The 134,639-nt window shown below is 37.9% G+C and overlaps 5 protein-coding genes across 16 annotated transcripts; 1 reads left to right on the plus strand and 4 right to left on the minus strand.

The window, feature by feature from the left end:
* Positions 1 to 2,711: 2,711 nt before the first annotated feature.
* Positions 2,712 to 50,529, minus strand: KDM3B (lysine demethylase 3B). Of its 4 annotated transcripts, none has more exons than XM_070937126.1 (25): positions 50,310 to 50,529; positions 41,613 to 41,780; positions 40,643 to 40,756; positions 35,845 to 35,950; positions 34,372 to 34,496; positions 30,477 to 30,545; positions 28,878 to 29,450; positions 25,861 to 27,109; positions 22,891 to 23,092; positions 20,949 to 21,163; positions 19,458 to 19,610; positions 18,267 to 18,374; positions 17,791 to 17,918; positions 16,077 to 16,353; positions 13,930 to 14,186; positions 12,902 to 13,168; positions 12,027 to 12,198; positions 11,065 to 11,155; positions 10,828 to 10,958; positions 9,388 to 9,429; positions 7,695 to 7,814; positions 6,987 to 7,126; positions 6,514 to 6,690; positions 4,858 to 4,992; positions 2,712 to 3,948 (listed from the first exon to the last, which is right to left on the minus strand). In XM_070937126.1, exons 1-25 carry the CDS (start codon positions 50,478 to 50,480, stop codon positions 3,868 to 3,870), a joined length of 5,271 nt encoding a protein of 1,756 aa, XP_070793227.1. In that variant the 5' UTR covers positions 50,481 to 50,529; the 3' UTR covers positions 2,712 to 3,867. The 4 variants fall into 4 exon arrangements, with proteins under 4 accessions (XP_070793227.1, XP_070793226.1, XP_070793229.1 ...); XM_070937125.1 differs by having other exon boundaries at positions 16,077 to 16,356; XM_070937128.1 differs by lacking the exon at positions 9,388 to 9,429.
* Positions 50,530 to 52,598: 2,069 nt separating this feature from the next.
* On the minus strand, positions 52,599 to 68,084 carry LOC139312386 (C-terminal-binding protein 2). Its single transcript, XM_070937129.1, has 9 exons — positions 67,798 to 68,084; positions 64,702 to 64,856; positions 64,028 to 64,172; positions 62,363 to 62,569; positions 60,704 to 60,918; positions 58,721 to 58,851; positions 58,480 to 58,607; positions 57,004 to 57,124; positions 52,599 to 56,907 (listed from the first exon to the last, which is right to left on the minus strand). Exons 1-9 carry the CDS (start codon positions 67,844 to 67,846, stop codon positions 56,742 to 56,744), a joined length of 1,317 nt encoding a protein of 438 aa, XP_070793230.1. The 5' UTR covers positions 67,847 to 68,084; the 3' UTR covers positions 52,599 to 56,741.
* Positions 68,085 to 69,343: 1,259 nt separating this feature from the next.
* Positions 69,344 to 88,026, minus strand: FAM53C (family with sequence similarity 53 member C). Of its 9 annotated transcripts, none has more exons than XM_070933769.1 (7): positions 87,686 to 87,818; positions 85,766 to 85,915; positions 81,587 to 81,815; positions 77,339 to 77,505; positions 76,374 to 76,431; positions 72,607 to 73,334; positions 69,344 to 69,710 (listed from the first exon to the last, which is right to left on the minus strand). In XM_070933769.1, exons 4-7 carry the CDS (start codon positions 77,366 to 77,368, stop codon positions 69,438 to 69,440), a joined length of 1,089 nt encoding a protein of 362 aa, XP_070789870.1. In that variant the 5' UTR covers positions 77,369 to 77,505; positions 81,587 to 81,815; positions 85,766 to 85,915; positions 87,686 to 87,818; the 3' UTR covers positions 69,344 to 69,437. The 9 variants fall into 9 exon arrangements, with proteins under 9 accessions (XP_070789870.1, XP_070789869.1, XP_070789871.1 ...); XM_070933768.1 differs by lacking the exon at positions 87,686 to 87,818 and adding an exon at positions 87,539 to 87,679; XM_070933770.1 differs by lacking the exon at positions 87,686 to 87,818 and adding an exon at positions 87,539 to 87,679 and having other exon boundaries at positions 77,339 to 77,673.
* A 1,685-nt stretch (positions 88,027 to 89,711) lies between these two features.
* LOC139310215 (oocyte-specific histone RNA stem-loop-binding protein 2-like) lies at positions 89,712 to 97,234 on the minus strand. The gene is given in 7 exon segments (XM_070934376.1): positions 89,712 to 89,764; positions 89,767 to 89,797; positions 90,064 to 90,165; positions 91,705 to 91,840; positions 92,061 to 92,165; positions 92,248 to 92,340; positions 97,173 to 97,234. Coding segments are annotated over 7 exon segments (582 nt in total).
* Positions 97,235 to 98,922: 1,688 nt separating this feature from the next.
* CDC25C (cell division cycle 25C) lies at positions 98,923 to 114,903 on the plus strand. Its single transcript, XM_070933778.1, has 14 exons — positions 98,923 to 99,038; positions 100,252 to 100,349; positions 101,570 to 101,603; positions 102,977 to 103,010; positions 103,190 to 103,270; positions 104,532 to 104,657; positions 106,883 to 106,963; positions 107,307 to 107,462; positions 108,763 to 108,864; positions 110,896 to 110,958; positions 111,328 to 111,426; positions 111,565 to 111,698; positions 111,812 to 111,923; positions 114,388 to 114,903. Exons 1-14 carry the CDS (start codon positions 98,923 to 98,925, stop codon positions 114,526 to 114,528), a joined length of 1,377 nt encoding a protein of 458 aa, XP_070789879.1. The 3' UTR covers positions 114,529 to 114,903.
* The last annotated feature ends 19,736 nt before the right edge of the window (positions 114,904 to 134,639 follow it).

The raw sequence follows: 134,639 nt of genomic DNA on the forward strand, positions 1-134,639 counted from the left end.
ATGACCAACTGTAGTACATCTAGTTAGATTGAGAGAATCATAGGAAGAGAATAATAGGAGGGACTAGGAGTGTCAACTAATGCAACTGCAATGTGTTATATATATGTATATATTTAAAACAAGAATTTTAAAAAAGCATTTGAACAAGTATGAACAGATTTTCCTTGCAGCTATTTTAATATTTTTTTTCAGTGTTGGTTTCATGCACTTTCTGCTGTAAGTGGTAGAACCAGAACCATAATCAAACTACTTGTAGGAGAGAAGATGCCAGCAACTTTGAAAGAAACTCTTGAGATTTTGGACCCAGAACTTAATTTTAAGAATGCACGCCTTCATGGAAGAACTGTATTTAAAGGATGTTATGGAAGGGGGGCAAGTGTTATCTGACAAGATTGAGACTGATCTGAAGAGATTTCAAAATGACAGGCTACAAGAATATGGAAAATTATACTGCATTGGATCTACAAAAGGAAATGACTGATGTCTTAATTAAAAAGGAGATACAAATAACAAATCGAGTAATCTGGATAATTTTGGGGTATTTCAGATAACAAGAGAGGCTTGTTAAAGCTTTGAAATTTGTGAGTAGGAACAAAATAAAAGTAATCAAGTTATATAGGACATTATTTGAAGGGACTAAAGATTAAGGTTGTTAAAAAGAAATATAATTGGTTTATTTAAATCGTTTATCTTGTGATGAAGGGGGGATTATTTTTTTTACATTTTATTTTTTTTCTTCTGCTTTTTCTGTACTCTCTGGTTTATATTAAGTTTTATTTTTGGAAAAAGGAGATAGCCATTCTATTCTGTATTATTCAGATTACCATTTCAAAACTGTGTACAATTCTGGAAATCACAATTTAAGGAAAATTAAGACAAATTAGAATAGTTTTGTAGAAGGGAACAAGAAAAAAACAAAAATTACAAATTAAGCTGTATAGGGTGGGAGTGAAGGAATGGGTATATTTCATTTTGAGGAAGGAATATTGGAGAAGGGTAGAAACACATCTGGCTTTTCAGATCCTCTAAAGGAATTTCAGCTGAAGGTGACATTGACATCTGTTGGTCCAGAAAACCAGAGAATTTTCAAACTATAGGATCTTAGAATACATCTAATCTATATGAATAGGAAATGCTACAATGTGAACTTTCATAAACTTCACCAGATTGCATAGGGCAAACCCCTCCTAGGTGCAGAATATACATACTTTGCCTGTCCATTTTACTAAAGCAGCACTAGCCGCTATGGCAAACAGCTGCAATGTGTCATTTGGTATAAACGAGGATCTCACTTCTTTCAGGTTTCCACATTGACCTTTTGAGTTTCAGGCATAATTTCAGTTAACAATTCCTCTCCAGTAGTACATGTAGTAATATATTTTTGTCACATTAAATATTTTGAAGAACTTCTGAAGATCTCTTAATCATACCAAAGGTTTTCAGCAGTGCATGTCATTAAAGACTCAGACTGTGAAACTCTGGTAATAGTCAGTTCCATCCTGAAGACATAATTATTATTCTAACCAGGATATTTCAAAATTGGATTTGAAACAAGCTTATTCTGAGGGTAGTGATGAGTAGGGAATCCTTTCACAGAAACTGTACAATTATTTTGTCCAAATGATTTTGAGGCAGAAAATCGTGCTATTATTTGAAAAGGTAGCATTCCTTAATAAAATTTCATAACAAAGTATTCATGCCAAAGTTTACTGATGAAAATAATGCTTTACAATTAGTATAGAAATATAATGATGTATAGCAGTTTTTAATTATGGACTTGAAATAAGGTCATACATGTTTACAGCCTTTCCTCTTCCATAAGATTAGAGATCTGAAAATTATTTTTGAAGTCTTTGTACCTTTGATAGATTTAGGCTTCTGGAAAAAAATGTTTAATAAAAAAGGAAATATTTTAAGAATATTCATAAAAAGTAACTTTCTTAGTTTCTGGCAGAGGAAACTAATTTGTGATGAAATCATCCAATAAAATCAGAGGAAAAAAAGAAATTTGCCCTCGCTTTGGTGAAATGTCTTGAGAAAGCTGGAATTTGTGAGGGAAAAAAAGCATTTAAAGAAAGAAAAGCACTGAAATCTGGATATGGCTGTATCAGCCTTCAAGCCTGAGACATAGGAAGATATCATGAAAGTTACCAATTTCACAAATTTAAAGAATTCTAGCTACAATTAGATGCAGAATACTTTCGGGAAGCTTTAAACCAAATTTGCACTTCAAATAAATTATGCAAAGAAAGTACAAATATGAAACAGTGCTATAAATAGATGCAAACATGTAACTTTTTTGCGTCCTTGTTTTTTCCTGAGCTCTGTGAACAGCTTTTACCATTTATTGAGATTTTGATAGCATTTTGAGTCAAGTGTGATGTGGTACAGTGGAAGATGTCCACAGAAATACAAACAAGGCTTGAGTACCTGACTATTTCAATCAAGTTGCAGGTTTGCCTGCTCCCTAAAAAGGATTTCTGATTACGAGGGACTTGGAAGGAAAATAATGCACCAGACTTCAGAGTTGCCTTTCTCAAAAGCACGTATGTATGTAGCTCACAGGGATTGGGGATAGAAAGAGAATAGAAAAGAAAAAAATACCTGTTTAAAAGCTTGGAAGTGAGGGGAGACAGATATGCTTGCGTTTCCTACTTCTATATCTCCCCATGAACTTCCAGTATAGGTACAATATAGGTCAAAGACAAGTCTACAGTAAATGACTTTTATTTTTTAAAAAATGAAATAACCGTGAACATATTAACAGGCCTGCAGGTGGCACTACAGTACAGCTGGATAGAAGGTAGATACAGTCCCAATGAACAGTAAAACAATGGAATCCATCAGTTCAATGGTGACAATTCTGAATACAACTCTATCAAGCAGGAACATTTTACTGAAAATATTTCTGGACAAAGCTGATATTGAAAATTATTTTTGGGAAGCAGTAGTCCCAATCTAAAACTGACAACTGGTATTTACCAGTTTAGGGAGAGATGTACAACACCTCCAAAACATAAAAGTTCTTTCCCCCCCTTTATATCTTTGTATTGGAAGTAAAATTATTTTTAGCTCTCCTCAGGCCAATTGTGCTATTGGGAATTATTTCTAAGAATAATTTCTGGAAAAGTTTTATTGAAAGGAAGACTAAACACAATGTGCCTTTCCTTGTAGTCCAGGAACTGTTGTGGTATTTCAAATTCTAAAAATATCTACTTTCATGAAATACTGTTTCACTACAAACCTAGTTTTTCACTAAATACACATTTTTTTAAAAAATCCTGGAGCCCTCTGGGAAAATCAGTGGTTTCTCTCTGTGTTTCTGCATTTCTACAGTGTATAAAGAACTCTTAAAGGGAGCATGAAGAACAATTTATTTTTTTCCTTAGCTATGTCAGAGACAGGAGATCTCGTGTTCGTGTTTTTGCAGCCAGGATGCTGGCGTGTATAATCATTCAGAGCTAGCTATTTAGGTCTTCAATAAAATGTCCAACCTTGCATCATTCTTCCTAACTTACTGGAAAGACTAATTAGGTATGAAAAAAGAGTCACACATTTTTCTATTCATCATATGCAGGAATACCACCTGGTTTCCATACAATTTCAATTTGCAAAAGGCCACCAGAAAGGGACTCAGCACCCTTCATTCTTCAGGAATTCTGTATATTATTGTGACCATCTATTAGATATTCAAGACTGAGGCAGCATATAGGCAGTGGCTGGAGAGTGTAATGAATGCCATGGCATCTCTTAGTGAGAGGTTTCAGAGTCCTTCAGAGGCAGCCACGTGCATCCCCTTTCTATACTGTGAGCAAAAAAACAAAACAAAACAACTCCGGGGGAGGGAGGGGTTGGAATCATCCGTTCCTAAGATCTAGCCAGTTTGGATTCATGAGCTTTCAGTGTGCCAACAGCATCTTTGACTGCATGGTAGATAATGTTCTTCACCTGCAAAGAGAATGTAATGAATGAATGAATGTAATGAAGAATAAGACCATAAAGAAGTGTTTCCATCTGTCCCATTACTAATTATCAGAGTTCTTTATCAATTGCCTATAAAGTCTGAACATGTATAAAGAAAGAACATCCACTAAAGTGATGGAGCTATCAGTAGAAAGCTTATGAACAAATGATTAGCTGATTTCCTCATTAATATTCATACGTAATTTGTTGATAATATTCTGCATATGCTAAGATCTTTATAAAAGGCATGCTAAACAAGTAGAATTACTTTAATTTCTATATACATATACATGGAATTGTGATGTTCAACAATACAATACTAATGTAATTTTTAAAAAAGTAACTCAAAAATTCTTGTACTCATTCTTTATTAGGAAATTAAAGAACCGCAACCTAAACCTTTAACCCCTGGCACTTCTGAATAAGATTTTGCAACTCCATTCAGCTTGCAAACATCAAATCTCTAAACAGTTTCCATTGTGTCTATCTTAAGGGAACTAAGGATGGATAGGCGTTTCTTCCCTATAACTAATGTAAATAAATATAGGATATGTGAAGATCCAACAATATTGCATTTTTAAGTCTCCAATACTCTGTGCAATACTCTCAATACTACTGTCTCCAATATTCTCAATAATCTCTGTGTAGAACCTTTAATTTTTAATCAGAGAGACTATTATGAGAAGCCAACATATTGTATAAACTAGTCTGAAATAAACCTGAAACTGATATAACTATGTCTTAGAATTTCATTTAGTTAATATGGCCATAAAATACCTCCTTTTTCTATAAAAAATTTAAGTAGTACAATTTATTTTTTGTAAATGGTATTCCTCCCTTCTTACAAATATGATATTCATCAGAGGTTTTACCAGATGATTTGCAAACATTTACCTGCAGTTTATCCTCATGGTTTGTGTGAGTATTAGATAGGTGCCTGAATTCTTGAGTCAGACGGAAGCAGTGTTTCACATGTTCTGGAGATACAAAATCTTCTGCCACTTTAATGCAGCTATACAAATTATGAACCTGAATAAACAAAAACAATTAGGGTAGTGTATAACCCCATAACGCTAAGAATTCAACATATTCACCACTACATTTGGTATAAGAAATCTAAATAGATAAATTTAGCAGTTCTCATGGACAATTTATGATACTCATGAAAAAATCTATTAAAAGAACTTATTACAGTCTTAGATTTACAATCACAATTGGGACAGAATCTCAGTTGTTGAACAAAACAATTGTTAAGCAAGAAGTGTAGCCACTTTGCTCAATTACTGCAATCCTGTAACTTCTGGTTGTACTTGTTAAGCAATGTCGAGAATTGATAGTTACCTCTCCACTCTGGGGCTAAAAATCCTCCATTGCTGAAAATCCTACTTGGATTTCAGCACAGACCTTTTTCCACCAGCCCAGCTTGCAGCCTTCTGTGCTAGCTTCCACACTGACTTTCTGGGGAAGGTCAGGTTGCCAAGCACTCAGATTTCAATTACATACATGGGTGCTACAATGTCCATAACTTCAGTCACAGGTCATAAAGACCCTTTGTTCATCATCCTAACTTTGAACAGTCGCTGAATGAATAAATCAAGAACTATGTATTAATTACTGGATACAAATAGTTCTCTCTTAATACTAATTGGGATCAGAATTTCCATAATTAAGCAAAGCAATCCTTAGGCAAAACATCAAGTGACTGTGTGGATTAGTGATGGCGGTTCCAGTAGTCCTGATTGTGGATATTAGATGAGGACTATGCTGTCATTAGGTAAGCACTTCACGCTTTTCCTGCCATCCTGCTGCGTCCTCCCCAGCCAGGCCTGATATGCTCCCTTCAGCAGATGAAGTTCACTGCCCTCACTTCTGCTTCAATTTCCCCATCTGTCTCTCACCCCTATCTATTTCTGTCCTGTCGACTGCCTGTACTCTACTGCTACCACCTTCCCTGCCACCCTCTGTTGACATTCATTGTCTTCTTATTGCTGGCTTGTGATCCAGGTGCCAGACATGAGGGTGATCCCAGGACACGTATGGTGAACGTGGCAGGGTGGCGGGGATCTGTCTGCCAAACAGAGTTCCTGGGGCTAAACTGGCAGAAGAAGTAAGGGGGCAGCTCCCTAAGTGAAGGGGTGACTGTCAGACAAGGTGGCAAGGCTTTGCAAGGACTTGCACAATGTCAATAGCTGCCACCTTTGCCCAGGGAGCTGCTCACCTGCACCTCTGCCATGCCTGCTCTGCTGGCCCATCCCGCTGCCTTTTGTCGGAGTTAGCCTTACAACTCCCTTCTGCAAATGAGTTTCCACTGTGCTTGGAGTGGACTGTACCCTTGTCTCTGGTATATGGATCTCAGGCCAGCAGCAGCAGAAGACAAACCAAGGTCAGCTGGAGCCGTAGGGATGGCAGGAGAGGCACTGGAGGTGAATGCAGGGCAGTCAAAACAGTAGAGAAGGAGAGGAGATAAATGTGGATGGGTTGCCAAGTGCCAAATTTTGTTCACATGTTCATGAAGGTGCTACAGGTGTAACTTTTTAAAAAGCCACTCACCTGATGTGGAGCCCCTGCAGGAATAAATACAGCATCTCCCAGGAACTGCACGATTGCCCAACCTTGCACTCCATATTCCTCGTACAGACGCTTACGAAGGATCTGGTCCAGATACCAGCTTTGGTCATGGATTGGATCATGATCAGGAGGATTTTCTTGCCCCTGTTCTTCACCAACCTAGTGCAAATGTATTCGGATTAAATTATTCTTGATTTACTGGATAGCTGAAGGATCACTTCCTACTTGCAAATTATTTCATTACTGGAATATTGGCCTTGTTTAAACAGTTCTATGGCAATGGTGGGGGGGGGGAGGGAATCCAATTTTCACAACTAAAATTGCTGAATGTATGACCAGATGCCAATATTAGTTTTATAAAGATAAATTTAAGAATTAGGTAAATCTCAGAAGTTTAAAATAAATTATTTGGAAAAGCAAAACTTGTGGTAAATTCTCTATGTGAAATTCCTTACCTTCCGAAGAAGCTCCCTGATTTTTTCAGCATCCTTAGCAGCATAAATGTGCCACAGTGCCCCTGGCTTCTCCTTTGCTTCATGGATTCGCTGTTTTGTAACATCATCGGCATCCCCTTCATCTATGGTTTTTAACACCTCTGAAATCCAATTCAATAACATATATAGCTTTTTTACTACGATGTGCAAGCAATTTTGGTATAAATCATCATACTATAAGCGAGTGCCAGGGAATCTGTAACTGTATTTCCTTCTGATAACAGAACACCAATTACCTCATATACAATTTAGTTGTCTTAAGAGAATGTATTTTTTATAAACTCAAGAGCATGCCTGGCTATCTACCCCAGGAAAAACTCACAAAGCCATTCTTGTTCAGGCGATATATGTATGGTTAGGGCATTCTGTTCATGCGTTACCTTGCTCAGTTAGTACTGCAAAGAGACATTTTACTTTTCATAATGTTCCTCATGATGCCTGGACAGGTTATCAACGGGGGGCATTGCTTAAAGACAAGTTGATATACCTATACAAAACTAAAAATTCACTCATGACTAGATAGTTGTTTGTTTCTCCCATTGCTCCTCTTATGATTTTTGTTCACAAGTATTATAAGCAGAAAGAGCAACAAAGGAACAAACAAAAATAAAACAAACAGAATTTCAAGTTATTCCCTGAAAAAAAAAATCAGCTTGGAAGAAAGCTTACCATCATCATGGGCACCATCCCCAATAGGAATTCCAACATACACCATAACATTAACTGCATCTGATACATCTAAATGTAAATTAGTTGTACCAACTCTTCGGTCTTCTGCCGTTATTAGTCCTAAGAACAATGGAACAGACAAATAATCTTTATTCTACTGGTATTAGTATTTTTATCTGTGTATTAGCAGATAAATTCCCTATGATGGAATAAAAAGTCCTTGTTGCTTCAGAGATCATTCCCTATAGTGCTGAAGAGGCTTGTGCATCCCAAATAATGCTATGAATTAAACTTTGGGGAATCTGCACTCATGCAAGAGTCATCCAATAGCCAAGAAATGACATGAATTACAAGAAATGACATGTAGCTGCTGATGTGCCTGGAAGGGGGGGGGGAGTTTGAAGCTGAAAACATGTATATCACTGCAATGTGGAATGTCAGAGCCATGAACCCTGATGCAATGAGAGCTGAAATACCACGACAGAACACTGATATTCTGGAAATGTGCAAAATGAAATGGATCTGGAATGAATCACTTCCCATTAGAGTGCATACAATCTTCTACTGCTGACAAGAAAATCATAGAAGAAATAAAATAGCTATCATTATTAACCAAAGAATGTCACTGCTTGAATATAATCCAAAAATGGCAGAGTTCAATTAATATTAAATTAGCAAGCCAACTACACTGATCCAAATTTACACTCCAATCCTTGATGCAGAGAAAAGTGAACAATTATTTGGCCAACTTGCATTGTCTTGTCAACACCACCAAAAAAAGATCGCATGTTAATTATAGAAGTCTGGAATATTAACACTGGAAGTAAAAAAAAGCTTTTGGAATCAAGGAAAAAAATGGTCTTAGAATAAGAAATGAAGCAGGAAGGAATGCTGTCAAATCTCTCTCACTCTCTCCCAACAATCTTCCAACCACTATATATGGACATCACCAGATGGCAACACAAAAAACAAATTGATTATATACACAGCAAGCAAAGATTGATGAAAACTCTATATTTAGTCAGCAAAAACAAGATTTGCTACTGACTGCAGGGCAAATCACAGTTATTTGCAAAATTAAACTTTAAGAAAAACAAATAAAGCCATCAGATTAACAAGAACTCAGCAATTCTTCACATGATATAACAAAGGTAAAGAATACATTTAATGAATTAACTCTGGTAAACAGAGAATTCTAGACTGAAATTTGTGACATCATTAAAGATGAAGCAAACAACAATATCCCCAAAAGCAAAAGAAAGCAAACTATCTGACATGCTAAAAAAAACTGAAAAAAGGCAGAGCTCAGAAGTTAATATAGACAGAGGAAAATTGGCCATTCTAAACATTTCCAAATAACAGCTGATTGAGACAAGGAGTTGTATTTTAATAAGCAAGACAAAGAAATTGAGGTTAACAATCAAGCTGAAAGGCCCAAGGAATTAAGAAAATTAGAGAAATCAAGAGATCTTCCTGTGTAAAGATGATATAAAAATGACCAAAAAGGCAAAAAGATATTGTATAAATATACGATAGAAGCACACAAAATAGGTCTCCAAAAATGACATGTATTAATATATGACCATTGAATTAGAGTCAGATGTTCTGGGAAGTAGATGAGTCCTAGAAAATATTGCTAAAAATAAAGTTGCAGGAGTTGGTGAAATATCAGCAGAACTATTTAAAATCTTACCAGATGATTCAGTTGTAGAGGTACAGTACATATTTTGTAAGCCTGTACAGAAAACATAACAGTAGTCAAAGGACTAGAAAAGGTAGATTCAAATTCCAAATATCAAAAAGAACAATCCTAGATAATGATCAAGCTACAGAATAATTGAACATATTTCTTATCTTTGGAAGATAATGCTCAAGACTCTGCAATTTAGATTTCAACGTACTTGAAACAAGAACTACCAGATGTACAAACTTGATTCAGAAAAGCCAGGGGCATCTAAGATCATATTGCTAACATCCAATAAATAACGCAAAAGGTAAGTAAGTTCCAAAAATATATCTATTTTTGCTTTATTGATTATATGAAGGCTTTTCATTATGTAGATCTTAAATGTTTATAGACCTTAAAACATGGATGTACTGGGCCATCTCACCTGTCTAATGAAAAATTTCTATGGTGAAAAGAAGCAACAGTTGAAAAGGAAAATGAAGGAAATAAATAGTTCAAAATTGGAAAAGAATGCACCATTTTTTATACTATCACCTTATATTTAACTTGGAGAAGAAGTTGGGATTAAAATTGCTGAGAAGAAATTAGAAGTAAAATTGCTGGAAGAAACATTCATAATCTCAAGTATGTCATGGAGGAGAGGAACACATAAGAAATTTCTTACTAAAGATGAAAGAAGAAGTGCAGAAGTTAGTTGGGCTCTCATTATTAAAACAACTAAGGATATGGCAGCAACTAGTGTTAATTCAATGCAAAGAAGAGAAGAAGCCGAAGTAGTAATAGGCTTTGCTTTCCTAGGCTTAAAAGTTCCAAGAATAGCCACAAAATAAAGAGATGTTTAGGACAAAGACAGATGTAGCCAAAAATTCAATTGCAGAGACGATATACTAAGTGTACATATTGGTTTGCTTTTCCCTGTTGCAGTATATGGTTGTGAAAGGCTAAATGAAGAAAAACTGATGTCACTGAAATGTGATGTTGGAAAAAAAATTGCTGAGTATCTCAACAATTCTCAAAAAGAATGAAGAAATCGGTGTGGAACAATTGTATTATTTATACCGTATCAGTTATGCTAATTATATAAATGTATGTAAATGACATGAATAATTTAATGATGTCATTGTCAAAACACCTAAACCACAGTAAAAATTTGGCAGATGAAACAGCTCTTTGGATACTAGAAGAGATATCACAATCTAATATAGAAAATAATTGGTACACAAGGCCATCATACTTCAATTTGAAAATTATGGATTCTTAACAAATTTCTTTAACTAGTATGCATGTTTTCATTTTTGCATTAATTTTTAATCCTAAAAAATAAATTCTAAACAAATGTGTCTATCAAATTTTGTTGCTTATTTATTCATAGTCATATCTCACTCCAAATATTTTCACTTTTAGGACTATTAATAGGCATCAAAGCACAACTTTTAAATCACGCACCATATGCATTGTACATTTTGGGGCCTAGATCAGGCCGCACAAAGTAACTTGGCAACCTAGATGCCAGATTCAGTCTTCCATCTCTTTTAGTATATTCTGGAAGCGGAAGATTCTCCATTAAATCTGCAAACCTGAAATAGGCAAATATTATATTAGACACAAGCATATAAAAAAATTAACAATACAATATCCAAATAAGCAAACTTTGTCTTCAATCGTCCAACAGAAGTAATTTACCTTGTAGGCATCATATCCCTAAAATCCTCTCCTGGAGGCCAATCTTTTAACTTCAGTACCATAGGCTGCCCATCGTCTGCCCTTAGTCGTTCTGCAAAGAAGTAATTACATGCAGCTTATTCCTCACCATTTTATTAAATTATAGAATAATATGCAAGCCCCTCCCCCTCACTTTTCTTTCCCCTTCTCCTCACCATGATGTTTTCCTAGTTGCTTTTGTATTTTAGCATTTTATTACATAATTTAATAAAATGTTGAGGAATATAGCTTTTGAGTTCTGTTCTCACTTTTTTTAAATGAAGTACAAGAGTGACAACTTAGATTTGCAACTGTACAGCTGAAGTAACAAATCTGAAAAATGTTAGATTCAAAACAATTTAGCATTTATTGATTAATTTATATTGGGCAAGCCAAATCTTTTATAGTGCTCTTGGGCACTTGATAGAATATTTTGTATAATGCACAGCGTATGATGGCAGGATATATGTTCATCAAAATGCTGCCTGATGTTGATGAAAACATTGTCTGATTGTTCTGTTGAATAATCATAAATTAGTGTGATTATCTTTATGTGGGAATTGTGAGAAATATAATGCGTATAAGATTTGTTATTGGACCCAATGACAAAATACTACAAAAATTGAATACATACTTATACAAAAAATCTAATAATTACCACAAATTAAACCAACTTTTTCAACATCTAAAATGTAAAGAAGGATATTAACATAAAAGAGCAAGTAAGGTGGAAGAACGTATCTTCATAATATTATAATTAAAAATTATGTACAATTAACAAACAGTGCTTAGGAAAACTCTATTGGTACAATAATTTGTTCTGGGCAAATATACATTTTAAAAAAAGCTAAACTGAGAAAGTCAGCACATTTTTCACAACGTGTAGGAATTCACAAAAGAGAATGGAAGTCAGAACATGATCTCATCTATCAGACTTCACTTACTAGAAATGATTTCAAATCCATCCCAGAAGTCACGCACTTTAACATCTGAGATTATGGCACAATTTCTACAATTGACCAGATCTACATCCTGATCTCCAAATTCTTGGCTAAATGCATCTGGTTTCCAAAGTTCAGGCTTCAGTTTCTTATGAACACCAGAAACTAGAACAGGCTGCAGAAGGATAAATAAAATATATAAGGAATTATTCTAATATATAAGATTTCTTAAAAAGATAGCTGGAAATGAATAAATGTACATAATAGAAATAATCCAGTAAAAGTCATTGAAGCAAAGCTGGCTAAAACACACCTCACTGCAACAGAGTGAAAAAGAAAAACTATTATCATGAAGGACAGCTTTAAGTAATAATAATAAAAAAATACCCAGTTAACATAACTGCTCAGTTTATGTTTATAACTCTTTTTTGACTCAAATGAAGAGTTATGCATATTTACAAACTAAGCCAGTTAAGTTTTCTATGTTAAGAACCACTGCTGCTTAGTGTACAGTTAACAAAAGTACATATTTATCTGCATAGTTTAATTAAAAAGTAAAATTACTAACTTTACATGTTTTTCAACTATTTTGAAAACTATAGTTTGAAAAGCTATGCAGTATCTTGACTGCAAGGTATCCTGAATAGTCTAATTTCTGACAGTTTATCAGGCATTGTGCATATGGCATTTTCTAATTATGGTTTGACTCTAAGCAAAGACTTGACTTCTTAAGATATTATATTCTGTTCAGATTCAAATTTCTATGCCTTTACTGTGTATTACCTAGTTAACAGTGTTTTCACAGCAGTTAGTTTGATTTAAGAATAATATATACATTTTTATAATATAAAAGAGGATCTGGCTTTTTAAAAATCTACCTGTCCTTGTTTCCAACATTCTCTGAAGATCTTCCAGTTGTTCTTGTTGCTGGGGTCATGAAGACATAAAAGTCTTCCATCACAAAGCCAAGAATGAGAAGTATGTGGGTCCAGCACATTTAAACCCATTACCATTTCTTTTACTTCTTTAGGCGTATCAGCTACACTGCTTGCTCGCTTGGCAGCATCAGACATTTTCTTATTTTCCACTACTGATGCAATTATATGATCAAGGAAGTTTGGCAAACTGGCTTTACTCTTGGCCCCCTAGAAAACAGAATTCACATAACAACCTAAGTACTCTGCTAAATTAAGGAATATATCTTTGCTTGGATCTTTCAACCAAATAAACTCTTATAGAAAAATGAACAGCTGGCAGAAAGGAAAAACCCTAAATGCTTGGATATGTTAATTACATTCTCTAATAGTACAAATGAATATTGTACTAATAGGTTTTACTATCCTATAAGTTAAACGTATTTATCATATATGGCAGGCTTGTCAAACTGCCATGCCCACCCCGGCTCCGCAAAGGCAAAAAATATCGTGATACATCATGATCCAGCCCACGATGCAATAGAGTTTGACACCCCTGATCTATGGACTTAAAATATAATATATCCATACCGCAAGACTGCCAGTCATGAATCTCAGTGCAATGTCTTTAAAGAAATACCCAATACATTATGTTTCTGTGAGTTGACGGGGCCAAAACCTTACTGCATTCAAGCTATGCTCTTCAAATGGGCCTGCCTGGTCCAATGGGACTGCTTTGGAGGATGGACAGAGGTAAGGTGAAGGAATGGCAACCCTTCTAGCAGTCATCTATTTCAGAGAGTTCCATCCATTGTGGTCCAATGCCTATTTCAATTAATTTTATTCTCTCACATTGTTTTATTTCATGGTATTCTCACTTGCATCTACTTTTCTATTATCAAGTCTTCTAGTTCTAACACCTCATTCCTTTAAATTAGACAACCACTTTTTAATCTACCTAACTATACAGTTAAAGAAAAAGTGTTCCTTACTGTGGAAGCTCCAGAAAAAACAGGAGGGAAAGGAATCCCTGCATCATGTGAGGTCTGAGGCAGCTTTCCAGGTCCAGAGTTAAGCAAATCACGAAGACTGGAACCTTCTGTCTTGTTGCTTGAGGCAACTGGACCCAGCAAGAGACTATTAAAAAGCTTTGGAGTTAAAGGTGAGGCTTTTGTGTTGGAGTTAAAGGAATCCAAACCAAAAGGCGATGGAGATTCTTTATTGAGTACTGATCTCAAAGAACCTGCTTCTGAAAAACAATAAAGGACAGCATATAGAAGAAAGAACAATTTTAAAAACAGAAGTATTTTAATAGCAGTATAATAGAGGTTGACTACAATTACTCATTAAAATGCAAGAATAGCATTAATAACTGTATATGCGATCTAAATTGGGATGATGGCGGAGAGGGAGGAAGGAGAGGAAAATAGGTTGGGTAGGCAGCAGGTTACATGTAAGACAGACTATGCTGTATCGCTCAGCAAGGAAATCAGTTCACATCTGAAGTTTTCAGGCAATCTCAGGTCTCACCAAACATAATGCAGTTTTAACACATTACAATTGTTGATTAATAAGCCATTCTGTGTAACTGATGAAATCAGGCATATAACATAATATCAGAATTGGAAGGGACCTTGGAGGTCCTAATCCAACCCCCTGCTCAAGCAGGAAATCCTACACCATTTTAGACAAATGGTTGTCCAATCTCTTCTTAAAAACTTCCAGTGTTGGAGCATTCACAACTTCTAGAGGCAACTCATTCCAGTGTTTAATTGTTCTAACTGTCAGGAAATTTCTCCTTAGTTCTAGGTTGATTCTCTTCTTGATTAGTTTCCATCCATTGCTTCTTGTCCTGCCTTCAGGTGCTTTGGAGAATAGCTTGACTCCCTCTTCTTTGTAGCAGCCTCTGAGATAGTGGAACACTGCTATCTTGTCTCCCCTAGTCCTTCTTTTCATTAAACTAGACATACCCAGTTCCTGCAACTGTTCTTAATGTTTTAGCCTCGTGTCACCTAATCATCTTTGTTGCTCTTCTCTGCACTCTTTCTATAGTCTCAGTATCTTTTTATACTGTGGTGACCAAAACTGGATACAACATTCCAGTGTGGTCTTACCAAGGCATTATAAAGTGGTATTAACACTTCATGTGATCTTGATTCTATCCTTCTGTTAATGCAGCCATCCAAGCTTTGGTTTGTTTCAATCTAGATTTTTGAATTCAGAACAGCACTTGGTTTTTGGGTGGCCTGCACATCAGTAGAAAACTAATACCTTAATTGGATTACTGCATAATTCAATTGAATTGAATAGTCTGTATGATTACATATTTAATATTAAATATGTAAATTAATGCAGCCAAGGACTTTTTTGGCAGCTACAGCATATTGCTGGCTCATATTTAAGTGATTGTCCACTAGGATTCCAAGATCCCTCTCACAGTTACTACTGTTGAGCCAGGTACAACCTATTCTATACTTGTGCATTTGATTTTCCTTGCCTAAATGTAAAACTTTTTCTCTACATTTGATTTCACTTTGTTAGATAGGGTCCAGTGTTAAAGTCTGTCAAGATCTTTTCCATATCTTGAGCCTATCTTTTGGAGTATTGTAGCAAAGTATACTCCTGTTAGTAGCAAAATATACTCCTTTCTTCTGCAGTATATTTTGCTACTAAAGCTGAGGTGACTGATAGATCAGTAGTTAGCCTGAAGATTCCAGTTACCTTTTCCTTGAAATTAATTATTGACAAACATGTCATAGAAAAGCAACAATTTCTCATTATCTGCAAATTATACAGAATAACATGTTCAAACAGTGAACACACAGTGCCTGAATACCAAAATTATGCTAAACACACACACAATATATACGAAGAAATCCAAAGAAATTAATATAAGAGAAAAACTCTGCTTTAAACAGCAAAGTCAACACTAAGCGAACAAAAAAAGTTGCTCTTTTAGACTATGCCAATTTGATTTTTTTTAACCATTTGGTAAAAAAAATGGTAAAGAATACTTGAGACTCGAAAAACAGTTTACTTGGAAATGTCCTTGACTCTTTCTGTTTTGAGATCATTGTCCTCCTTGCCACAATAGACACTGGGCCATTAACTAAATTTTTTCAGCTAATCAACAGCTTACCTTTTGTTTCTTCTTTTGCCTTCTGAGTTGCTAAATCTGCAAGCCAATGCAATGCTGATGAAGGACTTGCTTCTGGACACAGTGATTTGTTAGGCTTCATTTCCCCACTGTTGCTGGTAGCTGCGGGCTCTGCTTTAATGGGCTCCTCTACTTTGGCTTCTACAGTTTCAGATTTTGGAGCATTTGTGTCCAATGGCTCATTCTCAGTTGTCCCTGCGGCACGGGAAAATGTGCTTTCACCTGCAGGACCTGGTACACCGGGATTCATACTGGGCAGCTGCTGACATAGGATCACACACAAAGAGTCAAAAATATCTGAACCAATTAATAAAAGCCAACACCAATACTAGTTAGAGTAAGAATAAAACTATTTCAAAACACAATAGCTGTTACCATATTGTGAAAACCATGATTACAAGTTCACTGACATCATTTGATAATTAACAATTAGATGATACTAAGTAACCAGATCTATATTTTAATACGATTAAAGAATATTCAAAGAACAGTCACTTCAAGCTAAAGCTGGTGAAAGTCTGTAGACTTTCTCATCCAAGAAGCTTCTTCAGCTCTGATAGGATAGTGGGGAATGGAAGGATTTATATTCCTTGCAGACAGCTGGTAATCTGCATCCTTTTAGAGGGTCCTTGAAGCACTTGGAGATTTATCTGTGTCCTCAGGGTCACCTGAGTAGTGATCCTCTAAAAGGATGCAGAAGCTTCTTGGATGAGAAACGAAACGTCTTCAAAAGAAAAAAACAAGAAAGTCCAGTTGCCTCCTGAAAAAAGCACCTTTGGGACTGTAACTGGTGACCGACAGAAACAAATACAGGATGGAAAGGAAGTCTTAAAAAACTACTAAGGCCCCATCCATTAAAATATCCAGTAGCCAGAACCATTTTCTTCGGAATTCAAGATTCTTTATTTGATCATTTCCCTAGCCAATATTATCCCCAATGCATTATATTCATAATTTTCCTTACTATGTTCCTATTGTCCAATAAACAGATAAAGTACTTTAATGTTTTCCAGGATGACTTGTTCTTTAATTTCTACATTTTCAAGTCATATGGTATGAGCTAAAACCTGATTACACTTTGCAATTCAGCTAAAAATGATAGCTGCAAAGAGAAACAAAAATCTGTCATCTAGTTGGGGTAGTAGAGGTTGACAGACACAATCTAAAACAGCAGAAGCATTTCTGTCACCATGACTTTGGTCTAGTCTAACTTGCCTCTCTATATCTATTAGCCGATAGATAGATAGATAGATAGATAGATAGATAGATATCATGTAATAATGGTGAAAAGAAAGTTGCTTATCATTAGGTCCGCCATATTATATACATATTTTGTTGTAGCTTTAGTGGGTTTGGTTATAAGTTTTTTAAAGAGGTAAAGATAGAAGTATTGTAACTAAACACTGGATAAGGTCACCAGAGCAGAAAATTATCATTTTAAAATTTAAAGAGTTTTGTACTTCTTTTGCCATGTCATTCAGAATAGATTAAATATGTAAAATATGAGTATCTTCCCAGCAACTACATTGTAAGAGATCTAAAAAATTACAAAAGATAATATGATCCAATTAGTATAGAGTATTTATTTACTGTATATCTTGCTATGGATATGCTAACTTTATTCCACTATGCATAATGCACATTGGGATACTTTTAAGGAAAGTCCTAATTACTGTCAAACTGAAAATTCACATACCTGTGAAATCCCATTTGTGACAGCAGGTCGCAACACAGATTTGTTCTGCCGATTAATACATGGACAGTTAGCTTTAATTCCCCATTTGCCACGTGCTGCATGAACCATGTCTCCAATATTATATAATGCTAGAAAGTTAAAACATGAAATATTATACTCTGTAAGAAAATCTGGAAGCCTTGAAAAGCAAGCATAAATATTTATGTTCAAAGTAGGGCCGAGGTAGTGAAGTTTTTTTAAAAAAACAAGAAGCCTACCTTAGATAGTTCAAAAATTAACAGATAACTCATTCTGGGGCTGAATAGTAAAGTTCTCTCTGGTGGAATAATATATTTCTTTATTGTAGTATATCTCTATAAAACTCCTTCTCTAAGCTGCTTTAGAGGTGAAATTTTTTTAAAAAACCTAGAATATATTCAGAGCAGAATAAAAGAAACAAAATAGGTATGGAAAAACATTAATGATTAAAGTTTTACCTGTGCCAGGAATGATTTGTGTTGGCATGAGATTCTCTGGTTCATGCGACTGCCCTTTTGCACACTTCAGCCATGAGAAAACCTCTTCATCACCCATCTCCTCTGTTTCTGGAATAGGGAAAAAAAACAACCCAGTTTTTCCAAATGTTATGCTCTGGTAGCTTCAAAGTACTGTATGTTAATAATTTTTCAAGAGAGCCAGCCTTTGATTTTAGTGGGCGATAGTTTCATAGTAAGAAAATTTGTACTAATCTGCATTGGTGCTAACTACACATATAGCATATATTATTTATAATGTTTAATATCCTGCTGGTCAGTACCAACATAACAGGTTTATAAGACTAAAACCTAAACAAGCTTAGAATCAACCTTCCAACCTATTTCTTCATCACAAAATAATATCAAATAAATATCTCTAAGGTAACCTACTTAATCTCAGTAATCTATATCTATATTCTAATTTTTCACTTCATGTAAACAGAAATAATATCACTTTGCATATAATATACAGATAGTCCTTGACTGTTCATTTAGTTTTCGTTCAAAGTTATAACGCATTGAAAAAAGTGACTTATGATTTTTGCAGCATGCCCGTAGTCGCATTATCAAAATTTGGACGCTTGGCAACTGGTATGCATTTATGACAGTTGCAATGTCCTGGGGTCATGTGATGATATTTGCAACCTTCTGACAAGCAAAGTCAATGGGGAAACTAGATTCACTTAATAACTGTGTTTCTAATGTAACAATTGCAGGGATTTACTTAACAACTGTTGTAAAGGAAGGTCATAAAATGGGGCAAAACTCACTAAACAACTGTCTTGTTTAGCAACAGAAATTTTAGGCTCAATTGTGGTTGTAAGTCAAGCACTACCTGTATTTTTTGAATTAAAAAATGAGTGTTCATTACTACAGCCTAAGAGATTGTTTTCCAGACTAGACTTGAAGTCATATATACTTCTAATCTGAATCTCCTTCCAAGTATCCTTCCATCTTCACAGCTTAACATCAAAATGACAAAAGAAGTCTCTTGTTCCTTCTGCTGCTAAATGGGAGTTAGAAATTCTTCATGATCTGTACAAAATACTGAAGAGATCCATCATTCCTCATATCATGAATTGATCTCCTCAAAAGACAACCTGCTATTTGTTTAGGTTTTACAATATTCCTGGACAGTTTCTAAATACTCACCACTACGTGGACGGCTTTTTCTCAGACGGTAACAGTCCAAACAAACCCCGAAGCCACATTTGCGACATACCCAGTGAATATTGAACAAGGTTGTTTCACATACATCACACATCTCTCTCACACCACGTACAGCTCTCTTCCAGGCCACTTTCTCTACAAGGAAGAAAATCAACAATTAAAGGGTGGCCGGTTATTCACAGCAGCCATTTTAAAAATGTAGAGTACTTTAGAAAATACCTTCAAAACAGTGTATTATGATTTATTTAATTCAATTTTGAGGCTGCTAAACTCCTCTGCAAGTTTGGAAATGAAAAGCAACCATATATATAGGAAAAATAGCAATTGACTAGAAAACCGCCAAATCATAGGGATTTAGGGGGCAACAAACCTATCCCAAGGCTGCATATCATTAAAGTGAGAACTATATGAATCCTTGGGGAGAATATCATTCTGGAGAGTAGGCATGGCAACAAAGAAGGCATACTTCTTAGGTCCTGCAAAGTGACACCGTTTCTCTGACAGGACCTAGGACATGCCCATTCCGCCTGACTTCATGGAACGGAAGACATAATTGGAGACAAGCAGTCACTCAACTATCCAGGCTCTATATTATGAAGGGCTTAGCACCTTGAATTACATCTGGAAGCCAACTGGTAACCAGTGCAACTCACAAAGCAGTGGGGGATGAGCTTAACATGACATCTGCTTTTGCCACTGCATTCTTGATCATCTGTAGTTTCCATATGGTCTTCAAGAACAGCTTCATATACAGCACAGGTGTCAAACTCGCAACGTCACATCGTCATGTGATGTATTGCGACTTTCCCTTCGCTAAACCGGGGGGTGGGCGTGGCCAGTGTGTGATGCATTCGGCCCATGGGCTGCAAGTTTGACACCCCTGATGTACAATGTAGCAAATTACAGTAATCCAATTTTGAGGTAACCAAGCCATGAGTGACTATCCGAAGAACCTCCCAATCCAGGAATAGGTTCCACTGATACACCAGAGGAACCTGTAAAAAGGTCCCTCTTGGCCAAAGATTTCTTCTGCTTGCATAAATATCCTTGTGCATTTCTATATACTGGATTCAGGATAACCTGTTTCATATTTTGAAGTGGATATGTCACATTTTTGAAGATTTACATTGGGAACAAACTCTTGAAGTTCAACACATCTGGAAGGCACCATGCTGAGAAAAACTGTATCAGCACAAGGCAAATAAAGGAAATTATGCCTATCTTGTTCCATAGAACCATATAATGTTAATCTAGCTTCAATAGAAAGCATATGAAAAGCAATGCATAAAATCCCGTTTTCACGCATCAAATAAAATCATTTGGGAAAAAGAGGCAGCCCCTCTTCAAACTTCATGAGGACAAAATTTGCAGAAAAAGGCAAATCATTAATAATGATTTGAATTTTTTTTCCTTTTGATTATTCCCATTTCTATACATTTCACAGACAGGTTAAAAAAGAAAAGAGGAACTTACGGTGTGGTTCTACCATCATCATTGCTTCTTTCTCAGACATTACTAGCTGACAAAACTGATCACCAACATTGGCCAGGATATATTTAGAGGTCTCCAAATCAATCCCTTCTGCAGGTGATGCTGACGGGATCCACAAGCTCATAGCATCAGAATCACTTTGCTGGGGATTTAAGAATCCTTCCACTCGCAATATCCCCTTCCTGGTAAATATCAGCCTGAAACAGAATTGCAGGTATCAGTTGCTCTTCAACAGAAAAATAAAATCCAAGCTTTCTTTATGGTATCATTCAAAATTAGCAAAATCGATAAATTATTTATAAATTCTTTTTTTTAAAGATCCTAGTTTTCAAAGGAACTTTTGGAGATGATGCAGAAGAGAAGCCTAGAAAGCTATGGAAGGAAAATAAAGAACAAATCCTAACTGAACATGGATATGAGCCTAATCTTATAAGCAAAACAGTAATATTTTCCCACTTTTGTTGCATTTTGCAAAATTACCATGCCATAGCACTGTTTAACCCCTTGGGAGGGAATCAGTCAAGATTATTTGAAGGGCTACTGTGAGGAATTGTTTAGGTATCTGTCAACCAAAATTGCTTGGATAAGCTGCACACATGTACTGCTGAGTTGACTAAGACAATGAGTTATATTGTTATCTAGGAAGAGTTTGAGCCTGCTGGTCTCCAGGAAGTGGACAGAACCCTCAGAACTAATGCAAAACTCTCTACAAGTTACAACCACGACCACAATTGAGACCAGAATTTCAGTTGCTAAGCAAGGTGGTTATAAAGTAAATCACAACAAATTTTACCACCTTTTTTTTTTTTTGCCATGATTGTTAAGTGTTATCACTGCAATTAAGTGAATCATGTGATTTTTTAAAATCAATTCTGGCTTCCTCTGGTTGACTTTGCTTGTCAAAAGCCAGTTGGGAAGGTAGCAAATGACGATTGCATGACTCAGTGGGTGCTGCGACTGTTGCAAATACATGCTAGTGGCCAAGCGCCCAAATTTTGCTCATTTAATTTTGGGGATGCTGTGATGGTCACAAGGGCATGGAAATTTGAGTGCCCTTGTAGCTTCAAACAGTCACTAAATGAACAATTGTAAATCGAGGACTACCCATATTAGATCTACATTCCTCCTGATTAGTCACAGCCTCCTGGGTGGTGAAAGTTGGATCCAGGCACTGTAAATTCATCCTCCAGTGGTTCTTAATGTGGTTCTGTCTACATTTAAGGATGCAGTGATCCATCCTCTCCCTCTAGAAGCCATCCCCAGGAATTTTTGAAAATCATCTTCCCAAAATGATAGCATGCATACTAATAGTTTACTTTGATATACTGCAGATTTGCAGTTTAAAGTACCAGCATATAGAATATATTCCAGGCTTATTATAGAATAGCCCGTGTAGCTTTTGGACTACAAAACATTTAAACAACTGAAATAAGGAAAATATTACTGTCGATTAATGCTCAAATCTGTCCCAAAGTGTCCCTGGAAATTTTGAAAATGCATTGGAAAACTGTTACACGAGTGGAACCCTGCACATGTGATACTGCCCTTCATTTTAAGAATTTTTTTTTTCTAGTTTGACTGCTTACATCCAAGAGAGTTAAGTAAGGTTTCTCGGAGTCTCGGAGTCTTCTAGCCTCCGAGTCTTTTTTTGTTGGGGGCTTTACTTGGAACCCTGACAGCTATAGTGTTAATAAACTCCAGTCAGATGTTTTCTCCGCCAGTCAGATATTTCCACACAGTTTTAATATTCATTATTATTCTGTTGCACTGGTCTGAGCCATGCATGTAGCATTTCTCTGGTACTATAGAGAACTGTGGAAGCTAAGTGAGATCAAAAGAGATCTTGCTTACTGTACTTACTTGCAGAACGATAATGCTAACAAAGAAAGGAGAGAGTAGAAATAACTCAAGAGAGCTTTATCACCTGCGGAAGTGAAAGAACCGACAGGCTACAGTAGAGTCATCCTGTTCCTGTTCCTTGAACTTTCGATAGCGTTCCAACCGGCATTCTCGGCACTTGTGCAGATGAGGAGCCACATTGATGCAGGAGCCATCCTGGAGGAAGGGCTCCCCTGATTGCTTCAGCTTCCTCACCTTACTCATGTCTTTCAGTACAGACTGACCAACTACAAAGCAAAGCATCTATTACGAGCAGGTTACAAGACAGCATTTTTGCCAATATCAAAAAGTATTTACTTAATCTGTAAAATGTATGTTTACTTACGTAGAGCTGTTACTAGATAGGAGCAGGGTTCTACTTGTTGTGAGCTGATAAGGCAATAGGCCTTATCTGATTTTTGTACAATACAATCAGTGCACAGATTTAATATTTTGGCAGAAATGGTAGTATAACCCTACTCTCCCACTGTACCAGGGGTGAAATGCTCCTGGTTTGGACCGGATCACCCAATCCGGTAGCGATGGTGGCGGGTGGTTCGGAGAACCAGTAGCAAAAATCCCTGCCCATCCCCCATGCCCAGCTGAGCAGCGCGATCATCAGAGCTTTTTTTTCCTTACTTTTAAAAGCATTTTTCCTATAACCTCTTCGGCCGAAAAAATGCTTTTAAAAGTAAAAATAAAAAAAAAGCCTCTGATGATCGCGCGGCTCAGCTGGGATTGTCAGAGGCTTTTAAAAGCATTTTTTCTACAACCTCTTTGGCCAAAGAGGTTGTAGAAAAAATGCCTTAAAAAGCCTCTGACGATCCCAGCTGAGTTGCCTGATCGTCAGAGGCTTTTAAAGGCATTTTTTTCTGCAACCTCTTAAGGTTGTAGAAAAAATGCTTTTAAAAGTTAAAAAAAAAAAAAGTTGGCCACGCCCACCCAGTCACATTACCCTCCCCATCAAGCCACACCCAAAGAACCGGTAGTAACGAATTTTACATTTCACCACTGCACTGTACTTACCCTTTGTTCGAACTAAATGATATTTAAATGATAGCTGTAATGTGAAATATATTTCACACTACAGCTATCACAGAGATTATAAGTGCTTAGATATATCAGATATGAGCCACCGTATACATAGATACATTTTTTAGCAGTCACTTCTAACTTCCTATTCAGCTTGTACCTGTATTTTTCCCAGTAATTAGATTTCTTCAATTTTTGAGGTTGGAAATGTGAATAATTTAAACGAATGTTTTCAACACCCAAATCTGATGTAAGGATCTCAGGGACATGGTATATCCCAAAGATGCTTTTTCAGGAGGAAAATGGACTTTCTGGTTTTTCTTTGAAGAGGTTCCGCTTCTCATCCAAGAAGGCTTCTTCAGCTCTGAGAAGAAGCTTCTTGGATGAGAGATGAAGAAGCTTAGTTTAGTTTAGTTTTAGTTTTATTGAATTTATATACTGCCCTACTCCCGAAGGACTCAGAGCAGTGAACAGCCATAGAATAAAACATATAGATACAAAATTTAAAATAAGATAAAACGAATTAAATAATTTGGCTGAACAAATTTAAAACCCCAATAATTTAAAACCAAATTTAAAATTTCCATTTAGAAAGGGGAAAGACTTAGGTCAGGCCAGCTTGATGAAGTAAGAAAGTCTTGAGCGCGCGACGGAAGGTACGCAGATCCGGGATCCTCCGTATCTCCGGAGGGAGCTCGTTCCAGATAGTAGGTGCCCCCACAGAGAAGGCTCTCCCCCTGGGGGGCCGCCAGTCGACATTGTTTGGCTGATGGCACCCGGAGGAGCCCCTCTCTATGGGAGCGTACTGGTCAGTGGGAGGCTATTGGTGGTAGCAGGCGGTCCCGTAAATAACCAGGTCCTAAGCCATGGAGCGCTCTAAAGGTGATAACCAAAACCTTGAAGCACACTCGGAAGACCACCGGGAGCCAGTGCAGCTCGCGCAGGAGAGGTGTTACATGGGAGCGCCATGTTGCTCCCGTCACCACCCGCGCAGCCGCACTCTGCGCCAGTTGGAGCCTCCGAGTGCTCCTCAAGGGGAGTCCCATGTAGAGAGCGTTACAATAGTCCAGATGGGAGGTGACGAGGGCATGAGTGACCGTGCGTAAGGAGTCCCGATCTAGAAAGGGACTTCTTGGATGAGTAGCAAAACGTCTTCAAAGAAAAACCAGAAAGTCCAGTTGCCTCTTGAAAAAGCACCTTTGGGACAACCATGACCTGAATGACTGAGAATCTCAATGGACATAGTATATGTTTGCTTGTTAAGTAGGCATGTTCAGTAAGGATAAATGCTATAAGGTATATTGCCTTAGTTGGAGAAATGCTGGTGTCAGCTATTCCCAAGTATAATTTGTAGACTGCTACAAAGAGCTACAGAGATTTTTGTGATTATACAAAATACCTCTCTGGTTTATTAATATTTCTTTTTATGTTAATTCTCCAACCACTTTTCTAGTACCTATGTAATGCTGCCCTCCAATTTCCCAGTATTTTGTTTTGCTATCCAAATTTCTTTTAAATGAAACCCAATATAAAATCTTTAATAACAAAAGTAGTCTTGTTTTAGTCTGAATTTCTAAAAAGGATTTACTATGGTAAAAGTATCATGAATCTGAAATGAAAGCCAAGTCACATTTCTTCTCTCGAATATCATCTATTTTAGATGGTATTCTAAACTCTAGGGCTGGGTTTCTACCATTGCACAACTTATTTTTCCTGATATTTAGTATCTTACAACTCTTTTAGAATTTTCAATTTTACTATCTTGTGAATTTAGATGCATGCACACATAGCATAACACACATACATATGCACTTCACTGAAAAAGCTTGCAAAATGACCTAAAACAATTACGACTCACATAAATCCTGTTATGTATCATGTGATTGATAGTATAGCAGGTATATAAATACTGAACTAAGTAGCCCATCATCTGTCCTCCCCAAATTACCAGACTCTGCCATTCTTTAAAAAAAGAAAACATCACCTTTCAGGGGGGCTGTGCGAGGCCTGCCCTTAGGGGTTTGTTTCCCCTTTCCCTTGCCCATGAGTAGTTCAGCATTCCGCTCGTCATTGGGACCCAGTTTGCCAATCAAATGCTCTGGAATTCCCTTCAGACAAGCTTTGGTATGCAGTTGCTCCTCAGAATCACTCATATCCGAGAGGTCACTATTGGTGCTAGAATCAGAATCCTGTTTAGATGGCATGCTCCGCTCATCTAGAGAAAACCTTTTTACAGATTCAAAGGGGGGTTTGTTCTCTAGTCCTAGCTCTGCCTGTGGAGAGAAAAAGCCACATGGATGTCTGCCAAACACATTAGAGAAAGTTTTCATTAAAGGATTGTCCTGTTGCCCAGGCCCAACAGATGGCTTTTCTTCTGTTGGACTTGAGGAGAGTGTGGGCATTTCAATAGGCTGTGTCAGACTGCCAACTGGCGAACTAGAACGACCATTCCCCAGAGTAGATGAACTCTGAACACCAGCAAAGAGAGTTGCACTAGGCACACTGGGCAGCGTCTTGGAGGAATCTGTCATTATAAACAAGCTTTTCTTTTTAGCGGAAGATTCAGTTGAGGTGTGCAAATCTGGCCAGCCAGAAGCAATCTTGGAACCAAGGCCTGAAGAGGGAGAAGCAGAAGCTCCTGACTGCTGAGCTGAAGATGCAAAGCTACTGAAAGGGCTAAGTTCTGATTTTTCTGCAAATGCCAGAAAAGGGTTGGAGGGCTCTTCTCGTGACAATTTGGGAGGTTGTAAAAAGAGATTTTCATGATTATCAGGAGTTCGTGTGCTCATGAGGTTTCGTGGAAAAGCCGGAGTAAGGGTAGGCATGGATTCCAGCGGTAGCTTCCGTTCTGGAGGAGTGCCCAACTGAGTTCCAGGATTAATTTCTCCAGTGAGGCCTTTACTTTTGCAGATCCCCAAACTCAGGTTCTCTGGACTTTTTTTTAATGAGTCCTGATTTGAGGATTCTTCCGTCAGATTTTCTGACATAGTTGTGAAGTAGTTACTGGAGGGAAGATTCTGGGACATGCACTGAAAAAACAAGTTCTTTGATGGATCTGAATCTTGCTGGACTTCATGACCAGTGTTACTACCAAAGGAAAATCCAACAGGTGCCTTCTCTGAAGCTAATACGCCATTGGATTGGCTTTGCCCATCATCAAACACTAAAGGTTGAGATGCAGACGATTGTGTCATTCCAAATCCTGCAGAAGCCGATGCTGAATTTTGGGTATTCTGAAATGAAAAACTTAGGCAGCTAATTATGTTCACCCCACAAAATACAAATTTCACCATACTCAAGGCAATTTTCCCAATACACTGGCCTAGCAGGTCTTAGCAATATATTCCATATCAAAATGTATATAGTGTGCAAAAAAAAAAAATTAGATATGGCAGGCTGCCAAAATTAATTCAGACTGACAAATCACTAAATCTATATACACAGCTGAGTTGTTTTCACAAAGCTGACTTTGTAATTCTTTTCTAAAAAAGAATGTAAAGGTAAAGGTTTCCCTCGCACATATGTGCTAATTGTTCCCGACTCTAGGGGGCAGTGGTCATCTCTGTTTCAAAGCCGAAGAGCCAGCGCTTTCCGAAAACGTCTCCGTGGTCATGTGGCTGGCATGACTAAATGCCAAAGACGCATGGAACGCTGTTACCTTCCCACCAAAGGTGGTCCCTATTTTTCTACTTGCATTTTTTACATGCTTTCGAACTGCTAGGTTGGCAGAAGCTGGGACAAGTAATGGGAGCTCAGCCCGTTATGCGGCACTAGGGATTCGAACCACTGAACTGCCAACCTCTCGATTGACAAGCTCAGCATCTTAGCCACTGAGCCACTGCATCCCTTAAAAAAAGAATGTATGATTCTGGATTTTTATTTCCATTTCTGAAACACCTAAATTGTCAATTTGTGTATTATAGCAGTTATTCTGAAATAATAACTTGTTTCCTTAAACAGAGATAGTAAACATCTGGACTACAAGTTCTGTCTCTTCTCTCCTTCCCCAAGTCCCTCCCTCTTTTGCAACTCTGTTACATTTTTTTCTCTTTCGAAAGGCGGGGGGGGGAGGTCCAGATGGAACTGGCAGAGATGGATCTTGCTGACATTCTTTCAAAAATACCATCAAGATTTGTTCTGCTTTGCCTGAACTTTGTATTTCCTCCATGAAGTGAATAGAAAATGTGATTGAAATCAGTAAGTTTATTAAGAGTGGCCTCTGCCTTCTTCAATAACTTCTCTGATGGAGGAAGACAAATCCTAGATAAATTACTTCAGAATCTGCCGTATGTTCTTTGATCAGAGAAAGAATAAAGGACATTCTATCCTGGACTGTCTTTATGTAAGGCAGGGAAAGGCAAGACTAGGAGCAATGACTCAGTATGTTCTCCTGCACATAGAATTTTTCTCTGTGCAAAAGGAAAACAGAAACCATGATTCTGAATTCTGAATTTCCAGACAAGATCCAGTTCCCCGCTTGCTCCACATTGTAAAAATACCTCCGTAAATAAACCATCTTCACCAAATAATTATATAACTTGCTTTTTAAAAAATACTTTTTACTAAGATAATTAGTGTTCACTAAACTGAATACTTTTGCGTTCCAGTTTCATTTAATGTGCAAATTAGTATCTTTTGTCTAATGAGGCAAGAGAAGGATACACTTGTATAATTGCTCTTACTTTCTATTCATGTACTGCATGTAGCCTTTTTGACAGAATACTTACTGTTGCAATTTTACAAAAAATCTGTTCCAAGATCCTATTATACATTCCCCATCTCTGTGACCCCATCAAAACTGAACAAATTTATACAAAGTGTGTGTGTGTATGTGTGTGTGTGTAAAAACAAATTCAAAGTTGTAATGTATCAGTTTATAACGTATCCTTTGATGCTGTCTGATATAAAATCCTAGCAATTCCCAAAAAGTCTTAGCATTCTATATACTGTCATCAGCTTTACAATGCTAGGTATTCTTCACACTGGTAATAAACAACTTACCTCTCCCTGTATCTGCGAACGGCCTGTTTTCTGCTTTTCTTGACCAGAAATTGCCGACAGGCTAGTATCCGAGACCTGTACAGTAGCTGGCGTTGTCCCAGTTGTAGCAATTACTGTGGGAGCTGCCACTAAACCTTGACTGCTCTGTTCTAAGGATTTTGTCATCTCTTCACTTCCAGCGCCACTCAACAGGGCTTGCGCAGAAGCTGAAGGAAAGGAAGTGAAGGTTGCGTGAGTGTCACCACCTACTGGTTCATCTTGGACCACAAGAGTTCGTCCATTCTCCTTTGTGTATGTGGCAAAGCGAATACTTCGATTAACTGGAGAAACAAATGGGGGAAGTTGCTTGGTCTTTGGATCCAGAGTCATGTCACCGCTTCCCTTCCATGCTCCTTTATTTGCCTCACCACCATCGTTTCCATTAGTATCTACTTCGCCCCTCTCTTTTAGCTTCTTTGTAGCATGGTCACAACCAGTATCAGAAGTGTTTTTTCTTCTTCGTCCATCTTTCCCATCCACACACTCTCTCTTTTTTTTCCCTTTGGAGGATTTACCTGCCTTTAGGGGTCCCCCCTGTAATAGATAAAAAACATTACATACCTCTCAACAAAGTCAGTAGAAATCAGTATTGTTGTCTACCCAAAGATTTTAAGAAATGTTGCTTAATGTTAAGGAACTTTAAACAAGTAAGATGCTTTAAATAATATTTAGAAGTTATGTTAAATAATAGATCAATAAGTAACTTGACATTCATTAACTTGCATATAATTCCATGCCTGCCAATTTAGGCTATGTTTGACTGAATTCCATATGGCTTAAGTGTGAATAGGATCTGGTTATAATTAGCAAATCGAATTTACATAAAACAAATAATTATGAAAGCTCTATCAAACTGTTATAATAAGATAACTACTTTGATTAATTCATCTATCAGAAACAGTCAAGCTTTATTTAAAATAGTTTATTAAATGAACCAGAACTGACTGGAATCATGCACTTTCCTTTTGAATAAATGGAATTACATATCACAATGACTGGGTTCATATAACATGCAAAACTAAGCTCAAATAAATTATAACATGAGCCAGATCTTCTGACAGTTAGCTATATGCAGTTCACAAATCACATGCAGTCCTTAAAAGTCCTCAAGTAGTCTATTGTAGATGCTTATCAGTCCCCTGCAACATAGTCTGTTTCACCATCTTCACTAGAATTGACCACAATCTTAATATAATCACTGAATAACAGAGACTCACTAGTCTCATCTTTCTACAGCAGGGGTGTCAAACTCACGTCATCACAGCGGCATCATGTGACATATCGGGACTTTCCCCCTTCACTAAACCAGGTGGGGGCAGAGCCAGAATGTGATGCATCTGGCCCATGGCCCGCAAGTTTGACACCCCTGCTCTACAGTAATCTTCCCTGCATTAGGGAGAGGTGGAAGATTAGAGCCTCCTAACAGGTGCAGAACAGTATGCATACCTGTGTGTAGCACAACTAGACCCACCTAGAGGTATTGGAGAAACAATGGAGCTCTAGCTACACACTTTTATTTAGCCCATAACTGTTTATATCATGATCTACTAAACATGATACCTCATTCTGAATAGATGCGTCCATCACTACATGAATCAGTCGAGGATCTACTGACTTGATTTCGCCGGTCTGTTTTTTTATGCAATGAATCCAGAAACAAAAAAAAAAAAAAAGGAAAAGAAAATCCAGTATTAGAGAAAAAAAATACACTGTTCATAAAGCAGCAAAGTATCTGCAAAGTATGTCCCCAAGCTATGTCAACTTCTGTTTTGACATCTCGTATCTTTATCATACTTATTGTTTTAAATGTGGCCTATTATATGATGTGCTATAGCTGATTTCTCTTATTTGAAAATTATTCTAATTACATATTAATTATATAACTCTAATATTAGGTATTATAACTTGTGTTAATGCTTTTGTTTATATAAACAAAAGGCGTTCAAAGTGGCTGTGATTTTCAATTATACCAGATAATACAAAGATAAGACCGAAGGTATCACCTTTCCTAAATAAAAGAATGAGATATTCCTTATATTCCCTCCAGTACCATCTGCAGTTCTACAGAGAGTGAGATCAAAATTCAATTTGGACACAATATTAAATCACTTATTAGTATTAGATGTATGAGTTTCATCAAACTTTGGGTTCACTAAAATAGGAAACTAGAAATATTTATTCCTTTTTTAAAAATAAACTACGATTTCCTTAAAGTACAGAGTCCTCTGGTTCATTTTAATTTCTGGTTAGGAAATAAATCAGGACCATAACCTACAATTTAACTGGTCTTATTACTTCTAGTTAGACTTTAAATTAAACAAAAATTTATGCTCATATCACATTTAAACTTATCATGGTTTAAAACTAGAAGCAGATACATTCTATCTCCCTTTTTTATACACAAAAGGCTATTATTTCTGAACAAGCTGCTGTTAGTCCAATTGCATGAATCCAATAATCTGCATAAAAACATACCAGCAAATAAACCAAATATTTGACAGAATAAGGATACTAATGTTGTGAGGTGAGACTTTGGGTAGGCACATTCTTCTTCCATAACTACTTTTTATTACACATTCTTGGCAGCAGAGAAAGCTGCTAAAGATTTTAAAAATAGTTGATATAAAAATCCACGGGCAGAACAGAATACATTTTAATAATATTCTGGATTTTTATATAAGTATTGAAAGAATTGGCAACACGTGGAGTACAATGTCCTAAAACACTACCTATGAAATCCCAAAATAATGTGACATGTTCTTGCATAAAATGAGATCTCATGGATTAAATAACTGTAATCTTGTGAGATTTAACAATCTCACAAAATTGTGGCACTTTTTTTGTACCCCATCTTCAAAAGATACTAACATTTATTTATTGTGTGGTAGCACATTCTAAAAAGTTTTTTTGCTTGCATAAATGGACCTGACTTCTCAAAAAATTTGCCTCAAACCACAAGATGGGCAGCATATAAATTTAATTAAGAAATGTAATAAATAAAAAATGCAAGATGTTTAGCAGCATATTAAAAAAAAAACCAAATGCATGTTTTTAAATATATTCTACTTGCAATATATGGATTTTAGAAAATATCTAGAAGCTCTCTAGAAGCTATAAATTCAAATAAATAAAATAAATTTCCATTAATCTCATTTTTTTGTAACGAGCATTACAAACCTTGAAACGGATGGTTAACTCTGACAGAGCCCTAAACTGTGGAATGAGGATGCACAGAATGAATTCATAATAGACCACAACCTATATTAGATCATCCAGAAACTGGAAAATTGGACATGACTGATCTCAAGTGTCTACAATATACATGCATGTGGAAGTCCACTTACAAATAAACTTGACCTTCAAATTTTTATAAAAATACCAGAAAAGATGTGCCACCTGTGGATGATCCATATTTTGGTTTCAAATCTGAGGGTTGCTATATCCATGAGTATATACGGGAAATATGAGTACTTATAAGTATTACTATACTTGTAGGTAAACCAAAGCCAAGTTTTGGAATGTATTTGGCACTTAAAATTCTTGGCTTATCTGCAAGTACATACCTTAGTTTTCATGTCTATGGCCTTGTGAGAACCTGGGCCAGCATACAAACACTGAAAAAGCAGAAGCACCAGACATTGTGGAATGATCCGCTTTCAGTGTTTTTCCCAGGAAGCCACTTGCACTGTCATGCTGGTTTCTTAATCCATGACAACACAAGACTCAAGTGTATGTTCTTTGCCCAGGCATAATAAGGGTACCGTATTTTTTGGAGTATAAAACGCACCTTTTTACCCCCCAAAAAGGAGTGAAAATTTGGATGCATCTTATACACCGAATGTAGCCCTGCCCACCCACTGGCCCCCACCCTTTGGCCTCTGCCTCCCAGCAGTTACCTCCTTGCAAGCAAACAGCAAGAAAAAACAGCCCCATTCAGCTTCAGCATAGGCTAATTAGCACAAGTTGATTAGATCGGCCTCCCGACTCTCAGCTGATTTGCTCTCAGCTGTTTTGCATAGGCTCTTTTGCAAGCTCTTGTTTTGCAAACTCTTTGCTTGGTGCAAAGAGCTAAAATGTTTTAGCTAAAACGAAACTGAAAGTAAAGCAGGCTCTGCTGCAACGTTGTAAAATTAGGCAGGGAGAGAGATTTCTTTTTCTTTTTGCTCACCAAAAAAGGTAGGTGCAAACAATGGGAAATTTAGGGCAAAAGAGGAGAGTTCAAGATTTTAAAACACAAAAGAAAAAAAGGTCTATTTAACTAGGGAATTGTAATAATTGAGATGCTATTAATTGTATATTGTGTTGAAAGCAGAAATGGTTAAGTTGTGGTTTGGTGGAATATATGGGGGAAATTATTTGGTTTATTATTATTGGTAAATATAATTGATTTGTAAGAAATTGGATTGCATGGAAATAATTGGAATATTCATGTTCATATTGATTAATATACAAAGATAGTTATAACTGATTTATATAAAAATGGTGAATTTGTATTAAACAATTGTAATATTAAATAATTAATGTGAGGATGGATATAAAAATAGATGACAATGGGAAGGGGTATAATATAGAAGGGAAAAATTGAATTTGATTAAGATTAGAGATGAGAATGAAGGGTAATATTGGTTTTTTTTAAAAAGTAGATGAGAAATAAATATGGCAAAAAGGAAATATAGAAATTGTAAATTTAATTGAAATGACTAAACACTGTTTAAATTTGTGAACCAGCCAAATACTCTGTTCAAAGAAAATACATTGTATGTTTGTTTGTGTGCTTGTCTAAAAAATAATTTAAAAATTTTTTTTAAAAAAAAACCAAAAACAGTAGGTGCGTCTTATATTCCGAAAAATACGGTAATTTATGTGCATCCAAGAGGAGGAAGTTTCTCCAGGAATGTTGGCGCTTACAGTACGGGACCTTCAATGTCATAACGGAAGAAGGTACCAACTAAATCTTAAATAAAATAATCGAGAAATAATTACGATAAAATGAACACTTTAGAGAGACCAACGAAGAATAGAGAACCTAAGGGGAAGCCATGACTAGGAGCATTTGTTGCATACAAACATGCAGGGCATCCATTAAAAAAATTAAGTTTTGTTATGATCCAAATAAAGAGTACACACAACTGCAAAACTTGGAGATTTCAATGCAGAACAGTATAAAATTATGATCATTTCAAGGACCAAAAAACAAGTTACAGTTACTAATAAATGTGAATTAAATATATGTATACAAACATAATAGAATTATAGTAAGCATAATTTACAAATTTACCATGCTCTTAGCACAAATGTTTTCATAAATAAGTAGAACAGGTAGTCATCAAAAGACAACTAGGGAAAGTATCAACTTTGCTATACAAACAAAGCAGGGAGATCATCAGTAACATCCTGTTCAGTAAACTGAAATGAGGAAATTGGACCTCAAAACCCCATAAGAAAAGCTTCACACCTCAGTCAAAACCACCTCCATCAGACGTGTGAGAGGATCTTGACAACTCACAACCGCAGAGATCCAGCTGATTTCCTCTTCAGGCTGATACACCTTAACTTTTTGACCCTGTATACTGTAAAGTCCTGGAAAAGAGTTCCACATGATCATATAAGACAGAAATACTTTTCCCCCTCCAAAAGATTTGAGAAAAAAAAACCACCCTAAACAAAAGTGCTTATTTCTTAATATTCAAAACATACTCATATTTTTAAGTATTTGTAGAATATAAAGTAAATATGTTTTAAGAGGTAATATTGTGAGAAATAGCTACCACAAATGTATAGGATAATTAATCAATTTCTAAAATGTATTTTAAAATATTTTAACTTGCTGACAGTAACTTCTATTTTTTTTTTTTTACTTTTTTCAATCACCTTTTATATGATCAAATTAGCAATAACTAGTGAAAACATGAAATGGAATTGGAGGACACCCTTGGACAAACTGCCTTTATTCAATACAAGGTCATGCACCTTGTTGTTCTCCAGAATTTTCAACTACAACACACATTATTTTTCCACATAATTACTCACTCTTGGTTCAAGTATTTATAGTAATACCAGACTCATCTTTGATTTATTCTATATCCCAATTTTCGGCCATGAGGACAGCAACAAAACCAACCATCTACCTCTATTCAAAGCATAAAATGAGTGAAAAAAAATACAAACCTATCAGTAAAAAACTAAAACCATGTGCTCTGGCATCAAAAAATAGTTCAGGTCTACCATGCCAATAAAAGTCTAGAAAGGAGATCAGACTTTGAGGAAGAGAATATAATTGCCTGAGAAAAGGCCCTCTTCTCTATACATTTCAAATATTCTTTAATAGTGCCTGGCCAAAAGAAGACTGTGAGTTACGAACAGATTTATAATGGAAATCGTGATTCTTCAGATAACTTAATCCCAAAATATTTAGGACTTTTAAAGATCATGACCAGTATGCCCTAATCAACAATCTCAATTCTAATATTTTGAACAAGCTGAAATTTACGAATATTTTTCAAAGGAAGCTCTGAATAAAGATAATTATAGTACTCTAAAAAGCACATGTTCCTGAAGCTTGAAATAATGGATGCAAGTGCTCAATAATAATAGCTTCTGGACACATTTAATATTTCAACACAGAGATTTGAAACTAAAATCTAGGAATATACGTATGTAACATAAAAGGGAAGTAAAGGCCCAAGACCAAAAGAAGCTAAGCCCTACATTTTGATATATTGCCTATACTGTCCAGCAGAACCCTTATCTAATGCTCTGCAGATATCAGCCTTTACTTCTAAGGCTGTGAATATTGAAACCCACTTCTTGAACAGCAGAAAGCTGCTTCAGGTGATGCAGAACAATAGACTAATTTTGAGGTTTTGGCTTGAGAAGCCTGGAACATAAGAAACATTTCAAACAAAATGAGGCTTTTTGTTGATCTTACCTCTGCTAAAGATCTCTTGAAGCTTCTGATCCCCAATCAATGCATTGACAGCTTCTCTTAATAAAGGCTGCTGTTGGAGAAGTTGGCTCTGACTTTCTGTTGGCATCTGTCAACATGTTTTTAATATGAAAAAATAGATGAGAAATAAGATAAAACCATGAGTAATACTGCCAAACTTGTTCACGGATAATGACAGAAGCCCAAGTTTTAGAACTGCTTCTAAGTTCTAAAAGTTATTTTGGTATTATACAGTTCTGCTCCTTCTCTCAAGCACATTGTAAAGTTTGATAGATATTTTTGCCAAATACAACCTTAGAGAAACAGAACAGATACTCTGATGAAATTATGTACGAACTTTATACTGCTTTAATTAGGGATAACAATATGTGTTAAAGCCTTTCCACAGCACATATGCTAAACTGAAAGTCTTGCATCCACATTTTACTTGCTTGAATGCCACCCATTCTCCCCAAAAAAGCTCATGGTGGGTAATAGCAGCAACAAAAAACGGTAATTCAAAATCTCAAGTACCCCACATAAAAAAGTGACGAATTAAAACATAAAATTTAAAGATTAAAAACTGACGGATACAAATGCCACACACTTCCAAGCCCGACTATAGCACACCATCCTCCTGCATCACAGGAACATTCTCTTGAAGCTCAAGAGGGATGAAGCTTATCAGATCTCTACTGGGCGGGGGGACTAAAAATGCCTGTTTCTGGAGATTTTATCAATTGATGGTCTGATAGGAATGGGATTTAGAGTGACTTTATTTGATCTGTTTGAATGAGCAAATGAATATAGGAGAAAGTGCTTCCACAGCTAGTCAAGTCCAGAGCCATGTACAGTTTTAAAGTTTTAAACCACCAGCACCCTGAACTACACCCATAAGCCAAATGGCAACCAGTGCAACTCCCAAAGCAGTGGAGACAAGAAGAATATTGGACCATACCCATTACTGCCATGCCACCAAGTTCTGTAATACCTACAGCTTCCAAATCCTTTTCAAGAATAGCCTTATACAGAATGAGTTACAGTAGTCAAAACAGGTAGACCATAAGTGATTGCAAGCAGGGACTCCTTGCCTGATGTTTAAGATGCAGAACAAAAGTCCCCCTGGCCACAACTGCCACCTGTTTAAACATGCACCGTAAATCTAGGAGAACCCTCAAATTGTGTACATCTGAGCAGAGGTATACAACCCTGTTCAGAGTCAACAATGGCGCTTTCTTGAAATTGGTAGGTCTAAAGCCATTCCATCTTGCAGGGATTCAGTTGCAGTCAATTCTTCCCCATCCAGACTATGACGGCTCAGTCACTGTTTCCACTACATAAGCTGTTTGGTTCAGAAATGAAATGTATAGTTGGGCATCATCACCATACTGATGATACCGAACCCAGTGTTGGTAGATGCAGTCTAGGACAACTCACTGTGACCAGCTCACCACAGCCAGTTTGTTATGGCCAACTCACTGCAGCCAACTTGCCAAGGACCACTCGCCATGGCCAACTCACTGCAGGACGAGATATTACACTAATACCGAAGAACTGGCGGAACAGAATCATTAAAGAAAGGATGCAAACGGAGGGACAAAGTGAAATATGAATGATAAAAATTTACATTTTAAATAATTGAATCGTCCTGTGGTGAGTTCGCTGAGGTGAATTGTCCCATTCTGTGGTGGATGACCTGTCCATTCATATAGAAGTTAAAAAGAAATGGATAGAGGACAAAAGCCTGAGGAACTCCATAAAGTAGAACTCTCCCCTTTCATCATCACTGAATGGAAATGTCCTTTGAAAAAGAGTTGAACGACGGCAATAGGGTATAGCGCCCTATACTCTAATCTTTCTAGAAATCGTCCAGAAGGATATCTTGGTCAATGGAATCACAAGTTACTAAGAGATCAAGGAGGCTTTGCCTGATACAGATATCTCCAAAGGCCATCAAGCATGACAAATGCATTTTCCGTGCTGTATACCAGCACGAAACCCGACTGCAAAGAATCCAAATAATCTGCCTCCTCTAGGACTCTCTGCAATTGTAGGGCCACCACAATATTTCCTACAAAAAGAAAGGTTGGAGGCAGGTATACCACAGCCACCTTCAAGGGTGATGGAAATATTCCCTCACTCAAATGAAGCATAGATATTTGCTCAAATCCAACCCCTGCCATCTCATGAGAGATCTTGGGAAAAAGATCCAACTAGATGTAGTCAAGACGATACTGCAGAGGGCCCTATCTTAGGCCTCACAGACTCAAAATGATCGCAGATCATTTCACAAGGCCCAAGTCATCTCTATTGGCACAGTCCAGCCTGACTCCAGTCCTCTTGGATTTCAGTGGTTTTGTCTACCAATATGTGAAAATTCTTCACATAATTCTTCTGATGCTCTTGGCAAACTTCCTTCCCTAAAAAGAGAATGTGTTGTTTTAAAAAGAGCCACTGGACATCATTCAGCATAGATAATAGGGGTAGCAAAAAAAAAATCCTCTATTTTGCCACTCACCATTGTGTAGGTTCTAATATAAGCTTATATTAGTATGTCAAATTCAAGACGGATCTTCAAGTAACACTCTAGATGTCCATTCTATTGCTTCTTCTCCATGCACTCTTTTAACAGCTCCTTCCCCACTGTGGGGGAGTTGCACCTTAAATTCTACTGAAATCAGAGTGTGATCAGTTCTTGGCAAGGGGTGGAGTTCAATGCCCCCCTTTAGATGTTGCCTCTATTTCAAAACAAAAATGAGATGTTCTCGTGCATGTTGGTAACTTGGTTCATAATTGTAATGGCAACTATGAACCTGTGGGCTGCTCCATACCATCCAGAAGATAAGGCCAAAATTTCTAGCCAGGGGAACTCCATCACCACCTTAGCAACCAGGCTGAGTATTCCTGGAACAGATGCTACTTGTAACAAGTGGAACATTACACAATCTGCAAACCCATCTGGCCCCTTGGGCCCAACTGCACAAACAAGGTCTCAAACATCTAGTTATCTACACAATAGTGACACTTGATGCCAGGAGAGCCTCATGGATGAGAACAGCTACCTTCTTCTACTACTACAGGTAGCCACTGCCTTACGATCAGACATTTAATGACTTTACAACTGCAATGACTTGCAACCAAAATTCTGGATTCAATTTTGGTCGTAATTTGAGGCCTACCTATACCCAGAGTCCAGGTCAAATATTAGAACTGAAACCCAGGAGATTTCCAAGGCAGGAACACCCCTTATTTCTCCACCCAGGTTTCAGTGATATAAATCTGCCCACTCATCCATAAGATTGTAGTTGAAGGTGTTTTTTTATAGACAGACCTATAATTTAATGGCAATAGCCAAAACTAACAGACTTCAAAAATCTAGAGTCCTGGTTCCTGGTTTTAAAAGTGAATGCTGGAAGGAGTGATCAATCCAATATATTGCATCTACTGAAATCTACCTTCCCAGAGTGTGGCCAGCTGACATTCTCCTTCCAGCCAATATTTAAAAGAGTAGGTAGCCCAAAAATATTCCTCCAAAACATTCTCATAAGTGGTCCAAATGACACAAAAAGTTCCTGCAGCAAAATCTGGCTGAAGAACTCATAATTTAAATCCAACCCTAGGCCAGGAGCCATAAATACAGATCTACAACCTTCACCTTCCTTGAAATTCCCATTTGCTCCCACTGTTGGTAGGCTCAAGTTTCTGAATGATTGAGAAACAGCTAAAATAGTGACTGTAAGACTGAGGCTATCCAAGCTCTGATACTATGGGCTTGGCAACATTCCAGGAAATGTCCTCTAGGCAAGTACTATCGCTCAAGTTATGGTGCCATGCTTTTCCCCAGTATGCCGGCTGGCACAGGCCTTAACAGGTCTTCCAATATATTCCACGTATCATGTTGTAAGAACACTGCCAATATTAGCTGGGAAGTTGTGTGGCGTTCCAACTCACTAAATATCTTCAAAACCCAAACTGGTAATTAGCCATCCTCTGCATCCTCTGACACATCCTTAGAGTCACTTTAACTCTTGCACTTCTTCAAAGAATTCTGATGGAGGTGCCATCATTTATTTACATTTACGCTTTTAAACTAAAGAAGTTTGATTTCAGTGAAGACCAACCTGCCCAAATGCAACATTACATAAGCTTTTCCAGCACAAACAAATGTTGAAGCAGCCTCAAATATCAATTATTTAACATGTACTAAGAAGCATCATAGAATAAAATTTAGCAGCCTTTCACAGTAGACCAGATCAGGAAGTCGATAACCTAAGAATTGAACTTTACTGATATAGACTATAATAACAGAATCCTGACCACCTTTCTCCTTCCCTCCCTCCTATACCAAAGAATCAAGGCAGGGTTATCTAAAGCACTTTCTCATGTTTTTCTGGGCTATGCTAATATTTTACTAACAGTTGCCACATATTTTCATTAAGGCCATCTCCGAACACCTCTACAAGTTGCACTATTTCTTAGCCAATTGCAATAGCACTGATGTGCTTTGTATTTAAAAAAAAAGACTCAATAGTAAAATTCTACAGTTACTTCTGGAGACATCTAAAATAGGATTTTAAATAACTTTTCTTTCACAGATCTCCATTTCACTGCAAAGGTTGCTTATCATGCAGCATGATAGATCCTAGCAGTACTTTGCCTAATTACTGCATTCCCTTCATTCCCAAACAAGATAGCATGATGGATGAAAATTGAAGACAAAGCACAATTAAAAATCAAACTCATATTGCCTTCATATTAAAATCATGATAAATAAAAGATGTACAATTCTGGACTAACTTACCTGAAAAAGATGTAAACCATTAGCATCAGACAGGAATCTCAAGTCTCGGTCTACAAGAGATTCTACTGGAACCACAGACCCTAAACCCAGTTTATCTACCAAAGGAGTGAATGTCTGACAATAAAAACAGAACAAAAGTAGAAATACACATTAGGAAGACAGCACAGACATACACAAATACACAATGCTCTCTACTTTCAAATTATTTTTAACATGATCAGAATAATCAAAATTTTGTCTGATAAATATTTTCATCTGCTAAAAGGAATTATACAATTTTCTTTAAAAGTGAAGGTGGCCACGTTTTCATCCCCAAAAAACTAATATGCTTAGTTTTTTACATAGGGTCAATATAGAATGATACCAATAATACAGCTTGTCCTATCTTATGACCAAAATTGGGATGGAATTTCCATCATTAAGTTGGTACGCTTGTAAAGTGAGACATCATGGGACCAGACTGAGTTATTTTGGGAATCTTGGTTCTCCTTGTAGTTGTTAAGCAAGAATTGCAGGTCTGGGGCTGCTTGCCACCTCCCAAGGCAGGGTGAAGGGTGGAGAAAAGGGCAGAGATTGGAGGGAGAAAAAGGCAGATGGAGGAGTTGAAGGGTCCCTGCAGTTTTAAGCACAGAGGACTGCCAAGTGCTCAAAGTTTGATCACTTGACCATAGGGCCACTACAATGGCTGTAATTTCAGGCTCAGGTCATAAGTCATTTTTTTTCAGCAACATTGTAATTTTGAGCAATCGCTGAATGAATGCTTGCAAATCAAGCTACCTGTAGGGTAAAAAAATTTCCATTGTAATTTTCTTTCTCATTTCAATAAGGTTTTTCCCCCTTCTCTACAGCCTAAATCCATTTTAGCCAAAAAGTAATCTAAAAGACAAGTAGTTTTTAGGTCTCATACAGTAAAATCTGATATTACGCAAGTTGCTTCAAATTAAGTATAACAAACGGTGAAAGTACTCACCAATGCAGGCCAATGTTCAACTGACACCCTGGTTCCTTGCAGCAAAACTGGTTCATTTCTAGGAGCCCAAACAAGGGAACCTTCCAGCATCAAAACTATAACTTCTTCTGCATGAACTTTTACCCAAGCATGTTGCTTCCAGCTGCACCGATCGAATTCCACAAATATCTGTAAAAAGATTCCAGAATGTGCTCATTCAGATATAAATGCAAATAGTTATTCTATGCCAAGCTGTCATACAGTATATGTATTCCTAAAGGTATCTAGTAATATCAGCTTAGCTTTTCAACTAAGACTCTATTTATATACTTAGCAGTACAACCCCCTTCTCTTGAGATGTGCAAGCACATTAAGAGAGGATAGCACACACTGGTGGTCCTCCCCCTAAACAAGCAATCTCTGGGGTCCCCCCACAAACTCCCACGAAAGTGAAAAGGTTCTGTCTCTTTTTCAAAGATGCAGAGAGGCAGTCTATCCTGATAGCAATGTAGTTGTGAAAAAAACAGCAGACTGTTTTTTTTCAAACAAGTCCCACTGTGGAAAAAAAATATAATCTCATTTCTCTTCCAAGCCTATAACTGCTTCTCACCCAGACTCTAAAATACTTTGTTATAGGAAGCTCTGGAGAAGGTATAAAAAAGTTGGTGAAATTGCTACTGTTCTTTGCCAATTCTTCTTACAATTAGCAGAGTGTGCTGCAGGTAGGAATTTGGATTCCTGAAGTTTGAACAATGATTTAAATGGATTGTTCTAATTCTATGATATACAAACCCCTTTCCAACACAAAGTTCCAGGAATAACATAAAGGTTTCCCCATCTTCAAAACTTCCTGCAAGAGAAGATCCTACCTGTCCCTTTAACCTTCATACTCATCAGAAGAGTCAAAGAAAAAGGAAAGCATTTTAATAGTAACTGTTGTCTTTCATGAAAAGACAAGGTAAACTGAGTTCTTTGGAGTAACAAAAGTATTTACAGTATTGTTTCCAGACATCCCACAGTACAAAGGTGCTACAATATGCCAAATCCTGGGCCCTCTGATTTAATATAAGGCATTAAAGGGAAAAGAGAATAAAGTACGTTTGTTGTCTGTATTTTAAGACAATGAAAGGAAAAGATAGAACAAAGAGTTTGGTCTTGATCTAGGAATAGGCAAGCAGTCAGGGTAGGAATTTAAATATGCAGAGATAGAAGTTACTCAACAGTTAACCAGGAAGGCAATTACCATCATCTTGGGGAGAGCGCAGAACAGGGCACATTGTTTTTCTTGAGAAGTGTGTCACTATCTTTGCAGTGCTGTTCAGATAAAAGTGTTTCAACCTCACAGGAGACCATCTACAACAGGGGTGTCAAACTCAAGGCCCGCAGGGCTGCCCTGGAAACGGCCAAGGACTGGCCCGCAGTGACTCTGCCAGCAAAAACGGACGCAGCCCTCCCAAGCTCCATTTACGCTGTCAGAGTGCTTGGACCACCACAGGCGCCCCTGACACTAGTGATGTCGAGCTGGCCACGCCCACCCTGGCCATGCCCATGCCAAAGTGAAACACAACTCTGATGCGGCCGTCAATGAAATCAAGTTTGACACCCCTAATCTACAACATACAGTGTAAGGACTGCAGCAGCCAATATGCAGGACAACAGACAGAAGACTAGCAGAGCGTATCCATGAACACTAATTATCAGTCAGAAGACATGATTGAAAACTCCTTAATTTCACAATGCATGGACATACTTAAACCATTGTTAATGCACATTATGCATAGAATCATACATTCTATGTACAATGTGCATTAATTATGGTTAAGTCTTTCCAGGCATTATGAAATTAAAAGATATTTCCATCAGATCTTTTGACTGCTAGTTGGTGTTCATGGCAATAGACTGAATACATTGGGAAAAAATGTAAAAAGTTACTGCTTTTTCTTCCACCTGAGAGGCAGTTGATTAACTCCATTAACAGATTAGAACTAAAAACAAAGGCTTTGAGACAGAGAAATCTAATCTTAGACATGCTGAATTTAAGACGCTGATAAATAACAGAAAAATACCACAGAAATAGCTGGAGACCTCAGACTGGCATGAATTATCTGTACCAATTGTACCTTACATCTAATATTAATACTGGTCTTAACCTAATTTTCAACTTTGAATTATTTATTTATATGTTTTCATTAAAAATGTCTCTCTAATCTTAAACATTACAAAGATTTGTGAGCTGAATTGAGATTTATTCTTGAGTTACAGAACTGTAATTCTGTACCTAAATACTTCAATATTCTTTGCATTATATTGCCTATCTGAGAATTGTATCAAGACTGAATTATATTCATCCAAAAAATGTAAAATTATGACCTAAAAATGTCTATTCTCCAGAAAAACACCTTGGCTTCAATTATGAGCTGATCCCCTGCTGACTTTTTAAAATTAGGTGCCTCATAATTTCTTGTAGTCATTGGGCAAATGCCTCATAAAATAATTTTTCTACATACAATACTGTGTAGGGATAAAATATTAGAAAACATAACTTAAAGAATAGAGCCAGTTTGTTCCAAGAATTAAAGCATGAACTGGGAATCCGGCATGTCCAACTAGCAATTTGAAAGCATGCAAATGAGAGTAGATAAATTTATTTATTTATTTATTTATTGGTTTGATTTATATGCCGCCCTTTTCCAGAGACTCAGGGCGTCTTACAATGCGTTAAGCAATAGCCTTCATACTTTTTGTATATACCTGCTTAGTAGGGCTTTCAGCCCCCCCCAAGCGGTGTTCTTTTTTATACAAAGTCAGCTTATTGCCCCCACAAACTGGGTCCTCATAAATAGTGAGAAGATAACAGAATTCCATGCATCCTTGGTTTATGCTGGCCACATGACCACGACAATGCTAGCTTCCTCAGCTAAGAAACGGAGATGAGCACCGTCCCCTAGAGTTGGTCATGACTAGACGGGGAAACCTTTACCTTTAGGAATAAGGCAACCTGGTTTTTAGTCTTGGATTCAGCATGGAATTTAGTTGGGAGACTTTGCTAGTCACTATCAATTAGCCATAGGAGAAGCACAGGCAAACCACTACTAAAAATGTTGCCAGAAAAACAAGTAAACTGCACATGAAGTCACTAGAAATCATGATTGATTCAAAAACACACATCAATAATCCCTTCCCCTGCAAGAATAGAACTTAACAATATGAAATAATTTATTCTGAATCAATCAAATATAAATATTTCAAAAGCCTTGAAGAACAGAAAAGTCTTAGTCTGAGGTAAAAAAAGACAACACTAGGCTGAAACAGTTCCAAAGGTACTTTTTTCAAGAGGCAACTGGACTTTCTGAAGAAGCTTCTTGGATAAGAAGCGAAACGATTTTTTTTTAATTTTTTTTTTTTAATTTGATTTATATGCCACCCTTCTCCGGAGACTCAGGGCAGCTTACAATGTGTTAAGCAATAGCCTTCATACTTTTGTATATTTATACAAAGTCAGCTTATTTCCCCCACAAACTGGCTCCTCATTTTACCTACCTTAGAAAGGATGGAAGGCTGAGTCAACCTTGAGCCTGGTGAGATTCAAACTTACAGTAATTGCAGACAGCTAGTGTTAATCACAATGCTTTTAGTCTGCTGAGCCACCAGGCCCATCCATTTCTTGGATGAGAAGCAAAAGGTCTTCAAGGAAAAACCAGAAAGTCCAGTTGCCTCTTGAAAAAAAGCACCTTTGGGACAACCATGACCTGGATGACTGAAAATCTCCATAGACATTTAGGCTGAAGCAGCATTCCAGAGGTACAACTGAAAATAGAAGTATTTGAAACAAGGTCTGTGGATGGTCTTAAAGTTCTTGTTTTACTAATAAAAACTGCAGCTAACTGGATAAATCCCTTCACTTAAAAAGTGAGAATGAGATTACAAATGGAATTAAGTATAAAATATAATTAGCTATTCTATAGAATAGTTAGCACTGATGTTCATATCTTACTCAAGAACAGCTTTAGGAGACCTGCTGGAGAACCTGCAGCTTCTTTAGGCCAAAGTGTAAAAGCAGTTTTTGTATATATACACTACTTAATAATGAAACTTACAATACACAAATTTGCATTTAGCTAAAAAGTTAAGGGTTAAATATTATTTATTTATTTAAACGGAGCTAGGATAGTTAAATATTCTACATGGTAATATAAATTTTAAATAATCAAGGTAATTGAGATAAACTCTAATGAATAATAATGAATTTCAATAATAACTAAATTAGGAAATATAACTTAGCCATTTATTACTATATTTCTATCCATGTATTCTGGGCAAGCCAACATAATATAAGCAACTATCTACTTGTTTAATAATAAAGCTCCAACATATTATTGTACAAAGTATCTATGACTTTCCAAAGCAGTGTATTAAGCTTTTTTCTACAAACTGATACTATTTCAGTACAAAATTATGTTAGATAATTCATGAACTCACTCTAAAACACTCTGTATGTCAATACTTTAAAGAAAATAAATCAACCACCAAAATCAATGAATCATTTTAAACTATTTATATTTTATAATCAACTGGAAGTAAAGGTGATCAGGCATAGTATTTAAAAAACATGAATCTCTCGAAAGAAAATTCTTCAGTTCATAACATGACAGTCAAAATGGAAAGGAACTGATCTATAAGCATAACTGTTATTGTCATACTAGCTTTGTAAGTACAAAGTGATAATAAAAAGAACAGCTGCACTGAGATTAGTTTCTAATTTAACAGTCTTCTGATAGACGATTCAACCCCAAAACAAATCCTCTGCCTCAACATCTCTGAATTTTTGTCATTTGAATTTCCCCAACACAAGGTGTAATAGAAACTTTTACATTAAATGCTTTCACCTCGCACATGATTTTTAATAATCATGGATTCCTGTCATTTTCAATAATCATTTGTCTAAATTAAAAAGTCCCATTTACTGCATTTTCCTTCAATAATTACTCAACTGGATTTTTAATGCCATTTAACCCATAGTTTATATTTTTGTTACACCTTCCTAAGGTATAACAATCCTAACACATTTTAAACATTCTACATACATATTGTGGAAGTTTGCTGCTTTCTGAATGTGCTTTTATTTTCTACAATCATTACATATTGAGAAAATGTTTAAGTTGCTGTGTCTCTCATGGGAATCCAACATTAGGAAGCTAAATCATAAAAAAGTAAAGAGACAAACTAACTTTCCAGTCTTTGGATCATAAAGAATAATCACAGATATGTCACAATCCTTTTAAGATTTTTCCATTTCAGCCTTGCTCAATCTTCATACAAGCCAGTAAAACTATTTTAGCTTCCCAAAATACTCCCTGTGCACTTATTTGCAATTCATTTCTACAGTATACTTCAGTCCAGAATATTTTATTATAAAATTTATTCTAGTCATTTATATACTCTAATTCTAGTCCTCTGTCATTTACATTGTAAACATTTTCTACAGATCTTCAATATCCATTTCAAAAATATGACTTGATCTGGATAATTAAGTCAATTTACTTTTTTAAAATTCCCAGATTACATGTCCATAGTAAAAAGCCAAATCAAATGGCATTATTCCATCTACCATTTCTTCATTATCCATCATGAAAAATGTCAACTACAGTATAATTCTATACGGAAATGCTCTCTTCATGGGGCTCCCCTTGAGCACTCGGAGGCTCCAACTGGTGCAGAATGTAGCCATGTGGGTACTTATGGGGGCGACATGGCACTCCCACGTGACACCTCTCCTGCGCGAGCTGCATTGGTTTCCAGTGGTCTTCCGGGTGCGCTTCAAGGTATTGGTTCTCATCTTCAAAGTGCTCCATGGCTTAGGGCCCGGTTATTTACGAGACCACCTTCTGCCACCGATAACCTCCCACCGGCCAATACGCTCCCACAGAGAGGGCCTCCTCAGGGTGCCGTCGGTCAGGCAATATCGGCTGGTGACCCCCCGGGGAAGAGCCTTCTCTGTGGGGACACCCACCCTCTGGAATGAGCTACCCCCAGGGATACGACTGATCCCGGACCTCCGGACCTTCCGCCGGGCCCTGAAGACTTTTTTATTTCAGCAAGCCGGGCTGGGTTAAAAAATTTTTAATTTGTGAATTTTATGGATAAGGGGTTTTAAATTGGGGGAAGCCAATAAATTTAATTTTGTTTTATAGTATTTTAATGTTTATATTGTATGTTTTTTAATTTTGGCTGTTCACCGCCCCGAGTCCTTTGGGAGAGGGGGCGGTATAAAAATTTAAATAAATAAATAAATAAATAAATAAATAAATAAATAAATAAATAAATAATTCCACAGTTAGTAATTGAGAGACATCTGTAATCATATGATATGATAAGCTAAAACATATATTTGCTTATGGCTTAGAGTTATGAGCAAATCCAGTTAAATTATCCAATATATAGGCTAATTATTAAAACAAACAATGGTTGATACAATGTATAAACTCTGACACCAACTACCAATTCTGTAATATATTCTCTCCAATAACTACATTATTAGTAATAATAAATATAAATATAGAGGTGCAGAGAAGAATTGCTACATAGTTCTTTGTGATTTTTTTCTGACTATTTTTAAAAAACTTCAACCTAATGCTTCAGTATCACAAAAACCTCTAAAGTTCCCCAACTACTCTGTTATTTTCTTATTTTTCTTTTACTTACCTACACATTTTTATAAATCTTTTGAAACAAGTTCTAATTTTCAATCACTCAATCATAGTTCTTTCTTGAAAGGTAAAATAAGTTGGGTAGGTCTACTGAAGCTTGCATTTCTTTTTAATGTACCTAAACGTCCTTTGAAAAATAGTCAACGAGGAAACTGCTAAGGTCAAGCAAGGACATATTGTGATGTACCCAATACTGTTGAAAAATTTTGGAAGCAAGTTAAATCATGAAGGGGTGTGTGTGTCTCAGAGTATCAAGCAGATGATAAAACAAAACAAAGCTTCTGGGTTCATATAACTTTGCTCCAAAAATCCATAAATTTTTCTTTAGATGATGGACTGTTTTACACACACTACACTAAGAAAACAGCATGCTGACTCAGAAACAACTCCATGCATCTTTGTTTAAACTACTGTGTTGTGCGACTATGCCAATGGGTATAAAGCAGAGTAGAGAGCTCAACTGCTGTAATAAATGGCTGAGACTACTTTATGGAAAAATGTTGATGTCAAATATGTAAATTGGAATTTTGGTTCATATCCAAATTCTACTTGAATTTACCTATGTCAGATTAAATACAAAAAAAGAATATATGTAGCTCAGGGATCAACTGTGGAGTTCTTGGTGCTCTATGAGTTTGGTCATTTATTTGCTTGCAGATATTTCATTACCCAACTAGGTAATATCATCAGTGCTATAGACGAGTTTGTTTCCTGATTATATATAGCAATTCCCCTGCCAGTGTTGATGGGGATATGATTTTCTCTTTAGTGATTCATTTATTATTTTATTTTCTGCTTGATTGTCAGGTATCAATCCCACCTTCTCTGGGTATTGGTTGCTGGAGAAGAGTTATTCTGATCTTTTTGTTTCCTTCTTCAATAGACACACAGAGATAAACCACATTTGCACACCATTCAAAAAAGACAATAAAAAAGTAAGGAAACAAAAAGACCAGAACACTTCCTCTCCAGCAGCCAATACCCAGATAAGGAGGGATTAACATCAGACAAAAAGAAAACAATACCCTAATCAAGACACTACCAAGGAGAAACTTGGTAGTGTCACACCAACACCCCCCCACCAACACTGCCAGGGCACTCACTAGCACTGATGTTACCTAGTTGGGTAAAGAAATGTCTGCAAGCAAATAACCAAATTCAGAGAGCACCAAGATCTCCAGAAATTAAATATGTCATTTGAGGATGAAATCGAAACTATGTCTTGCATTTAACAATTAAAGTCAATTTATGTATGTATCCCATAACCAGAAAAACAGATACAAGCCCTACATGTCCCCCCCCCAATAGTTTCACATGTGAGGTCTGCAGGTGAAGAATTCCATCAAAATATTTTGATTAACCCCGGCCACCCCCCCATTATCCCAGATGCAATTTCCCATAATTCTGGAGACTTAGCAAAGTATACTTAAGTGGCAAAAAAAAAAAAACCACCTTAAAAATGACCCAAGTCTAAAAGATCCAACTAAATTAGAAAAGTGTGATTTAAAAACAACAACATCGTACTCCAAACACACTGCAGCTAAACGGTGCCACCGTTTTCCAAAGGAATTTGCAAACCTACCAGCCAAACAAACTATTGCGAATATTCTTTAATAAGCGATGTTCGCTTAACAAACGGATCCTCGCATTTTCAGCTCAGGATTTGGGGATCCGAACGCGATTTTTCGCCGAGAGGGAGAGAAAAAAAAAAAAAAAAACAACCACCCAAGGACTGCCGTAAACGCAGCACCTGAAATTCGAGATCGGTGGCCCAAGAGCGGCCTTACGCCAGAACCTACGGCTTCCACATAAGGAAGGGATCCCGGGTTATTTCGCGCAAAGGCGAAGAAAACGAAGAGAGACGCTTCCTCCTGATCTTCCCCCCCCCCCAAAAAAGGGGGGGCAGCTCCTCCGCCATCCCTTCCTCCCCGGGGACACGACGGAGCCCAGGGGGAACACGAGCCCGCCAAGGGGACGAGCCCGGACGCCCTGCCCGCCCGAGGGCTCTTACCGCTAGATCCTGAGGGACGGCCCCGCTCATAGCCCGCACGGTCCCGCTCCTCCAGGCCCGGGAGGGCAGAGCAGGCCCAGGCTCCGAACCCGCCGCTTCTCCCTCGCCCGGACCTGCTACCAGCAACAGCAGGAGTCGCTTCCCCACCGGGGAGGCCGTCGCGTCTGCCATCCCTACTGGGCAGAAGCCGCCTCCGCCGCGGTTCTCGACCTCAACAGCCTCCAGAGACACCGAGCGAGTCAGCGACAGCTCTCCCTCTGGGCCCCCCGAAACACTGCCCGCCCTGTTCCCGGCGTGCCCCGCGGCAGGCTCCGATTCATCCCGGCGTGCCCCGCGCCTGCCGAACCCTCCCCCGGCTCTGGGCTCCCAGAATGCAACGCGCGGAACTCTCTTTATTTATTTACTTTTGGGCTCCCGGCATGCAACGCTGACCTTTCCGTTCTTGGTAAAGCTTCGTTTGTTCCGCCGTTCCCCGCAGGAGGGCAGAGGGGATACTGCGTTGTACGCGGTTATATATATATATATATATATTTTACACACACACACCCGGACAAGTTAAGCGTCTGGGCCGGGCCAGGACTGTGTGGGTATGGGGGGGGGGGGGTGTACGCATCTATATATGTATATGAAATTTATATTTGCTGATAAAGGGAGACTAGTATAGATCTATTTCAAGCTATTTAGCTCTCGTGCTTCGACAGAAAAACACTATATAATTTATATGTATGTATGTATGTATGTATGTATGTATGTATGTATATTTTATATATATATATATATATATGTTTTTCTTTCTTTTTCATAGGTTTTATGTGTATTTCTCTTTAGCCAGGTTCTACCTATGTAAACCAAGATATAATGCAGCCCTAGTTCAGTGAAATCACAATTCACTAGTTTCTGGGCTTTTTTTCTTCTGGCAGCCAGCAGAAAAAAAGCCCAGAAACTAGTGAATTGTGATTTCACTGAACTAGGGCTGAATAATACCTTGGTTTACGTAGGTAGAACCTGGCTAAAGAGAAATACATACATACATACATACATACATAGTTATGTTATGTTATGTTATGTTTATTATATTATATTATATTATATTATATTATATTATATTATATTATATTATATTTACACATACACACAAATACACATACATATATATACATATATACATATATACACACATACATATATACACACGCACATATACACACATATATATACACACACCCAGACGCTTAATTAGTCTAGCAGTGTGTGTTACAATAACATGTTAATGGAAGAGCAGGAGTACAAACCACTCCTATCAATTTTGTTCCCATGGAACTGGCGTTGGAAGGGCTATTACTTTGGTATTACTTTGGTACTATGGTAATAGAGCATCATAACAAATATCCATTGATAAGCTTTTCCTGTATGCTGATGTAGTGCATAATCAGGTGACTCAATTACATGTTATGACCAAATGATGTAGAAAATGTTAAAAAGGTGTGTTGCACGCCTTTGAGTCAGTTGATTGCTGGCAACTGTCTGAACTAAGTCCCTGCAATTTTCTTGGCAGGATTTCAGAAATGATTTGCCCTTGCCTCCTTCCGAGGGCTGAGACAACTGATTCAAGGTCACCCACCTGCTTCATCCACAAGGCAGGACCAGAACTCACTGTCTCCTGGTTTCTAGCTTCATATCTTAACCACTACACCAATGTAGCTCAGATAATTACCGTGGGAAATAAGGGATAGGAAGACAGTAGCCTCCACATTTTTAAAGCAGGAAGACCACCATAGTGTTTTATGTGTTTTACTAAGCTAAAGATTGAGATTATGGCTGTAGCTGTTCAAACTTCATTTTTATGTTCTCAAAAATGTGTAAAAATCTCCTTTTTCCAGATTATATAAATAACCTTTTAGGATAGTAAAGCATTTTCTTTTTGAAAAACTGTTATTTCTTTTATTTACGTTATTACAGCTATAGTCTTTACCATTCCTTTTGGAACAGAAGCTCAGCTTTCTGTAACAAATTGTGGAAGATGTGGCATTTAAAGGGAGAGGTTTGTGTACTTAAATGTTTGCAGTCATCTACATCTTACCATTAATTATTCTGGAACCTTCATCAACGGCACTTTCATTATAGCAGGTTTATTTTACATCATCACCCATCTTTAAGTTTACTAGCTTTTTCATTTTAAGGAAAAGGAGATTTACACCTGCACAATTAGATAATAAGGCAACACTTAAAGATACTACATTCCATCAATATTAGTCAAGGCAGCCACACACTTAAATGAGAAGACCCACATAACCGTAAACGAAATATTTATTAAAATATATTCAAGAAACTGTCAAACTTCTAACAAAAGCCAAGAGGGAATTGAAGGGAGAAAAATCTGTACAGGAAACATTGGAAATGCTTTTACATGCCTTATTAAGTTTCACAGTTTAGTTATTGTCTACAAAAATATATTTCTGAAACTCTTGAGTCCTCTATAAAAAGAAGCTGGCCAACAACAGCAAATCTGACAAGCAGAATATTCTATAGGACAGAGTGAACTCCTCTTGCAGATTAACCTTGGCATGACCCAGAGTACTCCTGTCTTAATAACGTTATGAAAAGACATTCTTTGGGATTAAGCTCCACATTAATTTTGAAGGAAAATTTAAAATGAATTTTCATTCTAATTTACTTCCTTAGCATGCATAAAATTTGGAGCTTGGAGCTGTATGTCTAAACACATTAAGGAGTTGCTGAATAATGTTTGGTACCAGGAGGAAAATTTAGTATATATGTCCACTTTTACCCATTTTTGTGGTAAATGTTCTAAGAAACAAAAACATCACAATGTGCAACTGGAGCACTTTATAATCAGACCTAGCCTGTCCTGCCTTCTAGAACAGAAGTTTGATTAGCTAAAGTCTAAAACCTGATATGAATTCATATTTAATGCTACTCTGGTAAGCTCAAAATTTCTAAATTCCCAAATATTGGTTTCAGTAATACTGGCTATTTTTGAGGATTTAAGATTTAAATCATTTTCCACCAGCAATAGGAGACAGTTGCAACTCTTCTACTGTTAATATTTTTCTAGTATGCCAAATAGCATATTTTCTAATCAAAACAAATATCTCGCTGTAAACCAGCTGAGATCCTCCCAGTTTTTCTCTGGAGGTTTTATCTTATAAATCTTTAGAGGTATCCATGTGTAAAAAATATTTTGCTTACTAATGTAGGCTGCCACTATGAAGTGAGTGTATCTTGCACTATTCCCTGAAACAGGCAAGATAGGAGACTCTGAGCAATCCCACAGCTTGGAACCTTGATCAGAAACCTTGAAAACAAAAGACAGCAACAGTCAGCAACAAAGCAGTTGCTGATAAACTGTACTAGAAACACAATATGATTCTGGGGCTATCACTTCCAAAATCTCTACAGCTGGAACCAAAGGCATCCATGGGTAGAACAATAGAGGCAAATGACGAAATGTCCATTGCAATGTAAATGGAAGTACAAAAGCATGGGTCTTGGGTCACCATGTCATAACACAAAATTCCTTCCTTGTGGCATAATGGTAGCAACTATAGACATCTGTAGCTGTAAGACTGAACCTATAGGTTCTCAATTTAAAACTGTAGCTATAAAGCTACAGTGATATATGGGTCGCAAGAGGCCAGTAAAATATACATCATTATCAAACTAAGAATATACAAAGGCTTATTTCCTCATCTCCAGGGCAGTATGTATTTGACATCATACAAGTATAGAATCTTTAGTATTAGAATTTAATATCCTGAGCATCCCAGCTTTCATTTTTAAAGCATACAGTATTTATGCTTTTATGGTTGTAGCCAATAAACTTCATGTATTAACAACTAGTGAAGCTGAACTAAAAAAATAGCATTCTAGGGCTTCAATTATCTTTCACAGTTCTCTTTTTCCATGGCTACTATTTCCTACAATCTAATTTTCATTTCCCTCATCCTCCGTTTTTATGCCTTCTCAGTTACAACAAAACATCTCAAATATGCCTGTTGGAAACAACTATGTCTTTTATGCTTTATAGATAATTTTTCCACTTCAATGCATGGAATGTGAACATCGTACACACCATTAAATCTGAGCTAGGCTCTTACTAAACGAGAGAATATAATTTTTCAAGGGATGTTGCAAAAATATCTGCAAAGCTGCAGCATCACATGCTGTGATTCCTTTTGCCATCTTTACCTGTTCAAAGTTGTTCAAACAAAATTAATCCCAGTTTACATGTAGAATTGATGTTATCATGCTTCTAGTTTTTTAGAATGGGAAAGAAAAGTATAGAAAATTTATAAAGAGATGGGCAAGGGAATGAGCCACCTCATCACCACTCCTGATTCTTCAACCATCTTAAAGGCTAGCATTAAATTATGCTTGCACCTCAATTCCAGTTTTTAATTGGTTAGAGATTTAGTACAAAGATTCAATAAAAAGCTGCATTTGTTGCTTTTGCCCTAAACAAATATTCTCTGAAAGTTCACTGAAGAGTCACTGAAAGGCCCCCTATACTTAACTGTCACATATGTAGTACTAACTTGTTAATTTACCCCACCCCAGATACTGCTAAAAAAACCTGAGCATCCCAAGAGGTATCTGAATTTTAAACACATAATCATAATCATCCGTGCCAATATAAAGCAACTATGTCTCCCAATTATCAGAGCTTACACTATATCAAACACTTCCAACTTACATTCTAACATAACACATATCAAGGAGTATGCCATCTCAAGCAAAAACAAAATCAGAATATGATCAATATAAAAATTAATTTGCTTTTCTCCATTAGTATCTCACTCATATTAAAGGGGATATGCACCTGCCAGTTAACCACTGACATTTAACTCTGAAGAACAATCTGAAATTTGGGAATATGCTAACCAATTATTAACTTTAAGCTGTAAGCACAGATTGAAGTGGGTGGGTATCTTACTTTATCTTTTTCCAGATTGCCTGACTGATAATTCTGTTTAAAAGACCCACCACAAAGCAAATCAAGACAACTCCTAGGAAAGAAGAATTGCCATTTTCCACTCCCCAAATTTATCTGTTAGCTGTATACTTAAGCAGATTGGTTAAAAAAACATAATTTTTCATGCTCAAAATTCCAAACAATGTAAAAATAATATATATGAACATTAATAAATATTTTGTTTCATGATGAAATATATGCTGTGTAGACAATATGCTAAGGAAAAAGCAATTTCCCCCCACCCCCACCCCCCAAAATTATACTCTAGTACTGCCTCTATATAGGGTTTAAATGCCTCATTTAAAACACACTCAAGTTAGAAAACTGTCATAGAATAGAACAACTGCATCTTTCAGGAAGAATGTGCATAGCTAGTTGCAGGCTTGAGAATAAGATCTGTTGTTTGTTGCAAAACAAGGAATTCAGAGAAGAGTAGGAGTAAAAAAAAAAAATGAAGATTGGACACACACATCCCTAATACATTTCACACTAGACAAAATCAAAAGGGAAAAAATCCTAGCTTGGCCTTTGAAGCTATAAAGAGACGGGTCAAAGAAACTTCAATCCTAAATTAAGTTCTAGGATTTTACCTTTTTTGCTGCTGCAATGTTTGTACTATTTGTACGCAGACATCCTGTAACATGAAGTCTTGAGCTCTAAAATTCCTCCTACTTTCCTGCGTGGAGCTGAGTCCTCATTCCCTGAGCTGGGCTCAAAATCTCAATTCAATCATCTTCCTGTAACCCACCAAGCATCTTAACTATTAAAACAATTCAACTGATTTTCTGTAAATGTTTTACGTACAAGTTCCAGACAGAATTCCACATCCACTCTGTGTTTTTGTAATTATTTATCCATAGCCCTGGGAACAAATCATTCAACAACCACATCGTTAATGCAAGCAGGAAGGATTGAAGTAGTAAGTGCTCACAACTGAGCAAGAATTCTGCTTCTTTCTATCAAGCAATCCAGATGCACAGGTTCCCCCACCCTATCCCAATACAGTGTTTTTATTACTTGTACCTGAGACATAACTGATACGCAACCTAAGAAATCACATTAAAAACCACGCCAGTCATAGAAATCACTGGAATTCATGTGTTCATCCAGGTACTGTTCAGTTTGGTACTGTTTTCCTCTATATCATACATTGGAGGCAGGGGCATATGAATTTGCATGTTAAAACTAAGCATTATCAAAATAATGAAAAATCACTACTTCATTGCCCCAGGTAAAGAAAGAGATTCACCAAGAGATTTAAACTAAATTCATTATAAAAATACCTGTTTAAAGGCAAAAGCTAGAATTTGCCAATAATGAAATGCATTCTCCTGTCCGTTGAGGAAGCAGTCCAGGAGAGGAGGGGGTGTCACAATATGTCCTAAAAACAGGAGACTTTCCCTGTTTTATTTTAAGGGCTGAATAAGACAAGAGAGGTGCTACTGGTCAGTGGAGATTTCTCTGTCTGGCTCCAATTTGCTTGACTCTCCTGGAGAAGGAGTGTGTGGTGCAGAGTGAGACACAGAGGGAATGCTGTGAGCTACAATTCCCTCAACTGGTGGCTCCGGCAGCCCAGAGGTTCCTACTCCTACTACTGGAGGAAACCTGTCATAAGAAGAAAACATATGGTAATCGAAAGTCACTTTGATAAGCATTCCTTTTACAATTTCACTGCTAAAAATTCAGAGGTATGTATCTCACCTGTAAGCTGTAGCTCCATTAAGCTCTGGATGTACAGCTGCAGGATCAATGCTAGACCACTGAGCCGCTAAAAGCAAGTATTCCTTGTTAACACAGTTCCTCAAACCATCAGGTATGTGACCTATGTCAAAGTCCACAAAGGAAGAGAAAGATTATGCCAACAACCATGCTTGTATATATAAATATATATTCCAAAACATATCAAAAGTTCCTCTGACTACCTTGAACAAAGCAAAGAAAAAAAATACACAGCAAATCATGCATACATGGATAATCTGAGTTTTCTCTGCAAAATCAGAGCCATAAAAATATGTGCCCTATTAGACCAATAATTGAAAACAACTGTCCAAATGATCATTGCCTATAAAGGCAGCAGCAAATTCAAAACTGGATACATACCTCTGGCTCATGAGTCTCCTTTTCCCCCTCTCTCCAGTAATTACACTTCTAATGTCCGGTAGAACAAGTAGAAGATTTTAATTAAAAAAAAAAAAAGATATTATTGTGCCCAGGATGGGGGCTTACAACTAAAAAGGCAAGAATTCATTTTTCTCTCCAGATACCCTGTGAACTCTGCAAATTGTTTTCTGCATATATTTAAGCTTGACACTTAACTCTCCACAATTGTTTCAAAGGGATGGGATGGGATGGAGGGAGAGAGAGATAGAAGAATATAGAAGAATGGGCATGTATCTCTCTATGAATGAAGTGTGTGAAATTAAAAATGATGCAGGCCTGCTCACTCTTGCTTTAATCCTACAGGTATGCAGCTCCTACTGTTACGCATGATTTAAAAGAAAAACCTTATAAATAAGTAATCTGAAGCTCAATAATTACATTGGACTTTGGAGATGTAGCTGATCAGCACAAGAAAATGCCATTGGGAAAAAGCTGAGTAGCCTAGAAGCTAAGCAGCATCAAGCCTGATTAGGATTTGGATGGGAGATTTTCAAGAAATATCCAGAGCTGTGAGTCTTGGGAATAAAGATATCCCAGATAGAAGATACTTTGGATCTCTTGTAAGAAAACCATGTGTCCAAAAAATTACCAAGAATCAAGCTTGACTCAAAGGAGTGCACTTTTATTCCTTCTGCCATTAATGATATGGAACAAAGCAATCTCCTGGTCATATACTTCAGATAAATGTTTTCCTACTGCCAATGGTAACAAGAAACAGCGATTTAGAACAGTCACTGAAAGGAAGACAAGGAAGACTATATATGCACATAAACAGATCTGAAAAAAAACCTTGTGACTTGAAAAAATGAAATATTCAGTCAAAACCAGGAATCAAAAAAGCAAAGTCCATATATACAATGACACTTAAAACACAATAGAATAGAGGAAGGTCAAGTTATTTTTTTAAGTTCTTATTATTTGGTCACACACAAAACAGTGCGTAACCTGTTGCTATTACACAGTCCTAGTCCAGTGAAGTCATTTGGGAAGCAACTACAGAGCTGGTTTTTCAATTACCTGTGATGGCTCTTCGGATCTCCTTAGCCGCATCCTCTCTCGACTCAATAGAAGCCTGTTCACTGTACCAGGCTGTGTGAGGAGTACAAATCACATTGGGAGCATCTTTTAGGGGCCCATTAGCAAAACTGTGATGTAGAGAAACAGGCATGTTTTGGATTATGATCGCTGGTGGCTCTAAGATGCAGAGAGATATGTATCCTATTGAAAACTGACAAAGGCCTGATAATGTAATTGTTACCTGAAAGGTTCTGACTCATGCACATCAAGAGCAGCCCCTCTGATCCTCCCTTCCTTTAGGGCTTGAGCTAGGGCCTTCTCTTCAATCAGACCTCCACGAGCTGTATTCACTAGAAAGCAACCCTGACGCATCTATATAGCAAAATATAGAAAGGGCCACTGATATTAAATTATTGCACATAAACAGCAATATGAAAATGATCATTGTAAAACTCTAATGTATTTACTCATTTAATTCATTTGTGTCTTGCCTCTATACAAATGTCCCAGGTGATGTTGTATATACAGTAAATTAATCTGCCTTATCGAAACCTTGCTCCTATTTTTTCCAAACTAAAGGTGACTTATTTGAATAAAGCGTGTCAAGACAACTACATCAAATAGTAACAAACATGAATAAAACCTCCATAAATCCTAATACATTTGTTCCAATGGACTTGCCAGTTTACAAATTTATTTTAAATAAAATATATACTACAGGCAGTCCCTGGGTTCAGAACAAGTTATGTTCCTAACTGTCTGTAACCCAAATTTTTATGCTAGGTCAGAACTTGTATTTACAAACAGACTGTCTATTACTAAAAATGATGGACAGCATTGTCCTTCCTTGGGCAGAGAAACTGCTGAAATTGCTCAGTTTTTAAAGAAATCACTAAAAACTTCAGTAAACAGGCTGTATATTAACAATGTGCAATTTCAGCAGTTCCTGAAAGTATTACACAACTTCAATGGTTTGTCAGCTCAAGGAAGGAGAATGCTGTCTGCCATTTTTAATAATAGACAGCCCACTGGTATTTAGGGGTTGTCCTTAAGTCCATTGTTCTTAACCAAGGGACTGCCTGTGCCTCAAAAATACAAAGATTTGCATAAAATAAGTTTTCCCGCTGTTCCAAAAATGAAGATGGACAGGTACAGAGTGAATCATTTTTCACACAATAGATCCCAAAATATTTCAAGCTTTGTAACTCAGAATCAGCATCTTGAATTCGGCCCATTTAAGATGCCCATTTCAGATTCAGTATCATAGGATCTCTAATAGCTATACTTATGTGTCTCGATTGCTCCAGTTTAGACCAACTATACTTTCAGGATCATTTTCATGAATATCCAAAAATAAATGGGCTTATAGCAATCCATGTCAGAGGACTGGCAACTTCACACTAGCCAATACCGGAAAAGGGTATTCTCTGTTATTGAGACCACTTGTGTCTGTGATAAAACTGAATCAAGAAAGTCCCAAATGTGCACACCTTCTCTTTTAAGAGTACTGCATTCCCATTCATAATAGATTATCTACCCACTTTTTAGATCTGAAAATTATCTGCCAAAGATGTCTAATGACATCTGTCGTTAGAGTTAAGTTGAAATTTGTGCCCACATACAACCCACTATTGTCTTCAAAAATTTATCTAGCACCTATATGAGAATTACATCTAGTACTCGGGCAATGAGCATAACACCCCACAGGTTGTGTGTTCTCTCTCCATTGCTCTTTTCTCTCTGTACCAATGACTGCACCTCAAGGGTACCTTCTGTTAAAGTTATGAGGTTTGCAGATAATAGACCTGTTATTGGCCTCATTCGAGACAGTGATGTGTCTGCATATAGACAGGTTGAACAACTGGCCCTATGGTGCAGTTGCAACAGTCTGGAACTGAATATGCTTAAAACCTCGGGCCATCACTCTGCTGAAGACCTAATTCTCACAGTGCTGCCTATGTATATTTTCCCACACAGTATGGCTGTATTATTATTATTTATCCTTATTATCTTTCTTACTCCCCTCTCATTGATATTATTATTATGATTATCATTATTCTGTTGCTTTGCATGTACACTGAGAGCTTCTGCACTGGAGACAAATTCCTTACGTGTCTAATCACACTTGACCAAATAAAGTATTTGATTCAATTCAATTGCTACATATAAACCTATGCATGGCATTACTTTCCTGAAATTTGCACAATGCCCCGCAAAGCTGTACCTGTTTAATGGTGAAGTCATTGATGAGATGATGATTATGCTCATTTAGACTGCAGTGTAATGTGATGCAATCACTGTGCATTAGGAGATCTTGCAAGGTGGCCATCCGCTGTAATCCCAAGGAACGCTCCACTCCATCAGGCAAATAAGGATCGTAAAAAATAATGTTGAAACCAAAGGGTTTTGCACGTAAGGCAACTGCTTGCCCAATTCGGCCTTTAAAAAAAAAAGAAAGAAAATATGGGACTCTTAAGCACAGTGTAAGGCATTGGTTGTATTCACACTTAATACTAAGACAGGATTGTTTTAGACAAAATAAACATAAACTGCCCAATGCTTAACTTGCTTTTCTCCAATTTTTTCTACCAATACGCTGGACATATCTCTAATATTCTAGTCATGGTAAAGGTGAGCTTTATATATTTGTAGGAATAATGGGATGTGTGTGTGTGACAGAGACAATTTACCTGAATGTTTGCAGTGGAGGAAGGCATATATTTAGAGATCTTTATCTCTTGGGATTGTATTTGATTTTTCTGAGATAAAATTGTTGCCTTTTTTAAATTTGTGCTTGTAAGTTTTTGGATTTCTACGGAACACAATTAAATTTTACCTGTCTTTGAGGATTTCTGTTTATTGTGGATATACATTAATGAATGGGGAAATGTTTGGGGTTTTAATACAGAACTAAGCTACAATTCTATCACCTAGGAGAAGCCATGGTGTGAGATGCTAAGAACAACAGAGTTTCTATTACTGAGAAAAATAAAAGTACAGTAAATAGAAATAATAGTTGTAGTCCAGTTTGGATGTGCAGCTATCCAGTTCTGAGAAATTGCTTTTAAAGTTGTCTAATGGTCCCAAGCAAATATGCAAAATAATCACATATTTATTTAACAACAATACAGTTATTAGGAGATAATAGCTAGTGTTCTCCTTTTCCACTTTAATGACAAAAGAACAACTTCAATTTAGAAAAAATACATGCATCAAGCACAATAGCTACTCACCAGAGATGTGCAAAATAAATTTGATTTGGAAAGAGAATATGCCATTCTTTAATCAGTTGTGAGTTGTGCACATCTCTACTATTTACTCTCTAGCTCTTTCAATTCAGTGTTCTCCTTCTGAAACTGAAGAATTCCAGTACTTGGGCATACCTGACACTCTTAGATATTAGTTATTAGTTTGTCTGATTATCTAAGCATTAGCACATTAAGAATTATGTTAAAATGGCTCCATAATCTTGGAAGAGCACGTTCAATAAAATAATTCAGGTGTGACAAATTTCTAATATAATATCTATATCTAATATCTAATATTTAATATAAAATATAAATATAAAAAAACACATTTATTGGCCGCCCATCTTATCAAAGTATCAGAGTAACTTTGGGCTGCTTACAGTTACATAAAAACTAAAAGTTGAAAACAAATATTTGTTAAAATCAAATATTCAATCTTTCTCTCACCTGCAACAAACAGCTTTTCTAATTGTGGCTTTCAGAGTAAGCACAAATCCTAACTTTGCTACCAGGTTAAATGGAAAGCAATGGATTTCTTCGAATAATGAAAGTAGAAAAGTACAAAAAACTGAAATGTTTGAATGTTTGGTCACACTAGAACATTATCCAAGCTACAGAAAGCACTAACTGCTTACCAAGGCCAATGATGCCCAAGGTCTCACCACGGATACGTACAGCACCACCAGCCACTTCTCTGATTTGCTCCATACTCGAGGCTCTGTTTCCTTCTCGCATGGCTTGGTGAAGCCATGTAACCCGACGATAAAGGTTCAGGATGTGGCAGAGGGTAGAATCAGCTGTTTCTTCTACAGAAGATGAAGGGATGTTGCATACTGCAATACCTAAGGAAATAGGAATACATAATACATTTTACTGACCTCCTGATATAATCTCAGCATTTTGTTATCAATCTGATCCCGTACTTGAATTTTATGTAGGCCAAGATAAGAAGCTTTTCTTTGCCTGCCAATTATATTCCCTTGGAAATAATCTATTGAGAATCACACACCATTCGTGAATAAGACGACTCGCTGCCTTCTTTTTCTTTTTTAAAATTTATTATATTTATTAAGTATTTTTTATAGAATAAAAGAGAATTCAAAGAAAAATGGAAAGTAAATTAAAAAGGAGAAAAAAATAAGGTTAAGAAATATGATTTCCAACTTTCTTTTCAACTGATAGTTACCATCTTATAGTCTCTCCTCCTTTTAGATGTTATACAAGTTCCTCCAACCTCTCATTCTTCTTTTCTTTAGTCCTACAGAATCTACTCTCTCCTGCTCTCTGTCTAACAGTTACTAAGAAAAGAGCAGGTAACTTTTATCAGATTGCAGGACTGATTATCTGCATTGGGCTGTTGGCTACATTACACTATTCAAATGGTAGGTTCGTTTAATTTCTTTTATCCTGGCAGATCTTCCTAGCCCTGCTTCTTGAAATTATTTTGATTGACTGAACTTGAAAGGACTTTTTACACTATCTATTGTAAAGTTACTTCTCACACAAAAGAATTGCTTCTCATCAAGCATACCATAATTTGGGAATATTATTATTCTGGCAAAATTCTCATTTCAAGAAAGTGTAAACTTGAAGCTCAAACAAACATTTGATTGGATCCCAATAATTCAGTACCATGAAAGGTGTATTGACTAGAAATCTGGACCTAAAGAAATCAAAAACTTCTTCAGATCAGCCTCTCAAATATTGAGACAACCTCACTTATGAAATGTTAAATTATACTTTTCTTTCTTCAGTTATATCAGATTGATTCAATTATCTGAATTTAATAATCCCAGTTTATCTGAATAATTTAGATCTCATTTCAATATATATTTGTTTAAAACAATAATATAAATCAGCACAAATTATCTGGAAATAAAAAGATCGTAAGACCGAAGAGTTACACTACTGCTTTCAAAAAACAGAAAGCAACCAATCACTTGCTTGAAGAAACCGTGTATAGTATAGACAATATATGGGCCCCATTTATATTTATGCAAAAGCATATCATATTTATGGGTTTCAAGCCATACTTTATGTTTTTAGCCAAGTAACTATTTTTCTATTTCCAATATAAGGATAATATCTTAAAACAATTAATATTCTTATGGAAACAATTTAAATTTATTTTTGAAAATTTATCTTAGTAATAGGAAATATTCTACTTGCCTCTCAGAAATTTAATTTTTTTTAATAAATTCAGTCCAAACCCCAGAACTGAATAGAGGAAGGATGTACTCCTTACCCACCAACTCTCCAATATTCCTTTTTTTTTTTTTTTTGCACTGGGATCACCATACCTAATTCTGCAGCTGACTTGATATCCACATTGTCATAGCCACTGCCAATTCGCACAATGACCCGGAGAGCTTTGAATTTCTCCAGGTCCTGGCGCGACAAGGTAATGGTGTGGTACATCAGAGCCCCAACAGCTTCATTTAGAACCTAGAGGAAGACAGAACAACAGAATAATGCTTACTTCATAGCATTAGAACTAGTGAGCTCAGGATTCCACAACCTCACTTATTATTCAGCATTCCACTTCTGATCGACGCTTTATTTGCTGTTCAATGAACTGCAAAGTACTCCAAGAAAGGAATGGAATGTGAAAGACAGAAAGAGAATATAATTGCTTCTACAAAAGGACAAACACCATCCCTCTTTTTTTCACGTCCTTTTAAATTCACAGAAAAGAGAAAAATAATTGTTCCTCTCCCTTCCCACTGGCCTTTCATACTTAAGCAGAGTAGCAAAGTGCAATATGCATTTTCTGCAAAATTTGCTAGACAAAGGACCACCCCTTCTGAGTTCTTTTAAGTTCCCATTGGTTTCCATAGAATTTGGTTCAAAATGAGGTGGAAAGCAACTACAAATAATGGCTAGCTCTCAAAGCAGAATTTATGAATTCTACAACCAATTCATTTTTCATTGGAAAGTGAAATTTCCCCCCTCCCCTTTTTAAAAAAACACTTACTTTTTCATGGATTTCCTGAGTTGATTGTGCATCACAGAAAGCCACTGTGGCAACATCTTTCAGGATAGGCATTTCTACAGTGCAATCCCTGCCATCAAGGAGGGCAACCAATGGACGAGCTGGCATTGGACCATTACCAATAGGAGGCCTTATGCCTACAACAGAAAATAGCATTATTCACCCACAAATAAAAATGAAAGGTATACTTCTACTAGTCCCATTGCAACTGAATTATGGCATCCCAATATGTTAAGTGTTGGGAAAAATTCAGGAACAGTATTAGATTATTGATAGAGAGTTTTTTATAAGTGCAAAAGACCTCAAATTCAAATTCTACCATTTTTCCAGTAAGATTGGGAAAGATACCTCTTTTTTAACATATAATAATAACACTCAGTTATATATTACATGGTCAAGTATTGTCAATCATTTTACAGAACTGATTTACATTATATTGTACACACACACACAATTTATTTTTGTAAAATTTCATTCCTCATATCTTGTAACTTTATCTCATAACACCCCTTCAGAATATTCAAAATATTTGATGGTCTAAGTTATACATTTTTGAAATTTACAAAAGTAATAAAATGGTAGCATAAATTATCTGACTGAGTTATGGGTCTGAGTTATCATAGGCCTACATTTGCTAAAGTCAGTTTTCAAAGAGGAACTTGTGATTTTTTTTTAGCATTATTATTTCCACTCATATTATTGCCTTCATAAATAAGTATTTTATGCAGTAAAGAATATTTATCTTCATATTTTAAACAGAAAATTCCTGTTTGGAACGCTTGAGGGTTGCTTCAATCAGAACAGAAGTTAGTAAACAAATAAGCCAATAACCTGATCAGTATAAGGGAGTACCCAGCAATGCTAGGTCCTCCCTTATACAAACAAACAGAACAGTAATATGGAAGGTACTTACCCATATGTATTTGCAAATATTGACTAAGTTAATAATTCTAATGTATTTTTAACAATTGTGGGGAATGGAATAGTTGTGATCATGCAAACAAATATCTTTTATCACCCTTTCAGTATTTTATGTGCTTTCAAACTTGAATAGCAAAAATCACCTAAAAACAACTTAAGAAATGGTTATTACATCTAAAAAGGAACTCAATTTGTTCTCTCCTAGCTAAGGAAATGATGAAAAACACAATAGAAATGCACAAATGTTTCAAGATACTATACTAGTCTTCCTAACAATGATATAACTCAAAGATGGAAATTGAGTCCATAGTTCTCATTAAGTTACAACATAGTGGTTTTGCTTTAGCAAGATGTGTGAGTGTAATGTAAAGTAAAATGATTATGAATTAGTAAGTCTATAAGCCTAACCAACTGTAACACTAACACTGATAATGTTATCCAGTTTGGTACTAAAACGTCTGCAAGAAAGCAACCAAGCTCAAAGGACACCAAGGACCTCGCAGTTCAAGCCTTAGCTAAAAATATTCTCTTGTATTGCTAGCCAATTGTATTTATGCAGTGAACCATGATTTAGCAAACCTTAGGTAAGTGTGATATGCTAACCCAACTAAATATATCCTAACAAGTTTACAGACAATTAATATAATTTGAGCCCCAAATAAAGTAAAAAAAAACCTCCTTCTAATCCCTAGCTATTAATGGAATAATTCTCAGAGCAAAAATCAAAAAGTTCTGGCTGGCCTTGTTAGCCAGACAGAAAACTATTGGGAAGCTAAGACACTTTGGCATGTTGCTTTTCTGTTCCAAACAAGCACCTAAAGAAGAAGGCATTCATTAGGCATAAAAGTCCGAAGCTAGAATCAGAAGAGCTTGCTCTTCTGGATGGAGGAACCTATATCTCCTTGTGTTCACTAATGGCTTTCTCTCAATATCGTAAGGGGCTAGTGTAATTGTCATCTTCTGTATGAAGTAAACACCACCAAATTGAGCAAAACTTAATGTCATATATCTCTATGTATCTATCATTGCCAGGCTCAAGGTTGACTCAGCCTTCCATTCTTCCAAGGTGGGTAAAATGAGGAACCAGATTGTTGGGGGCAATATGCTGACTCTGTAAACCGCATAGAGAGGGCTGTAAAGCACTGTAAAGCGGTATATAAGTCTAAGTGCTATTGCTATTGCATAGCATCATTTAGGCTTCAGTTCAAAACAAGACTAATTTATATGCAACAATTTGCTTCCTTTAAATCATTTATTTTTCATTTACTTCTTCAGAGGCAATTTTATTAGCTTTTATCGTATTATTATTATTATTATTACGGGACGTGTGTGTGATGTTAAACAGCTTCATAATCTGCCCAGAAAATATCAGTTAGGTGCTGTAAAATATAAATACATTATATATAATATACGATTAAGTAATATCCCACAGAAATTTAAAAAAAATAAAACAGCTGGTCCTCAATTGCTACTACTTAATACAAGAAGGTGAAAGATAAAAGGTACACACAATTCAAATGTGCTTTTTAGAAAACTGGTTTAGATTAAAAGGCTGCACTTTTTTTTTTTGACACATTTGCAAGAAACCAAAAGGTACACATTAATAGAGAAAAACATAGGTTTGTGCTTTTCAATGGCAAATAAGCATCAACTATGATCTCTTTTGAAAGAGACACTTGGCATACTTGGCCACCTTAAAAGAAAACACCACTATTAGACGTTTCCTCCCCTTCTGTCAAGTGGGGGGACCTTAAGGCTATCCGGGTTCATGGGGTATCACAAGAGCTGAGATAGCGGTCTTCACCAAGGATACAGATCGCGGTTTTTAAAGTAAACGAGTCGGGACTGGCGGTGTAATCTGGGCATCTCGGTCTACGGGCTGGTCGGACCCGGCCATAACTCGAGGATCCCCATTTTTCAAAGGAAGGATTAGCTCACAACGCCTCACAGCAGAGGCAGGCGGGCGCCAATACTTCCACGAGCAGCCTTCTGTCACAACACCACGTGGGGAGAGAGATTCGGGGCACGAGGTCCGAATCGTCCGGCAGCTTCAGTTCGACATTTGGAGACTTCTTGCCGCCCGGTGCCCGCCATCCCTCCTTCCGAAGCTCAGGAAGTTTTGTTGTGTGTGTGTGTGTGTGTTGTGGTTTTTTTTACCTTCGCAAATGCGGTCCAGCCTCTGGCGCTTCACTTTGTGCCTGTCCATGGGACACACCGAAAACGGGCCTGGGGGCGACTCTGAGCAGGAGGCGGGAAGAAGAAAGCGAGAGCTACGGAAAGACGAAACCTGACTGGGTGAGCGGAACACGCGAACTCGTCCCCCGCCGAGAACTGGCGGCGGAGGCGGCCTGGGCCTCCTAAGTCTGAGGGGAGGAGGGAGGGCGGGAAAGAGCCAGGCCGGGTGGCCCGATGAGCCGCAAGATCCCGCTGTCGCTGCCGCCTCCTCCTCCTCCTCCTCCGGCTGTCTCTTCCCCGCCGCTGCCCTTCCCCCCCCTCCCCTCACCGGCCTCCGAAACGGAAACGGAAGGGCTGGGCTGAGGCCTCGGAAAACAAGATTTCCCGGCCCAGGCCCGACGGGAGCGTATCGGGCTCTGCAACCATAGAGTCGCTTCTGAAGGTTTCCCACGCTTCCGGTCTGCTCTCGAGTCGTAATAAATGCGGATTCCGTGGGAAAATGATCGGCAATGTCTGGTGATGTCAGCACAATATCAGCAATACCTTGTCTTCTGCTTTTCTTTCCCGCGTTTAATTTTTTACCTTGGCTAAGAATCCGGCGTTTTATTTTTGTGGGTGACTGATAAGCTATATGAGGTTGAAAAATATTAATAGGGCTCCAGGGCTTAGAGAGCTGTGTCAAGTAAGAGGAAATTTTGAACTTAACTGGATTTATGCATAATAATCCTGTAAGAGCATAAGTGGTTTCCCCCCCTCTAATTAAATAAAATGTATAATATACATTTCATGCAAAAGTGTATTAAAATACATTTTTTGGTCTTCATTCCTTTTCTTTCAATAATGAAACCACAGGTTTTGAGAGATAACATACAGCATCATTCAAAAAATGTTCTCATGTACATTTTTGTATGTCTGGCAAACAGGAAAATGTTAATTCTTTTCAATTGAATAAAATAAAGCGTTATAGTCAGACAACAGGATGATATTTCTTGAATTCAAAAGCAAAGGGCAAAATGCTTACTTTTGGAGCAATTCTTCATGGAGAAAAACAAATATCTATGCAATGTTGTGTTTAATTTTGCTGCTTTTCTGTATCTTCCTATATTAGGCTGTGGATTAAAATTCTAAGGTGACAAGTAATGTGGATGAAGATTCATCCAGTAAAAATACTCAACAGGACTGTAACATGATTTCAAATTACCGTATCACTGTATTTTTAATTTTAAAAAATCAATCAATTGTATTGTTATGCTTATATGTAGGACTTTATTAAGTATATATCATATTTTCTTTCTTTTAAATAAAGGTCTCTGAGTGTTGTGATCTGGGACAGACCAAAAAGCTTGCCAAGAAAAGCAAATTTGTCAAATTGCTGACAAGGTTTTCTTCCCGTCTCCTTATATTTGACAGGCTTGATCATCCCATCTTAGAGACATACAACTCCCTTTAGTAATTTCTTTTTATTTTCTCTTTTAATACAAAAGAAACAAGCAGACAAAACCCCGTTATCCTACCGCCACTTTCCCTTCTACCCCCACCCCACTCCCCCACCCTCATCCAGGAGTGCAGCCTCCCTTTGCGGCTGACTCCAAAGTCAGTTTTTCAAGGAGACATCCAAAATGCTAGTTCTCTTCAATCAAAGTTAGATCCAGATCACTAAAATCTGGTTGGAAGAGTGTCCTTTTGCTTGCTAAATTCCAATTTATTTGTCTTGCTGCTTGTACTGCTGCTTCTTCTTCTTCATCCTCCTCTTCACTTTCACTGAGCACCTGGATACAATTATTAATGGGACTGCAAGGAGCTGAGGGTGATTGTGGGCTGCAAGTCAAGAGCCATGATGGATAGCCACCTTCCTCAGATTTGTCTAACTGACAGACTTCCCCTGCAAATGGTTTCTGTCAAAAAATAAAGAAATGTATATTTCAACACATTTATCTTGTGTTCTAATGTCAACTTGTGGGCATACACATTGTCAGGTGAATTAGAACATTAGTATGATTTACTATAGTGATTGCTCAGTTACAGAAATTAAATATCATTATCAAAATTGCATTATTATATAAGAAGCTGCTATTGTGACTAAATTTTACATTGGCATCCTTCAGTCTCAAAAGACACTGGTATCATGCTCTGGAAAGAGGTCCTAAAACATCATTTAGTGTGACTAAAAACACCAATTCGAGAGTGGCAATCCCTTCCACACCGAGGGCAGATACCTTCTGTCCCCTGCCCAGCCCCCAAAATTCGCTGGTTCCGGGACTGCCTCTTTGCCTCAGCCTGCCGAACAAGTGTCTCTTCGAATTGGAGAAGGCCATGCTGTGTCTTTAGCCTCCAAGCTGAACGATCGGAGGTCAAGGTTTGTGTAACTAAATACCAGAGACATTTTTAAGGGTTCAGCTTGCTGGGATAGACATAAATGTTCAAAAACTGCTTTTATTAACAAACCAAATCTGCCAAGTCTATGGCAAATAGTGTTCCTTATACTTTCTGAAACATTCTAGATACACATAATTGTTCTATTGACATATCTACTACTCCTAGGCTATCTTTATTGTTTTATAGTAATTTTATCTATGGTCTCTCCAACCTCTAGCTATAGATTGCATAACAGATAATCATTGGTTAACAACGACTTGTTCGAAGTTATGATGGCAATGAATGAGTGGTACTTACAATCAGTCCCTGAAGTTCCATTTGTCCCAGTACCCATTCAGTCACGTGATCACCACTTGTGACCTTCCCTGTCGGCACAACCAAACTCAATGGGGAAGCTGGCAGGAATGACTTCTGCTACTTTCTCCCAATTCTGCAACACCTACTCACGCCTAGCCACACTTGCACTGAGCTGCAGCAACCACCTGTGTATTCTGCCCTCCAGAGCAGTGGTCACCAACTGGTGGTCCATGGACCACTGGTGGTCCATGAGAAAATTTTGGTGGTCCATAAAAAAATTATTTGCATTTTTATATTGCACTAAGTACTATTTATCTTTTTTAAAAAAATTCATATTAGTGGTCCAAGGGATTTAAAATTATGAATTTAGTGGTCCCTGAGGTCCGAAAGGTTGGCGACCCCTGCTCCAGAGCACCAATCATACCCCATGTCCAGCCACGCCTACATTGAGCTGCAGCAGCCACCTATGTTCTATCCAGAGCACTCACTCAGCCACCCTTGCGCTGTTTGCAAGCCACCTGGGATTTGCGACTTTTTGTCAACTTCCCCACTTACTTTGCTTGTAGGAAGCTGGCAGAAAGTAGTGAGGAAGTCCTGACTTAACAGCAATAGGGACTACCAGGATCGCCGTTGCTAAGCAACACGGTCCTGCAACATTCCACTTTACAACTACATCCAGTGGCTGTAAAGTGGACAAATTCCAGTTCAATTACCATTGTTTAAAAGAGGACCCACCTGTGGACTAATCGGGAAAAAAATTCAGCATTTTTCCATTAAAGATCATTAGGTAATTTTTTGCTTGTGAATTAAAAAAAAAACCCAGGATCTAGAGTGGATTGCTTTGTTCTAAGTATGAAGAACACTGTGAGCTGTCCAGCTACTTTGGTTCTAATTCTCCCTGCTCATGAATAGTTTCAAATAACCATTGGCTCTTCTAACAAATTAATATCCTGCTAATACAGGTTATTATAAATCCCAGCATGCATCAAGACAAAATTATTTCACTGATATTACCTAGGTTGTCTGCATGAAAACAACCAAGCTCAAGAGAGCACCGAGGACCATTCAAAATTATTTCAATATAACTGCCAATGCAAGTCTCCTCTTTGGAAGGATTAGAAATCTGCCATTTCTAATAAATATACATGGCGCAAAGTCCTCAATTTACAACAATAGGGACCAAAAAACTAGTTAAATGGTGCAATCATTAAGTGAAGCATCACGTGATGGAACACGGTTTTACCTTTTTTGACCTGACATCACATGACTGCAACTTGTGACCTTTCCTGTCGGCTTCCCGATTGATTGGTTGGGAAGGTCGCAAATGGCAAGTGACTGCAGGATGTTGCAACAGTTGTAAATGTGTGATGGCTGACAAATGGCCAACTCATGATCACATGACTAGAGGGATGCTGCAGCAGTCATAACTGCAAGGACCAGTCATGTCACTGATGAATTTTGTTGGTGTCATATATACCATATGAGGTAGTCCTCAACTTGCAATTGGTTTACTTAGTGACTCTTCGAAGTTACAATGGTCTCCCAAAAGTTATTTATGATTTAGATTTGAAGACAGCCCGGCTCCTTTCCATGGTCACATTTTGGGCTTGGCAACTGGGCCACATGTACGGCCATTTGTAGCATCCCATGGTCATGTAACTGCAATTTAGTGGTTTTTTGCTGGAAGCCAACATTTAACTTCTCTGTTTCAGCAAAGAACACCCATTGCAGACAAATGAGTTTGCTTAACTACTGTGGATTCACTTAACATCATGGCGATTCACTTAACCACCACTGCAAAAAATATTGGAGAATTGGGTAGGTCATGTGATGACCCACTTAATGACTAGCACAACTTGCAAACATATTTGCAGGCTCAATTACAGTTATAAATCGAGGACTACCTGTAGATAATCCCCAATGTTTTCCACAGTGTATTGTACTCATTTATTGCTTAGCACCATATAATTGTTGAATATAATATGTTCTGCTACATGGAAAAATCCAATTTTATTTTCAGTTTTTTACTTCCCTTTCACTTCACCTTTTCATTGATTTTACAGGGAAGTTTCAATCAACGTGGCTCCAAAGCCAGGTAAATGATGCTTCCTTTCTTACCTGATTCATCTTGTAGAAATCAAGTGAGGGCCTATGCCACCTCACATCCTCTTCATGGCGCCGCTTGAGACCACATTTCCTGGTGTCCAAGTCACAAGGCTGTGAGCGGCTGCGAGGGAGGCTGTGCTGGTGCCGAAGGAGCTCTGGTGTGGAAGTGGTAGAGCTCTGGGGGGATGGCAAGAATCTGACCGGTGACAGAGAGAAACGGCGTTGCAGGGGGTAGGGCTGCAAAGTCTCTCCTGTCTCCCATGGTACACTTGCTGGCGATTCTCGAGACAGAGCCAGACTGAAAAATGGTGGGCTCCTGCCACCAACAGCACCATCTTGAACACACTGATAAGAGGCACTGGGGACTGGATTGAAGCAAAGTCTGTTGGCTTCCTGAACCAGGTTCTGGGATTGTACTGCTAAAGTGTCCACTCCACTGGTCTCCCGACGTTTGATATGTGTCCACACTTTGGAGCCCAGGGGCCTCCAGACAGCTTGCCAGCGGGAAAGGTCTTCGGGCACTGAGAGTGAACGACAGTGTCTTTTGGTAGGGGGCACAGAAACTTTTTCTGAAACTAAAGAGTTGGTGGCCAGTGCTTGGGATGCAAGATTGTTCAGAGGGCTGTTTTCTGGGCTGCAAGTTGGCAAGGGAAGGCTTAGGGTGGACTGTTGGTAAGGAACTGTGTTGTCTTGGAGATGGATCTTTGGACAGGGAGCTAGGTCCCTCCATGAAGTCCCCTCTGTAAAGAATAACACAGGACAGGAAATTTAAGTTGAGAGCCGCAGCTGTCATCCAGATCAACTTAGTTAAATATTGTATGACATGCGATTTAACAAAAAGATACTGGATTCCTCACATGAAATTGGAACACCTTCCAGCCTACTTCTTTAAGCATTTTAAATATATACAGTATATTAACAACTGTCGAATAAAGATATGCCTAGTTAGAATATTAACTCATAAATGATCTAAATTTAATAACTCTTCTCTAACTCCATTAAAATGTTTAATTCTCCAGCCAAATATTCACAATGTGTTCTTTCTAGTCCCTTAATTATGATAATAGTAGATAAATAAGAGGTTTCTGAATTAAAGATGTGATTATTTCTTACTATACTGCAAAGGAGATATTTATGAATCAAAGAAAGAATAATGCTTCTTGGAGAAAATCACGTTCATAGAGAAGCAGCAGCATACAGAAGGAGGTTTACATCATCTGTATCTAGACACCACCTTCTCTATGGCCTACAATCAGCTCATCGGAGATTAAAATCTAGAAAAAGTTTCCTTAGGTCAATGGAAGACTTCAAAGAATTTAAAAGCAGAGAGGACCTATGAAAAGCTACAAAGAACCAACACAGGATGGAACCATCGGGAGAGCTGGAACTTGGGTCTGGCAAGTATGGAAAACACTGAATAGACTGTGCATGGGTGTAACAAGATCCAGAGATACTCTGAACAAATGGCACTATAGCTTTTGCCCTTTGCAATTGTGGTGACATGCAGACAACAACACATATGTTAACCTGTCCTTTGTGTCCTAATCAATGTACACTTGAGGACTTCATGACAGCACAACAGAATGCAATTAATATTGCTACTTTCTAGGCAGGATCTGTTTAACTTGTTTAATCTTGTCTTTTACATTTTATGTCATATATTTTAAATTTTATGTCATATAGTATGCCTTATTTTAATTGTGATGTTTCTGACATGAATAAACAAACATTGTTGCATTCCATTTATAGTTGGATGTAGTTATAAAGGGAAAAATATACACTTATCACTTTTATTTCTTTCTACAGGAGAAACTAAAAAAAATGAGAACTGATTGAACAATGGAGAACACACTTTTAGTTTATTTAAAAACTTCCTGTTTTCAAATGTTCAGCATCCCTGAGGATATAGGGCTGTTTTCTATTGTTCTCTTCCATCTATATGAAGAAATACATCTAATGCAACTACTGGATTATATTACAGCTACTTCCTTCCTAGTCATATCTTTAGAAAAGAAAGGCAAAAAAAATACTGTTTTAATTCTATTAAGATTCCTTTGCCCAACACCCTGTGTAACTGCAAAAACAGCCAGAATTACTCGTGAAAATCATCAAATGGGTGAAGTACCAAGTTAAAAATACATGCAGCTATGAAATAAACACAGAGAAAAAATTCTAAGAGTTATCTGTTTTTATATATATGACATTGGCTTTCTCAAAATAAAAATCAATACAGATTATTTGAGCCAAAAATATCCACCCACAAGTAAAAATATTTGTGTTAGGTTGGGACATGCAATTAGGGGAACTAATCTATAGTGTAAGGAACAGACACCAGACAGTGAACTCTAGACAGATTGCGAAACATAAAATTATTTTAGACAAGACAGAAGGGAGTCATTATCTGTAAGACCAACAGAATGATAGCCATATTAAATAACCGATTTTAGCTTTAACATCATAGTTAATATATAGTAGCATAAGTAATAGATATTATAGAACTCTAAAGATGTATTCTTTTAAATTTCCTTAATTTGAAAAGTAACATTTTGTAGAAGAAACAAGATCCCTGAATTAGATTCAAATTCTGACAGGCCAGTAATAATCTATACAACAAGTAAGTGATCAGGTTTAAAGCCAAATTTTGTGCTTTACAAACTATCTAGAAACTTGCTAATGAAAAAAAGTAAAAATTATGGAATTTATTACCTTAAACAATACTTTCAGCCAATGCATTAAAACATTTATATAGAAACTATCCCGATTCCAAATGTTTACAATATAATGGTGTTTTAAGGCAAATTGCTGTACAATATATGATAATAATTATATAATTTAGTCACAAGATGATCAGAACAATTACAGGAATGATCCATTTTGGGAAAGTGCATTTCTCTCTTGTATAAAATGTGCCTAAAAGGAATTGGGCACGAGTTAGTGACTAAACAATAAAAAAAGAAATCATACAGCAAATAAAAATCTTACTTTTAAAAATAAAAACTATTTTATTCAAGAGTCAATTTCAGGAACAAAGGTTGCTTTATTTTAAGAGCCATTTAGGAATCCTGAAATATATATAGCTTAAAATATGACTGTATAACTAATATTATTCCAATATTCTATTTGTAATAAGAGTGGTAGCTATTAATTTTAAAATTTAGAATATATGCTTTAATTTATTCACCTTGAGTTTCTTACACTGCATGTTAAAATTGCTCTATTTATGTATTAAGGTTGTTATATTATTGACTATTAAAGTCCTTTAAAATTATTCATCACAATAGGTTTTTACTTTTTTGCTAAGGCCAGTTTTTAGAAAGAGTTAACTATTATGTATATTATACATCCTAAAATTCTTATGTAAGAATATCATTGGAACTATTTATTCAAGTCCATAGGAAGCAGCTAATATGGATACTGCAAGATGAAACTATTGAGAACTTCCAGTACAAACATACAGAAATAAGAAACCTACAGTTTAAAACATATTAAAATTTTAAAATTTTCCCTCCTCTACAGATTGCCTGAAAATAGTAGTTCCTGTTACTATTTAAACATTCTTCCAGCTTTTATCATAGTGATCACTGATTAAAAATGAACGTTTGCTATTTTGACTAAATGTTAATTTAAGAAGGGTAACAGTATCTCATATAGCCTACACAACAAGACCAGAAAGTAAGTTTATCTTGTTAACTTGTTAAGCTTTATGTAGAAAACATAAGAAGAAAAAGAGGACAAGAGATGTAGGCACAAAGGGCAGAAGTTCAGCCAGATGTTCTTACCAGGCGCTATCTGGAAGGGGCTGCCACAGCTGGCCACATTTGCGTGATCGGGCAAAGGCTACAAAGGGAAACACAAAGAGTCACCATATCACAGCAAGGACCAGCACTTTATAAACACGTTTAGTTCTGCAATTCCCACTATTAAGCTTCTCGTAACAACCTAATTTCATTTATGAGATTCTAACAGCATTCAAATATGATGCCCACTTCCCAATTCCTATAGCATTCTCTCTAAGTAGACAACATTTAAGTTTTACCTCAAGGGAATCTTTCTAACATTTCAATTAAACTGAAAACTGAGACAGTTGGGACAAAATAATCAATCAGAAACTGATTTACTCAAGCTTGATCACTAGACTTCCATATCTTGCCATCAACCATCAACTATTAACTATGATGTCTGACAGAGTTTTAAAATTTCCCATTTATGCTTTGCCCATATTAGATTAAAATTTTAAAGATACTTCCCTACTCCACCCCATGGGAAATGTGAAAATGCCCATGGAAATTTTTTTTACATTTTATTCATGAAAATAATTTACTTGTTTAGTTGGGTTCCATTTTTCTTTGCTGTATTTTTTTCAATTTTTCAAAAGCTCTCTGAATCAATGACAATATATTGTTAATTATTTATCTGTACGAAAGCTCTATTACTGAGAAAATGAGCAGGTATAAGATAGTTTTCTGAACTATGATTCACCAGATAATCTACATTCTAATATCTTCAAAAATCATTAACAATGACAGAATATGCCTGATTGAATTTCATGTCCCACAGAAAATTAACGGAAAGTCCCATTTATGGCACCTTTATCCCTCCCCATCCTGTAATGTTTTGCTTTCAAATGCTGACAGACTAACATGTAGCCATGTTACAGGGGCGTATTTTCTATTCCAGGTCACTAGTTTTCTATTGCATAGCTTCATCTACTCAAAGAACATTACAACAACAAACTTGACTCTACCTTTCCTGCAAAAGCTTCATTAGGCCACATCCCATTCTTGGAAGTCTACACCTCAGTGTTCAAACTTCTGGATGGAAAAGATAAATTCTGTTCCTGGCTGCACCTGCAGGGACTTTGTGCTGCTATAATGTATTAATTTCCAGGCACATTCACCGTGGACTCCAGACCTAAAAAGAATCAGGAAGCACATGCTTCATATTCCACTGAATCACTCCCTTTTAATTTATATTTTGATACAGGAGCATATTGTCCTTGGTTTTTCAAGTCAGGTCAACTCTCCTTAGGTTACAAGGATAGTCTGTGGAGGGAATTTCTTTGTACAGCTGTTTCTGCCCCTATTAAGAAAAAAAAAACATGGAAAAAGTACAGACCCAGAAATGCTTTACATTATAGGATGACTGGAAATTAAGATAGAAGTCATGCACGCAAGCTTCAAATTGGTGGGAGAATAGGACAGCCTTTACCCTGGTTCATCTTATCCTCCAGCTGCACTGTTGCTAGATCTGGAGACTCTGCTCACAGATACTCATGCTTTAGTATCCTGTCTCGTTACGACACACTGCACGTGGGGCTATCTTTGGAAAGCATTCAGAAGCTTCAGCTGATCTATAACATACCAGCATGTGTCGTATTGCATGTACCAAAGTTTGCCCATGTAATACTTCAGATGTGTGAGCTGTTTTAGTGTTCCCAGTGATCTTCCAGATGCAATTCAAAGTATTGGCTATCACCTTTAAAGCTCTGCATGGCACAAGGCCAGATCACACATGAGCCTGCCTGTTTCCATTCATTTGTGCCCATCTCACCAGATCTGGCAGGGTAAGCATCTGCTGGATCCCTTTAGTGAAGGGGTGTCAAACTCACCTTCTCATGGTGGTGTCACGTGACGTATTGTGACTTTGCTAAACCGGGCGTGGGTATGGTCAGTGTGTGACGCATCTGGCCTGCGGGCCGCGAGTTTGACAGCCCTGCTTTAGTGAAATAGGATCATTATGCAGACATGAGGGACATTTCTTTTCTGTTGCCATGTCTGCCCGGTGGAACAACTTCCCCTTGTTAAGTCAGGATAGCACTGACCCCACTGGCCTTAAGGAAAGCTGTAATAAAACTAGTTTTTCTCATATAAGCATTAAAGCTAAGTTGTTAATGGAGTTTGATGTTAGTGAATTTGATATTAAGGATAAGGTGTGAGATACCTTGACTTTCATATTCTGCATATTACCGGTATATTTCACTGCTGTTTTGCATTTGTATTTATACTGTTTTTATTGTTTAGCACTGTGACCTATCCAGAGTTGTTTATTTAAGATCAGTGGCCATATAAATTTTATGAATAATAACTCTTAGAAAACAAGAAATTTCATATAAACTGAGTTTCTATACGTCTGCCATAAAGTCTGCATTTAGAAGCCTCTAACATTTAGCATGGAATGGTTCTGACACCAATTCTTGTCAATGTACATGTGCAGTTATTATAGCAAAATATTTGCTGAACATAGGTCATCCTATGGAAGCAATACACTTGGTATTTATTCCCTCAAGTAGCAGAATATTGTAAGATAGGAACAGGCAAGTAGCACCATCAGAAGGTGATGGCAACAGTGGTAACAGCAAACAAAACCAGGAGGTGAGAAAGGCCTGAAATAAACACAAGTTTTTCTAATTTTTCTAATTTATTCTATCATGTCATCAGAATTTTGTGAGAAGAGAATATGATAATACAAGCTGTTGCAACAAACTCTTAATACTTACCACAGGCTTATTATGTGATCCAAGGAAACAAATTTATACTTATCTGAAATTTTCCTTCTGCAAACTCCAAAATTTCAAGAACTTTGTTACCAGTTCACAGAATATTTCTTATCCTTACTATTCTTTAATCAAATTCAGTCTGCTTTCCCCATAAATGCTATCCCCATAATTGTTATGCTAAATCAAAGCAGAGAAGCATGTGGTTCAGAACTTATTTTAGCAGTGGCCAGCCAGAAGGCAAAAAAATGTTATAAGTAGAATATATTAGCAAAATTCTTCCATCTGTTGTGACTACAGCTACCTATAGCCTATAATTTATGCAGTAGGTATCATCATGCAGCATTAAATTCCATACGTTAATCACATCTGTACATAAAATAGTCTTTCTGTTCATAAACAGGCTACAAATATCATTTTTCTAGAGGAAGAGAATTTATTATCCATACTAGTAGTTTGATAAATATACAAATATATGGGGTGGGTGGATCAGGGAAGAGCCTAATGATGTTTCTATTAATTTTTTAATATTAAAAACTAGTTGTTCCATAATCTCAAAAGTAAACTAGCCTAAGCAAGTGTCTAGGACAGTGATGGCTAACCTTTTTGCCATCGCGTGCCAGGAGAGGGGGCAGGGCGGGGGAGGGTCGTGCACGCACGTGCCCACGCGCATGCGTGCGCAACCCCCTCCCCCCTCGCTCCTGGCACATGATGGCCTGTTAGGCCCGTTTTTCTTTCTTACCTGGTTCCAGATCCTCTCTGTGTATCTGGGAAGGGCGAAAACAGCCTTTCCCACTCCCTTGGAGGCCCTACGGAGGCTGAAAGGGCCCATTTCCCAACTCTCGGTGGGACAGGAAGTGACATTTTTTGCTGTCCCCAGTCTCCAGAACCTCTCTAGGAATCTCTAGGAGCCTCTCTAGGAGGCTCTGGAGGCTGGGGACAGGAAAAAACGTCACTTCCTGTCCCACCGAGAATCGGGAAATGGGCCCTTTCAGCCTCCATAGGGCCTCCAAGGGAGTGGGAAAGGCTGTTTTTGCCCTTTCCAGATACACAGAGGGGATCTGGAGCCAGGTAAGAAAGAAAAACGGGCCTTCCCCACCCCGCCCCCAGGCCCTCCAGAGGCAGGAAACAGCCTGTTTCCCTACTTCTGGTGGGCCCAGAAGGCCCGAAAATCAGCTGGCCAGCGCGCGCATGCGCCCCAGAGCTGAGCTGGCGTGCCCACTAATATGGCTCCACATGCCACCTGTGGCACGCGTGCCATAGGTTCGCCATCACGGGTCTAGGAGATCAAAAATTGCTTCAGGTCTACTCAGTTTTATTCTTTCAGCAAGAAAATACCCTGTTGTTCAATGACAGGTTGCTAATTGCAACCTGTCATTGAACAGGTTGCAATTTTTTTGACCTACCTGTTGCCCATCTCAGCTTTATATGTATTTTTTTAAAAAACACTTAGGCATACAGGTTACAGGTTCTCACCCATCTTTTCACATATTTGCTTTTAAAAACGTTCTGCATCTCCTGATTATTGAGATGAGGTGTTGAATAAAGTAAGCATGAAAAATTTCACAGACACTGATGCCTGCTCTCTCTAAATAATGGCCTCTTTAAAAATATCACAAATCTACTGCAAAGATACTAGCAGTTTCTGAAGTTATTTTAGCTTTTTCAAGGTGCAGAAATGAAGCACAGATTATCTGACAAACAAAACTAAAGTAGCGCTTCCAGAGAAGATATAAATTACATAATAAACACCATTCTGTCTCTACAGAATCTAGCATACTATCGGTACTGGTTCTTACAGGCAATCCTCATTTAGCGACCACAGATGAGATGGCAATTTGGTTGTTAAACAAAGTGATTGCTAAGTGGATGGTATATTGATTGGTCTTATGACCATATCAAAAATATAAAACAAAAATAAAATACAGGATATAAGTCCAGGGTAAAATAGGCAAAAGGAAAATACAGTAATATATATGTGTTGAATATTGCTAAATGAAACCATGACTATGCTTATGATATTACTTTAGCTTTTCTTTGTTTTCCAGACCTGTGAAGGTCAGAAATGGGAAAATTGGTCATAAAATTATTTTTTCATTACCACTATAACTGCAGACAGACACTAAATGAGGCAGTCACTAAAGAAGGATTATCTGTTATTTAACATAAGCTGCCCAGAGTCGCTTCAACAGTGAGATAGTGCTGCACATAATTTAATAAACATAAAACAACAGAAACTTTTTTAGCTCATACAATAGGTTTGCACTAGATTGATAAATAAAAATATCCATTTGAGCTGCAAACTTATACCCTAAAGCTGTTTGTTAACTTCTCCTCAGTTTTAAAAACAGTTTACCCCATAACATGGACAGGAAGCTGTTCAAGATAAAGAGTTCAAAATCTCCTGATCCTGGCATCTGTAGTACATTGATGTTAGTACAATATTGTTAATATATTAGCAATATAATATATATATATTATAAAGAGAAGAAATCATACCAGGTTGATGCCGAATGATATGCATTTCAATTTCTCCAAGCTCTGCTTTTTGTAGCTGCTCAGTTATCAGTGTGATCATGGCTTCTTAGGAAGGCCTGGCATTTTCTTGAGACTCCAGCACTTGCCAGCCTTCTGCCTTCCTCAGCAAGTCCAGCTGTGTTTAATCATCATCAGTTACCATATCTGCTCATTCACAATCTAGCCAAATTCCATGTCATTCTCCTGACCCCTGCAGGAAACAGACATATTAATGAATCCTACTTGTTCAAGTCTGATCTGTTCCTTAAAACCTGAATGTGCACATTGGTTTCTTCCTTGTATAATCCCTATCTGCAATACGCAGGGAGAAAGCAAAGTCTGACAAGCAAATCAGATTGCAAAACAGTATCTGTGTGTGTGTGATGGGGGGTGGGGGGATATTCTGTCCCAAAGAAGTCCCAGAGCATAAACTACCAGTCAACCAGAAACATCCATGATTCTCTTATCCTCTTAAGCAGGACTCAACACCTTGTAGCTTCAGTGATGAATGAGGCTACTTAAGAACCTTTTTGCAGAAACACAAAAACTTTTGACTGTGATTCCTGAAAACTTAAAATACCATAATTTATCATTCAAAAGAAAAGTCTTAAATAGTGTCCAGAACAGTTTAAAAACCCACGTAAGCTAAGCCTCACTTACACATACCACATAGTCCCACTAAATATTCAAATGCTATAGATAGAAGTGATTGGCAGAGTCGTCAATGAGTTTCTTGCTATCTGGGAATTTGAATGGCCTGCCTGTCTAAAATCAGCATTTACCTTTTTAATTTCATTCTTTTTTTTTTAATGTTTCAACAGACTCTCCTCCAAAGTTCCAATGCCTCATTTTGTGGCATTGTACCACAATGTACAAATTTGTACACAAAATGTACAAATCTAAGAAGCTAGATTCTCTTTTCTTATTTCAGTATTTATATCTCACCCCAATGAACCAGGTACAGTTAATAAAAATAATTAAAACAACTGCTCACGCCATAAAATTCAAAATATTTTAAGAGTTCTGATTAAAAGTAGTGAATATTGAACGGAAATTAAAAATAAAAATAGTAAAAACCAACTATCAGAAATAAGGCAGTCAAATGATCATTAGCTACTCCTCAAATGCTCACTGAAATAAAATTCTCTTTACCATCTTCCTCAAAATAGATATTGCGGGGGTGGTCAGGGCTTCTGAGGACAAACTAATTGTAATGGGGCAGACAATAAGAAGACCTGTCTCCAGGCTCCCACCCCCTCACTCCTAATGAAGAAAGGATCCAAAGCATCCTCTCTTATCTTAAATATACTGTAAAAGCAGATTCTGTTTGGAGGAGACATTCCTTAAGATATAGGGGCCAAAGTCCACGGGACTTTAGTTTAATACCAAAATATTGAATTGTACTCAGAAACCTAGTGGCAATCAAAGCAAGCCTGCAAAATAAATATTCCATGCTAAAACAGCTCTGATCTGTTAGCAAGTGAGCAGCTTCCAAGTAGTTTTCAAGAGCAATAAACTAACCTTGAGGTGCTAAGGGCAGGAGTTACTGTAACCAACTTTTGTGCTCCAAAAAAGGCTGCAACTGGAATACCAACTGTGGGTGACCAAAAGATAATTTCTACTTGCTGATCAAACAGGACCACACGTCCAGGAGAACCCCAAGATTTGCTCCTTCAGGGATAGACTCTCACAGTCTCAACCACAGGAATCTGACCAAGGTAAAGGACTGATCACAATATCTTCTATCTTCTAATTCAGGGGTGTCAAACTCACGTCGTCACAGCGGCATCACGTGACATATCGGGACTTTCCCCTTCGCTAAAATGGGTTTGGGCGTGGCCAGCGTGTGACACATCCAGCCTGCAGGCTGGGAGTTTGACAGCCCTGTTCTAGCTCATACTTCATTTATCCTGAGGTAAAGGCTTCTTCCACATGAGTCAGGCCAAAAAAAGTCTGAGAAAAGTCTATGGTTGCAACAGAAGCTATGAATTCTTGATCCCATCCAGATCACAAGTCCAGAGCATGGAAACTGGAGTCCACCAGCTACCTCGAGTGGGGAAGAATCTAATATCAGTGTTTTAACTTTAAGAGGAAGACAGTATGCCAGCAGTATACCTAATTTATCCCCACAACTCAACTTCAAAGAGTATCATTTGTGGGGCAGGACATTTGGTGACAACCAAGTTCTCCTGTAAAATCATCACCACCATCAACCCCCTGAGCCTTGGAGCCATGGTTACAGAAGCATTCAAAGTGAGGGCAACTCTTAGACAGAACTACATATCCTTCTTTGCCCAATTAGGATCATTATCATGCCAAATCTAAACATTCATCTACCCCTTAATGTGGAATGTGGCTTTATTATATAGGCTTCTGGTATTCACGAACAGCGGCCTTAGACCAGGTTGTTAAGTAATCTGGTCTCCCATACCCATAGAAGAGGTAATTGAGTTGAAAAATGGATTGGCACCTAAAAGCCAATCCCATCTCCTCCTTAAAAGGAGCTGTGGTGCCGCAGTGGTTAAAATGCAGTACTGCAGGCTACTTCTGTTGGCTGCCAGCAGTTTGATCCTCACCAGTGTCAAGGTTGATTCACCCTTCCATCCTTCCAAGGTTGGTAAAATGAGGACCCAGATTGTTGGGGGCAATATGCTGACTCTGTAAACCTCTTAGAGAGGACTGTAAAGCAGTATATAAGTCTAAGTGCTATTACTAAAACATCCTGCTCAAGGCATGCCTTCCTCTGCCATCACAGTGGTAATTTGCCCTTGCTCTTAACACTCACCCTTAAGGTCTCAGACCTCCTGCCCCCACCATATTTCCTATATAGTTAGCTATCCAGAGTTACTTTATATGGGTAGCCACATAATCCAATAAATAAATAAATACCTTCTTAAATATATTATGGCAAAACATACAATGCTTCATGATAAGGAAACCAAACGAATTACTGTATGCAAAAACATGAACAATCCCATAGTCCATGTGCTGTTTCTTATCAGCATTGCTCAGCATTCAATAAATTGGATTATAAATTACAGTCAACTATGTAATATTGCTATCTTTATCCCAATTTGAGATTCCTTTCTTCATTTGTATAACTAATCTCTCATGTTATATTTTACTAAATTATTTACTTCAATTTTCAATATACTTTATTTGCTTTCGGAATACCTTGCTAATTTACCATTTTGTTTTGTACAAGTTAATGAAAATTAACAATACTATTTGTTTATCAACATAGACAAACTTTGTTATGTATTTTTTTAAAGTGAGCAAAACAATTTTTAAACTGTAGCAGAGAAAAACTATTTGTTTCATTCATTCTTAGTAAAAGCAGATTAATGTTTAAACAATACTTTGAATATTGCAAAGTTCAAATCCTCTGCACATTTTACCTATAAATAACAGTAGCTAAATGTGTCTTATGTCTAAGTACATAGCAACAGGTTTTCATTGCAACCAATCTAGTCTAATCCAATACATATCAGCATACTTGCTGATTTCAATAAAGCTTACTTTTGAGGAAGAATAATATTTTTGTCAATATATAGAGTAATCTAGTTCACAAATCATGCTGTCCTAACATCTTTAAGAATAATATGTTGATTAAACCACAATCAGCTATTTGTACCAAGCTATAAATGATAATTCACAAATCATTATGGCTAGGTGTACACTGCATTTGAAGTCAAAACAAAATAAGTTTATGGGTTAATTTTATAAACTCAATTAATTATAACTATTCAAGGATTAGTATAACTCACTCATCATTTAATCACAAGTGACTATATTTCAGATTAAAATAGTTGGCAGCCTAACATCTATCTTAAAGAAATTAGAAAAAACAGGAAAGATCTAATGATTTTTTTCTGAAACCATACTTTTTTTAATGTTTCATTTCTTAATTATTTTTTAGTATCTTTAACTTCCATAATATCCTTTCTGCTCAAATATTAATAATAAAAGTGATACAAAAAAACTTTTTGCTATCATGGGTGAAGGGGCTCCATAGATTTAGTAGCCTTATCATTTAAAGTAAATAATGATTACATATCTCAATGATAGAGAAAGATAGAATTCTAAAAACAAAAAAATACTGTACAAAGGAGAAAGGGCTTTTATTAGAAATCTAGTACTAATTTAAGTAGATTTGCTCACATTCAGTCTCTCCATCTTCCTCTTCTTACCGCCCGGTTTTATTCTCTTCTTCATTGCTTGCTTTAAATGTTAAGGTCTTTTAGGTTGGACACCTACCCACTTGTTTATATTTGCTTTTGAAATTCAGGGAGGTAGAATATACTAGTGGTGCTAAATAAGTAGAAACAATAAAATGCATATTCAAAAATGTTAGATTCATTAAGAATTAAGAGGGCTATCTAAAAATACCTTTTTATTCTACATTTTAAAGAGATACCTACAACAGTTCAGTTACTATTACAAATTAACTGCAATTGTAAATTGAGGCTTTGTTCACACAACATGCAAGCCCATAATTAACCCAGCTGTCTGGGTACATAGTGCACACTAACCAATAAATTAAATATACAGTACTGGCTGGGTTTGCACAATGCAGCGAGTCACACACTTTATTTTACCCTAGCAAGTTATGCAAAACCAGGCTTACTTTGGAGCAAATTAATTTAAGTTAATGGAACTTGTTCCTCTACATTTCTACGTTTTCCATTTCACTTAACAGAAATAACCATTAAAATCAACATTACACTTATCATACATAGGTGTTTATAAAATTTCCTCAAGTTTTTCTGGGCTAAATGTGTCTTAGATGCCAATCTAGACAATTTATATTAGCTCTATTTTAAAATTAATCAAGAACTGTAATCCTGATTCATTTAGCAGTTAATAGAATATACTAGATTTGCATCTGAAAGAAGTTCAGACCTCTCTGCTCAGTCAGGGAGCCTACTGGGTGGCCTTGAATAAGTCAGTATCTTTCCACTATTTCCTAACTATTAGGACTATTGTGAGAATCAGCTAAAACATGTACTATAATCTTCCACAGACCTCAAGTAAATAATGTAAAAGAAGTGTGGAAGAATAAGTAGAATTTAAATCTCGTATTATCTGGAAAACACCTCCTGATTATTCTTCACGACTGTTAGCCAAAATTATTATTTTGCTTCATTTCCTGTTCTGCAATTATACACTGCATCTTCCTGTACTCCTCCTTATTTTAATAGCTTCAGGTCATGGGCCTTTAAAAGGCTCCAGATAAATGAAGCCATTTTACTTGATGCCTTTTAACATTAAAGCCGAGCATGCCAACAACCCTTTTTAAAAGAAAGTATTTTCTTTTGCAGTTGCTTTCTCATCCCGGTCTCTAATTTGATTTCATTCAGTTCCTTCAATTACATAATTACCTACTTAGTAAGCACAAATCAAGAGGTAGGCCTTAAGCAACCTCAGGGTTCCCTGCTGCAAAGACATACATACTAGTAAGACTCCACACGCCAAAAGACTGTATCACAAGCAGTGGGGATTCGACTGCTTTTAAGAATGGGTCCCATCAACCTAGTTTTAGAAATGCATCCACAGGGGACGCAGTCTCTTAACAAAGCAGGCCCTGTTCCACCCTCTTCTGAAGGAGCCAATCACCTCCTCCCCACTTCTCCACCGAGGCCCTCCATTCCACCCCAAATTCCCATACAGATTCACCCACTTAGAGACAACAGCCACCTCCTTGCCCGAAATCCCCACCTTGCTTCTCTCTCTCTCCATCAACCCCCCCCCGCATAAAAACAAAACCACCCCGACTTCCTTTTTTATGACAACATGTCCACAAGACCCCCATCTCTTCACAAAGACCATCCCACCTTAGCCTGCTGCTGCTTTCCCACCTCACGCCCAGTGTGTTCCCCCCCCCCAACATCCCCACATTACCCACTCAAGCTCTGCAGCCCCTTCGGCACGTACCGAACAGCCGATCCCTCCCCCGCCCCCTCGCGCCTGCTGGAGGGGGCGGCAGCTCCAACACCTCGCGGCGGCTCAGCCAGAGAAGTAGTGCGCCCCAATAGTCTCACGCGCCCCCCACTCCCTATTCTAAACACCGCTGGAACCAACCATCTAACTGAAGGGAGATTGCCTCCTGGACTCCCAAGCAGTGGCACCCGCTGCCGGCCGGCCCTCTCCGTCTTCCAGCTGCCGCCCCCACCCGGCGGCCCGGGCTCCCAGCCCCCCGCCAGGAGCCTCCGCTCCCCTTTCCGTCGGGAGTGGATCGACCTGCTTGGGCCGAACCAACCACACAACAGTGGGGGGGGCAGGGGGTCAAATATCTCGGGGGCAATCGAGAAGGCAGTTTCAGAAACAAGACTCACGCATCCGTCCGGAGCTAACACACGCCTCCCTCCGGCTACGCAAAGATTTCCATCTTTTACGAAGCACAGTCTCGGCCCCACAAGTACATCCCCCCCCCCATGGACCGTACCACGTAGCAAAGTATGACGGGATACGTAGTACAATGTGGTGGGGTGGTTTTTTTTTTTTTTTACTAGAATGGACAACCTTTGGATGACTGGGGTGCAATTCGTTCTTTGGATTTCTGCCGAGCCACAGGCATGGTTGAAATTCTGAGATTGCGCAACTTTATTAAATACATAACATTTCCGAATTCATATTTTATGGTAAAAAATATATCTAAAATATAGCTTGACAAGCATGTCAAGAGTATTTTGCTTTCTACCAGACATCTAATTCCTATCTGAAATTGCACAACAGCCAGCTGAGACTATTACTCTTGAATGTTGACCCTTCCATTAAGAAAAAAAAAGTATCTCCAAGTCTATTTATAAAAAGCATAAACAAACAGCTATTACCCTGATTGGAACAAAGTATGACAGATTGTAGGAGTGTAATGAATAATTACAGTGTACTCCAACATTTGTTAAGTTTCAGTAAAGCAAATATTTACTTTCAGAAGAGTACATAACTTGTATTAGCACATGCTTACTTATGGTTAACATAACCCAATCAATGTGTTTTACTACCCACCTACTAAACACATGGGCTGAGTTTGCAGATCTACAAAGCTAAAATGTGGTGAGCTAATTTCTAGTTCTATATATCATATGAATATAGTTCTAGAATTACAACTTTACGCTATCATCATGTCTAAAGATTGACAAAGTGGCTGTATTCACGCAACTGTAATGATGTGATTTTGGTTAGTGTTATGTGAACCCACTTATTATGCTTTAACTTGCATACACCAGGTCACTGTAGTTCATTCAAAAATAAGAGTCTGCTCAGTACATTGTGTGAACCAGTCATGGTGTAAGACCAGGTTCCTCGTTTTTTTTTTTTTTTCCTGAAAGCAATTTTAAATAACCAAATGAAATTCAATACTATAAGCTCAGGCAAAGATATTCCAATGATTCTGTTGCTTGTTGTCCACTACAGTTTCTAGTAGACAGCTGTCTGAATATTCCTACAGAGGGCACACTTATTCAGATTTAACAGAAATGGAATAAAACACTTTTATCCAAAAGGAAAGATGCAAATTGTACCCCTTAACTCTTATAATGAACCTAACACTTTTTGCCATGCCTCATCATACACAAGTAACATTCATATTCAAGCAAATAAAGGATGTCAATTAGGAATCAAATACAAAATATGTTATTTTATCCAACTACAGGGCATGTGTGAAGCAGACAGGAATTAACCAATAACAAACCAAGTGACAGAACATAAGCTCAGAGCAATTTAATTACCTGTACATAGTTCAGAACTTTGATTCTCAATTTTCTTACTGCAACTAACAAGCCATAATGCTTTAGTAGCAATCATCAATTGCTTTGTACACTTATAATAGGAATATGAATAATGGAGAGTCAATAGGAAATGCTTTGTGTTCTAGCTAAATAACAATTACTCTACATAGAAAGCTATCAAATATAGAAATGGAAGATAATCTTGTTATAAAATAATGGACTTTGTAGCAAATTGAGTGACAATACAGGTGGACCACAGTGGCCAAAAAAATAATCCTTGAAATCCTTGAGAAGCTCTAAGTCTTCTCTTTTAGATCACTGACTGCGTTGGGATCCCATGAGAAGAAAACAAGAGCCAGGAGTCAAATGGACAGTCTTCAGCATCTTCCTTGAAATGTTCCATGTTGGAGAGTGTATCCTGAAGCAGCGGATATAAATGGCCAGAAGAGGACAATCCAGAAATCTATGGGAGCAGAACAATAACATTAAATAAGTAGTCTAACTTAGTGACTGGTCTGAAGATGTCATTTTAAAAAAGGAAGGTTTTGTGTATGTCCATAATACTAAGCCCATACTTAGAATCTTATGTCACATAAAGATATAGAATGCTCAGCTCTGCTTAGCATTAAATACAGGTTATGATTTTGTTCACACATTGTCAAATCCTTTTGTTATTTAACTATTCCAAAATAAGGCCATATAGAATATAATTAAACAAAATCCCAATACCTGTTCTCCTAGGACTTCTTCACAAATATTTTCCTGAATACACTGAGCATCAAACCAGTCATTTGGGAAATTAGACCAAAGATCCATTTTGGTCACCAGCTCCTGCCTTGCAAAACAGAGCAGGTTGTTCATACTAAGCCAGGCAGCAAATGCATTAAATAGCTTTAGAGCCTAAACTGGAAAAAAGCAATCTGCAGTTGTCTATCTTAACAGTTGGTTTAGACCTCCAGAAGGAGCTGTCTAGGTTTTTTCTGACAACTCATTTAGAGCCCAGAGAGAAAAGAGGGTGACCCAGTCACTTTGGACTGTTCCCTTGCCAATTGCCATGTGGCCCTTCAAAACATTTTTCGGAAATTCAGTCTTAAACCCACAAAATGTTCCATACTCCTATCTTAGAATCCTATCTTAGAATGCAAATAAAAACCCATTGGAAAAATGGAATAGGAGTAGTTGAATGTGTCAGCCTAAATGCTTCTACCTTCTGCCACAGAATGGTAGCCAATATATAGGCAACCCATGGAAATTAATGGAATGAAAATATAAAATGGTGTTTTACTCACTTCTTCCTTCTTTTCTCATATATGTGATCCTTCTCATTTTCCACCTTAATATAGTGCAAAATACTCCCAGCCTCTGATGGGCACCAGAATCATTTGCTCTCACTGAAGAGCATGACAACTCTGTTGACAATTAACTCTGTCTCCATGGTGATAAGGAATACCAAGGGGAGTGCATATGGACTGGAGACTAGGTCTGCAATTCCTGAATAGTGTGGGAGCATTACTTTATAAGTGGGTCACCAGGTGCTGGCAGTAAATATTGCACAAGAAAGGTGGCTATTTACAATATAGAATTGTGTTTAAAAGTAAACCTGCCAAATGATGGATTTTATTAATAGGTTTCTGATAGCAAAATATCTGACCGGAGAAGTATATGGTTGGGTGTCTCTTAATTTACTTTTACAAATTTCTGCTCAAACCAAATAAGCATAATTAGGAATCTAAGGGTCTTCCTGGACTCATAGCTCCTACTTAATGAACAAGTGTTAGCTGTGGCCAGAAAGATTTTTGCACAACTCCATCTAGTGTGCCCCTTACACTGTTTCCTAGATTAGGGGGTCCTTCAGACAATCATTTATACTCATGTCACCTTGTGATTTGACTTCCACAACACACTGTACATGAGTCTGCCCTTGAAAACCACTCAAAAGCTCCAATTGGTCCAGAATGAAGCATGCCTCTATCTGCTCATATAATATCTCTACTTTGCAAGCTGCACTAGTTGCCAGTTTGCAACTGGGTTTGATACAAGGTGCTTGTTGTTATGTATACTTAAAGGCATAGAGCTGGTTACTTGAGGGACTGCCTGCTTCCCATAGCATCGGCTTCACCAATTCAATTAAGATGCTCCCTGGAACAAGGATCCCAAGATCTGGATGGCCCCCACTCTGGTTTAGAAGAGCCTGAAAAACTTTTCATCCAGGCCTTTGGTGAAGGGGAGTAACACTGCTTGCTTCATTGCATTTGTCATCTTTTAGCTTTAATTGCTTTTATTGTAATTTTTGTTTTTGTTGTTTATTTGATTATTGTGAGTCATTCAGATTTGTTGAGAGTTGGGCAGCATTTTTATTATTAGAAATACTTCCCTCTCATGTCCAGGTGGATCCCAACCATGAAGTGCCCTTCGCCAAAGCTTAATCTGCATGTCCCACGAACGACGACTGTACTTTTTATATTTATTTGGAGTACAGGGATGAATACCTGACTGACGAGCCATCCTAGAATGAAGCATGAGAAATTAAAAGGCACCTCAAGGCCTCCCAAAGAAGGAGCACAGAGAAAACTGTTAAAGCAAGTCTTTCAAAGGTCTTTACCTCAAGACCAGATTCAAAAATGAACAGCCCAAATATCAGAACTTTGAAAAGAACTGCTAGTGATGACCTCAATAAGAGCCCACCCAAGCTTTCGTTATGTAGAAGTCTAACAGTTACTGCTTACTTGGGAACCTGTTGGACAAAGTGCTGGTAACCAATGGTATTTTTCCCATAATCTATCTGCTTTTGCCTTCTTCGCAAGACAGCCTCATCTGTCTCTATATAAGTTCTACAAATGGAAGGAAAAATGCTAGACAGAGAAACATATCAATAACTTAATAAACTATAGAAATATCTCTTACAAAACTTACCCAGATCCTGGACAGGATTTTCTCACCCAATCGGACCTTGTACCTACCCCCACACTCACCATCTTTACTTCAGGTGAGAAAACCTGAAACGACCTATTTGAAGAAAATAAAAAAGTTGGATTACTGAACATGGAGACATAATGCATTTGTATCTTAACTTTCCATTTGTGAAGTCACTATTCTTCAAATATTCACAGAGCAAAAGAGATCAAGTGAGACTTTCACAGAATTTGGAAAAATGTAACTGATTTCTACACATTAGAGATAAAGAAGAAGTTGATGGTAAGAGCTCTCTCAATATGTAATCTTTTTCTCTGGAAAAAGAATTGAAGCATCAAACCTTTAAAAAAACTATCAACAGTAAGAACTGATCATTGGAATTAAATGTTTTCTAATTTCAGATCATTTAAAATCAGGGGTTATTTCCTTCTAAGACACTGGTAGAATTCTGAGCACACAGCATTGATAACCATCATTAAATGGCATCCATGAGGTTTATGGCCAGTAAAAAATAATGCATTTACTAAAGGGCAAACTTGTAAGGTTGTTCTCCACCTGCTCTTTAGCTCCGTCCCCAAGTTATTCTTTACCTTCTTCTGGGAGACATGGATGCACTCCTAAATAATGCACTGGGCTGCATTTATTTATCTTTTTAGCCTCCATGACTACATATCAAGCCTAGAGGCATTCTAATGTTAGATTCAGGGACTTCTTTGCTGCATATCAGTCTCTAGATCCTTTTCATTAAAGTATTTTTTTTTAAAAGTAGTCCTTAGAAAAGAAAGCTTAGAGGATTCAAGAAAGATGTCTGCAGCCACACACCTGCTTGAAGAAGGAAAGAAGAAAGCAGGTTCTACACAAAGTCGTGGCTTTCTCAAGAACAGATTCTAATACTGTGTTTCTCCAAAAATAAGACCCTGTCTTATATTTTTTTTTGAACCCCGAAATAAGCGCTTGGCCTTATTTTCGGGGAGGTCTTATTATTTTGGGGTGCGTGGAGCAAGATGGGGCTCCTCTTGCCGTCTTACCTGATTTCCAGCTCTGCATTTAAATATTTTTGGGGAGGGCTTATTTTCAGGGGGAGGCTTATTTTAGCGCATGCGCTCAAAAGCCCAATTGGGCTTATTATCAGGGGATGTCTTATTTTCGGGGAAACAGGGTATATAGTTCTCAACTTACAGCAGTTCATTTAGTGACCCTTCAAAGTTTCAACAGCACTGAAAAAGTGAATTATGACCTTTTTCATACAACCGTTGCAGCATCCCTGTGGTCATGTGGTCAAAATTCAGATGCTTGGCAACAGATATATATTTATGGCAGTTGCAGTGTCCCAGGGCCATTTGAATCCCTTTTGCGAACTTGTGACAAACAAAGTCCATAGGGAATCCAGATTCATATGGGATAAAACTCATGTAATAACTGTCTTGCTGAACAATGGAAATTTTGAGTTCAATTGTGATCATAAGTCAGGGACTACCTCAGGGGTGAAATCTAAAATTTTTTGCTACTGGTTCTGTGGGCGTGGCTTAATTAGTGAGCAGGGCTTGCTGGTAAGGTGACTGGGTGGGCGTGGCCAAGTCAATGTCACTTCTTTGCCCTTTTTTAACCTACAAAACACAACACAACACAACTGGCTCACCCACAATGTAAAAGCAGCTGTGCTAGACCCAAAATGGCCCCGCAACAAGCAGGAACCTCACACAGCCACAAAAAGCCCAAAAAACCAACTTTCACACTTTACACACACAAAATTCCACATACAGCTTTGTGAGATTTTGTGTGTTTGTGTAGTTAGAGTGAAACACTACAGAAACACACTAAATCTCAAAAAGCTGCACAAATATTATTTTATTTTAAATAAAATAATATTTGTGCAGCTTTTTTTATTTTTATATAAAAGCAGCTAAATTTAAAACTTCCTAAACTTTAAATGGCCAGGTTTAAAAAAAGAACAACTAAAAAAACCCCCAATTAACTATTTTTTTAAAGTTCCCAAAGGGGAAAAAACTTACCCAATAGAACAAGGGTCTCCAACCTTGGCAACTTTAAGACTTGTGGACTTCAACTCCCAGAATTCTTCAGCCAGCTTTGCTGGGAGTTGAAGTCCACAAATCTTAAAGTTGCAGATAGAGCTGCTCACCGATGAGCTTGATTGCAGTCAGGGAGATTCAGTTGCTTGCTGATGTAATGGATTGCCTTGCGACCAGCAGCTAAGGTAAGCAAGCTGGGGGGGAGGGAGAAAAAAAGAAACTTTTTTTTCCTTTAAATGGGTCTGACAATACAAACTGAGTTGCCTGATTAGCAGAGCTAATTAGCAGATCGTCAGAGCTTGGATCATCAGAGCTTGGCTGGTCAGAGCCATTTAAAAGGAAAAAAAGGCTTTGATGATTGCACGGCTCAGCTGGGCATGGGGGGCGGGGGCAGGGATTTTTGCTACCGATTCTCCGAACTGCCCGCCACCATCGCTACCTACTCGTCCAAGCCGATCCGAACCGGGAACATTTCACCCCTGGACTACCTCTATTATATCTTTTGTTATCCCATGCTTTTTTTGTCTATACATCACACACTTGGAATACTCAAGTGGATTTAGGCTTTTTATTTAACACAGTAAATCTAGTTTACAACATAATCCAGTGATCTTTACTTGGGCTATTGACTTCAAAATGTAGTGGAAAAACATTATGTTCAATACAGTGAATGAACAGTGGGGGGAAAGACTTAAATGAATATTCTACCTACAGACTTCTCATAGCCTTAAACAAAGCACAGTTGAAGTGGCATAAAAGCACTCAACACAAATAATTTTGTGTAGAAATGGCTAAATATTAAAGTACCATGATCTGCGATGCAGTTTGTCACTCAAAAATGTTACTGCTGCATGTGGCAACTCTGACTAGAGTTATATTATTAACATAGAGGCTCATCTACTGGATGAAGATCTGCAATTCATTTTGAACCACACGTTCTGTTTAGGCAAGAATCTATTAGATTGTAATTTAAATGAAAAGCCTTCCACACCATTTCCATTTCATCTCTGATACATCCAAAACAATTAATGTCACTACTGCCACCACAAAAGCAAAATGTACAAAGATTATTATGCATCAATCTGTGCTTCCTCCAATTGATCTACAGAAGAATGCAATATCCATCATGCAAGCAGAACTTTGTCCTCAAAGTAATTACATGTTCTGGAATACAGTAACAATTGTCTTCATACCCCTGCTCCAGTCCTGTCCATCCATGTTGCTAAGATGGGGAGCTTTGTAAACATCCAGACTATCCCTCCACAGGTATTCTGCTGAATTTAAAAACTGGGAGTACTAGGGGAGGAACCTGAGAATTGGGATAGCTCTTAGCAGTTGGAAAAAGACCTCTTAAAGGCTTCACAGAGAACTTCTGAGGAGAAGCTCCTGGCACTTATTCCAGAGATACTCAAATATTGCAGAAACTGTGCAGCAAAATACCTGTGCCAGCCACCTGAGAGAGAACCTTGAATAAGATCTGCCTGTCAGAAAAAAGTAGAAACAGAGTACATCCACCATATTTTTCTCTCTAAGGCATTGTTATCTTTCTCTAACATATATTTTAAAACTTGAAAATTAAACAACCACCCATTTCCAAGTGAATCTCCTAATTTCTTTAAGCATTAATGCACTGTTTTCATAAAGATTCCTTCTTCACAAAAAATAATGGGCCATATTAACTTTTATTACCACTTTTGAATGAAGTTACATTTTTAAAGATAGTTGAGATTTTTAAAAATGTCAGGGCACTGATGGAATCACTGGTTGTTATTGATATGGTCTTTTGAGTGAATCTTGACTCCAGGTATCTAAATAAAATGAAGATTGCCCCCACTTCTTATCTAACTGGTGTGTTCCTTTTATAGTAGTATTATACATAGAACGGGGAATATTTTATCTCTGTCCTGCCCTTCTTTGAGAGAATCCAAAGTGATTTGCACAAATTTTCCATCTGGTAAAATGTATTCTCAAAGGTAAAATGCATTATTAAACTTAGAAAAGATTTGAACTATTTTCATGACTTGGAACTGTTCACTTTGTTATTCTTATTATCTGACGTAGCCTCATTCCAGGACATGGCCGCTAACTTTCTCACACATATCTCACCTGGTTGCAGCATCTTTTAGGCATCAAACAGAAACCAGTTTAATACCCAGCTATTTTAGGCAATAAGATTTCAGCAAGTCTTTTAACTTTTTTATTGACTTTATATTGTAAACAGTATGAAAATTCAAAAACATGACTAATTTATAGATGCTTTAGCAAGCATCTGTGTAATTTTCCCCAATTTGAGATTTATGTAGATAGTAACTGACTAAAACATTGTGCTCAACACAATATCCAACTTCAGAAACTTCCAAACACTTCTGAGACATCAAAGACTGAAATCATAACATTCAACAGAAACATTAGTTGTCCACTCACACCTAGAATAATAAGTCGTTCCTAATTGTTTGCCTACATAAACTATGTTTTACATAGAGCCAACAGATTTGGGCTTTTCTTGAGGCTTCAAAGAAATATCCTAACTTTAGACTCCTATTATGTTAATAATGCAACTTCTCTTCCCAGTTTTGTTACTTATAAGTTCCTTTCAAACACAGATGTGACTGCAGTAAGTTGTTCTTCGCTGGTTCTTCCAGCAGACAGCCCAGGCAAATTTCAATAAATAAGGAAAAACATCATTGCAATATAAAACTAAACTTAATCTTCAAAAATGTTTACCCACTCTAGCCATTCAGACTGACAGGCTCACAAATTGGCACATAGCCCTTAATGCAAGTAGATTGTAAGTTATAGGAGAAAAAAAAGATAGGCAAACTCTGCTGAATGTTCCCAATCACCCAACGCAACTCTTAGTCTACTGAAACAGTATACAGTTAGTCCTTGACTTACCACAGTTCATTTAGTGACCGTCCAAAGCTACAATGGCACTGAAAAAAGTGACTTATGACCATTTTTCACACTTACGACCATGAATTACATTTGGATGCTTGACAACTGACTCACATTTATGACGGTTGTGAGGGTCCCAGAATCATACAATACCCTTTGGCAACCTTCTGACAAGCAAAGTCAATGGGGACTTAACAACCAGATTCACTTAACAACCATGTGAATAATTTAAGAACTGCTGTGATTCCCTTAACAAATGTGGCAAGAAAAGTCACAAAATGGGGCAAAACTCACTTCGCAATATAAAATTTGGGCTCAGCTTTGGTTGTAAGTTGAGGACTACCTGTAACGTTCCCCAATTAGGAAGCCAGACATTGCACTCCGTCTCAGCAGCCTCCACCCCGCTCACTTTACCGACCCAGAGAGGTAAGAAAACGGGAGAAGATCGCCAAGTTTAAAACGAAGCTCCACCCAACACCCGAAATCTAAAGGCAACTACCGGCCAGTTACGGCAGTCGAGATGTCCGACAAAGAATTCGGAAATTGCATGATTGGCCCCCGAATCGGAGCACCCCCTTCCAAAAATCCTTATGGGCGTATTAAACGCGGCTTTAAATCTCCCTCCAGTAAGCAGGGAGGGCGTGGCTTTTTGCAGACCTCCGGCCTATCGCAGAGTAGGAAGAAAAAAGGAGGCGGATCTTCGGTCCGGTGATTGGCTGGGCGAAGAGTAAGAAACATGGGCGTTATCTCCCGAACGCAGCGCGGACAATAACACACGTGCATAAAAAAAACCCGCCTACCCATCCAATCAGCCGCGCGCGCCACCGTCGACGTAAGGCCGTCGGTTTGCCAATAAAAAAGCTGTTGACTCCGAGACTAAGGCTCTTCTCGCTCGAGCGTTCGAGGGTTGGTCGGTCAAGAGAAAGAGGTGATCGGGATTGGCCGGCGCAGCGGCGATAAATTTTAATTTCTGAAGTGCTGTGGAATTTTCAGCTCGCCTTATTTTTTTTAGGGGCGGGGGGGGAGGGTGAGCGGGAGGAAGAGATTTCACAAGAAGGGAGGTGGGGAGGCAGAAGGGGTGCTTGTACCTCCCGAGGTCCTTTGCCGTTCTTTGCAATGGCTCTGCTGGGTTGGGGGTGATGGAAGTCCAAGTCCAAACCATCGGGGCGGGTTTCTCGGGTTGTCCGCAGCTGATCTTTTTCTCTTGCCCCGGAGGACGAGTTTGTTTTGGAGGCGGGGTATTCTAGCTTGTGAGCCAGCCGTCGATGCTGATGATCCAAAATTCCGTCTGAAAAATTCAAAGCTCTCGTTTCCCTTTAAGAAAGGCAGCCAATCATTCTTTCTCAGCCCAACTGATTATCTTGCAGAGTTGATGTTGTGGGGGGGAAAATAGGCGGAAGCGGTATTGGGTATGTTTGCTGCTATCAGTTATAAAAAATAATGTAGGCGAGATTTAAACAAAAAAAAAAAAGTTAAACTGGACATATCTTTTTAGCCTGATTGTTACTAGCTTCCTTGTTTGCTGTTTTCCTAGTCTTATCTCTCAGAGCTTGCTGCTGCATGTTTCAGTTTTTAGGTACCTGATTGTGAGCTCTTAAAATTGTGATTATTACAATAAAGAGACAGGCTTGTAAAAAAAGGAAGCTGCTGTTTTAAGTGGTGTCTTCGTGGCGATCAGTAATGCTACCTGAAAATTATCCCCTTGTAGAAATTATTATTTACTCCTTTTAGGTTTCAATCTAGCTACAGGATGGCACTGAATATGATCCAGGATGTCAAGATATCTCTGCCGTTTACTCCAGAACCACCTCTTACTCCTGTGTTGAATCTCACTTGGGATTTCCAAAACCTTAGCACTTTAGCAGGGTAATTTTTTTTTTCTTGTTTGATGCAATAATGCGGGGTGGAACATTTTCTCTTTTTTCCAAAGGTGTGGCACAGAATTAGCTGGGAAACTAATCTGAAATTTTAATTCTTTTTAAACAATCATATTAGGGAATACTGTATGCCCAAGAACTATAAATGGCAGTCCATTTATAAAAGTTCCTAAATCCATGGTTAGGCAATATATTTAGTTTTAGGAAAAATTAAACATACTAAAACATGAATAAGTGGTCTCCAGGTCTTCACCAGACATAAGTAGGTATAAAGACTGTGCATATTGGGTCACTATATTTACTTTATAGTTTAGATAACATGCCAACTTTGAAAATGACTACACTGAGTTTGGTAGTTGTATAAGGGGGAGGTTTATGAACTACCTGTAACTCATCCTGTGTATAATCTTGGTAGTTAAGCAAACCCAAGAGCATTTAGATGGTCAGAGAGGGTGACTTGTCACGGATCCTCTGTTTAACCAGCAGTAAATGATAAGAGTAATAAACTGCAGCTTTGAATTATAGGGGAAGAGGGAGATTTTTAAAAATTCCATTTTAGGGTTCTGACTCTTTACATCTAATCTGGGAACCATAAACTTTAGTCTACTGTACAGTGTACAGTCAAACTTAGCCATTTTCTCACTTTATATTGGTTTCAATGACACTTGACTAAGTTGGCTTTGATCCAATCTTAAGTACCATCTTAGGTTAGATGTTATCGTCCGGGGATATATTAAAATGGGAAGTTTGAGCCTGGTTTAGCTCAACAGACAGAAGCACTGTAATTTAACACCAGCTGTCTGCAATTAAAGTAAGATCGAATCCCGCCAGGCTCAAGGTTGACTCAGCCTTCCATCCTTTCTAAGGTAGGTAAATTGAGGACCCAGTTTGTGGGGGCAATAAGCTGACTTTGTATAAATATACAAAAGTATGAAGGCTATTGCTTAACGCACTGTAAGCCGCCCTGAGTCTCCGGAGAAGGGCGGCATATAAATCAAATTAAATATATATTTAGGTAAAACCTGGCTAGAAAGAATATATATATAAAATCTGTCAGTTGATGTATGAGACTGTCTAAGGGTGTTCATCCTAATAAAACATGTTTCTATTTCAATGGCATAATGCTAATTTCTGTGGGTTTCAATGGTGCATTGCTAATGTGTGCGGATATGTGTATCTAGCTGCCTGTTCACAATTTGTAGGGATACACCAAGGCGTTGCTTAGACCTGTCCAATCTCAACAGTGGAGAAGAGGAAATTGCTTTCACCTTCAGCCAGTCCCCAGCAGCACTGGAGATTGGTAATAATTGCTGCCTGCTATAGAGTTTTAGTTCTGCTATTAGTAAGCAGTTTGATCAGCATGCAGGTAGTCCTCAATTTACAACAGTTCATTTAGTGACTGTTCAAAGTCACAATGGGACTGAAAAAAGTAACTTATGGCTGTTTTTCACAACTCTTGCAAACATTCCCATGGTCATGAGATAAAAATGTGATTCATATTTATGACAGTTGCAGTATTCCAGAGTCATGTGATCCCTTTTTGCGACCTTCTGACAAACAAAGTCAATGGGGAAGCCAGATTCACTTAACAACCGTGTTGCTAACAATTGCAGTGATTCACTTAACAACTATGATAGGAAAGGTCATACAATGGGGCAAAATTCACTTAACAAATGTCTTGCTTAGCAACATAAATTTTGGGCTCAATTGTGGTTGTAACTTGAGGATCACCTGTACCTATAAAAGCAAGTTTTGTTGTCATAGATAAATTATTTCATCTATTATATCACGGGTGTCAAACTCGTGGTGTCACGTTGCCATCATTATATAAACTGTAGTATTCTAACCAGTTTAGGCAATTATTAGAACTAAAGCTATGAGAAATTCTGCATTAAATTGATTTTAGTAACCTTAAATCCAATTATCTGTATTATCTATTTTATTTAATATATTTGTTTCCCAAGTAGTATATTGATACGTTTATAAATCATAACAAACGTAGCAATAAACCCAAGCCAGATAGATACTCATGTAAATTTCACGCTATATTACAGGTTACAAAAAGTGTAGGGTTACTTGCCTGCATACATAGCTGCCTCTTATCTACTGAAGTACAGTACTCCACTTACAGTTTACTCTCAAGAAAGATAGTTTATAAAATTTCATTTTTAAAAAAAATTACAAAAATTACCGCTCCTTGATTTCACCACTTAAAGTATATTATCTATGTAATTTCTTATATGATAAGGTTGGTTTTATAGAGCTATGTGATAGGCTTGTATTTATGGTTTGGGGGGCTCTAGCAGTCTCTTAAACAATTGAATATATTTTGCAAGCCTATATTCCATATTGACTGGACTTCTTTAGCTGAACCAAGATAACTAATTTTCAGATATGAAAGAAGATGACTTAATCAGTTCACTCTGATTTAGATTCCTTAAGCTCAAGTGTATGTACTATTTAATAGTATAACCATTCCTAGGTTTTCAGGCTTCTATTTTCTCATTTTGTGACTTGCAGATAAAAATAATTTAACAGAATTCCAGGATCAGCTGTAAGTTCTACCTACTGATTTTATAGCTTACCATATTAGCTTTATTTTAATTTGGGTTTAATTGATCTGCTCGCAACACTGAAAATTCCTTTGTAGCACTTCTATTAACTCAGCAGTGGCTAATTTGCTCAGCACTGATGGATGTATTAAATAAGTTTGTGCATCATGCTTAGTGATGGACTCATGAGTAAGAGCCTATTTGCTCCTTTCTCAGGTGGTGTGGCTAAACAACTGCCTGTGGGGCTGGGCTGAAGAATGTGAATCTTTTTGTTTCAGTTGTGGACAGCTTTTTTTAGTAACTGTAGACAACTGTAAGAACTAATGGGATATGATTGATAGATGGGAAGAGCAAAATGGTTTACCCTGTGGGACATTTTAAAAAATGAAATAGGCCAAGTAGGTGTGTTTGGCCGACAGAAGAGTCTTTACATCTATTTTTCTTTTAATTTTGTTTACAACCCCCAGTACAATGGCAAGATTTTTACTTGGTATTTTTTTGTTTGTATACTGTAAAAAAATATAGGTGGCAATGGGAGCAGGAAGTCTCTGGAAGGGAAACTGCATTTCCACAGTTAACCCTGTAACCCTGGCCAAAATTGTACATTCAAAATTTCTAATTTTACCCTCAAAATTCCAGTAAGATTTGGCCAACTGGCAAAGCCATGTCTCTAGCCCTTTACGAAAAGATAGAAGAGTTGAAGCCAACCTCACATCGGGGGGCAAGATGTTCCAGAAGGCAGGAGCAACAGCAGTGAAGACCCTCCTCCTGGACCCCGCCAGCTAGAATAATTGGCTGACGGGACCAGCAGCATGCCTCCTCTACCGGCACAAGTAGTACAGGCCAATCCAGTGGGGGTGAGACAGTCCCTCAAGTATCCTGGGCCAATGTCATGAAGAGCTTTAAAGGTGATCAGCAACACCTTGAATTGCACCCGCAAGCAGACTGGTAACCAATGCAGCTCACGGAGCAGTGGTATTATAGGGACCGTTCTCGGGTGGCCCAAAATTACCCATGCTGCTGCACTCCGCACCAGCTGTAGCTTCCAAAGGCTCTTCAAGGGTAGTCCCATGTAGAGCACATTACAATAGTCCGGCCGTGAGATGAGTAGGGACTGAGCACAGGTAATCCTGGTCCAGAAAAGGCTGCAACTGGCGCACAACACAAAGTTACTTTTACTTAGCATATAGTGGAAACCAAGCCAACTGTTGATTTATTCAATAAACTATTGAATGATTAAACAAAACATAACATCCCAAAATGTGAATAAGGTATCCAATGTTAATGGATGCACGGGATTAGATTGGGGAATATGCTAAATTTTTACTCAGTTCATACTAAGGATCTCTGACTAGCTCTCTTTTTCTCTCAGCAGAGACTCAAGGAAGCAGTGTGTGCAGTTTCTCCAGGTATTTCATTTTTGTTATGATGGAGTTTAGTTACCTTATTAAAGGCTTTGAGGTGAATCTGAGAACCAGGAGCACCAATTGTTGATGCTCTAAGTCTCATATCAATATATAAATCAACATACATATATATGTACCAAACCAGAACTTGACAGTGCCATTCATTCCCCTTAATATTTTAGCCTGAGGTATTGTGCAGCACACCAAGTTACCTCCAGCAAATTAGCGGGGAAATTCTGTGTCCTTTGATGAACAAGAGAAATGTGAGTATCTATTGTAGCAGATGGGCTTTTCTATAAATACCCATAATCTTGTGTCAAGATTTCTGCTTCATGGCAGTGATGTCCACTCTAGGTTTTCTGATATGGATGATGCTTTCCAGAAGCAATTTGCAGGTATTTCTAAGGGTTATGAGGGGATGAGGGATTTTAACTAACTCAATATCTATTGTAACCACATTTTGCAACCAAAGAAAATGGTTGAGCCATAAGGTTGAGCAATTTCCAAGCACTCAAAATGTGATCACATGATGGGGGAGTATGGCCATATTAACTTCAAAATCAGGTTGAAAGTGCCTTGGGGGTGGGTCAGTCATAACTTTGAACAGCCTCAGGAGTACTTGTATATTCTGGTAGCTCTTAATAGATTTTTGTTGATTAGGACTAAATGATGAGTTTTTACAATTTGAGCATTAATAAGGGCTGAGATATGAAAGGAAGGTTTTTTTTTTACTGAAATAGTGCAGAAGGTGTTAAATTACTGAAGTTGTTTATATTTGCCCGGAGGAAAGTGAGGTTCAGTGATACAAAGTGGCAGGGGGAAAAAAGATAACTTTAGATTGCATTAAAAGAAAAGTTTTTTAAAAAAATGATGAGTTAGCTTTACTTTATAGTTGTCAAACCCCACTTTTCATTATTACATTCGGGTTTTGGCATCATATTTTTAAAAGGATTCAGAAGATCCAGAGAAAAGCCATGAGGAAGTCAATGAGGAAAAAAGATCAGTTGCAATATTTTGGCTTGGAAGATTTGAGTACAATATGACTATAGTATTTTGGATCTCATTAAGTGGAAATCAAAACACATCTCCATTAGATACAGGTGCTTCTTGACTTACAACCAATCAGGACCAGAACTTCCATCACTTAAGTGGTACAGTTGCTAAATAAGTCATCATGGGACCACGCCCAGTTTTAATGACCTTTTTGCCATGGTTGTTAAGCAAATTGCACAGTCATTAATCAGATGGCTTGTTTGGAAGTTGACTGAGAAGATCACAAATGGCAATCATGTGTTCTTGGGACGCTGCAACCATTGTAAATACGAGCCAGTTCCAAGCACCCAGATCACAGTCACGCAACTGCAGGTCGTAAGTGGAAAGACCGTCTGTCAGTCATTTTTTCAGCGCCATCATAACTTCGAAGGGTCGTTAAATGAATGGCCATAAGTCAAGGACCACCTGTACAGTAAATATTTGCACATTTGAAAACCGGTGAATTTCATCTGCAATTGGTTTTCTTTCCAGAAAGCAGAGGATCTCATGGACCGTGAGATGAAATACCTTGGCAGCCCAATAGATGCTTCAGGAATCCCAGAAGCCTTGGATAGCTTTTCTGATGAGCTCCATTCCAGTGAAAAGGAAGAAACGGAGGTGAGAAGGATGAGTTAAAAGTCACTTTGTGGGCAGTTGTATTCATTAAAAAAAAAAAAACAACCAGAGAAAGCAAGTATAGCTTGCCCACCATTGAGTAGCAGTAATGCCAAGTAATAGCAGTGTTGGGTCTTGTCTGTTGCAAGACTGGAGGGAGAGTCTTTGATAAGAGCTACCTGAGTGATCTTTGGGGAAATTGGAGGTAGGAGCTTGTATTCCGTTACACTGAAACATTTTCAAACATTAGGAAAAGATGGCTAGGTATCTTGTTCAAGGGTAAGTTTAAATACAGTATTCCAAGACACTACAGGTAGTCCTGTATATATAACAGTTATATATACACAATTATAACACTTCCTTTAGTGACCATTTGAAGTTCCAATGGCACTGAAGGCACTTATGACCATTTTTCACACGACTGTTGCAGCATCCTCATGGACATATGATCAAAATTCAGATGCTTGGCAACTGACTCATATTTATGACGGTCGCAGTGTCCTGAAGTCATGTGATCACCTTTTGTGAACTCCTGACAAGCAAAGTCAATGGCAATGCTAAATTCATATAACAACCGTGTTATTAACTTAACTGCAGTGATTCACTTAACAACTGTGGCAAGAAAGGTCACAACTTGGAGCAAAATTTGTCTCACTAACAAATGTCTCACTTAGCAACAGAAATTTTGGGCTCAATTGTAGTCATAAGTCGAGAACCGCCTAGATAAATATCTAGTGCTCAAGATTGGTCGTTGCATTTTTGATGATAATTGTCATAGTGGTTTTGAGAAGCTTATATATTAATTTTATCCCGAGGAGAAGATTCAGTCTTAACTTGAGACTGATCTCTTAAAACCTAGATATAATTCAGTTTATTTTTTGCAACTGGCTAAATTTCTACGAATTCATTCACATCCCTAGGGTAGCATATTAGAATAAGTAAAAGTTCATTCCTTCTGGGATTTTGATAATGAGTTTTTTTTTAATTTTCTACTCTAGTAATTTCAATCACGGCCTGAAACATATCTCAAAATGTTGAACACCTTTAGCAGAGATTCTTTGAACCACTTCTGTTTCTCTTCTGCCATATAAAAATGGACATCCCTAATTAGAGCTTGCTCCAAAGCCTAATAGAATTTTTTATACTGGCTGCTAATCGTTTGTCATGAGTTCTAGAACTGAATCACCTCAGAAATACCTCCCTTTCTGTACTGTATCTGTACATTTCTAAATGAACTCTTGTAAGTACAGGTAGTCCTCGACCTATGACCACAATTGAGCTCCAAATTTCTGTTGCTAAGAAAACATTTGTTAAGTAAATTTTTCCTCGTTTTATGACCTTTCTTGCCACCGTTGTTAAGTGAATCACTGCAGTTGCTAAGTTAGTAAACACGGTTGTTAAGTGAATCTGGCTTCCCCATTGACTTTGCTTGTCAGAAGGTCACGAAAAGAGATCACGTGGCCCCGAGACCCTGCAACCATCATAAATATGAGTTAATTGCCAAGGGCCTGAATTTTGATCATGTACCCCTTGGGAATTCTGCAGTGGTTGTAAGTGTAAAAAATGATCATAAATCACTTTTTTCACTGCCACTGTAATTTTGAATGGTCACTTAATGAACTGTTATAATTCGAGGACTACCTGTACTAAAATATAGTAATTTTTTTGTTTTTGTTTCACCCACACAGTCATCCTTTCTTTCCTTGCGCATTTCCTCATAACTTTGACCTCTGTGGGATGTGAAAATGATCCAGATTGGGAAGCCGGGAGGGGAGAAGGGAATGAGAGTCCTGTAGAGCAGTGTTTCTCAACCTTGGAAGCTTGAAGATGGGTGGACTTCAACTCCCAGAATCCCCCAGCCAGCGCTGCTGGCTGGGGGATTCTGGGAGTTGAAGTCCACCCATCTTCAAGCTTCCAAGGTTGAGAAACACTGCTGTAGAGTATTAAATTGCCACTCAAATGCTGGCAGAATTAAAGAAAGGATTGTATTTTTGTTAATACAAGTGGTTCTGCATTTGCCACCCTTCTGTATAACGAAATAGTTGTTGGGTTCAGCATACATTAGCCAGATGAAAAAGAGGACTCAGAATATTTTGTAAAGTGAACTTGCCCGGTTGAAATCCTTCTTTTGTACAACTATTAAAGCTGTAAGTGCCTAATGTTCTCTTTTCATCAGGCAATTCTATTTTTTTTTTAATGCTCTGTTTTCTTCTGTGATTCCTCCATAGAAGTCCCTTTCTGGGCACCACTCTAGCATGGCTGCCTTGTTGTCTGGACCACTCCGTGCTCAGGACATCAACATCAGTGAGGTAAACGGGGATTTTTTAATCAGCAATTTAGTTAACTCGGGCTCTTGCCTTGTAGCCAGTATCAAGTAACCTCTTGTCTTCCAAATGATCCAGTCTGGAAACAGCAGCATTTAAAGGCTCAAATGTTTAACATGTTTATGGCTGGGCTATTAAAACAGTTTGTGGGCTGATTTGCAAGGCTGTTGCAAAAACTGAGGCTGTCAGACTCATCTGAGAGAGCTAGCAATAGTTACATGGAAATACAGTTGATTGAAAAATCTATCAATCAGCCTTAATGAGACTGATTAAGTGAAATGTAGGGTCCTTTCTTCCTGATGTCTTGATCTCCGTTTGGCACATTTAGCAGGTCTCCATGAACAAGAGCAACCTCTTCCGATCTCCATCTCTGCCAGCAAAACTAAATAGACCTGCATCAAAGAGGACAGTGAAAAGCTATGCTGATGAAACTCCAGCTAAAGTGACATGGAAGTGCAGCTCAATCCAAGAAGGGCCAGATGGGGTAAGAAACAACAGTTGGTCCTCATATCCAGGACCTTTTCCCTAAATTCGTGGGTTTTGATATCAAGGCTAGAATGGTCAACTGTGTCAAGAAGAATAACGAGGGAAGCACAGGTATTTTTCTCTTGTTCAAATAGAAGGTAACAAAACAGTTAAGATGTTTAGAGGAACCTTGCTGGCCAGAAATCTGTTTATTACAGCACTCTGTTTCATCCACTGGTGAGCAGGTACACCCATTTTACACATTTGATAGGGCCAACTCTTTTACTGTTATATCCAAACAACTGGGACTTAAGCTATGATGCACTGGATTCAACTATAATCCATAGGCCTGCTATCCCTGTATTTACTTGAGCTAATTAGACTCAGATGATGTTCAGACCACTTTGTAATTCCTAGCACAGCAGGATTATAGGTAGTTCTAAAACAGGGGTGTCAAAATCATGTCATCACGACCGTGTCACATGACGTATCAGGATTCCCCCCCCTTTGCTAAACGTGAGCATGGCCAGCATCTGGCCCATGGGTCAGGAATTTGACAGCCCTGTTCTAAAGGATCATAAACTTTTGTCACTATTTCAAAGCTCAGCCGCTCAAAGATTTTGCACTAGCTTCTGTTGAACTGCATTTGTCAATTAAAACTTGTTCACTCAATTTAGAGAGACTCTTGGTCTTTATTTTTAATTTAGCACCCCAAATAATTTTGCATTTAAAAGTCACCAATCCCAATACTGGTCCTTAAAGAATTCTACCTTGTACCTCTTGCCATTAGGATAATTGTCCACTTACCCCCAGTCTCTTGCTTTAAAATTACTGTTTTAAATCTTTTTATCATTAAGTTCTTCATGGTCTGTTTCTTAACCTTTATTGTTCATTTGTATTTCCACTGTTTTGTTTTCATTTAGTTAAGAATTCTATTTTTTTTTAACTGAAGTTTCCTTGTCACTCATATAATTTCTAACGTGCTCATTAATTGAACAGGGATCCTCCTGTATTTATTGGGACTGTTCTTGATCTCAGTTCTGTTTACACTTTTCTCATGGTTTAAATTCAGTGGTTTTGCTCAGACTGACAGTTGAATCAGTCAATGAACAGTCATTTCAAGGGTCTCATTAAGCTTTCCTCTAGTATTAAATATTTCAATTCCCTCACTTTGAAGCAGATTTTTGTATTTTTTGTAGAAATATTTAACTATGGTTTCCATTCATACTTTGTTATTTCAAACTTTTTCATGCACAGAAGACTGATCCTCACAGTTATTTGTCTGCATATGTATTGATGGATTGCCTGCTTGTTTATAGGTTATGCTTTTGAAGAAAACAGCCTCCCTTTCTGACATCGAGATCGTCAGAGCCCTTGATCAAGACCAGGGCTTCAGACAGTTAATTGGTGATTTCTCTAGCGTAGGTGCCTTCTTGCTTCTCTGATTCTTCTTTTGGGTGGGTAGGAAGAAGAATGCTGACTTTGTGCATGTCATGCTATTCCAAACTTCCCTTCCTAATAATTGAACAATGCTGAAACAGTTTTCTGTATTGCTCAATCTAAGCACTGATGAAAAATTCATCAGTGTGGGAAATTTGAGTATGTGTTGGCAGACAAGACCTACCATGATCTGGTAGGTAACAGATTAGAAGAGTTATTTGTCATGTTCTACAGCTGGGTGATTAAGACTTCCAGTTAAGAAGTGTATGAGTAGCAGCTCACACTTGCATAAAGATACCTACTTCACTTTTAGAAATTCAGATAGGCATGATTCTAATGCGCCAAGCTCAAATGAAAGGTCCCTTCTGTAACAGTGTGATGTGAGACTTATCTGTGGTTGACCAGTCTCACGGATTACCTGAGGGCTCTGAAATGGACACTAAATCAACCTGAAATGTTCTTGTAACTTTTGAGCTTGTTTTATTGTAGATTCTGCCATCCATGGTTCCATTTCTTAGGGAAGAGTTTAATGTGACCCCTTCTTTCGATTCTCAAGGTTAACACTACTCTTTAGTAGTCAGTGTGATGCCCAGCATAAGATAGCTTCCAGAATGCCATTAATAGATTTATATTTTGAATTTTATTAGTACCCAACTAAAAGTGCACATTAATTTTTCCCAGATCCAATGAATCTTAAATTAATATTCTTAAAATATCTAGAGCACATTTTTGCAAAGAAGCATTAGAATAAATACAGAAAATGGAACCTGTGATGTTATTATTAGTTACTACATTATCCTGCATTCAGTTTAAAACGAGTTATAAGAGCAAAATAGTGAAAAGTGATTGCAAACAAATTCTAACTCTGCCTAGATGAGCTTGCCTACCTAGTAAAATAGAGCATCACCTATATTAAATTTGAGCAAAGCAATATCTCTGATATCAGTACATAAATAGCCATCCAGATATAGAAGTTGCATGAACTGGTACAATAATAACCAGAAAGAAAGTTATGGGCAAAAAACCCCATTTACATAATAAGTTTGTTTCTTCAAACGTATTTGTAATAAATGCACTCCATGTTGCTTTTTTATCCTTGTCACATCCTGCTATTGCCATTTTGTGATCCTGATTACTTGAATAATATGGATACCATAATATATACTGCTCAAAAAAATAAAGGGAACACAAGCAGAAGACATCCAAGATCTGAATGAATGAAATAGCCTTATTAAATACTTTGTTCGTTACATATAGTAGTTTTGTGTTCCCTTTAGTTGTTTGAGCAGTGTATAAACTACTGTATGTAAAGAACAAAGTATTTAATAAGGCTATTTCATTCATTCAGATCTCGGATGTCTTCTGCTTGTGTTCCCTTTATTTTTTTGAGCAGTATATTAATAATATATTATGGTGGTGTTATTACAGTGCAGCCTTGAGCAACTTGCAGTAATCTCCACCATGATACTAGTCACAGTAAACAATCTTTATTTGGCTTCGAGAAATTAGGCAAACCAGGAAAATCCCACTTTTCAGCAAACTCCCACAAGGGAGGATACCAAATGTTCATTGACATTACATATGTAAGAACAAAGTAAATATGCAAGAACAAAGTGGGAGGGTGGGAAGTGATAGTAAATGGATTATCAGATCAAAATTTTTCAGGCAATAATTTTCAACAGTGCAATTTTCAGCAGTGCCTGAAATAGCTCAGAAAAAACAACCTTAGTATATGGCCCAAACAATTATATTGTCTTCAAAACATGTATGAAGTTTTGAATAGGGAATCATAATGTATATTTATTATTGCTTCTTAATATACATGTAGGTGAAATGTTTGCAAATTTACTTCAGGGCATTTTCTCCTGAATCCAGTGCATCTTATTTCCCAGCAATTGCATTCAGGATTATTTTGCTGGTGTTAAGATTTATCTAGCTGAGGCTTGAAAAAAGCTAGAGGATCTTTTGAATTGTAGAGATTTTAAACATGAAACGTGATTGTGTTTCTCTAGGTCTATGTATTGCCAACAGTCACAGGAAGGCATTCAGATCTGAGATATATCACTGCAGATACTGTGAGCAATCTTGCCTGCTTTAAAGTGTTCATATGTCTGACTTTCTCTTTCCTTTTGACTTTGCAAATATACTTTCACAGGTCAGCTGAATTGTAGCTGTACCGCCTTTTCATTTAGGGTCACTTGGTTCTGTAAAAGTTTCAGAAGATAGCTGAGGGGGTCTTGCTGTAGCACCTAATCAAGCAAGCTTCTCTGTTCTTAACATTCTTCTGTAGAGTATTTAAGACTTCAGCTACACCATAGTCTCCATGTTTATTCAACTGTCTAGCCAAAACATTTATTCTTTGCCTTCATAATAACTCTGTGATTGAAGTAAAACTAAGAGATGAACATTACATCAATGTGGGTGCCATTCTTCTCTTTTTACAGATGGTAGCACTGCTCCACAATAAATTTCAAAGCCTTATAGAGAAGTTCTACATTATTGACTGCCGCTATCCCTATGAATATCTTGGGGGCCACATCAAGGTGAGGGATTCATCTTAAGAGCAGCCTTCCTGGTCTGGTGGCCTTCAGTTATGTTGAAGTAGAACCCCCAGCCATCCCCACCTAGCACGGTCTGTGGCCTACTTATAGCATAGCCCAATATTTTGTTTCTTTTTACAGGAGGCCTTGAATATTCACAGACAAGATGACTTATTTGAACTTTTCCTGAGGAAGCCTCTGCTTCCATCATCACCTCAGAAGCGCCTCATCCTTGTATTCCATTGTGAATTTTCTTCTGAAAGGGGTCCCAAGATGTGAGTGTGGACCACAGAGGGCTATGGAGGTGGAGGGGACTTTTTGGAAAAGGGAAACAGGTGTTTTTGGAAGTCCCTGGACAGGCAGGATAACCAGTTGCCTTGCTGTGAAGGTGTCGTTACCTGAGGGAGGAAGACCGAGCCATGAATGAATATCCTGCCCTGCACTACCCTGAACTTTATGTCCTCCAAGGTGGCTACAAGGAGTTCTTCCTAGAAAACAAGGTAACAATGAGACAAAGACTATTGTTATATATTATAGAAATGCACTTCATCTGTTAGATGCTGATGATTCCAACAATAGCAAAGATCATATCTTTTTTTCAGTATTCCATATCTTTCTACCTAGATTGATCTTAAACTAAGAAACATTAATAAAGAACCCTTCAACAATATAGAAACAAAAATGAAAATCTGGCTGTTAAAGAAGCAATTAAAAATTAGATATTATTTGTATAAAAATTCAGCCAATTTAATGTAACACTTTTAAATTAGCACCAGGCAAATTTCTGGATATTTCATTTCGGGTAAGGTCTTAATCTCTATTCACTTCACTTCTGGAAAAGATACATCATAGAAAGGTTTCTATCACTTATTTTAACATTTAGATTTCTACATAGTCCTACCTATTTTGATTCAAGCTACAGAATGCTATAGAGATTGAAATCAGCACTTTGAAATGAGTCAAGTTCTTTTAAAATGAGAAAAATATTCTGTTTGACAAAAGATGTGGTATTTTGTATAAACAGAAGTCTACAAATAGTGTTGTGGCCCATCAGCGGCCTGTGCGGATTGTAGCTGATTCTGACAGCGAGGAGGCTGGTGTGGTGCTGCGCCAGCAGCCTGTGCAGCTGGCACTCGAGTCAGACAATGAGGAGGCTGGAGAAGATGTGCCAGAGGCAGGGATTCAGCCAGGGCCTTCAGAACCTCCAGAAGCTCCTTTAAGTGAAGAGGACAAAGAGGAGGAGCCTCTTCTCAATACACGGGTGTACAGAGCTGTCAAAAGGCAGGAGTGGCTCCTCAGGAGGAGGTCTCGAGAGTAAGGCTTGGGGCTAATTGGCCACGCCCTTAGCCTATTTAAGGAGGAACGCCAACTGAAGCAATTTATAGGGAACAACTTTTAGTTCATTCTCTTTCGTGTCTGGATTCTCTGCAAATTGCTTCTGGGCTTTCTGCCAACCTTAGTAAGATTATGATTACTTTATCTTTGGTTTCTTGTAGGCTGTTAAGAAAGTTTCTTAACAGCCTTTGTTTGGAAAAGATTGAGTTATTTTAGTAAATTTAAGTTTTGTACAGATTTTGTGTGTGCTGTGTTCTTTGGGGTCTGTAGCTGGGGCAGAACAAATTGTCTTCAGAGGTAGCCCTATGGACAATACATGCCTTGGTCTAATCCAGAACTCTGCATTTCTCAGAGTGGTGCTATAGGCAGATTGTTGGGCAAAGATTTACTCGCTGCTGTCCCTTTTTGGATTATGTTCAAATTTAGCCTCAGTTAAGAGGATATTACTTGGAAAAGTATGTAGCAATCTTATGCATGAAGAATCTTTAAGAACAGAAAAATATTGCATCTTATAATGTACCAGAAAAAAGAATGCAGTTATAAAACAACTGAATATCCTTTTCATATGCAAGGCAAAACTGTGACAGGTAAAAGTGCTGGACTAGAAAGTGGAGACCCAGGTTCAGATTCCCAAAGCCATGAAGCTTATAGAGTGATGGCATAGTGATGGCAAACCTATGGCACACGTGCCGGAGGTGGCATGCAGAGCCCTCTCTGCTAGCACGCGCACCATCATCCCAGGTCAGATCTCTGTGATGTTTCTTTCGTGAGCTTCTGTTTCTCTGCAAACGACAAAACAGAAGCTCACGAAAGAAAAAGTTCTTACCTCTTGCCGCGCTGCCGGTGTTGAGATGTCCTGCCTCCTGCCAGCCAGCTGGTCTTCGGATCTCTGCTGCATATGTATGCATGTCCGTGCATGTGTGCATGTCCATGCATGTGTGCATGTCCGTGCATGCGCTCACACATGTCCATGCATGTACACATTCACATGTGTGCACCTTTCAGTTTGGGCATGCACACACATGCAGTTTGGGCACTTGGTGCCGAAAAGGTTCGCCATCACTGTTATAGAGTATATCCTGGCAAATCGCATACTTTTGAATTTATCCACACACGGTAGTTGATGCAGGATATAGAAAAAGAAAATGAAAGTGGGTGGAACTATGTGCACATAATGAGGTGCTTTGAGAAATTGAAGGAAGGAAGATTTTACACATTACTTGTGTTTGGTTTGGAACATCTAGATCCAGATTTGGGAAGGAATGGCATTGAGGAATGACACTGGAATTTTATTTTTGCACTCTGTAAGCCATCCAGAGTCACAATACAGTGGAACAGCTTATAAATTCCATAGATGTTAAATAAAAGAAAAAGCAATGTGCCTAGTAAGATAGGGGCTTTTTCCCTTATCCCATTTGTATCTTTCCTGTTTTTTAAACATTTAATGGAAACAAATTACAAGATTTTACTTGTTTTCCCCTATAAATCAAAGAGGCATAATATACCGATTCTCTTATTTAGAAGTTGTATGTTATTGTTATTTTTGTGACTAATAGTTGTTGTGATTAACTAAATTGTGGGCTTTAAATTATGGGAAAATATATCATCATTGATCTCCTTTTCTGATAGGAGCTTTGTGAACCACAGAGTTACTGTCCCATGGATCACCAGGATTTCAAGGCAGAGATGGTCAAGTTCCATGTTAAAAGCAAAACCTGGGCAGGGGAACGGAGGCGCAGAGATCACATTGTTCGTCTCATGAAGCTATGAGTTCAGAGTCAGTAGCCAGGAGGGGACTCCCTCCAAGACAGTTCCTTAGCCAAAGGAAAAGCTGCAGCATCTGTAAAATGTGCTGAAAGGCTAAGAAAGTGAGCTTGCCAGGACCAAGTAGCCCTGGCAGGGGTTACAATGAGGAGAGCTCCGATATGCAGAGATCCCTAGTTTGAAAGTGCTGTGGCCAAGTGCGGACATTCCTAATGGAACACCCTCCATAGAAGTGGCAATAGCCCCTGTGAGAAACAATGCCTAGAAATCTCTCCTAAGGCAGCAGGCTGAGCTGCTCTGTAATCCAGACTTTAAGCTAATTTTCAGAGGGAGACTTAATTCCTTTTAAACGTTACCTTAGGTTTTTAGCCAGTGAGTGCCTTATTTTAATGGAAGAATAAACTGGTTATCAAATGGTTATCAAAGATTATCAAATGTTGTTTAACTGCGTATCCAGTTTTGTATGCATATGTAAGTAATAGCTTGTAGTTTGGAATAGTACCATTCAGGTGAGAAGAAAAAGCATGAGGGAGTCATTTCATACTTGTTTTCTTTTAAGGGGGTATCTTCGTCTTCTGAACATCTTAGCGAAGGTGAAAATTAGTGATTTGGTATAGAAAAGTATAATAAGCTGCTGTGGCCCATACCTTCAGATATTGTAAATTTGCCATTCCAGGTGAATCACTTCTTTTTGGCAGTTCTGGAAAAAAAGAAAATTTTATGCTAGCATACATAAGCAATTGTAATTCTAGGCAAAAATAAAATTGCATATTCAAACTTGTTTCTAAGTTAATACTTCTTCAGACAATAAAGGTGACTAGGTAATCTCTCACAATATTGTAAAATCTCTTCACAGTATTGTAAAATTTTAGAGGTTTGTTGTAATTACCAAGATGCTCAAATGCTTCTCCCCTCATCCCTTCAAGACAATGTAATGAGGGAGATTAGGTTGAGTCTCTCTTGCCCACAAGTGCTACTATCTCCATTAAATTCCACTAACATATTCTTGGACTTACATGAAAAGAAGAGTTATACATGCAGTCCTTGATTTACGACTACAATTGAGCCCAAAATTTATGTTGTGAAGTGAGAAATTTGTTAAATGAGTTTTGCCCCATTTTACAACCTTTCTTGCCACATTTGTTAAGTGAATCATAGCAGCTGTTAAGTTAGTAACAGAGTTGTTAAATGAACCTTTATTCTTCGTTGACGTTGCTTGCCAGAAGGCCACATAAGGTGATCACATGACCCTGGGACACTGCAACCGTTATAAATATGAACCAGTTGCCCAGCCTCCAAGTGTAAATGACATGACCACGGGGATGCTGCAGTGGTCATAAATATGAAAAATGGTCATGTTACTTTTTTCAGTGCCGTTGTAATTTTGAACGATCACTAAACAAACTGTCGAGGACTACCTGTGTCACTGGGTTTTTTTTTTTTTAAATCATGATTTCTTACATTGGAAGGTTGAGGTGATATTTTCCATTTTGCTAATTCTTCGCTAAAGGAAAAATGTTTCCAGCAGATGGCGTAACTGCCACACTCAGGACAGGAAAGAAAGTGACTTCTGGCAGCGCTAAGAAGCGGCCTGCCCTGGAGGATGGTGAAGCTTACAGAAGTACCAGGATCGGATGAAGAAGCCTTCAAACACAGATCTCAGAACTCACCAAAATTAAATGCTCTTCTCTTTTAGCAGAAGGAGTTCTTCCAGCATTCCTTTCCTCACTCACTTTCCTTTGCTCAATATAAAAACTGTAATGCAATGGTGGTGATGGGGCCCTTATGCTTGGTCAGCAAAGGGTCCCATCACCACCATTGCATTATGGTTTTTTATATTGAGCAAAGGGGCAATTTTGCAGCCTTCTGGCTTTATCTTACAGTTTCCTGCAGAGGGAGGGGAGGTATTGGTTGAATGACGAATGTGTCAGTTCTCCCAGGTAAAACCAGACAAGAAACGTGACCAGATGAGCTAAATCTATATTATTGTACGGTTACATTAATAGAATCTTGTAAGTTTGAAAGAACAAACTTCCAGCCTTGCATTTTAACTCTTTGCTCCATTAGGGCAGGTCCTTTCTTAGTTTTCTTTCTCTGATTGTTAAGCAACTGTGGGGTTCGTGCCCCTCTTGATCGATTATTTCCTGGGCAGCATTTCTTCCCCTTTCCTCAAAATTGTTACCCATGCATTCCGTTACACAATGTTACTGTTCCAGTTTGATAGGCTGCCCAATTCATGGGGAGGATCAGCATTGCAAAGCTGGCAATTAGGCCAAGGCAGCAAATGAGGGTTTAGGGCAGGGGTGAAATCCAGCAGGTTCTGACAGATTCTGGAGAACTGGTAGCGGAAATTTTGAGTAGTTTGGAGAACCGGCAAATACCACCTCTGGCTGGCCCCTGAGTGGGGAGGGAATGGGGATTTTGCAGTATCCTTTCCCTGCCACGCCCACCAAACCACACCCACAGAACTGGTAGGAAAAAAAATGGATTTCACCACTAGTTTAGGGAATGAATGAGGGTTTAGTGGCAGAGTGGAAGGACCCATTTATTCCTTTTGCTGCACTGCCCCAATTTAAATCAGAACCAGGAGGCTTCCGGGTGGAGTAAATCATGAAATCACATATCTCTGAGGAGCAGGGACAACGCTGAAATGGAAATTGGGAACAGCCAGTGAGCCCAGACCTGCAGACCTCTGCATAAGGAGAAGTCCGAGATTGCCCAACTGTGCTCCTCTCAAGGAAAACTGCAGGATCTGGAAAGCAGAGCACCAACTACAGTATGGACATTATCTGGAAGCTTCTTTTATTCTCATGACATTGCCTTGCCCACAAAGTTAAAGGAGTGTTTTTCCCATTCAGGAGCCAACAAGCTGCTTTCAGTTTTACTGTGGGGACAATCAATCTGGCACGCTTTTGTGTGTGTGTGTGTGTGTGTGTGTGTGTGTGTGTGTGTGTGTGTGTGTTATGGAATGATGGGACCAAACAACATTCCTGGTCAGCCAGAGACAGTTTTATTGCGCAGTTTCAGAACCAGATTTGTATCTGCAATTCTGAACCAAGAAGAGCTCTGACACAACTGCTTTTCTACATCTCCAAGACAAAGGATTTTGCAAGCACAGCAGTTTTCCATATATGGTTAACATACATTTGTTACATTATAATTGACACTTTCTAATTACTAAATTCTTTCATTATTTTCTAGTTCATGAGATTATTTTAGCTAAACAACCTTCCTCAATTCTGTGTTTGCTGATGCGTAGATTCATGACTGCTTTTGCTTAATAAGTAACTTTTTGTTTCAGATGGATGTCTCTGCATCCTTGACAGATAGGCCCCTCAGAAGATATATATATTACCAAGAATGGAATTTAGCTGACCTAGTGTATTTTCTAAACAAGCACATTTCTTTCTTATAATAATGTGAATAAAGAGGGTCCTTCGGTGTTCATATAGCTGATCCTGTACTATTCACATTGTGTGTGTGTGTGTGTGTGTGTGTGTGTGTGTGTGTGTGTGTGTCTTCAAACCATTGTTGATTCCTGGAAACAGTCTAGACAATCTCTGCAGCTTTCCTTGCAATATTTCAGAATTGCTATTGCCTTCTTCCTAGGGCTGAGGGAGAGTGACTAGCCTAAAGTCTCCCAAGCGGCTTCATGCCTATGACAGGACTAGAACTCATGGTTTCCTGAGTTCTAACCCAGTCCCTTCATCTCTACACCAAACTGGGTCTGTGGTATGTTTTTTGAGCCTTGCATCAGTGGCCCTTTCAGGGGACCCCAGAGAGTAGGGTATGTGTGGCACTTCCCAGCCAGCTTAGGCTGGTGTGCACATGCCCCTGCCCCCAGGGCCAGTCTGCTTCAGACAGCAAGTCTAGCCTTTTAAACAGGGCTCTCGACCACACCCGAGGTTTCTGAACCATTCCATTGCACAGCAGCAGCTGATCAGTGAGGTAGGAAAGTTGTGCAGGAAAGCAGGGCAGCCACAGCCAACATCTTTTCCAGAGAGTTGCAAAGAACATGGTTAAAAAAGAACAAAAAAATTTAAAGCTTTAAAGAGCCAAGAAAGATGCAAAGTGTCTTTGATGAAAACAATAGCATTTTGGAAGTATGTAAAGAAGGCTGTACAAGGAGCTTCTGACAGAGAATTTTTAAAAGAAAAAGTGATAACATTTGGAATTAAACTGAAGTGAAGAGAAGCAGAGTGTTTTAGAGATGAGTTTGGGGTTAATAATAATATGTCAAAGAGTAGAATTGTATACATGTGATGTTAGAGTGCAAGGAAATACTATGAAAAGGCAGAACTGCAAAACAAATGTATGAATGAAAGAAGAGAGAGAGAAGGAGAGGAAGGCAGGAAGGGAAAGAAAGAAAGAAAAAGAAAAAGAAGAAAGAAAGAAAGAAAAAGAAAGAAAGAAAGAGAAAAAGGAAAGAAAGAAAGAAAAAGAAAGAAAAAAGTAATGGGTTGTGGGGGAGGAGGAAGACCAAGAATGAGGCTTAAAATGAAGGATGCATGAATTTCAAAAACAAAAAGCAATATAGGAATTTCCTTTTTCTTACTTTATGCCTTTATTTTTATTTATGTTTTTGCTTGCTATTTCATTTCTCCTTTTCTTCATACAGAGTTATGTTGCTTATCCTGAAAGGGAATAGCATTAAAAATATATGTATGTATTTCTCCTTGCCCTCATTCATTCCTCACTAATGTTCCATAGCATTTCCTGTGGAATAAAAGGCTAAATTTATATTTAATTGGTTCACTTTCAAATTCCCAAGCCCTCTGGGTACAATACTGCAGGGACACAGGGGCAGGGAACTGAACTTGGCTTAGCACTGAGTTCGTACATGGGAAGGACCTTAATGTTAATGGTCTGGGGTAATGAGAAAATGTTGAAGCTGATTAAAGTGCATCATCATCCAGCTGTTGTATTCATGCAACACATTGCAAATAAGGTTCTCTTATTCAGTCAGGTTGTCAGGAAACAAAACTGCTGGCAATTCTTCAAATGCTATGTGCTATGCCAGTGTTGGCAAACCTTTTCGGCACTAAATGCCGAAATGGGAGCACACACACGTACATACCGGAAACCACAAGACCAGCTGCCCGATGCACATGCGAGTGCCAGAAGATGATCTTCCTGTTTCCGGTGCGTGCATGCGCACCAGCCAGCTAGTCTTCGCATGCACATGCACACCAGAAACCGGAAGACCAGGTGGCCAGTGCGCATGTGTGTGCCAGAAACCAGAAGATCACCTTCCCGGTGCACACATGCGCTCCGGACGGCTGCTCTTCTGGTTTCTGGCACTCCTATACATATGAAGACCAGCTGGCCAGCACGCTGGGAGCCAGAAGAGCAACAGGCAATGGCTCGCATGCCCGGAGAGATGGCTCTGCGTGCTACTTTCGGCACGCATGCCATAGGTTTGCCATCATGGTGCTATGCTGTATGATGAAAACTGGTTCCATATTCTTTAGTGTTCTCTCAATGGACTTTTATTTTATTTTTTAAGTTCAGCTAAATGAATAGGCTCTAAGTTTGGATATATTTTACATTCCAGTGCCATTCAGGGTAAACATATGTTAATCACAAATGGATTTCTTTAGCAATGTTACAAATAATATTCTTTAAACAGACAGATAATTGTCTTATAGCTACTATGTACTCCACTATTACAAATTTGATTTATTGGACTGTTAGAGGTTCAAAGGATTTGATTTTTTGGTTTAAGACTATGGTATCTGAACAAAACTGTACTTTCCCCCTAATACAGCTAATTCTAAATTATTTGTAGAGGTGGTATATGCATAATATAAACAATGAATATAGGTTTTATGAAACCAGACGGTATAGGAAAGACTTACAGTTACAGCTTTCCTTCTTAGTGCATGTTGGATTACAGCTACTTTAAAAGCTATAGACATCTTCTGAGCAGAAGATAGCTAACCACCTGGTGAGTTATTGTTCAGCCCAGGGAAAGATTAAAGTAAAAACTAAATAATTATAAAGATTTCATAGCAACTATGAGCAAAAAAACTAATCCAAAGTTTGAAATATAAAATTGGAGATATATATATATATATTAAAGTAGTTTTGAGTTATTGGAATAACACATGTCTCTTGCGTTAATGAAAACTGTTTGAATTTCCTAAGAGGAGAGATTGGATTGGATTGTTTTGTTTTGGAAATGAGGGAAAATTGTGAAAGATCAATTATGATCATAGAACTACGGAATGCCACATGGGACTAAAGAATTAAGAACAAAGAAATATCTTCTCTTTTATTATTCCCCTTTTCTGAATTGTAAATTTAAAAAAAGAGAAATGGCCGCTACCAGGAAAGCAGCAAAAATCACAGAAGGGAGGAGAGAATTATTAACAAATAACAGATCAAATAACAGAACATCAGAGATTTTACAAATGATGTTCGAAAAAGTGAAGAAAAATATTACAACATGAGTGGCAGTATGAGTGGCAGAATCTGTTAAGATAGATCTGCTAACCAGGGAGAACAGAAGAAAAATTTGCAAATACAGTAGAAAGTATTGATTAAAAATTTGAAGAAACTGAAGAAGTTAAACAAGGAAAAAAATGGAAAATAACAATAAACTGAGATATGGAAAAACATTTAGACAATGTGGCACTACTGGAATTTAAAAATAATTCTGCCTAAGATTGAGAGCAGAGAAACCTGTTGAATTCTTAACAAAATTTTTGAAATAGGATGAAGAAGACATGCATGCTGAAGTGGACAAAGTGTACATAATTAATAGAAGATATGCAAAGCTAGGAAACATACCAAGAGATATACTTGTGCACTTTGTCAGGAAGAAGACAAGAGACCAGGTTCTACAACAACATTTTTAATACTAAATTAAGGATTAATAATTCAGATGTAATTCTGTTTAAAGAAATACTTATTAGATAAGGCATAAAACAAAAGAACAAAATAAACACAGTTTGAAATTGAATTATGTACAAATGATGAATATGTGATTGCAAAAAAAATTGTTAAAATTTTAAATGGATAATAATAAATGAAAGAGTTCATGGTAAAAGGGACTAAAGATTTTCATTATAATACTGGACAACCTGTGACCTATTGGGTCATGATTTACAGATATTTCCTTATCTAAACAGAGAAGCAGAATGACCATGGCAAAAAAGCAATGGGAGTTGGATCAAGTTCTGACTTCCAGTTAGCTTCCCTATTGATTTTCCTTGAAGGAATCTGGCAGGGAATGTTGGAAATAACAGAGTCGGAAGGGACCTTGGAGTTCTTCTAGTCCAACTCCCTGATCAAGCAGGAGACCCTATACCAGGGCTGTCAAACTCCCAGGCCGTGAGCCGGATGTGTCACACTCTGGCCACACCCACACCTGGTTTTGCGAAGGGGGGAAAAGCCCCGATATGTCATGTGATGCCACCATGACATGAGTTTGACACCCCTGCCCTATACCATTCCAGACAAGTGTCTGTCCAGGCTCTTCTTAAAAGCCTCCAGGGATTGGAGCACCCACAGCTTCTGAAGGCAAGCTGTTCTACTGGTTAATTGTTCTCACTGTTAGGAAATTTCTCTCTAGTTCTAGGTTGCTTTTCTCCTTGATTAGTTTCCATCCATTGTTTTTGTCTTGCTTTTGAGTGCTTTGGAGAATAGGTGGACCCTCTCTTCTTGAATCTTAAGGACAGCCCCTCAAGTATTGGAACACTGCTATCATGTTGCCCCTAGTCCTTCTTTTCATTAGACTAGAAATGCCAAATTCTTTCCAGAGTCTCAACATCTTTTTTTTTTAATTGCAAAAGTTTTACAATTACATTTTCACCCCATTTTTCCCCCCAACCCACCCCATACTCCCCACCCTAACCCTCCCAAACCCCCCCTGACCCTCCCCCCCTGACTTCCACAGAATATAATCCCATCAAAATCCCCTTTTATAAAACCTGAACCCTTCAAACCCCCTTATAATTTTTCATCTTCACAAAATTCATACATTTCTATTTTTATATAATACTTTCAATGAAAAGCTATTTGATACTTCCTAGTTTGATATTTGTTCTGCACATAATCTATCCACTTTTTCCACTCCCATTCATAAGTCTCTTGTGAGCGATCTTTTAGATATGCTGAAATCTTCGCCATCTCTGCAAAACATCTTTTTTTATAATATGCTGACCATAATTGGATGCAGTATTCTAAGTGTGCTCTTACTAAGGCTTTATAAAGCAGTACTAATACTTCACGTGACCTTGCTTGATTCTATCCCTCTGTTAGGGCAACCTAGGATTGCACTGGCTTTTTTTTATATATATGATAATCGCATGACTGCACCAGTGCACCAGCACTGAATTAACCACACCTTTGCCAAATTTCAATCCCATGGGAGTCGTGGGACTTGGATTTTGGATTTTGGATGCATAGTTCAAATTCCTGCTGCCAAGAAAGACCCCTCATGTCTGCCTTCTTTAAAGGTAAAGGCACCACAGTAATTCATCTTATTATTCATCTGTTAAAGCAAATGGGAAGTACCTGCCCTTCTGCTCCAGCTGTCCATATTGACTGTAGCTGCAAGAAATGTGGGGAGGAGGGAGGCGCCTGTGGCTCTGTTGTCAGCCAGGGGTGGGGCACGGACACACAAAAGTGTACCAGACAGATTGATCTGCTGAATGTCACTCATTGTTTTTCTCTGTCTCTTTTCTAGTTTGCACAGAACAATAATTCTGTTTGCTAAGAGATGCCAAATTACTACTAAGTGGTGGTCAACAAGCAATTTATGATACTCTGTCTTGCTATACCTGTAAAATGTCACTGGGGCTGAAGGCTTAGCTTTCCGTTTTAGGTTTTCTGCCTATTAACACAAGCAGCGCAGAAAGATGCTTCTTTTTCTGAACAGCTGCTCCCCTCAGGCACTGGCCCAGTTCTTGCTCTCTTTATGTGCCAGTGCACATTCAATTCAGAGTTGCTTTGGGGGAAAGCAGTTCCCTGCCACAAAAAAACGCAGCACATCTGCAAACTGGAAGAGAAAAACGAAAGAGACAATCTTGAAATATGAACAGCTGCTACTTTGTTTGATACCAAAGATAGATGTGTCTTTAAACACCTCTGCTCCATATTTTCATTTAAATTTGTTTCTATAGCTTGGGGATAGGACAGAAATTTTCATTTCCATTTGTTCCATCAGATATAGCAACCTCAGATAAGTGTGCATGGCAAAGTGCATAAAAATGTATGCAATAGTGAGCAGAAATGGTCAGAACCTGCTGACCTCTGATCAAGATAGACCTGTCTTGCTTGAATTTATTAGATCCCCTTTTAAAAACCATGGAATTAGCAGCCATTGCATCATATAACAATATGTTCTTCAGCTTATTTTATATAAATCTTTGTGCTTATTTTAAATTTCATACAGTCGCCTTCATTGGGTGACTCCTGGTCCCAGTCTATAACAGAAAAGCAGCACTTTTCCCTATCCATTTTCCTCAAACCATATATGATTTTATAAATCTTTTTTTTATTGAAAAGTTTTACAAAAAACATTTCCCACCCTCCCCCCCATGATTTTATAAATCTTAATCTTGTCCCTACTCAGATAGCTTCTTTTTACAGGTCAGAAGGTCCTAAATATTCTAGTCTTTCCTTGCAGGACAGTGTCCAGGGCCCTGCTGATTTTGTTTACCCTTTTTCTACCTCTTTTTATGAGGGTTCTTTGCTCTCCAAAGAATTGAATGCACCACAGCATATTATAGCAGATCTGTACAAAATACTTTATTGCAACACATACTTTCCTCAACAATAGGCTGTTGTTCTGGGTCAATTTCACACTTCTAGGCTTGGCAAGTGATGTTGCCACATGAATATGTCTTTAATATTCAGGCCTTTGATACTTATTCTTTTAATACTCAGATCACACAAAAGTCTAAAAGTAAAATAACATACAACTTTTGCCTTTTTCCAAACATTCCTGCACTAACTGGGATTAGGTGCTGCTTCGGTGTGTTTGCTCCTTTTTTAGTTCCAGGTAACGTTCCAAGCTCCAGACAGGCCTCTCTGCCGCTCAGTGTAGCCTGTGGTTTTGGAAGTTGAATGGTTGGGTCTGGGTGGGAGCCCAAATGTCTCCTCTCCATCACCCAACTTCAACTTGAAAGAACCCTCCCATGACTCAACAACCTAAGCTGTTGTTGGGGAAAATGTATGCAGCAATAAAGTATTTTCTACATATTTGTTACACTGTGGTACATCCAATCTTGATGAGCAAAGAAACCACACAAGTGGTGGTAGTGGTGGAATCCAGGCCTGTGGTAGGATCCAGGACTCATATTTGGGAAAAGGATGCATGGGATCCAAGACTGTGATGGAATCCAGGACTGCAGAGCAAGTAAATGTATGAATGCATTTATGAATGTATGAGGGAAGGAGTGGGTGGGTGGGTGGGGTGTTTCTGCCTTTCCCAAAACACAGGCAGCAACCCCAACTTCATTCTTTCACACTCTTACATTCTTTTTTCAACTGTACCAAGTTTTACAGATGCAGATACACCATTGATTTCTATAAAAGCATTACAATGTTTGCTCTTTTATTTTCAGTCTCTTTCCTAATGTGCCTTATATGAAATTTGCCTTGTTCACAACAACCTCATATGAGGTATTAACGACTGGTGGACTACTAAGAGTTTAATTACTTTCCATTCCCTGCTGAAAAAGCTTCTTGGATGAGAAGTGAAATATCTTCAAGAAAAATCAAGAAAGTCCAGTTGCAGATTGAAAAAAGCACCTTTGGGACATACCTCATATGAGCTAATATTTTCATTGAATTCTTTGTTGTTGTCCAATATCCGGTTAGTTAAACAGTCAGTAGCATCTGAAGTTAGTGAGACACTCAGACTGCATCGAAATGTGTGTTGTCCCAGTATACTTCCTTTACACTTAAATTGTATTTGTCATTTACACAAAGAAATCTTTCTGGAGCTTTTCCTAGTCTTTTTATTTTTTACCACCTGAAATAATTTAGTACAGAGGTTCTCAAAAATGTTTGTTCATAGTGCCCACAGCATTTCTCAAATTGTGCACCACAGTGTTTTGTGCAGAGTTAGAACAGTTAAGTAGTTAAACTACCCCATGGCACCTCTGTGAGTTCACACATTTTAGGAACCACAAGTTTATTATCATCCATAATCTTGACTAGCTGGCTCATTGCCCACCCAAAAGTCAAGATCATTGATAAAAAAAATAATAAAAGCACTAATTTCAACCCAAATCCTTGAGAAATTCAGCTTCTTTTGTCTTTTCATTGCCTCTTTACTCCTAGTTTTTATTTTCTGTTCTTTAACCAGTTAGCAGCAACAGGACAAGTTTTCTCAACCCATGAGCGTTAAATTTACTCAAGAGTTTTTAATGAGGAATTTGTTAAAACATTTTGAAAACCCAGATATGCAGGCTGACAGGATCACCTTAATATATATGCTCATCTATCAAAAAAAGGGTTGGTAAGGCAAGATTTGTTTTTGCAGTATCCATGATGGTTTTTGTTAACCAAACTTCATACTAATTTGCCCTGTATACTGTACATGGTAAGCCAGCATAGGCTTCCCTAGAACTGCCCTAGGTTCATTTTAAAAATTGATAGGGCACTGGCTACTTTCTAGTCCTCTGCCACTGAGCCTGATTTGAGTGAGATGTTATGTATTTTGGCAAGGAGGTCACCAGTTTCATATTCTTCACATTAAGAATTCTTGGGTGCATACCATCAGGACCTGCTTGTCACAGTATGGTTTTTCAAAATGTTCTGGAATATTTTCTATCAATATATGCAACGCTATGCATTATTGACAGGTTAATTAAATGAAGGATTGGCATGTGCATAGTCCATTGCCCTCAGTGAGGATTTATGTTGTATAGATTTTACATGTGGGATGATCAGGGAATAATTTTCTCCTTAATTTAAATTGTTTTGATTTCATGCAAATAACTCAGTTTGATCTTTTGTCCTTGTTATCTCTAGGTTATGTGGGGTGAATTGACTGCAGTGCAGCTGCATGGAAATAAAATTAGTAACTAATCAAACTTCAGTTTAATTTATTCGATAGGGCCACCCACTCCAAAAGATTCGGGGCAGTTCGCAAGATCCACAAAAAGCTGTAAAATACAGGTAGCCCTCGAATTGCGACCACAATTGAGCCCAAAATTTATGTTGCTAAGTGAAACATTTGTTAAGTGAGTTTTGCCCCATTTTACAACCTTTCTTGCCACAGTGGTTAAATGAATCACTACAATTGTTTAATAACACAGTTGTTAAGTGAACCTGGATTCTCCATTGATTTTGCTCTTCAGAAGGTCGCAAAAGGTGTTCACATGACATCAGGATAATGCAACCATCATAAATATGAACTAGTTGCCAAGCATCCAAATTTTGATCATGTGATCATGGGGATGCTGCAATGGTTGTAAGTGTGAAAAATGGACATAAGTCACTTTTTTTCAGTGCCATTGTAACTTTGAATGGTCATTAAATGAACTGTTGTAAGTCAAGGACTACCTGTAACTGAAACCATTAAAACCCAAGCAAACAAGCAGCTGGATTAAAACAACTAGAATGACAAATGGTACCAATAGTAGAAAAATACGAACAGGAGCCCTACCAATACATTACAACCCCATGAACTCCCCTCCTGGGAGCAATGCTAGGTCTTAAGGACTTTCCAGAAGCCCAATGCTCAGTTGATTAAAAAAAATAAGATCGTAAATCTGAATTCTGTTTAATTTTGCATAATTTTTTGGAATTGAACAAAGTAGTGGTCATTTGTGTCCATATTGTTGCTGAGAAAAAAACATGGATGTGTCCATGAAGACATCAGGAATCAACATCAATTTATGAGGCACTTTATTAATAGAACAAACACTATAAAATCTGAAGTATCGGAACAGCTGCTATGTCATCTTATTAAATGTGCGTCTCCCTACAAGTTACCATCTTAGGAAAATGAAATAATTGTTTTTTCAGCATCACAGTTGTTCTCTGGATTAGTTGCAGGGAAACAAATTTCACATGACATGCTAAATTTCATGTGGCTTGTTTGGTTTAGGATTAGCATGTTGGGCAATTCAGTTACTGTGTTCTTTAAATCATGTTTATGACTTAATATATTTTGCAAATGCAGCAATGGTTAAAGAAAGCTTGGCTTGCAAAAAATCTAACTTGCTACTAATTAGGATATCATACCTGCAGTTATTTACCAAGGCACAAGCAGAGATTTTGAGCCATGAGTGCATATTCTCTCCTGTACTAAACTCTGGACTGTACTTTATGAAGCCTGTAATGAACAGATGTCAAGAAACAATAGCACTTATGTTTGTGTCCTTTGAATGTTGACATTTGCTTTCCTTGGCTGTTTGCTGGAGGTTAATAATTCTGTGTGGCACAGGTACTAAATCATGTTTTGGCTATGTTGTGAATGGCTTTGCCCATATCCTAAGAAGGCTCCATTGTTCTCCTATTGAATTGGCAGGTATAAATTTGAAAAGCATCTTATTTCCTCTCCTTCCATATGCCCTCAAGAACTTCTGTCAGAGAGCAATTTCACATGATACCAATAAAGCATGTCACTACATTGTGGGAGTCAGAAAAAAACAATGCCAACCTAAAGAATTGCTAACCATACTTCTAAACTCTATTCTGCCTGACAACTACATTAGGTAGAGGTTCTGTCCACACAAAAACCAGCTGGCGGTGAGAGGCATAGAATAATAATCTTCTGTTTTGGTGCCAGCTAATCATCAGTTCTTCATCCCCCAGAGTGATCACTCCATGGGAAATGGAGAATGGCTCTTTCTTCTCTCACCTGCGCTCTCCTTTTCTCCTGCCACCCATGGCATGAAAGGCAGGGAGAGGTCTATCTGGGGATCTCCTCCCCATCTTTTTTCAACCACCCGTGGCAAGGTTCCACAGCTTTGTTTCCTTCCCACCCAGTGCCAGCTGCCAGAGAGAAAAAAAATGCCATCAATCACTCTCCCTTAGAGTATAGTGGAACAGGCTTGGGTAAGTGTGGGTGAATTCCTAGAAGAGAGGATTTAGGAGACATTGCCTGAGTGATAAGTCACTGGTATGGAAATGGCTATAAAGGGGAATTACCAGTGACCAGAGAGAGAAAGGCAATGCCAGTTGGAATTAAGCCATTGCTTATGGTGACATGAAGACCTACAGACAGCACTGTTTATGCCACACATTGGAAACATCACATCTGATGCAGAGCAAGGGGGGGGGATGGAAATCACCCCTGCAGTGGGCAGGAGTATTTTCAGAATGCTGTTGTACATTCCATGTCCAGAACATTTTCAAGAGAGGGATAATTAAAGAAGCCATAAAAGAGCTCATGCCTAAATTAGTTAGAATTACTAGCTTAATTCTGATAGGGAATCCAGGTTTGATTCTAGCAGCAGCTGCATCTTTCTCTTAATAACTAATTTCACATATTGTTTCAAGTTAAAATGTGATAGTTTTGGATTTGGCATGATGCGATGTGTGAATCTAGCCACTGTTTTTAGATCAGTCTTCTCTAAGCATGGCATCACTCAACTGTCCTGAAACTAGCTCCCAGAATTTTCAGCTGTTTGGGAAAGACGTTTTCGGGTTGCTGTTGCTATAACATAGTACCCTTTTAAAATTTTGTGTTCCCTTTAATTATTAATTATTAATTGAGTAGCTAAACATTTATCGACTGGATTTACACATTGGCTTGGTTTTCATCGAGGTAGCATGCGGGCTTGGAAATTAAGATGCTGGGCTTGTTGCCTGGAAATACCTGAGCACCATGCAATGGGGTGACCTCCCATCCTCACCCCAGCTCCTGCCAACCTAGCAGGTTGAAAGCATGCAAATGTGAGTAGATAGATAGGTACCATTTTGATGATATGGTAACAGTGCAACATGACATCATGCTGGCCACATGTCCACAGAAATATCTTTGAACAGCACTGGGTCAGTGGCCTTGAAATGAAGATGAGCACTGCCCCCTATAGTCAGCAATGACTGCCAGAGTAAAATTTGCAGGGATTCTTTTACCTTTTTTTGTAGTTTGTTCGTTATCATTGGGCAAAACTAGTCATTATGGTTATAAACCAGGTATTACTATTTATTCATCAAAATATATTTCTGAACTACTTTTTATTACAGGGAAACTTAATCACAACGCATTTTTGACAGCCTGCATTTTTCACATCAACTTAATTTGCGTGAAACCAACCAATTGTGGTGTATTCAAAAAAATAAGCACAGTTTAGTGTAGCACGTTGTATAAACACAGGCAGCTTGGTTATACTCTCTATGGCATAAATAGTAGGGTTCCCAGACCTCAGTAACTGGGTTCACATATTGTCCTATGCCAAAACCATCTTCTAGGTTAGCACAATGTGTATGGATCTTGTCAATAGGCTTGTTAGAAGCCAGCCAGCTTGCTGTATACTCCCAAATTCCCACTGATTAACAAAAGAGTCCAGAGTCTACAAATGTCTTTCTTTCCATATTATGTCTTCCCAGATATTATTGGCAAATGTTAACTGTAAGCAAATAATTGTGAGCACTTTAGCAAGTTGTTAAGGAAACAAACAAACATCTTGGTTTGTATGCAATATGAGTAGCGTTTCACAGCGCAAGCACCTCCCCGTACCCTATAAATTATAATTCAAAGTCTGTTCAAAATTGTTTCTAGGCTATTTTGATCATTAAGGAACCAGAATACTATGAAAATGGACACAGTTATACAAAAAAACCTGCTGTATTAGCCAACCAACACTCTGCTTCCAGCCTACATTTGCTCCAAAGATTTGCATTGTTATTATGCTTCATCACACAGTCAGCTGATGTTTAAAGTGGATTTAGCATTACTGAGTTCTTTCCCAAGGATCTGGGATATGCAGATATTGTTATTTGATTATATTAATTATTATTTTTATTAGATTTTTATCCTGCCATTTTTACGTATAACTCAGGGCTGCAAACATATCTAATATCCCTTCCTCCTCCTATTTTCATTTCCACACTTCAAAGAAAGAAAAAAGCATTTTAATGGTGTTTCCTCAGGCTTCCCTGCTCCACTCCATTATCTTCTGTATAAGTGCTGCTGCTCACGTATCCATAACACTGCATTTCAGCACAAGTGACAGGCACACATACTGGATTCCCTCCCAATAGAAAAAGTAGACCATTCATATGCCAAGTGCACGTAAGCTGTTTACAAGAATCACTTCTACCATAATAATGGTTATGGCTGTTTCCCAAATGACCAAAACATTGGGAATTCAGCATCGTGTAACATTTTACAAAGCATCAACTAAAGCAGTAACTGAAGAGTAGAGAGCCCATTGTTTACCTTGTGTTCTCACAAATCTTATCACCCTCATAGGCTAGCTCTAGGCAGTAAACAAGGATTACTAGTGTGGTTTTTAGGTAGGTGATTAAAGCTGCAAACTTCCCAGATTCAGTTCCAGGAGGTTCTTTAATGATGCTTTCGGCTGATCCCAGAAGTGGAAAAAAATGGTTCAACTTTTCCATAAGCCACTGACCCAAATCAGGATGGAAAGGATGGGAATGTTCTGTTTCTTACAACCCTGATAAAAAGGAGAACCCAAACTTATTTTCTCAACTCCAATTATTTCTTATTCTAAAACTGGATCCAATTCAACCTTTTATCAGGGCTGCCAAGTAATGTTCTGGGTTTTTGTTAGGAAAAATCCAACAAGTCTGGGAATGAGGAACAAGAATGTTCAGAATGAGCTGAACAAGGAATGAGGAAATGCTCTGAGTTTCTTTCAGCAGTTGTTAGGCCACATCATCAGATTAGCAAAAGTTAGATGCTATTTGTATAATTGCTAAATAGAATTTAGAATATTATGGCTATATACTTTTCTCCAGGGCTTAATTTGAGCTAAAGCTCACTCCAGAATCTGTTTTCAAAAGCAGAGCTGAATTCAGAATTCATAAACTGTAGGCATGGAGTGTCTTTTGCTTCATCACTGTAATAGTCCTCAGAGCAACCCATCAAAAAGTCTTATTACTTCTTAATAGCTAAAAAAGTGTTGGAGGGAGAGGCATAGCCAGGCTGGCAAAGAAGCAATTGAATCCTCAGAGAAAAGATCTCAGCACAAAGACTGGGGAAGCTGGACCTCTGGCTTAATTCCTCTTGGAACTTGGTGGAGGCTGATGCTAGTTGAACCCAATGTTTTTGTCACCCAAATATTCCCTCTGTCACCTCCCTAGCAACATAAAGTTGGAAGTGGTCATTTAGGCTCCTGAGTCTAATCAGTCCCACTCCCGTATGCAGACTTTTGGTTTTCTACTTGCCATCGATAAAATTCCTGTTTAATGTTGGTAAGTTTTGTGGTTCTAGAAATGAACTGGGGAGTTTTTTCACCCTCTGACATTTTGGCAGACTTTTGGGGAAGCTGCCATCTGGGTTCCTATCTTCCATAGGCACATAAAGATCCAATAGATAACAATCAGACACCACAAGTGGAGTGGGATTGCCAAGTGATTTTCCTATGTCCTGGCTTGATCTCTTGCAACAATACTGTATATAGAGTGAAAAATAAAAATGTTATTCAGGACTAAACTGAAGGGAGAGAATGCTAGAAAATGGAGATAATATGGCAAAGAGTAGAATTGAAACAAATGCACAAATGTTGCAGTAAGCATTTTGTGGTAAATTAGTTTCTCACTCTCCTACGCTTGAAGCTTCATAAATTTAAAGTTGAAGTTATAAAGACTAGATGGACAAGAGAGGGGTTTTGTAGATGATTCATAAGCTGCCCTTTGACACCCAAAGTCCAAAGCAATATACAAAACAATCTAAGGATTGTTTTCTCCTCTTCCATTCAACTACAGTATGAATGTTACTTGGAAGCTTCTTTTATCTGCTGAATTCTCATGACATTGCCTTGCCCACAAAGTTAAAGGAGTGTTTTCCCCATTCAGGAGCCAACAAGCTGCTTTCAGTTTTACTGTGGGGACAATCAATCGGACGTGTGTGTGTGTGTGTGTGTGTGTGTGTGTGTGCATGTCTTCAAGCCATTGTTGATTGTTGATTCCTGGAAACAGTCTGGACTCTGGACAAATCTCTGCAGTTTTCTTGGCAAGATTTCAGAAATAGCTTGCCATTGCCTTCTTCCTAGGGCTGGGGTAGAGTGATTGGCCTAAAGTCTCCCAAATGGCTTCATGCCTAAAACAGGACTAGAACTCATGGTTTCCTGGGTTCTAGCCTGGTCTCTTCACTTCTACATGAAACTGGGTCTGTGGTATGTTTTTTGAGCCTTGCGTCAGTGGCCCTTTCAGGGGACCCCAAAGAGTAGAGTATGTGTGGCACTTCCCAGCCATCTTAGCCTGGTGTGCACATGCCCTGCCCTGCCCCTCTAGTTCCCAAGGCCAGTCTGCTTCAGACAGCAAGTCTAGCCTTTTAAACAGGGCTCTCACCTTGACCATGCCTGAGGTTTCTGAACCATTCCATTGCACAGAGGCTGACAGAGAATAAATATTTAAAAGAAAAAGTGATAACAACATTTGGAATTAAACTGAAGTGAAGCTGGATATTTTAGAAATGTATTTGGGGTTAATAATAATATGTCAAAGAGTAGAATTGTATACATGTGATGTTAGAGTGCAAGGAAATACTATTAAAAGGCAGAAATGCAAAACAAATATATGAAGAAAGAGTAATGAGTTGTGGGGAAGGAGGAAGACTGAGAAAGTGGGGCTTAAAAATGAGTGATGCATCCATTTCAAGAACAAAAAGCAATATAGGAATTTCCTTTTTCTTACTTTGTGCCTTTAATATCTTTTTTGGCTTGCTATTTCATTCTTCTTTTCTTCATATAGCATTATGTTGCTTATCCTGAAAGGGAATAGCATTAAAATGTATAAATGTGTATTTCTCCTCCAAAGAATTTCTTGAATCCTGGAGAATATCCTGTGTTTTTTATGACTGATGCTGCTAGCCTTGCCCCTCAATCGCCCAGAACAATTTCAGAGTTCAAGGCAAGTGACTCCACTAGTTCTCTCCCCTATCAGGCTTTTCTCCAACCAGCCAATGGAAGAGCTTAAAAATGACAGCCAATTAGTACCTTGCCCTCATTCATTCCTCACTAGCATTTCCTGTGGAATAAAAGGCTAAATTTATATTTAATTGGTTCACTTTCAAATTCCCAAGCCCTCTGGGTACAATACTGCAGGGAGACAGGGGCAGGGAATTGAACTTGGCTTAGCACTGAGTTCATACATGGGAAGGACCTTAATGTTAATATTCTTGGGTAATAAAATGTTGAAGCTGATTAAAGTTCATCATCATCCAGCTGTTGTATTCATGCAACACATGGCAAATATTCTTATTCTCTTATCCAGTCGGGTTATCAGGGGGAAAAAACTGATGGTAATTTTTCAAATGCTATATGATGAATACTGTGGTTCCATATTCTTTAGTGATCTCTCAATACCCGCCCCCCCCCCCTTTTTAAAAAAACTTCAGGTAAATGGGCAGCCTCTAAATTTGGATATATTTTATTTTTCAGTGACATTCAGGGTAAACAGGGATCTCTTGAGCAATGTTATAAATAATATCCTTTAAAAGGCAATAAATATCTTACAGCTGTCCCACTATTGCATATACTCCACTAACTATTACGAACTTGGTCGTTGGAATGTCAGAGGTTGCTGTATCCCAAAAGCAGACTAGGGACTAGAGCCCTTGACTTTAACTTGTCTCTTGGTGATTACATGAGTTTGTCCACATCATTATCTTAGCAACAGTGAGAAAGTGAGTCACTTCCCTTAATTTCCATATAACAGATACAATCTATGATCCAAAGCTGTTTTTTTTAGAAATGAACCCAAGACACTGTACATCTAAATTCTGCATAGTGAAAATAACCAATGTATTTTACAATATTATTTTCAAGGATTGGAAGACTATGGTATCTGAACAAAACTGTACTTTTCCTCTTATACAGCTTATCCTAAATTATTTTCAGAGGTGGCATGTGCATAATATAAACAATGAAAACGGGTTTTAGAAACCAGATGGCATAGGGAAGACTTATGGTTACAGCTTTTCCTTGGGCTAAACTTCATGGAATATTATTCGGTGATTT

Source organism: Pituophis catenifer, unplaced genomic scaffold (genome assembly GCF_029215685.1).
Source record: "Pituophis catenifer annectens isolate HBS135680 unplaced genomic scaffold, rPitCat1.0.hap2 SCAF_2, whole genome shotgun sequence".
Classification (NCBI taxonomy): domain Eukaryota; kingdom Metazoa; phylum Chordata; class Lepidosauria; order Squamata; family Colubridae; genus Pituophis; species Pituophis catenifer.

Excerpts from the sequence above, each read along its gene's own strand:
- CDC25C (XM_070933778.1), top strand. The coding sequence starts at position 98,923 with ATGGCACTGAATATGATCCAGGATGTCAAGATATCTCTGCCGTTTACT. Across the intron at positions 103,011-103,189 it reads AGTGTGTGCAGTTTCTCCAG|CCTGAGGTATTGTGCAGCAC; the intron begins GTATTTCATTTT and ends TTAATATTTTAG. Across the intron at positions 108,865-110,895 it reads TAATTGGTGATTTCTCTAGC|GTCTATGTATTGCCAACAGT; the intron begins GTAGGTGCCTTC and ends GTGTTTCTCTAG.
- LOC139312386 (XM_070937129.1), bottom strand. The coding sequence starts at position 67,846 with ATGGACAGGCACAAAGTGAAGCGCCAGAGGCTGGACCGCATTTGCGAA. Across the intron at positions 64,857-67,797 it reads GCTGGACCGCATTTGCGAAG|GCATAAGGCCTCCTATTGGT; the intron begins GTAAAAAAAACC and ends TTTCTGTTGTAG. Across the intron at positions 58,852-60,703 it reads ATGACTTCACCATTAAACAG|ATGCGTCAGGGTTGCTTTCT; the intron begins GTACAGCTTTGC and ends TTTGCTATATAG.
- FAM53C (XM_070933774.1), bottom strand. The coding sequence starts at position 77,368 with ATGTGGCCTAATGAAGCTTTTGCAGGAAAG. Across the intron at positions 76,432-77,338 it reads ATGAAGCTTTTGCAGGAAAG|CCTTTGCCCGATCACGCAAA; the intron begins GTAGAGTCAAGT and ends TTCCCTTTGTAG. Across the intron at positions 69,711-72,606 it reads ATTTCTACAAGATGAATCAG|AAACCATTTGCAGGGGAAGT; the intron begins GTAAGAAAGGAA and ends ATTTTTTGACAG.
- KDM3B (XM_070937125.1), bottom strand. The coding sequence starts at position 50,480 with ATGGCAGACGCGACGGCCTCCCCGGTGGGGAAGCGACTCCTGCTGTTG. Across the intron at positions 21,164-22,890 it reads CGGTTCTTTCACTTCCGCAG|GCTGATATTTACCAGGAAGG; the intron begins GTGATAAAGCTC and ends ATTCTGTTTCAG. Across the intron at positions 6,691-6,986 it reads TCAGGGAGCTTCTTCGGAAG|GTTGGTGAAGAACAGGGGCA; the intron begins GTAAGGAATTTC and ends CATTTGCACTAG.